At 35.1% G+C, this 144,179-nt stretch overlaps 2 pseudogenes; both read right to left on the minus strand.

Annotated features, from left to right (window-relative positions):
• Positions 1-49,844: 49,844 nt before the first annotated feature.
• On the minus strand, positions 49,845-113,992 carry LOC119530279 (annotated as a pseudogene).
• A 16,642-nt stretch (positions 113,993-130,634) lies between these two features.
• LOC119530280 lies at positions 130,635-131,146 on the minus strand (annotated as a pseudogene).
• Positions 131,147-144,179: the final 13,033 nt, after the last annotated feature.

The following is a 144,179-nucleotide window of genomic DNA, read 5'->3' on the forward strand; positions in this document are numbered from 1 at the left end:
AGTCTAAACCACTAAACACTTTTGCCCTTTATCTAGCAATGACTCACCAAGCATAAGGTAAAAGACAGGCACAATGACACAGTATTTAAAGAGATGTCAAAACTTACTAATAATGAAAAATGTACTAATTCAGAATCAAATAAAGAATTTGAGAAAGAAAAGAGATATTATTATAGCCAAAAGCCCATTTCCTTGCATTCTCTTCTATTATGCATTTCATTGGAGGATTTTTTTTTTCTTCTTTATACTTATCAGGTATAAATATAATCAATACACCAGGGAAGAAGTAGGAAGCTGTGTGAATAACTTTCACTGTATTATCAGCCCTAAGCATTGGGAACTACCAATAATAAAATAATCAGGTATCAATTTACCATTCACATTTGAAGAAATGTACCTTTTTAAGTAAGCTTAACTTTGTAATGACTGTGTATACCAGGTGAGAGCTCAGTTCCAAAATATATTGACTTAAATATTATAACAAAGAGAACTAAAAACTGCTTAGCCTCTTTTATTCAATAGATAAAATAATCAAACATAATAAAAAAATTCCAATAGAGCCAGCTGATAAAAGTGAACATTTTTTTTTTCTTTTCTTTTTTTTTTTTTTGGAATCTTAACTCTTATTCTTAGAACTTTTGCCAAAAAGCATGAGCAGGTTAGCAGGTTTTTGATGAAATGTGTCACATGGGATGAAATAAAGTCCTTATTATTTAAAATGAAAAACTGTTTCAATATTGTTTTCTGTTTTACTACATTTCATTTACATCACAATATTTCAAGGCAAGTAGATATCATATCATCAGATGAGAAACCAAGAAAATATGTATTTAACTAATTAACATTTCTTGCATATTTTAAATACAAATATTCAATAAAATATTGTTTAAAAGTATTTCTACTCTTCCATTCTCTCATATGAAAATGTATTTAATTAAAGCCCTGTAAGTACTATATATAAATAATAAACTAGCTTTGGTAAGAATAATTTTTATAAACAAACATGTAAAAACAAAAGAATGATTATTTGAATGCAATATACTATTTAAGCAAAATAACAATAAGAGTTTTGAAAAGTAAAGACTACATCCAGAAAATAAATTTTCTTTTAAAGATATGCTTGTTCAAAAAGACATTATTTGATATTTCTATCAATTTATGGGCCTTTAGTTGAGAGTTTTCAAAATAATATTGCATCTAAGGGAGCATTAAATAGGAAGATATATCAGAAATTCTGCAAAGTCATAAATTTATTTCAGAATTGGTATTTTTTATCTTACTCACCAGGCAGAAAGAGTGTTTTAAAGCTTTATTTTGACACTATCACTATTAAGGAAGAGCTATAAATTCTAAGTAACCTCATCTTCAAAGTTCCAAACTGACAACTGTTTTCCAGGATTCATATATCAATACGTTTTGCAGGTCATAGTTGCACTATGTGATATTTGCATTATCTCATTCCCTTTTGCACACTTTCCTGAATAGTTTTTTTTTTTTTTTTCTACTTCTTTTATTATGGAGATTCCAATTCATTTCTTTCCTACTTATTTTATGATAGCATTTACCTCAGTATTTTGGAAAGTTTTCACTTCTCTCCCAAAATATTTTTAATTTTAATATTTAAAATTTTTAACATATTCATCCACATACTCTGGTAGCTATTATACTGAAAACTTAATTTCTTATATTCTTTAGGTAAGTCATTTTTCAATAGCATTCCAAAAACAGATAAAGTTTAAATTTTCATTAGCGCCTATATGGTAGCTCTAGGGCTCTGTGTTGCAGAATTCCCAAGCGCTTCTCAAATGACAGTTTTTGTCAATGCTGGCCTCTGAATCCTGCAGTCAATGGACTGCATAGCCTACACCCTGACCCTGAGTTTCTTACACAATTTTCTTATTCTCCTCAATTCTTCATAGGAAAAAGATTAATCAGAGTATTTGGTAAGCATATTTTCATTTAATCATATCAATTCCCTCCAGATAAGAAAAGAGGACAGTTAGCACCTTAATTCTAACCTTCAATTATTTATGGAACACAAAGTGCAATTAATCTTTCATAAAATCATGAAAAAACACTCCAAAGTACAGGCACAAAAGTTTAATAAATTTGACATCTTGCTCAATTTGCCTCAACAGAAATAAAAATTTATAATATAGTACAAGGAAAGAGATACTCCAAAATAGTCTCAAATACATAAAAATGCACTCAATACATAATAAAATACGATTATCTGTTCTCCAGTTTCCCACTTCCTTTTTTCACAGGGCCTAAAGTGCACAATGGAGGATGTAACCTTTTGGTGATTAGGAGAGGTGTCCCTCCATTTTCACCTGGAGGCTACAGAGACAATGATGTGTCTTAAAGCAAGATTCTAAAGAGCCACACCTGGATATAGTAGATAACACAATTAAGTCAGTGAATCTTTGACCCAAAAGCTGAGTTTTTAAACAAAATTAGCTGAGAATTTTATGAATTTAGCCCATATCTAGTGAAAGTCTGGTTTACTCTTAGTAGTTAAAATAATTTCCTTTATACACTTTACCTGGATGCAGAGGAATACATTATTAGGTGAGTCACAGGGCCAGCATTATTCTTTATGTAAAGAAAAGAACACCGCTAGGGATAAAAGAGGTACTTTTGTACCAATAAATAACCCATGCTAAAGAGCTGCTACATCTTAGGAATAAAATTTTGAATTGGAAATGATAAATAGTTGGAACATTCACTCTGCCAATTTTGCAAGGAAATAGTTTACTATATATGTTTAGGAACTTGGGGTGAAGTTACAATTTTATTTATACACCAAACATCTATTAGTTGATAGAGCAATTTTACTTATACAGAAGTGGGAACAACAAGGAAGTGAACAGTAAAAGTTCTTTAAACATGCTCGGGTGATTACAAGAGGACAATTTTTAAGATGGTTGAAAATTAGAAATAAAAGTAAACTTTAAAGTATGTTTGAGTCTTAGACAGTAGAACTGACACAAAATAGATCAGAACAGAGGTTGACAAAATTACCTGAAAATGACAGAAATCTTGCATGTATACAAAAAATTAAATTGCATATTAATTTGCCAACATAAATAATTTGTCTCTCTTAATTTCAGCAATGGAAAAAGAAAAGTTAGACTTAAAGAGGAAAATTATTCCAGTGTTTAGGCAATGGTCTTCAAAGCTTCAGGGAAACATGTTCATCCATATCCCTTATATCTCCCTTTTTTTTTTCTGGTAGAATTATGCAATAGGTCTTTATGATTTAAATCTGCCTTTATATTCATGTGTATATGTATAAGGAAATGGTATACTGATCAGATGTCATTTTGTATCCTGATCCATTGATCTGTGTGACATAAAATTTTTTTTATGAATTAATAAATACATTCAGAGAAAAAATATATACATATTTACTGTCTTTTCCTAAGCTACCTTAGGAAGAAGCACTGTTCTCATCGTATTTTTGCCAGGCCCCAGGCCTCAGTCACCAAGCTGGAAAATTATACTTGGCCTCAAATTAGTGTTAAGTTACTACCTGCACCTTTCTCAAGAAAACTGCAGATGGACCAGTTTGTTCTGGATTCCACCAAAGATATTCTATGTTGCTTAAACATCTATGTATAAGTTCCATTTCCAGAATCTTTGCTACTTGTCCTTCAAATGGCTCTTTTCCATAAATCTTCCCTTCTTAACCACTTTCAAGGAGTTTTCTTTGAAGATATATATCCTAAATATAGAAGAATTATAAGTGAAATGACATCAGAATGCAATGAAATCTAGAAAATATTATCGAGTAGAGTCAAAGTTAAAGTCTTTGGTCAGTATAAAGGAAATCAAGAGCAATACAATTGAGAGTTTGGGGTCCAGTCCCACTCCCCACCTCTCATTGCATTAAAAATGGAGCTGCAGTCTTCTAAACAATGAGAATAATTTAAGAGGATAAACAAAACAAAGTCCTTTGATTTTTTTATTCTTAGATTCCGAATACAACTCACTGTGTTGAGAGTAAACTCCACAATTAAGTTTATACAAATTTTATCAATTTTATTTTTTGGTAACCAGAATTATTTTTATGCCTATTTTTTATGCCTGCCAAATAATATTTGCTTCAAATCTGAAGGGCCCTCAGTAGTTCTCTCCCCAAACATAAATGAAGCTCTGGACACTCATAGTAAATAATTATTTCTGAAAATCAGGGAATTTTTTATGGTCCAAATTTTCACCTACTAGAAGGTAATATCCTATATTTCCCATGGCTAAATCATCCCTGGTATAAATGAAGATGCAAGCCCATTTTCCTGTGATACTGAAATCTGGAATCTACTTTTTGAAAGTGGTAAAACTAGAGTAGATAACTTCTTTTAATAATACTAATCACTGCATGTTTGAAATCCTTCATTGACTGAAAATTCACTTTCCTGTTATAGTGCCTTCCATAATGGGATGTCAACAGGAATTTGAAATGTTTTGCTTATTTTTAACTGAAGTCACCTTGAAAGTCACCATCTGTTTGTAATAGTTTTATGCTTTAAATTGATAGCGAGCAATTTAAATATCTTATCCAAGTTACAGACCTTTGTATATTTGAAAACAACTCCAATATCCATTCTTTATTAAGCATAATGAGGTCTTTCAACTCTATTATATGATCAAATCCTCAATTTTTTTTTCAGGATTTGATCAATTCTAAACTATTTTCATATCCCTATTAAAGTGTGATTCCCAGAACTCTGCTTATCATATGAAATTTTATTGGAAAATCAAATTGAAGTTAGCAGTTCCAATATTTTTGACTAATTAAATTGGATATTCTTCAACATTCTAATTATATTTTGCTTATTTAAGCATCATGGAGTTTCCAAAATCCTATTCAAGTTGGCATGTGGATCAGCACACTGATTTATGTGTCCAGGTGTTATCTGGGCTCACTGGGTCATGTTTCCTTCAACATTAAAATTCTGTGGAGCCAGTCCTTTTTTAAGAGAAGGAACATATTAAAAATGTGCATACAAAACTGTTTATCTTGAATGCTGCCTTTCAATAAATGGGATAGTCACATATTTTCACTGAATCTTTAATCATCACAAGGAGAATTGCTCAGCAAATTCTTCATCTGTTTTAGACACTCAAAGTCTCTAGTCCTGTTAATATGGTTTGCCTTTATCAGTGGCCACATCAATGAAATGGAAAGTGCAGTTTATACCTCTTCTGAGAAAAAATAAGTGAGCTTCATCTCATTCTTGCATATCTTGTCAGTCAGTATATTCTAGTATTAATTTCATAAATTATGCAATTTATTTCACAAATATATCTGAAGCATAAATTTTGTGATTCATTTATTACATGAAAACTATCTTTTTTTTTCCTGTGTAATCACATGCAAATCTCAAAATCTGAGTTATGAAGTGACAAAGTTGTAATCTTAGAAATTTATGTAAAATTTCTGTTTTACTATAACTAAAACTTGTTCTTTGGTGAGTTGATGGAGGAAATGAATTAATTTTGTTCCTGAGTTGCAATTAGTAGCTCCATGCTTATTGTTCTGTTAGCCTCTTATCTCTCACCCAGAGAAATCCAGTAGCCTACTAACTCATTTACCGTAAGTAATGATGTCTTAAATCCATTTAATAGGCATGTAAAGTCCAACATGATCTCTTCTTTGTCTAAAAGCATGGAACATCTAACATCTAACAACATAGAACAAACTGCCTTGATTGAGCCATTTTTTATATTTCATGCTATTAATCTGCAGAAGGCAATTTCTATCACTATCATTCATAATTTGACCTATTTGTCCTATAACATTTACTTGCAATATTTACCTTCATATATATATATTTGAAAACAAATATATGTATATGTATTATATTAAAGAGAGAGAGATGTTTGTAATAGATTCTTGAATGTTTTCTAGAATGTAATCTGACCTTTCTCCAATCTCTTCTTTTATCAGAAACCAAGATATGTATTTTCAAAAATAAATGAAATAATGTCTCTGGAAACTTTCCGTAGTTTCCCAAAATTTTCAGAGAAAATGACAAATATACTGCAATTTTTTGCATGGTGTGTTAAATGCCTACTGTTCTTCTGTTCCTTTTCTTATCTCCCACCCCTCCTGCTCCTGTTGTAGTCATATTTGCCTTTTTTTTAACTTTCAATAAGCATAAGATGACCATTAGTTCCTTTTGCCAATGAAAGTCTCACTTTACACCTGCTTTATCATGTGGTATAGCATTTGATCTGAATATATTATTTTTGAATGAATAAGTCTTATTACTTGTTGCTTAGAAATGATCTGGAATGGGCTTGATAGGTCTCCATGTTGTACCTCCAGCCTCTGCCATAATCATATTTAGTTCTGGGTGCATCCATATGAAGCAGAGTAATCATTTCAAAACATGACTACATTCTAAAGACCCATCTTTTTTTTCCAGAGTTTTTCATATATAGCTAAACTTTTTTTTTTTTTTTTTTTTACAAAAGAGCATAAAAGCATTCCTGACAAAATAGTGTGTTCGCACACAAGTGGCTAAGGACAACCAACTCTTCTTCTTAAGCGATAGTGGAAGAAATATCTGATGCAGTTGCTCTCTCAAGTTACTACTCAGAAAACTCACTAGTTGGGCCCTGTCCCAGCCTAAATCTCAGACTATGACATACCTCAAATTACCTGGCAGCCTGCTGGTGCTTCCAATGGGAAACATCAGAAATTACGCGCTTGGGGAATGTGAAACATTTTCAAGAAATAGACATTAATACATTCAGCTATGGAGAGAATAAAATACTCTTGTCCCATATATATGTTCCAACAATATAAATCCAAACTATTTTATCTTTGGAAATTGTTTCTAAATTTTGCAATAAACCCTCTTCTTTGCAGTGAGCTAAATAAACCAAAGTGCATGCTTTTAATGAAAATTAATTTTTGAATTTAAATTTCTCAGGAAAGCTAATGATAAACATGTAATGTGTGCAAATTATTTGCCAGCATTTACTATTTACCTAGGAGCTGTAGTGATGTTACTATTACCTGAAAAAACAGAAGAAGCAACAGTAGAAGAAACCCCAGCATCTGCATCATTGATGCTTTACTGAGTGATGCCAACATGCTCAATTGTAGAAAGTCTGTTTATACAAACTCACAGACACAAACACACACATATTTAGATATATAGTCTTGGTTTCCTGGGACTGCCTAGAAAAGTACCACTAACTAGGTGGCTTAAAACATTACAAACACTTTGTCTCACAGTTCTGGAGGCTAAAAGTCCAAAATCAAGGTGTTGGCAGGGCCATCCTGCTCTGAAATCTACCAGGAAGAATCTCTCCAGCTTCTTGCAGTGCCCAATAATCTTTGGCATTCCTTGGCTTGTGGCAAAAACAATCTCTGTGTTTGTCATCATGTGGCTGCCCTCTCTCTGTGAATATCTGTGTCTCTTCTCCCTTCTTTTAAGGACACCAGTCAGATTGGATTATGGTTCAATCTACTCTAGTATGTGAGAAACGGCAAGTTAGATAAGTAATCTTTGCTGTTTTGTAGGGAACATCATCAGCAAAATTTACGTTATATAAGACCATCACCTTGACTTATGTTATATGCACAACCAGAAAAAAAAAGTTTTACTAACTTTAGATGAAAAGAGGAAAAGCTCTTTTATATAAAGTTAGTAAAACTTGGGAGTGTTATTTGTTCATGGCAAAGACTATTCATATAAGTTTTATTTTTTAAAAAACTATTCATGAGGAATATTTTTGAAAATTAATAATGAATATGTGGGACCTTGGGCAAGTTAATTTCCTTGTGATTCAATTTCCTTATCTGTAAAGTATAGAAAATGAAAGAAATTACCCTACTGGCTTGGAATGATGATTAAATAAATTCATAAATTTAAAATGCCAGGAACATGGTTCAAAATATTAGTATTAATATAATCATTATATGATTTGAATTAGTAGGGTTTTGTTTGCTATTTTGAATGTTTTCTGTGTTAAAAAATGTTGAAGAATTTAAAAAGGAAATGAAAATTTTTAAATTCATTAAAAACATTGGATGATGTTTTATTAACCCATTTAGTAAGCAGAAAATTAAACTTAAATCAACACCTGCCACTTAATAATCACTACACAAATTTACAATACTTGTTAAAGGACAATTAACATCTGCAAACTGAGTTCAAAAATCCAGAGAAAGAACTAGCTTTATTTTTGTAACCCCTTGGGGACATTTATCAATTGAATTTTAAGTATTTAATGTAAATAAAACTTCTGAATGTTCCTTTTATGAACAAAAATTACATTCAAAAATATAGAACACACACATAAACCTCAAGTAAGTTAGGGATTTTCAATATAAAAGGATATATATTAAAACTAGTTTTGTGCTTAATTTTTATTCTTGATGGAAAAAGCATATTTTCTCAGTGACTAAAGTTGGAGAAATCAACATGTTTCATCTGTTAGGTGAGCAATTCATTACCATTCAAGGTCACTGTCTTCTAACATAAGTGTCCTACTCAGTTTGTATCTTAGATTAGGCACAAGGAATGTTGGAATCTGTGCTTTCAAAGAGTCTCTGTTAATAAATAAATTGCCTATGTGAAATAGAGATGGAAATTATGCTCTAATTCCCTAGGTGAATAAAATTAGCTTACTTCTAATTTAAAGTGAAGAGTTAGTCTATAAAATTAGCTAATTCTTCAGAGTAAGTGAAATACATTTAAGTCTTTAAAAAACAAGGCTTTTTAAGATAAACCATTTATGTCATTAAAGGTCTTCATCAACGCAATACTTTGAGAACTCAAAAATTAGACACTTTATTGGAAACTAAAAATAAAGATAAAAGTTATCCCCAGGAGCTGTGAACATAGTGAATTCCTTTTGAGGAGAAAGAACAGATTACAAGTGCTGTTGAGGTCTTTCCTATATCATAAACTTTTTTCCTCAAAGTGTTTTAAATCAAATAGTTCTCAATCTATATCATTTTCCCTTATAATCAATTATTGATTTGTAATGATATCTAAAAGTAAACATTCACAATGGCTGGATCTAAAAATTTACCTTGTGTATGTTGATGTGACAAAGTTTTCTCAGCTGATTTTAGCTCACTAAAATTCAGAGGTAATAAAGAGGAAGAAGTAAAACAAGAGCTGGAGGAAGAAAAGGAGGAAGAGGAGATGGAAGAGGAAGATGAGGAAGAAGTGATGGAGAAAGAAAAGATAGTAGAGAAAGAAGAAAAGGAGAAAGTGGAGGGTTAAAGAGGTGAAAAAGAAGGAAGGAAATAGGAGGGGATGGTAAAGGAGGATGAGTGGTGCTGGCCCCACCATCTCTGGCTGGGGTGAGTGGTGGCTGTGGGAATCTAGGCACACATTAGGAGCCCTGCTGAGGCTACATGGAGACTCCCCAGCACACACAGGGGCAGCCACAAGTGACAGCAGCCTTGACACCCAGGGCTGCAGCACCCCTGAAACCACTGGCACCTGATTTGCTTCATCTGAATGTCTACAATGCCAAAGGAGACAAATGGAACTGTCCACTCATCATCCACCAACCTGAATTGGGAGGAATGCCCAAGATTGCAGCATAAAATCTGTAAGTAAAAACTGCAGACCCAGGCAGAGAGCTGAGAGCCCCTTCCTCATGGAAGCCACATGTTGCTAGAGACCAGCACTCTCCAAACAAGCAAGTGGATCGCAGTCCAGCCCCAACTGGGGTTCTAATATTAAGTGCTCAATACAAACAGTGAATCCCCAGCAAACAGAGGCTATTGGTAACAACTGACCTTGGGAGAATTGGGGGACATATCTGTCTCAGGACGGGAAGCCCAGAGGATAAGGTGCTATCTCTGGCTGATGGGTGAATCTGGGAGATTTTCTGTCCCTTTCTCTCTCTGTGGAGAAACTCTCAGCCATTTTCATCCCACAGTGCTTTGCAGTGAAGACAGCCTCAGCCATTTTAAAATCAAAACACTTTGATCAACAGAGTCAGAGAAACAAAGAACTTACTGATATGCAGATGACCTCTCTGGATGGGGCATAGCTTCCCAAGAGGAAAGGGAGGGGCCCAGCTCTACTACCTGCCTTTAGGAACCAGACCCCAGAGTGGGGGAGGAGAGCCACAGGCCACACCCTCTTATACCAGCCAGTGACAGGCTGACAGGTGCACCTGCTGGGCAGAAAAGCACAGGTGTGTCAGCCCTCTAAGAAAAACCATCAGGGAAACCAGATACTGTATATTTCCTCCTTCTGTGACCTGAACCTGTTCTCATCTGGGAAAACCTGATTGGGGTGGCCTGGGAGGTCAGATGCCTAGACAACAGAAAACTACAACCTACACTAAAATGAAGTTATGGCCCAGTCAAAGGGACAAATGTACACTTGAACTGAGATACAGAAATTTAAACAACTAATGCTAAACAAATTCAAAAAGTTTAGAGAATATTTTGCAAAAGAGATAGAGACTGTAAAGAAAACACTTGGCATACATAAGGCAGAAATCAAAAGTTCAAAAAAACAACTAGTAGAATCTATGGAAATGAAAGGTACAACACAAGAGATGAAAGACACAATGGAAACATACAACAGCAGATCTCAAGAGGCAGAAGAAAACACTCAGGAACTGGAGAACAAAACACCTGAAAGCCTACATGGAAAGGAGCAGATGAAGAAAAGAACAAAAAAAATATGAACAATGTCTCTGGGAACTTAAGGATGAAACAACATACAAGAATGTATGTATCATTGGTGTCCCAGAAGGAGAAGACAAGGGAAAAGGGACAGAAGCAATAATAGAGGAAATAATCCATGAAAATTTCCCATCTCTTATGAAAGACATAAAATTACAGATCCAAGAAGTGCAGCATACTCCAAACGAAATAGATCTGAATAGGCCTGTGCCAGTTTGAATGTATTGTGTCCCCCAAATGCCATTATCTTTGATGTAGTCTTGTGGGGCAGATGTTTTGGTGCTGATTAGATTTGCTTGGAATGTGCCCCACCCAGCTGTGGGTGATGACTCTGATGAGATATTCCCATGGAGGCATGGCCCCACCCATTCAGGGTGGGACTTGATCAGAGGAGACATATAAATGAGCTGACAAGCAGAGGAACTCAGTGGAGCTGTGAGTGACATTTTGAAGAGGAGCAAGCTTGCTAGAGAGGAATGTCCTGGGAGAAAGCCATTTTGAAACCAGAACTTTGGAGCAGACACCAGCCACGTGCCTTCCCAGCTAACAGAGGTTTTCCGGACACCATTGGCCATCCTCCAGTGAAGGTACCTGATTACTGATGTGTTACCTTGGACACTTTATGGCCTTCAGACTGTAACTGCATAGCCAAATAAACCCCCTTTTTATAAAAGCCAATCCATCTCTGGTGTTTTGTATTCTGCAGCATTAGCAAACTAGAACAGATTTTGGTACCAGAGAAGTGGGGTGCTTTTGCTGCTGAGTCTGCAAATACCAAACATGTTGGAACGGCTTTTCAAATGAATAAGGGGAAGATTGTGGAAGAATTGTGAGGAGCTTGATAGGAAAGGCCAAAGCTGCTTTAAAGAGACTGTTTACGGAAATACAGACTCTAAAGATACTTCCGATGAGGCCTTGAGCAGAAATGATGAATGTGTTGTTGCAAACTGGAAGAAAGGCAATTATTGTTTTAAAGTGGCAGAGAATTTGGCAAAATGGAGTCCTGGTGTCAGATGGAAGGAAGAATTTGAAAGTGACAACTTGGAATACGTAGCTGAGAAGATCTCCAGACTACATGTGGAGGATGTACCCTGGCTTCTCCTTGCAGCTTATAGTAAAATGCGAGCAGAGAGAGATAAACTTAGAACTGAACTCTTAGGTTCAAAGAAACCAGAAGCTGATGGCTTAGAAAATTACAAGCTTCCAGGGGGTGGAATCCCAGAAGCTATAGCCCAACGTGAGGATGTAACCAAACATGGAACCCAGATGCCCTTTCAGAACAAGCCAAGATTGGAGATGGAATTATCCAGAAAGGATTTGTGGAAACTCCTGTTGTCTGGTGGCTTTGACCCCTGTATGCTTCATGTGAAGCCAACAGAATTTTTGTGAGATCTTTACAGACAGAGCCATTGCCAGTCTGGACTGGAGAAGACAGACAAGGAACAAACTGAAGGAAAAATTTCTTCAAAGACAGAGCCATGGAAGTTGAGGTCTGGAGTCAAGAGGTCTTGGGCTGGGAGAGTAGAGCAGCCCACATGCATGGAAAGGGTGAGTTTGCCCTGGAGGTCAAGGGTGTGCCTTCTGCCTTGAAGCTCAGGAAATGTTCTGCCACCCCAAGCCCCAAAGAGGGTGGAACACATTCGCAAGGAATTGGGGAGAGCCTGGCTGCCACCAAACTGTTCTGAGGGGGTTGAGCATGTGTCCCAGAGATGGAAGGGAATCTGAGAGCTGCCCCGATGTTTGAGGAGGGTGGGGCCAAGAAGGTGGTCTCCCCAATGTGTGGATATGTTGCAGCACTCACCTAAGCATTTGGAGAGGAAAGAGATGCTGAAAAGGCCCTTAGGAAGGGTCAGACTCCTGCTCTCTCAAGCCCCAAGGATGCAACATTGTTCTGTTAATGACTCTCAGAGTTTGAAATCTAATGGGGTTTGTCCTGTAGGTTTTAGGAACTGTTTTGGTCCTGTTAACCCTGTTTTCCTTACTGTTTCTCCTTATGGCAAAGGGAATGTTTATCCTATGAATGTCCCTCCTTTGTATATTGGAAGCATATAACTTGTTCTAAGTCCACAGATCCAATGCTAAAGGAGAATTATGCCTTAGGAGCCACCACACCTATAATTGATTTTGATAGGATCTTGTACTTAACTTTTGTTACTGAAATGATTTAAGTTTTTGTGATATTATGATGGAATGAATGCATTTTGTACTTGGAAAGATAATGTCATTTTGGGGTCCAGCGGGTGGAATGTGCCAGTTTGAATGTATTGTGTCCCCCAAACACCATTATCTTTGATGTAGTCTTGTGGGGCAGATGTTTTGGTGCTGATTAGATTTGCTTGGAATGTGCCCCACCCAGATGTGGGTGATGACCCTAATGAGATATTCCCATGGAGGCATGACCCCACCCATTCAGGGTGGGACTTGATCAGTGGAGCCATACAAATGAGCTGACAAGCAGAAGAACTCAGTGGAGCTGTGAGTGACGTTTTGAAGAGGAGCAAGCTTGCTAGAGAGGAATGTCCTGGGAGAAAGCCATTTTGAAACCAGAACTTTGGAGCAGATGCCAGCCACATGCCTTCCCAGCTAACAGAGGTTTTCTGGACACCATTGGCCATTCTCCAGTGAAGGTACCTGATTACTGATGTGTTACCTTGGACACTTTATGGCCTTAAGACTGTAACTGCGTAGCCAAATAAACCCCCTTTTTATAAAAGCCAATCCATCTCTGGTGTTGTGCATTCTGCAGCATTAGCAAACTAGAACAAGACCTATGCCAAGACACTTAATAATCAGATTATCAAATGTCAAAGACAAAAAGAGAATCCTGAAAGCAGCAAGAGAAAAGCAATTCATCACATACAAAGGAAGCTTCATAAGACTATTTGTGGATCTCTCAGCAGAAACCATGGAGACAAGAAGGAAGTGGTGTGATATATTTAAGATACTGAAAGAGAAAAACTGCCAACCAAGAATCCTATATCCAGCAAATCTGTCCTTCAAATATCAGGGTGAGCTCAAAATATTTTATGACAAACAGACAATGAGAGACTTTGTGAACAAGACACCCGCCCTACAGGAAATACTAAAGGGAGCACTACAGAGTGATAGGAGAATACAGGAGTGCATGGTTTGGAACACAATTTTGGGAGATGGTAGCACAGCAATGTAAGTACACTGAAAAAGATAACTATGAATACAGTTGAGAGAGGAAGGTTGGGAGCATGTGAGACACCAGAAGAAAGAAGGAATGTTAAAGACTGGGACTGTGTAACTTCGTGAAATCTAGAGTGTTCAACAATTGTGATAAAATGTACAAATAATGTTCTTTTATGAGGGAGAACAAGCAAATGTCAACCTTGCAAGGTGTTAAAATTGGGGAGGCTTTGGGGGAGGGACGCAATCAACATAAAACAGAGACTGTAACTAATAGAATCATTGTATTATGCTTCCTTTAATGTAACAAAAGTGATATACCAAGGTAAATGCAGATAAGAGGGGGGATGGGGAGGCATGTTAGACACTTGACATTGGTGGTGTTGTCTGACTCTTTACACTACTTTAATTTAAGGTTATTTTTCCTTTTGCTACTTCCTGTCATTTTTTTTTCTCTTTCTTTTGCCTCTCTACCTTCTTTGACTCTCCCTCCTGCCTTGTGGAAGAAATGTAGATGCCCTTATATAGATAGTGGTGATGGTAGTGAACACATAAATATGTGACCATACAGAGAACCATCAATTGTTTACTTAGGATGGAATGTATGGTGTGTGAACAAAACCATCTTAAAAAAAAAAAATGGGTTGATGATGAAACCTTGAGGGCAATATACTGAGTGAAATGAGCCAGACACACAAGGACAAATATTTCAGGGTCTTACTGATAGGAACTAATTATAATATGTAAACTCATAGATATGAAATATAAGGTACCAAGATATAGGATGAGGCTTAAGAATGGGGAGTGGTTGCTTTGTATGAGCAGTGTTCAACTAGGATGAACTTAAATGTTTGGAAATGAACAGAGGTGTTGGCAGCAAGATGTGAGTAACTAACAGTGCCAAATGGTGCAAGAATGAAGTGGAAAGGGGAAGCCAGAGTCACATACATCACAAGAAGGAAAGTTGGAGGTCAAAAGATGGGAATGTATAAAACTGAATCCTGTGGTGAGCAATGCCCATGATTAACTGTACAAATATTAGAAATCACTTCCATGAACCAGAACAAATGTATGAATATACAATTAGAAGTTAATAATAGAGAGGCATTTAAGGAAGAAGTATATACCTATTGCAAACTATATACTACAGTTAGTAGTATTTCAACATTCTTTCATAAACAGTGATAAATGTACTATACCAACACTATGAGTCAACAATTGAGGGGGGTTGGTTAGGGATATGGGAGGATTTGAGTTCCCTTTTCTTTTTTTTTTTCCTTTTTTTTTTTTTCATCTTTCACTTTATTTCTTGTCTGGAGTAATGAAAAGTTTCTAAAAGTTGAACGAAAATTAAGTGTTGTGATGGATGCACAGCTGTGTGAGGGTACCAGGGGTAACTGATTGTACACTTTGGATCTTTGGATAATTGTATGGTATCTAATATTCCCAATAAAAATTACAAAGGAAAAAAAAATCTCTCTTCTCACAAACATATTCTAACCATGATGCTTTATTTCCTCCCAATTAAAGTGTGCACTTAACCTAGTGGCTGCTCAATAAATAACTTCTGAGTGAATGAATAAGGGGAGTAAATGAAAAAAAATGAATAAGGAGGAGAATAACAAAAGCCAAAGAAAAAGAGGAAAAAGAAGAGGAAAAAACTGAAAAAGGATGTATTAGAAGTTTGACAAAATATAATTAACAAAAAAATTAATATATGTTGATTTCTCTTGGAAGATGAGAAAGCTAAAAAAATAAAATGAAACAGTACTTACAATTTTCTTCATTAAATGGAACAGACTTACAATTCTGAAAACATGTTTGGGGATATGTGATACTTGTCTGTAATTTTTAAAGGTTTTAAATCAATTTAACCTTAATTCACTTATGTGTTAATTACAATTAGTAATTACATTAAGTTAAAATTAATACACTATAAAATTACAATAAAATAGTATAGTATTGTAAGACTTTTAAATTATCCTTCACATATGTAATTGTGTATTTTCTCTTGTGTCTAATGCAGATTCTTCATCAGATTTCTTGAGTGACTGTGTCAAAAGATATTTTGCCCTTTTCAAAGAGCTATATTTTGCTTTGGTAATCCATTTCTACATGTCTTTAAAGCTTTTAATCTTGAAATAATTTTAGACTTATAGAGGAGTTGCAAAGATTGTGCAGTTTCTGTGTACCCTTCTCCCAGCTTCCTCTCAGGTTAAAATCTTAAAGAAGCATGGTGTAATTATCAAAAGTAATAAATTAACATGGATATAATACTATTCAGTATACTATAGGCTTTATTCAGATTTCCTGTTTTTCCATAAATGTCCATTTTCTGCTTCAGAATCCAATCCAGGAAAGCACATTGCATTAAGTTGTCAGGTATCCTTTCCTCCTTCATGACCTCCCAATTCTTGATTGTCTATCAGTCTTTTCTTGCCTTTCATGAATTGGCACTTTTTAAGAGTACTTTCAGGTGTTTTGCAGAATGTTCTTTGGTTTTGTCTGATGTTTTCTCATTCTTTAACTGTAGTTATTGAATTTAGAAAGAATACCACAGAAATATGTCTTCACTGTAACATATAAAGAGGCACATGACATCAGTAGTTTATTAGTAGTGATGTTTACATTTTCTACCTGGTTAAATGATATTGGCTTGGTTTCTCCATTTTTCCCTTTCCATTTTCTGTTCATTAGAAGTGAGTCACCAAGTTCAGCCCACAGTAAAGGGAAGGACAATTAATTTCCACCACCTGGAAGGAGGAAATTTAAAGAATTTGTTGCCATTTTTTAAAACCTCCACAGAAATTACTATATATATTGAGGCTAAATAAATGTACTATTTCTCCTTAAAATTTTGCTCTCAATTTTACCATTCATTGTTATAGCGACTGCAATATTTTTTAATGTGCATTCTAATAAGGATTTTCTACTTCCCTCATTCCTTCTACATTTATTAATTGGAATTCTTCAGTAAGGAACAGTTTATTTTCCCTATATATTTAATTATTGAATATCTTATTATTATCAATTTGGATTTGGATTTCTTTTGTTTATAGTGCAAAACTACTGTTATTCATTTTCTTACTCAAATTGTTCCAGTTTGACCAATGGGAACTCTTTCCAGCTATCTCTGTCCTTCTGGTGTTTAGATCTTTTTTTCTTTTTTTCTTTCTTAGGGGCACTTATTTTCTGGCACTATGAACTAATCCAGGTTCATCGTGCATTTCCCATGCTCCAGCACAAGAATAAACTGATTCTCCAGGTATCCTGTTTAATCCCCTCTCTCCCTGCCACACAGTGGAAAATGGTATTAGGAAACCAAGATCTGGACAGTAGGTTTACTCAATAGTACTGGGTGTCTATACTTTTTGGTCCACTCAGAAGACAGAACTAGAAAATGGATGGATACTAAGCATGGTATATGCAAATATCTACATTAACTTGGCATCTACCTATTCATATAATCATTTAACTTTATGAATTCATACTGATATAACTGACTTCAATTTAGCAACCCAGGGTTCATTCAAACATCCTCTCTTGTTTCTTTGAAAAATTTTCCCTAACAGTGAGAAACCTAATTCTCATTACCTACAATATATTTATTTTCTTGTTCAAATCTGTATGTATGTAATGTAGTTTCAGAATTGCTAACATGTAGCTTAATGAGAAAAATATTTATCACCAAGGGCACATTGTGCTTTCATCTCCATTCCTATTTCGTTGTACTGTCTGGCATAATTTGCACTTTGTGGACTGAAATGCCTTCTCTTAACTGCCACAGAAAAGTGTGTATTCTCCAGCATATTGCCATAATCTAGTGAGGTGAAACTTGGTCTTCATAAACATTAAGATCAAATTGGCACATTACATTTATGATGTCAGGATAATTGTTTCACTATACAAAGATACTCAAGAGGACTTAAAGACCATAGTGATTGTTTTGACAGGAGCTGTATGATATATATGTAGTTATAATTCAAGTCCCATCCCAATCTGTGAAATACCTGGGAATTATATGGGCTGGATCAACCAGAGACATTGCTGAAATGTGAGAAATAACAGATTTTCTCACAGACACTGTCAATATGCCAGATACTTAGAGAATTGCAGGACTGTTCATGTTTTAGTGAAATCATATTCCCCAACTATGATACATATTTGTTCTTATTAACAAATCCACCAGGCAGAGCTTTGAAGACACAAACAATTCTACTAGATCTTGATAATAAAACTGTTCAGATTATAACAAACACATTTTGTACCCATAAAGCTGGGGCTCTAAAATCCTTAAGTGTGTACACATGAAATAGAAAATACTGCAATGGTGACTGCAAATAAAATTGAATATTGGAAATAAGCTGAAGGGAGAAAAAGCTTATAATTTGAAAACCACAAGCCAGCCTTATGTAGGTTGGAAGATTATAGTCACATTACGTAGGTGATAAAATATGAAGAAATAATTTCTTTTAGAATTATACAGAACATGCACACATAATTACAGTAGTTCTATATGTACTATCCTTTCTTGCACAGGTCAAAAAATAGCCAAATCATATTTTAAGTAAAACAAATGTTGCATTAACAATGATTGAACACACAGGGCAAAAGTTTATTATGATGAAGAAATAGCTTTCAAGAAAGGGAAGAGAAAGCATATGGTAGAAACAGACATGCAGGGATCTTAAAAAATGAAATTATCAGATAAATTTTTAAAATAAATAAATTTGAGTGTTTAAATAAATAAAGGTAAAACCAAAATTTTGCATATGAAATGACTTTATAAAGGATATCCATTAGATATATGAAAGACTAACAGAATATCTCAAAGATATAAATGATGTTTACTACACAATAGATGGGTGTAATAGCAATAAGACTCATCAGAGGAGATAATTGATGAACTGCAAAATATATATGAAGAAATTATGAAGAATTCAGCACAGAGTGACAAAGAGAAGGGAAACATTTAAAATATAGAGTAACAAATAATTAATAATTAAACCTTTAAAAGAATAGAGAGAAGAGGCCAAAGCAATATTTGAAGACAAAATAATGATGAATTTTCCAGAGTTGATGAGAGACAAAAATCCACAAATTTAGGAAACCAAAAGCATAACAAGCAAAACATATTAAAAATAACTTCACAAGTGGTTGGAATACACAGGTTGGCAAATATTTAGGTATCCCCTCTTTGCAGGAGACACAGGCTCAAAAATGCACCATTGAGGGGGTTGGGAACAAATGTGGAGTGATGAGGTGTGGAATTTAGTTACTACTGTAGGACAGATGATAAATAGCCAGGAACTCTGTGTAACAGTCATTTCAGGAAAGTCAGTGATCAGTCACACATTATACAACAGTCTGGAATGGGTAAAGCAGCTGAGATCGCAGCAAAACCTGTAAGTTTTCTGGCCAGGGGGCTAAGGCCTCTCCCCACCCCAGGCACAGCAGATTGTATTAAAGCTAGTTCCCTAAGGGAAAAGAAACAATCTGTGCTGGGAGCAAGGAGGGGGGGGCTCAACATGGCCCTAATTGCAGAATTAATTAACAAACTTGGACAGCTGAATAAAAGCTCCAATCACAAATAAGCCAAGAGCAGGCCCAAAAGAATCTTGGAACAATCAGCCTGGCAAAGAGGAGGCAGGGCTAACAAAAACAGCAAAAGAAAAAAAAAAAGACTTTTAGAGTTGGAGGTGTTCAGAAAACTGGAAAAGGGCTAGGCTCCAACAAAAAGGGGAGCATAGAAATGAGTACAAACTCCTCTCTGCAAACCCAGGAAGTTGGGGTCCTGCTCTGAAAGGCATTCTTTTGTTGTTGTTTTTATTTTCTTCCTCTTTTCTTCCTCTCTGACTTAATCTTTTTGCATTTTGATAGCCCATCAGAGATCCTCAGGCTGCCACCCCCCACACCCCCCTGCAAGGGCAGAATTAAAGTTGTCTCAGAGTAACTATTCAGGTGAAAGAGATAATAGCCTAAAGGGCTTATCTTTAAATAGTCTATACTGGGATTGGTGGCTGGGGAATGACCTTGAAAAGGAATTTCTTATTCTTTTTCTTTCTTCTTCTGTTCATTTGTTTGTTTTCTGTTTTCTGTTTTTTTTTTTTTTTTTCTGAAATAACTATTCTAATAGCTCATTACAGAAAGCCTCAACCATTAGCAATTGCCCACTGGGCCCAGGCAAGAGCAGAGCTAAGAGCTCTGAAGACAAAGCAGTAACTCTAGTGGGAAAGACAATCCCCTGCAGTGCATAACTTTTTCAAGAAAAGAGAATTATTACCAATCCTGCTCAAACTTTTCAAAAAAATTGAAGAGCAGGTAAAGCTACCTATCTCATTTTGTGAAGCAAACTTCACCCTAAAACCAAAGTCAGCAAAGATACTACAAAAAAGAACATTATATACTAATCTCTTTAATGAATACAGATGCAAAAATCCTCAATAAAATACAAATAGAATCCAGCAGCACATTAAAAGAATTATACACCATGGCCAGGTGGGATTTATTCCAGTTCTACAAGTCTGATTCAACACTAAAATATCAATTAATGTAATATACCACATCAATAAATCAAAGCAGACGAGCCACATGATCATCTTGATTGATGCAGAAAAGGCATTTGACAAAATTCAACATCCTTTCTTGATTAAAACAGTTCAAAGGATAAGAATAGAAGAGAACTTTCTCAATATGATAAAGGCAATATATGAGAAACCCACAGCTAATATCATACGCAATGGGGAAAGACTGAAAGCTTTCCCTCTAAGATCAGGAACAAGACAAGGATGCCCACTGCCACCTATGTTATTCAACATTGTGCTGGAAGTTCTAGCTAGAGCAATTAGGCAAAAAAAATAAATAAATAAAAAAAAAAAAAAAAAAAAAAAAAAAGTCATCCAAATTGGAGAGGAAGAAGTAAAACTCACTGCTTATAGGTTACATTATTCTATATGTATAAAATCCAGAAAAATCTATAGCAAAGCTACCAGAAATAATCAATGAATACAGCAAAGTGGTTACAAGATCAACACACAGAAATTTGTAGTGTTTCTATACACTAGTAATGTGCAACTGGAGGAAGATATCAAGAAAAAAAATCCATTTACAATAGCAACCAAAAGAATCAAGTATTTAGGAATAAATTAATCCAATGCCACAAAAGACCTATTGAGAGAAAACTATGAGAAACTGCTAAAAGAATTCAAACAGGACCTTAAAAAATGGAAGAACATAGCATGTTCATTGATTGGAAGAGTACATATAGTTAAGATGTCAATTCTACCTAAACTGATTTATAGGTTCAATGCAATACAAATTAAAATCCCAACAACTTACTTTGCAGAAATAGAAAAATCAATAACCAAATTTATTTGGAAGGATGAAGTGCCCTGAATAGCCAAAAACATCTTCAGGAAGAGGAACAAAGTGGGAGGTCTCACACTACCAAACTTTGAAACATATTTCAAAGCTATAGTGTTCAAAACAGTATGGTACTGGCATAAGGATAGATATATCAACCAAGAGAATCAAATTGAGCATTCAGAAATAGACCTTCACATCTACAAATGATTGATCTTTGATAAGGCAGTCAAGCCAAAGCAACTAGGACAGAGCAGCCTTTTCAATAAATGGTGTTTGAAGAACTGGATATCCTTTTCCAAAAGAATGACAGAGGACTTATATCTCACACCTTATACAAAAATTATCTCCAAATGGATCAAAGACCTATACATTAGTTCTAAGATCTTAAGACTCTTAGAAGAAAATGTAGGGCAATTTCTTAAAGATCTTGTGATAGGAGGTGGTTTTCTAGACCTTATACCAAAAGCATGAGCAACCAAAGAAGAAATAGATAAATGGGATCTCCTCAAAATTAAACATTTTTGTACATCAAAGGACTTTGTCAGAAAAGTAAAAGACAGCCTACACAATGGGAGACAATATTTGGAAACCAAATGTCAGATAAGAGCTTAATATCCCCAATATATAAAGGGATATGACACCTCAACAACAGAAAAACAAGCAACACAAAAATGGGCAAAAGCAATTGATAGCCACTTTTCTGAAGAGGAAATACAATGGCTCAAAAACATATGAAAAGATGCTCAACTTCACTGGCTATTAGGGAAATGCAAATCAAAACCACAATGAGATATCATCTCACAACTACCAAAATGACCATAATAAAAACAAAAACAAAAACAAAAACAAACAAACAAAAAAAAACAGAAAATTTAAGTTTTGGAGAAGATGTGGAGAAAGAGGCACACTTATTCACCATTGATGGGAATGTAGATTGGCGCTGCCACACTGGAAGGCATTGTGGCAGTTCCTCAGGAAGCTAAGTATAGATTTGCCATATGATCCAGCAATTACATTACTAGGTTTATTATACTCAGAGGAACTGAAATCTAAGACATTAGCAGACATTTGTAAACTGATGTTTGTAGTGGCATTATGCATGATTGCCAAGAGATGGAAACAGCCCAAATGTCCATCAATGGATGAGTGGATAAACTGTGGTATAATCACTCAATGGATATTACACAGCTGAAAGGCAGAACAAAGTCATGGGGTACATGATAATGTGGAGGAAACCTGGGGACATTATGTTGAGTGAAATTAGCCAGAAACAAAAAGACAAATACTGTATGGTCTCAGTACTATGAACAAACAGTAATGAGCAAACTTTGAAAGTTAAAAGCTGAGAACAGAGGTTATCAGGAGACAGAAAGGGGGGTAGAAATAGGGCATTTGATGCTGAAGGCATATAGAATGTTTAACAGGATTGATTGTATAGATCCAGAAATGAATAGCATAACATTGTGTGATGGTAGCACAATATTGTAACTGCACTAAACAGAGATGTTTGTGAGTAAAGCTGAAAGAGTAGGGCTAGGGACATGTTTGATACCAAAAGGAAAGATAGACAATAAAAACTGGGACTGTATATCTTAGTGAAACCTAGAGTGGTCAATCATGGTGACCAAATTTACAAATATAAAAATATTTTTACATCTGGGAGAACAAATAAATTTTGACCTTGCAAAGTGTTGAAAAAGGGATGGTATTGGGGAAAAAATATATAGTCAAAGCAAACTGGAGTCTACAGTTAACTGTAACATTGTAATATGCTTAAATTAAATGCAACAAAGGAATATGCCAAAGCTAAATGTGTATGAGAGGGAAGTACAAGGGAGGGTTGTGGGATTCTTGGCAGTGGTTGTGTTGTCTGATCTTATTATTATTGTATAATATGATATTTTTTAAATTATCTTTTTTATTATTTAACTATTTTTTTGTAGCAATGAATATGTTCAAGTGCTTATTGTGATGAATGCACAACTATATGACAGTGTGGACAATTGATTGTACACTGGATGATTTATGTGAATATATCTCTTTGTATATTGTAGGAAAAATATAAATTGTGATAAAAGTGATGGAGAAAACAGAGAGAGGGATGCATCTATTTGCTGTTGGTGGGGAAGCAGAATGGTGTAGCCTATCTGGAGGACAGTGTGGTGGTTCCACAAGAAGCTAGGTATGTGGGTGCCATATGGTCCTGCAACCTTATTATGGGGTATATACTTGGAAGATCTGAGAGCAGGGACATGAATGAACATTTGCTCACTAGTGTTTATGGAGGCAGTATTCATGACTTGCAATAGTTGTAGGTGGCCTAAGGTTGCATCCATGAAGAGAATGGTGAACTGTGGTGTATGCATACAGTGGAATATTGAGCAACTGCAAGAAGAGTGAAGCTGTGAGATACGCAACAAGGTGAATGGATCCAGTGGACAGCATTTTGAGTGAAGTAGGCCAGAAACAAAAAGACAGTGATTAAAATGCTCACCAACATGGACTAACTACAATGTGTAAACTCTAAGAATTGAATCTTAGAGCACAGCTTATCAGGGGAACACTTACTGTAATGGTCCCTAGATTGTAAGCTCTTATAGCAGTCACATCTATTCCTGAATTGTAATGGTTATCTCTGAATTCTGAGATTCTGATCTCTTTGTGTATAACCTGGTCAGTCTCTGGAACACTGGGTTTCTGTCTGACACCTGAAAATCAGAGCTAGAGCTTGGAAGCTATGAATGTCAGCATTAGTGCATACAGCAATGGCTAAAAAAAGCTGAAAAATAGTCCAGATTTCAATTAGAGATATGAATGAATCATATCTGGTTAGGACTAAGGCAAATCAGTCAGAAAGGTAAAAGACAATTTTGACTGTGTTTTAAAACTTCCACTTCTGTGTGAGATGAAGGGAAGAGATGTTTGTTTGGTACAGGATATATATCTTCTACAGCACACTAAATAATTTGACTTGCATGGTCAGTTTATTCATACACCATAATTACATGGAAAATTGAATAGGAAGTGAGGTCTGGTAGGTTTGTACAGGTTTGTGGGAAATAGTGATACATCTCAAAGTAATTTGGGCAAAGAATAACAATATTTGCAAGGCACCTCTGAGGAGCTGGGGAAAAATGCAGAAAAGTTGGGCATCCCCACCTAAGTTGTTGCTGATACTCTCACAAACATTGAGGATGGACAATTTGGTATGCTGGGCCTTCAATCTTGGGGATTGCTCCTATGAGGCTTATTACTGCAAAGTAGAGGCAAAGCCTACTTATAATTGTGACTAAGTGTCTCCCCAGGGAGCCTCTTTTTTTCTCAGATGTGGCCCTCTCTCTCTAGCTAAGTCAACACTGCAGGTGAAACCACTGCCCTCCCCTCTACATGGGACCTGCTCCCCAGGGGTATAAATCTCCCTGGCAATGCAGGAGATGACTCCCATGGATGAGCCCAGACCTGGCATCATGGTATGGAGAAAATATTCTTGACCAAAAGGGGGAAGAGAAATGAAACAAAATAAAGTTTCAGGGACTGAGAGATTTCAAATGGAGTCAAGAGGTCACTCTGGAGGGCATTCTTATGCACTATATAGAGATCCTTTTTTAGATTTTAGTGTATTGGAATAGCTAGAAGGAAATACCTGAAATTGCTGAACTGCAACCCAGTAACCTTGACTTTTGAAGATGATTGTGTAACTATGTAGCTTACATGGTGTGACTGTGTGATTGTGAAAGCTTTGTGATTCACACTCCCTTTATCCAGTGTATGGATGGGTGGGTAGAAAAATGGGGAGAAAAAAATAAATGAAAAACAGGATGGAATGGGGGGATGGAATGGTTTGGGTGTTCTTTTTTACTTTTATTTTTCATTCCTATTTTTATTCTTTTTGGTGTAAGAAAAATGTTCAAAAATTGATTGTGGTGATGAATGAACAATTATATGATGGTACTTTGAACAGTTGATTGCACACCATGGATGATTGTATGGTATGTGAATACATCTCAATAAAACTGAATTAAAAAATAATTTCACATCCTAGGGAAACTACAGAATACCACAAAAAAAAAAATGAAGAAATCTTAAAAGCAGGAAAAGAAAGATGACCTTCAAAATGGGAACTGCCAAATTCACTGTTGGCTTCTCTTTAGAAACAGTAGGAGACAGAAAACATTTGAATAATACCTTCAAAGCACTGAAAGCAGAACCTATTCATTTTGAAAGCTAAACTCAGAGAAAATGATTTTCAAGAATGAGGAGAGGGCATTCTGGGAAGATGGCAGCAAAGAGAGAAGTGGAAGACTTAGTCTCCCCCAGAACAATTCATAAATGAACAAAAAACTAGTAAATAACCTGGAATAACAGCAGGGAGATAAGCGTGACTGTCCACTCATCAGCCACCAACATGAATTGGGAGGAATGCCCAAGATCACAGCATAAAATCTGTAGTAAAACTGTGGACCCATGCTGAGAGCTGAGAGCCTAGAGCCGAGAGCCCCTCCCTCATGGAAGACAAGCCATGCACTTTCTCAGCCCAGCTCCAAGTGAGGTTTCAATATTAACCGCTCAATACGGACAGCGAATCCTCAACAAGCAGACAGAGGCTTTTGGTGACAACTAACCTTGGGAGAATCGGGGGACCTATCTGTCTCAGGATAGGGAGCCCAGAGGATCAGGTGCTATCTCTGGCTGACAGGTGAACCTGGGAGTTTTTCTGTCCCTCTCTCTCTCTCTGTGGAGAAAACCTCAGCTGTTCTCAGCCCTCAAGGCATTGCAGTAAAGACAGCCTCAGACATTCTTCATTCTGAAATGAGCTGAGAGCGTGCTGTGGCACGGCCCGGCAGCCCAGGGCTTCCCTTGAGGGATGACGTGCACTAGTGATTTAGCATGGCATTCCTTGGCTGAGCTCCTGGAGGATCATGGCTGGGAGGGGGGACCTTCTTGGAGAACGAACGGGCGCTACACCAAGTCCGGTGGTTTGTGGGTCAGCGAGAGACAGGGTCTGGGGCTGAACTGAAATGAAGGCTTAGACTCTTGTGGTGGCCTTGAATCTCCTGGAACCTGGGGAATTTGATCATTAGAACTGCCCTTCCTCCCTGGCCACCCAGATACACGCCCCACATTCAGGGCAGACGGCTCCAGCAACACACCCAAACTGAGTTCTCCAACTGAACCCACAAGAATCATTTCCCCACACACCGTGGGAACAAGGTTGTGAACTGACTTGAGGGATATAGGTGACTCACAGACACCATCTGCTGGTTATTTAGAGAAACTGTACATCACCAAACTGTGTCTCTGAAAAATTAGATCGATATCCTTTTTTTTGTTACAACTTGAAAGAACCCTATCAAGCAAAGCAAATGCCAAGAGGCCAAAAACAACAGAAAATCTTAATGCATATGATAAAACCAGATGATATGGAGAATCCAACTCCAAACACACAAATCAAGATTTCAGAAGAAACATTGTACCTTGCACAATTAATCAAAGAACTACAACTGAGGAACAAAAACATGGCAAAGGATTTAAAGGACATCAAGAAGACCATGGCCCAGGATATAAGTGACATAAAGAAGACCCTTGAAGAGCATAAAGAAGACATTGCAAGAGTAAATAAAAAAATAGAAGATCTTATGGAAATAAAAGAAACTGTTGGCCAAATTAAAAAGACTCTGGATATTCACAATACAAGACTAGAGGAAGCTGAACAACGTCTCAGTGTCCTAGAAGTCCAGAGAACAGAAAATTAAAGAACAAAAGAAAGAATGGAGAAAAAAATCAAAAAAATCAAAATGGATCTCAGGGATACAGTAGATAAAATAAAACATCCAAATTTAAGACTCATTGGTGTCCCAGAAGGGGAAGAGAAGGATAAAGGTCTAGAAAGAGTATTCAAAGAAATTGTTGGGGAAAACTTCCCCAACCTTCTACCCAATATAAATACACAAAGCATAAATGCCCAGTGAACTCCAAATAGAATAAATCCAAATAAACCCACCCCAAGACATATTCTGATCAGACTCTCAAATATTGAAGAGAAGGAGCAAGTTCTGAAAGCAGCAAGAGAAAAGTGATTCACCACATACAAAGGAAACAACATAAGACTAAGTAGTGACTATTCAGTGGCCACCATGGAGGTGAGAAGGCAGTGGCATGACATATTTAAAATTCTGAGAGAGAAAAATTTCCAACCAAGAATACTTTATCCAGCAAAACTCTCCTTCAAATTTGAGGGAGAGCTTAAATTTTTCACAGACAAACAAATGCTGAGAGAGTTTGCCAATAAAAGACCTGCCCTACTTCAGATACTAAAGGGAGCCCTACCAACAGAGAAACAAACAAAGGAGAAAGAGATAAAGAGAATTTTAACAGACATATATAGTACCTTACATCCCAAATCACCAGGACACTCATTTTTCTCTAGTGAGCACAGATCTTTCTCCAGAAAGGACCATAAGCTGGGACATAAAACAAGCCTCAAGAAATTTAAAAAAAAAAAAAAAATGAATATACTCAAAGCACATTCTCCAACCACAATGGAATACAAATAGAAGTCAATAATTTTTGAACTATAACTCCACTATTTACTTCCTACATGATAAAAAATACACAAACTCTAAGGACAAATCAGTGGTTTTGAACTCAATGTAAAATATGTAATTTTACACAACTATATAAAGGTGGGGGAATGAAGGAGTATAGGAACATAGTTTATGTGTCCTATTGAAGTGAAGGTGGTGTCAAAGAAAAACAAGATTGATAGGGATTTAAAAGGTTAATTTTAATCCCCACAGTAAACACAGAAATTGTCAGAGAATATAACCATAGAGATGAAAAGTAGAGTTTGGGTTAAGAGAAATGGGGGAAGGGGCAATGGGGAGTTAAGAAATGAGTGTAGGGTTGCTGTTTGAGGTGAAGGGAAATTTCTAGTAATGGATGGTGGGAAAGAGCATTATAACTTTCTAAATGTAATTAATCCCACTAATGGAAGGCTAGGGAGGGGGTGGAATGGGAAGATTTAGGCTGTATATATGTTCCCCAACTGAAAAAAGAAAAAAAAAAAGACTTCTAAGTAGACAACAATTGTATGCTAAGGATGATCTTGGATGGGATTGGAGGATAGAGGACAGGTGCCTCAAAGGGACACAGTTGAGACATAAGGAAAATGAAATATAGAATGTAATGTAATGTTCTTATTCATGGGAAGTATATACGTGAATTATAGTGTATGTTCAAGGCTGTGTATAGCTAACTCTTATATGTTCAGAAGACAGAACAATAGATGATGGATGACAGATAAGGAGGGAGGGAAGGAGGGAGGGAAAGAAATAGCGATGTGACACATGTTAAAGTTGTTGGATTGAGCTATCGGGGGAGGGAGGGTCAGGGTATGATGGAATTCTGTGTATGGGGCTACTATTGTTTTTGCAACTATTCATGTAACTTTGAATTTATTTCAAAATAAAAAAAAAAAAAGAAGGAGGGGAAATAAAAGAGATGTTCCTACTAGCAGTAAGATAGTTTGCCACCAACAGTCCCTCATAGGCATACTTGGTATACTATAAATATAAGGAAGAATGTAAATAAATATTAACTATATACTAAAAAGTATGTGTTCAGTCTAAAAGTCACTAGATAAAAGTAGTATTTGTAATAAAACTGTGTATGTATAAATAGAAGAGAGGAAAATAAAAAGAGTTAAAATGTCCAAAGTTCATTTTCTGTGCAGAGGGAAAGCACAGACATTAATGTTAAATGCAAGAAAGTACATTTGTTATGTTTTTGGAGGGAAAATTATTAAAATAATAAAAACAGTATTTAATTTCCATACTGATAAAAAATATTGTGAAAAAGACAACAAAAAAAGACATGGCATGGATGGGGAGGAAAGAAAATGAGCAATGAATAAGTGGAATAAATTGAAAGTTTAAAATAAGATGGTAGATAAAAATATGACTATATCAGTTATGACATAATTTGTAAATACTTTAAAAGCGTCTTTGGAAAGGCAAAGATTGTCAGATATAATTAAAGGAACCCATTTATGTTATTTACAAGAACCATAGCTAGAAAATCAGGATAGAGAAAATTTTAACAGATGTATAAGTGAAAGACTGATAAGTAACTTTATTTTCATATTTGAATTGTTATAGTATCTGAAAATAAAAAGAATTGTTCCAACTGAAGAAATTGTGCACTTTAATTAAAATGCTCAAAATATCTTTGTAGACTTTCTTCAATACTGTGTTTTCCTTGGTCCTAATGTAGAGAAGTATATGTAAAATAGAACATTAGTATTTATTTGTATAATATCTACAAAGAAATTGTGACTTCTTTTGCATTTCCATATGGCTATGCTGTTTTCTTTTTAAACTTAGAAATATTGTAAAAAATAATTAGATTGGAGAAACTTTTTAAAGTATCCAAAATTAACAAAAAACAGTTGTTTTCATTTTGATTTCCTATATAAAACTTTAATTATATCCCAATTATGAGATAAAGCCTTTTAAAAATCCAGAGCTAATAGATGCTAACATAAGTGCTAGCTAGCATTTTAATCATTTTTATGAAATTAGAGGATACAGACTAAAGGAACTGTCTGAAGATTTAAAGTATTTAGATTATGAAAAATATATTTGGGTGCCAGCTTGATCCATTTTCTTGTACCACATTATAATTATGCTTATGTAAGAATGTGCATGTTTCTCCTCTGTTGCACACATATCTCAGCATATATATTCAACAAATTCCTTTATATCAAATATCTAAAATGTCTTGATTATAAACAGAATAAAATATTATTCTCTTTCTTACTCAATCTAATCCAAACCCTCTTAATCCCCAGACATTTTGAAGCTAAATTTAATCAGCATAAGATAATTATGTACCTAAGAGATCTTAAGGAAAAGAAATATATACACATGTTGAACTTGTGATGATTGGCATCATCAAAAGGTTACCTTAAAATTTTGTGAAAATAAATGTCATGCATTTCTTCAATGTTTTCTTCTTGCATGTGATGTTGAAACAGCAACTGCTCTGGTAGACTGGTTTATTTATCCCAGAAGAAAACATTTTCTTAATTTAATCCAATTCCTGTGAGTGTGGACCCATTGTATATAGGACACTTTGAAGATGTTAATTTTAGTTTTAGCTAAATTCTGGGGAACTGAGTCAGGCAGTTCTTAACACAATTGTTGGAAGACATAAAAAAGTGACTGTTAGGAGCTGGAAGCCAAAAGTCAACTAAACCCAGGAAAGAAAGGAGAGGGCATTGTCAGGTGATAGGACTACCAAGAACCAAAGAATTGCCAGCCAGCCAGAACACTGTTTACTCTGGGAGGAAGCAAGCCTTCTACCCTTTCAAGTAACCAATAAATTCCCATTGTTTAAGCCACCTACTGTATGGTATTTGTTTTTACAGCCTAGAAACAGAGACAACTACCAAAGCTACAGATTTTTATTTCTGTTGGATTAGTAACCTCTTTATGGTATGAAAATTTTTAGAGACAAATAATTCCATGGTAAATATATAATTTTTAGTGCTTAGCAAACAGGTAAATTTGTGTTTCTTTCATTGATCTATTTTAATATGTATTTTTACTGTATAAACATTTTTCTTCATAGTATGCACTTTATTTTCCATCAGATTAGATTTCTGAATTACTCACAAATTTAAAGAAATTAATAAAAATATATAATAAATAAAACAAAATAATCTATAATACTGAAGTTAATGGAAGCATATCAGTTGCAAAATGCTTTCAAAAAAAAAGGTCTAAATGTACTGTAATATTGCTATCAAGAGTTTGGTGGAGAAAAACACTTCCTCCAACTGAAGCAATATGAATATAAAATCTGGGTAAATATTTCAAATGAAATTGACATTCCAAAAGCTGACAGGCAGAAAAAATCCAAAGACAGGCAAATATGAATATCAAGAGCTGAGGAAAATTGACCATGGATATTACTATAAATCCTTATAAAAGATTTAATGAATGAGCATTACGTATGCAGAAATGAAGGAACAGTAGGTCTTTGAAATGCTTATTTTTCCATGAAGTTTGATCTTTCTTCCCACTGTTATCTTCCCAATTTGATATCAAAATTGCTTTTGTTTTCCCACTAATATTCTTTCAAAGACTGAACACTGACCAATGGTCACATGAGAGGGCACCTCGTTCTAAAGTGATCTACAAAGGAATCACACACATGGTTTACCACAACAAACTCAGTGATTGCACATTGCTAGGAGGCATGTTTTCTGCTAGCTTTGAAGAATTATGACTTGAATTGTTACTTCAAATTAAATTTTTGTTCTGGCTTACTAGAGCTGCCATTATGCAAAATACCAGAAATGTATTGGCTTTTATAAAGGGGATTTATTAGGTTACAAATTACGGTTCTAAGGCCATAAAAGTGTCCATACTAAGGCATCAACAAGAGCATACTTTCACTGAAGAATGGCTGAGGGTGTCCAGAACACTTCTGTTAGCTGGGAAGAAACGTGGCTGGTGTCTGCTGATCCTTTGTTTCTGGGCATTTTGACATCTCTGCTCTCTGTGTGAGCTCTCTTTAAAGGACTCCAGTGATCTAAGGAAGATCCACCCTGAATTGGTGGGTCCACACCTCCATGGAAATAATTTAATCAATGATCCCACCCTAATCAACAGATTAATCATTCTGCCCCCATGAGATTACATTAAAGAATATGGCTTTTGTGGGGACATAATAGATTCAAACCAGCACAATTGTCAATTGTGGATCATATTTTCTATTTTGTTAAAAGAAGAGAAAAGATAGCAGTTGACTGCAAACCAAATTTAAACTGGCAAAGAGAATGTCAAAATGATCCAACAATGTATTTAACCACAAGCAGAGCAAAGGTTGTAGAAATCCATCAATAAACTTGATGAAGGGTGTTAGGATTTTTCATATGCCCTTGGGAATTTGTCAATGAATTATTGTTACAAATGATGGTCTTTGCTTTATATAACTACAAAGAGAATGATATCAATCATTTGAACTTCTGAGATGAAGATCAGTTTCCACTATTTCAAATGCACAAAATATTCAGTGGTGCATCATTCACAAAAATCTTAGTCCAATACACTAGCATCAATTATGTGGGTTATTGCAATGCTTACTAATGGGTCTCTCCACTTTTATCTAGCCCTATTCCTATGTAAGACTACACTGCTACAATAAAACAGATCTGAATATTTATCTGTTTCTAGTCCTGCTTTACTATTGCTCTAAAAATAAGAAGGAAATTCTGGAGATATTTTTTATCTTTAGATTTATATTTATGTTGATCTAATCACTGTCTACAAATTGGCTTCTCTTTACCTCACTAATCTCATTTCTGTTTCCCTCAACTTGCCTCCTATCTATAGCCCTTCTCACAAGAGTTCTCTCATTTCATAGAATATGTCATTTTCTAGCCACTTGAGCACTTTTTCTCATGCAGTTCTCTCTAAATATAATATGATGCCACTTTTCTCATCGAAGTAATTCTACCTAATCCTACAAATAGCAGACTTATCCACTCACTTTCCTGAATAAGCTTTTCCAGAACCTCTACACTAGGCCAGGTCTTACTAATTTGGTGTTACATTTTAAATTAATAATTAATTATGTATTGGATGTTCATTGAACCACTGTTAAAATAAGTACTGCATTAACTCCACGGTGTCCTTCCAAAATTCATGTCCATCTGGAACCTCAGAAAGTGACCTTATTTGAAAATGCCATCTTTGCTGATGTAATTAGGTAAGTAAATGAATCATACAGGATTATGGTGCTAAATCCAAGGACTGATGATGATAAAAAGAGAAAAGAAAAATTTAGATGGACACACAGATACAATGCCATGTGAAGACAGAAGCAAAAACTGAAGCCAAGGAATAATGAAGATGGCTGACAACCAGAAGCAAGGAGAAAGGCTGAAATGAAGTGCCCCTGAGACTGATCAGGAGGAAACAACTCTGCTGACCCCTGATTTAAGACTTTTGGCATCAAGAACTAGCTGAGAATAAATTTCTGTGGTTTTGAGTCACCCACTTTATACTTTGATACAGCAGCCCTAGAAAGCTAATGGAAGCACAATGGTTATGTTAACACTACACCCCCACAGGTTATTATAGAAGGTGCCTGATATTTTTTGAATGAATAAAGTAATTGGTTATTTAATTATCTATTTACACAAAAAATGCATATTGAGAGCCATTCAAGGAGACCATTTTTAACATATGTTGTAGACCTATAACCACATAAGTGCAATTTGACATTAAAGATGTTATACTGAAACTCAAACAATTGATCATAATGAAAGACTTTGTTCTGGTGATGAGTTTGGGTTTGCTGGTCTAAATTTGATAAATAAGAATGCCTTTTTCTTAATAAAAGACTAATAAACTAATAAAGGGAGGTATATGTTTAAATACTGCATCTATTGTGAGGAAACTATGATAAATATATGTCCCATGAAGGTGCAGATTAGTGGGATATGTTTAAAGGATGATGAGTAATGTTGAAATGAGATTTAGAAGATATACATTATTCATGCGCCTACAATCTTCTAGGAGAGATTATACTTAACATATTTCTTCCTTTGTTTGCTTTTACTTTGCAAACAAGATTAATCCATCTTTCTTTCTTAATTCAATTCAATTCAATTCAATACACATATGTACCAGGTACTTTTCTAGGAATTGTGGATACTAAAGAGAATCTCTTCTCCAGAGCTAATATAGGCTTTTTATCATAAAAAATAGTACTTTCTCTATGATCATAGAAACAAACTGAGTTGGAATTGTTATTTATTTATTGATGCATTCAGCTAATCCTATAAGACCAAGTTAGGTACTGAAAATACAGATTTAAACAGCTCAGTAATGTTCTTCAAAGCATTCGCATTTTAGAGAAGGAGACAGATAAATATTTTCCAGACCTAATGATTAAAACTAAATATATGGTTACTTTCAGTTTTAGGCTACAATGAATAAAGTTTCTATAAATATTCTTGCAGCCACTTTTGCATTACACACGTTTTCACGATCCAAGGATAGTGCTAGTGTGCATTTTTTGTGCAATTAGATGCAATTGCTGGGTCATAGTATTTGAATATTTAGTTTCTTTTGGAAAAAAACAAAAAACAAAAAACAAAAAACAAACAAAAAAAGCTGCCAGACTGTTTTTCCAGAGTGGCTGCATGATTTTTATATTCCCACCAGCAATGTGAGAGTGATATATATATTTAACATTCTTGACAGCATTTGACGTCATAATTAGTTTTTTTTTTTTTTTTTCATCCAGATAGGTGTGTAGAGATATCTCATTGTGGTTTTAATTGGCATTTCTCTAATGGCTAATCATGTTAATCATCTTTTCATATGTTTTTTTGCCATCTGTATATCCTTCTCAGTGATTATCTCTTCATGTCTTTGCCTGTTTTCTAATTGATATTTTGTTGCTGAATTTTGAGAGTTATTTATATATTCCAGATACTAAGACTTGATCAGACATGTGATTTTCAGTTTTGTTTTGTTTTTTTTTTTTCTCATTCTGTAGCTTGACTTCACATCTTCCTACAGGGTCTTTTACAGAACAAAATTTTTAATTTTAATACAGTCCATTTTATCAATTTTTCCTATTATGGATTATGTTTTCAGTATCAAGTGTATAACTTTTTTCTTCATCCTAGATCCTGAAGATCCTCATTAAAAAAAAACATGTTTTATTTTACTTTTTGTTTTACAGTTAAATTCATGACTAATTTTGAGTTAATTTTTGTAAGTTATGACACTTAGTTGAGGTTCAGTAATTTTTGCAGATTGATGTCTAATTACTCTGGCAGTATTTGTTTAAAAGATTATCTTTCCTCCATTGAATTGCTTTTGCATCTTTCTCCAATATCAGACATATTTGCATGTGTTTATTTCTGGGTTATCTCTTCTGTTACATTGGTCAATGTGTCTATCCCTCTTTCATTACCACACAGTCTCACTTACTGTAACTTATAATAAGTCTTGATATTGGGTAGGCTAATTCCTCTTAATTTCTTCATACTTTTCCAAAAGTGTTTTAGCTATTCATGTTCTATTGCCTCTTCATGTGAATTTTAGAAAAACTGTCTATATCTACAAAAAAATCTTGCTGAGATTTTGATAGTATCCTATTGTAGACACAATCTCAGGTTCTAGGGTGTTACTACCCCTGCTTAGGAGCCCAAAGAATGCCTCAGGTAGACATGGACAAATCATACAAATGTTTATTTAGGGAAAATTACATAAGGAGACATGGTCCAGGATTGCAGCTGGACCCCAAGCAGCACTGTACACCACACAGCATATTACATGGGGATTATAAAAAGGGAGAACAAAGAAAGCATGGAACAAAACCATGCAAGAATATAGGACCTATTTATCATACTGCGAACTGTGTATGGGACCCCTTGGTGTACCTGAGCAGGGGCTTTGCACAAAACTGCTCCATTCCTCATGGTCACAAGGGCAGGGTTTTGACCAGCATTATCTGCCTTGCATACCAGATTCCTTCTGATTAAGTAAATCCTCCCTCCTTCCTTAGCTAGGGCCCTTGGAACATTTTCTGTAATGTTCCCAGGAAACAAGGAAAGGGGGAAGGAAACAGGGAAGTAAGGTTTGCACATGAGAGAACATTCACCTCGCAGATAGGAATTGCATTGAACACATATCAATTTGAAGGAAAACTGACATCTTTATGAAGTTGAGTCTTCTGATTGAAGAACACAGTATGCAATTTCATTTATTTAGATATTTGATTTTTTTCCTCAGAATTGTGTAATTAGTACACAATGAACAAGTTGGATGCTACTTTAGATTCCTTGGTGTCTCAGCCCAAGAGGGCTTTTGTAGCCAAAGGACTAAATAAAGCACTGGACACATTCTGAGACATGAGCTTTTATTATAGGGCTTACCTGCAGGGTGGGGAAGTCAAGCCTCATTGCCCTGAGATCAGGAGCTTCTCTGAATGGTTTCAGGAGCTGCTCTGAATAGTGGCCAGTTCGGAGCACAACATGGAAATAGTCCACACTTTGGGGGGCTGAATAAGCTGCTTACAAAGGCTTGACATTTCAATGGGTATGAGAGCATAAGGCAGGGAGTGGGGTCATCAAGGTAGGGAGGGGTTGATTGTCAACAGGGAAGAGAGGGGATTATAGAGATAACAGCATCTCAGGGAATCTCAGGGAGGAGGCAGTTTTGGGTAGAGATTACAGTTAGCATCTAATATTACAAGGAGAATAGGTCAAACCTCAACTGGCCTAGGTCATGCAAGCTGCTGTGCAATTTTCAAGGCCCTTGGTGAATGCCCTGTGCCTGGGGTTCCCACACTTGGAATATTCAACATAGGCAATCATGTCATCTAAAAATGGGACAGTTTTATTTATTTATGTCTAATCAGTATCCTTCTATTTCTTTTTGCTTTATTGCAGTGCCTAGAATTTTCAGAACTATTTGGAATAAGTTTGGTAAGAGATGAATCCTTGCCTTGTTCCTGATCTTAAGGGGTATGGTAAATTGATTTATGGTAAATTGAATTATGTTGCCTAACAAACACAAGTTCTTAATCTTAATTTTCATCTTTGTCGTTGTAAACCTACCGTAGCAGGACCTTTTATGATATTATTTTTAGTTAAGGTGTGGCCAACTGAATTAGGGTGGGACTTAATCCATATTACTAGAAGCTGTATGAAAAGAACCCAGAAGTCACAGAAGCCAAAAGGAAAAGACAACACCAGATAATGGGGAAGTGGAAATACAAGCCAAGGAATCCCAAGGATATTGGTGGCCAAAACTGGAAGCTAAAGATTCTGAGAGAAAACAAGCCTTAATGATATCTTGATTTTGTACTTCTAGCCTCAAAACTGTGAGACAGTAAATTCCCATTGTTAAGCCAAAACCAGTTTATCATATGTGTGATTGCCACTCCAGCAAACAGACAGGAGGAAAGCATTTAGTGCTTTATCATTAAGGATAATGTTAGCTGAAAGTTTTTCTAGATATTTTTTATCAAGCCAAGGTATTTCTCTTCTATTCTTTTTTTTATAAGAATTAAAAAAATTAATAGGTGTTGAATTTTTTCAAATGATTTTTCTGCCCTTATTGATATGATCAACACCAACTGATCATTAGCCTTTTAATATGATGGATTACATGAAATGATTTTTTAATATTAAATGAGTCTGGCATCCCTGGTATAAAGCTTGTCTGATCATGGTGTATAATTCTTTTGATATATTGTTGAAATCTATTGGTTATGATTTTTTAAGGATTTATTCATTTATCTCCATAAAACCTTAGTATAGGTTTTTAAATTTATTTTTTATTAGTGAAATTGTGGATTTACAAAACAATCATGCATAAAATACTGGATTCCCATACCAACCCACCAAAAACACCTTGCTTTGGGATGGAACATTTGTTACAAGTGTTATCACTTTTTTATAGTTTAGTTTTTAATTTTATTTTTTTGGTACCGTCTTTGTTTAGCTTTTGTATCAGAGTAATATTTGGTTGATTAAATGAATTGTGAAGCATTCCCTGTCTTCTATTCTTTGGATGAGATTGTGTAGGATTTGTGTTAACTCTTCTCCAAATTTTTGGAAGAATTCTATGGCAAAAACATCTGGGCTTTGTGTTTTATTTTGTTTTGCCTGTGCCCTTGGTGTTTCTTGTTTGCTGGCTTCAGCTCCAAGTCTGAGATATATGAGACAGAAGGAAAACCCAAGAAATTTGCAACCATATTGTGCCTTAAGTTCTAAGGTTCCTAGTCAGACTGTTTTCTTCTTAAAGTATTTGAAAGTCCTATGTTTGATTTATATATAATGTCCAGGATTTTTAGTTGTATTCAGTAAGAGGGAGAGGGAAAATATGTCTATTCCATCTTTCTTGAAATTACTTTCCTTTTAGCTTTAAGGAGTGTTCCAACCCAGATTAACCTCCAGACCAAAGAACATGCTTGGCACCGAGTTACCCACGAGATTAAATAGGGACTTACACACAGGAGAATAATCTCAGTTGTGACAGTTTTGGAAAAGTGAAGTCAGCATGATAGATAGATAGATAGATAGATAGATAGATAGATAGATAGATAAATAGATAGATAGATAGACAGATGGAGAAGACATGCCAAGGGAGGGCTTATAAAGGTTTGTGACAATGGAGTCTCTCACAATATTTGGTTACAAAAAGGTCTTGGGTCTTGCAAGGTTTGGTTACAACAAGATCTCATGAGATTTTGTTACCAACAGTGATTGAGGAGGGAAGTTTTAATGCTCCCCCCCCCCACCCAGAGGGGATGGGCCTGTTGCCTCGTCATGTAAGAGGCTGTATGTGTCTCAGTAATGGAGGAGGGGGTGAGACCCTGGGCCCTGGGTCCTCACAAGGTGAAGTTTGTTCATATTATTATTTTTTAAAAGGGGAGAAGATGTCTGTCATCCTACAGAGGCATGGGACTCTTACAAGAAGGGTCCAACGAGTACTCTTAGTTGATTTTAAAAATTATGCATTCAGCAAAACTGGAGGAAAATTTAGAATCATTTGGCATTTGCTTGAAAAAAAAATCAAGGCACAATTGAATGTATTAAAACTCAGAAGAATTAAGGTAAATCTAAGGTAATCAAAATTAGCAATTAAAACTATTTCATCATTGGTTCTGTGATGGAGTTTAGAGCATATATTTATAGATGTTCAATAACATCTTATTTAAATATATTCTTGGTTTTGGAAATAGAATATATTGACAAATGTTTTGTAATTCAGTTATTTCCAAGCTATATTTTATTCTATGCAGTAAGCTCAGCTTCACAAATTCCATTCTTTGTAGCAGGCATCATGGAGGCACTGAATTTGTTTACCTAATGGATACCCTGACAGTAGTCTCTAGAGATGAAAGCAAAGATTCTGGGTGGAAAGAAAAGCCATCTTTTTTACTTCAAAGAATGGGAATACCATAATGTATGTTTTCAAGTATGCTTACATGAACACTTAGAGATGGTAAAATTATTGTCCCAAAATTCATAAGACAATGCACTTCCTGATTTTAAAAAGGATATAGAAAAACTTTTATTCCAGATGGAACATTCTAGGATTTTAAAAATCCAGTCTTAATTGAATCCTTTTTTAGAAATACTGAGAAAAAAATGTTGCATATAAGTTTAGTTATAAGAGTTGTCAGTAGAGTCATGAATCAACCAGTTCATTTCTCAGGTAAGTTTCCAATGCAAGGTATCCTGGTAAGTAGCTTTCTGTCTTGTGAAAAGACAAATTAAATGATTCATTTATAGTTTGGAATTTGGCAGATCTTTCCTACATCAAGCAATTGGACAGAGAAATGTGCCATGGACAGAGATGGGAGTTGTAATTCCATGCTCTTTTTCCCCAGAAAACTTGATGGTGTATAAGCAGGTCAGGCATGTTCTGTTGTCTTGCATTCTATACTCACACACTATGCCAACCTATTTTCTGAGCACATCATCTCACTGTGCAGCCAAGTTATAGGACCATCTGGTGCACTTAGCGTTCCAGAAAATTGTGAGATTCTGGGGAACAGTCATCTCTAAGTGCCTGAATAAAACACTTGCTTAAGCTAATAGCATGGAAATTTTATTTTCATCAATATATACATCATCATCATCACCATATTTCTCTCTCTCTCTTCTTCTCTCTCTCACTTTCCTTATACACACACACACACGTTTGCATGTATGTGTTTGTGTATAGTTTAGGGTTAGAACTGTCATAAAAAAAGCTTTTTAACTTGTTACAAGGTTTTAATTTAGAGTATATAGTCCAAAAATATGTATAATAATATTCAGTGTAAATTTTAGGAAACTGTTTTCACCTCATAAAGGAACATGTATTTATACTTAATTAACAAAGTACAAAGCTGAACTCTTAATTTCCTACCTCTAAAGTTGTCCTGCTTTCTATCTTTCTAGTTGTTTAACCAAACCCTCATCAAATTAAGTTTCATTCTTTCTCACATATCCTACATCAATTATCATCAAAGCCTTTCATTCATCTTTTGAAATATATCAAGTTTTTTAAGTATTATTTTGCTAACCCAAACCATAATTATTTCTTGTTTGTAATATATCAGCTGCCTCCCCACTGGTCTTCTAGAGTGTCTTCTTTGCATAGCAGCCAGAGAAATTTCTGTAAAGTGTGAGTCCAATGCTGCTCTTCTACTCAAGCTCTGCATGATTTGCCATCTTAATTAGAGTAAAAGACTAAATCCTAAAAATAACTCATATGTTACCAAATATTCTGTATACTCAGTAACTCTATGACCTCATCTTCTATAACATTCTCCTGCATTTATTCTTTTCCAAGCTTCATTTCTATCTAGCAGACCATTTACATTACTGCTCTAAAAATTGTTGATCCATCTGACTGAAATAATTCTTTCTTACACTCTTCAAATCACCACTCAAATACCATAGTATCAGAGAAGTCTTTTTATTTCATGTTATATAAAATACCGATTCTTATCTTCTGTACTCCTAAATGCCTTGCCTAAATTTTATTTTTCTTCATAAGACTTATCACCATCTTACATGTCCTAGTTTGCTAATGCTGCAGAATGCAAAACACCAGAGATGGATTGGCTTTTATAAAAAGGGGGTTTATTTGGCTACACAGTTACAGTCTTAAGGCCATAAAGTGTCCAAGGTAACATCAGTAATCGGGTACCTTCACTGGAGGATGGCCAATGGCATTCAGAAAACCTCTGTTAGCTGGGAAGGCAGCTGGCATCTGCTCCAAAGCTCTGGCCTCAAAATGGCTTTCTCCCAGGATGTTCCTCTCTAGCAAGCTTGCTCCTCTTCAAAACATCACTCACAGCTGCACTCCATTTTCTCCCCCCAAGTCAGCTCATTTATATAGCTCCACCGATCAAGGCCCACCCCAAATGGGCGGGGCCACGCCTCCATGGGAACATCTCATCAGAATCATCTCCCACAGCTGGGTGGGGCACATTCCAAGCAAATCTAACCAGCACCAAAAACTTCTGCCCCAAAAAACTACAAAGATAATGGCATTTGTGGGACACAATACATTCAAACTGGCACATTACATATCATTTATCTGAATCTATTGGAACTAAGGTATCATTAATTATAAGGCATACCATTAATTTATACAATACTCTGAAAGAGAAAAATAACATGCAGTTAAAATATGACATAATACTTTCTTATAACTGAAATATTATGTTTTATATTTTTAAGGGAGGTTTTATACATATTTAACCATATTTGTATCATTCATTAGTTTTTGTGCATATTTAAAAAAGAAAATGAAATAAACTAGTTAAGATATTTCTAAAACATTTTCACTTTTTGATATCTCTGTCTGTTTCAAACAATGACATACTATGTGACATTAAGAACTTTGGAGTTGCATCAGTTCTTTAAATAGTTTCCTTAAAGAGTGTTCTACTCTGTCCATGTGACCCTCTTCAAAATAGTTGACAGACAAAATATGCTACATTTTGATTTCAGAATAAGATGACCTGGTTGGGCCCTTACCATGCAGAACACTTTGAATATTAGTTATTTCTGCATGGATAGTAACACAAAATCCTGTGAAAAAAAAACACACACATTTTCATACTCATAGACCCATAGTTCAGCTGGGCAGAACTTTTTCTATGTGTCTCCTACTGGGCTCATTCTGGAGATATACCAGCCACCTGTGTATGGCAGGGGTCAGAAATTCCAGATAGTGACAGGCAACATGTAATGCCTTCCAAAGCCTATGATCAGAACTATCACACTGTAGTTTCTACCATTTTATTGGTCAATGAAGTCACTCGGCTCAGTTCAGTATCAATGGTATTAAGAATGCTATGATGAGGGAATGAATATTTTTTGAAAAATAATTGTACCTACATACCATAGTATCAGTATATTCAAGATCTTTTAATATTTTATCTAAAGGGTAAAGGCCTGGCTACCAATTTAAGAGACTGATGCATAAAAATTGCTCCATGTCTCAACATTTCATACATTACCTCTTACTTAATAACCATTTTTATTATGATCCCTGTGCCCTTGGTTGCATTTACTGTCCTTGGTTCAACTAGCCTCTGTTTATCCGCACTAGAGAATAAAACTCCATGCTTCTGTCCAGCTGTTTGAAGTAGGTTAGTCAATCTGTGTGTTTAACTGCTTACTACACAAATATCCAACCATTCTTCCTGTTTTTACCTTTTTCTCCATCCCTATTTATAGGAAATCCCAGTTGAATCACTTAGCTTTTTTTCTCTGTCACAAATAAACCAACCCCAAAAATCAGTGGCTTAAAATGGCAGGCATTTATTTTTTCTTGCTTCTGTCAATTAACAGTTTGGATTAAACTGTGGGGTGGCCAATTTCTGATTCATGTTTTGCTGGCTGAGCACAATTTGTGATTGTGTGTTGATGGAACAGCTCTACACATGGTTTTTCATTCTCTAGTCCAGGCTTGTTCATTTGGAAGTAATGTTCTAAGAGGGTCAGAGTAGAGCTGGTGTTGTCTCTTATTGCCTAGACTCAAGCCTGAAACAATGCCATTCTAGCCATTTTCATGGTCAAAGCAATTCATAAGGCTGACCCATATTCAATGAGTGGGAAAATAAACCTCACCTTGCAATGGAAAGATCTACACAGAATGTACAACAGTCTATCATACTAGAGGACTAAATTGGTAATTTCCTCACCAACGAATTCAGTTTCTTGGGTCTCTCATTAAGTTATCATTTAACCGTCACATCTTTTAAGCTTCCATCAGTTTTTTTCCTCCTCTTTCTTCTGCTATTTTGTTATTCCTTCTGGGTTTATGCCACTTCCCTAGCACCAACTTAACAAATATCAAAGCTCTTTGAATGTCTCATTTATTCCAGTGGATCCCAGGGAGATAGCGGGTTAAAGCCTGTGTTCAATTCAACATTCTTAAAGTGAAGACATTGTAAAACTTGGTCTTAGTTTTCCAGGGGTGCTGTAACAAATATCAAAGACTTCTTGGCTTTAAACAACAGGAATTTATTCTCTCACACTTTTGGAGGCTAGAAGTACACAGTCAAGTTTTTAGGAGGCCATACTTTCTCTGAAGCGTGTAGTCTGCTGTTAGTGGCTGGTTGGTAATGCATTCATAACTCAATCTATATCTCTGTCACATGGCTATCTGTGTCCTTCTTTCTCCTTCCCTCTCCTACTGCTGTGTCCAAATTTCTTGTGGTTATAAGGAATCAGTAATATTGGTTTAAGGCCCATCCTGATTCAGTTTAACCTCACCTTAAAAGGATCATTAAAGATTCTATTTACAAATGAATTCATATCCTCAGGATGGGGGTTTCAGACTTACTCATCTCTTTGTGGGTGACATGATTCAATCTCTAACAACACTTCTTTGTAGAAAATTCATATTTAACCTTCAAAATTCCACCTTGTGGTCTCCACCTCAGTGAAATATTCCATCCCCACATCACAGATGAAATTGTCCTCAGTCTTTTGCCTTATAAGTGGCTTCCAGGTACACCTGGGACTTTTCCTCAACTTTTAAATGTTTCTTAGAATTTTGGTAATTAGAAAAGTGTTTTATACATCCAATCACTTAAGTATTTGTTGAATGTCACATTAATGGGTAAGGTGAGGAGTATTTAAGAAAAATAGCAACTCCATTCCTCTTTTGCTCAGGTCAAAATCCTTAGGCAAAGTCTTCTGTTTCTCATGTACCCTAAATTTTATTGTCACTGTCTTCAAAATGCATCCAGAATCTAGTCAGTTAATATTGTGATACTCTTACCCTGGTCCAAGCCACCACCATCTCTCACCAGGATTATTCAACTCTCTTCTAACCAATCTTCAAATTCCTTTACTTACTCTTCTAATTCTACTTTTCAAGAGGAGTCATATCAATCTTTGATATATGTCAGATTCCTGTTATTCCTCAAAACTTTCAGTGTCTTCCCATATTTTCCATAATAAAAATCAGAGTTATTATAAATGCCTATAAAACTCTACATAATCTAATTCTTTGCTTTATCTCTGACCTCATCACCTACAGAGATACCTCAGTTTATTGCACCTCGCTGTATTGCACTTTCAAGATTTTGTGTTTTTTACAAATTAAAATTGAACAAATCAATCATTGGCATTTTTTCAAACAGCATATGCTCATTTCACATCTCTGTGTCAAACATCAGTAATTCTCACAATATGTTAAACTATGTAATTATTATTATAACTGTTATGCTGATCTATGATCTTTGATGTTATTGTAATTGTTATGGGGTACCATGAACTGCACCCATATAAGATAGCAAACTTAATTGATAATTGTTGTGTTTGTTCTGATTGCTTCTCCAACCAGCCATTCCCCTTCTCTCCTCCTCTCTACAGGCCTCCCTATTCCCTGAGAAAAAACAGTAGTGAAGTTAGACCAGTAATAACCCTACAATGGCCTCCAAGAGTCCAAATTAAAGGACTATTGCCACATCTCTAACTTTAAATCAAATGTTATAAATGATTAAGCTTAATGAGAAAGGTAGGTCAAAAGCTGAGAGGTAGGTAGGTCAAAAGTTGAACAAGCTGTAAATACAAGGAAAAGTTCTTGAAGGAAATTAAAAGTGCCACTCCAGTGAACACATGAAAGATAAGAAAGCAAAGCAGTCTTATTACCAACATGAAGCAACTTTTTGTGGTCTGGATAGATCAACCCAGACACAACATTCCCTTAAGCCAAAGCTTATTCCAGAGCAAGGCCCTAATACTCAATTCTTTGAAGACTGAGAGAGGTGAGGAACCTGCAGAAGAGAAGTTTGATGTTGGCAGAGGTTGATTCATGAGGTTTAAGGAAAGAAGCCTTCTCCATAACATTAAAGTGCAGAGTTGAAGTAGCAAGTGTGGTATGTAGAAGCTGCAGCAAGTTATCCGGAAGATCTAGCTCAGATAATTGATGAAGGTGGCTACACTAAACAACAGATTTTCAATGTAGATGAAACAGCCTCCTTTTGTAAGAAGACACCATCTAGGACTTTCGTAGCTAAAGAGAAGTCAATACCTAGCTTCAAAGCTTCAAATGAGAGGCTGACTCTCTTGTTATGGGATAATGCAACTGGTGATTTTAATGTGAAAGCAATGCTGATTAACCATTCTGATAATCCTAGGCTCTTACAAATTATGCAAAGTCTACTGTGCCTGCATTCTGTAAATGCAACAGTGAACCCTTGATGAGAGCACATCTATTTACAACACAGTTTGCTGAATATTTTAAACCCACTGTTGCTACTTTTCAGAAAATAAAGGAAACATTCCTTTCAAAATATTACTGCTCACTGAAAATGCACATGGCCATCCAAAAGCACTGATGGAGTTATGCAATGAGATTCATTTTGTTTTCATATCTGCTAACACAACACTCATTATGAAGCCCAAGGGTCAAGGAGTAATTGAGACTTTTGAAATGTATTTCATAAAGCTATAACTGTAATAGATAGTGATTCTTCTCATGAATCTGGGCAAAGTAAATTGAAAATCTTCTGGAAAGAATTGACCATTCTAGATGTCATTAAGAACATTAATGATTCATGGGAGGAGGTCAAAATATCAAAATTAACAGCAGTTTGGAAGAGATTGATTACAGTGTTCATGGATGAATTTGAGGGATTCAAAACTTCAATGGAGTATGTAACTGCAAATGTGGTAGAAATAGCAAGAGAACTAGAATTAGACATGCAGCCTGAAGATGTGACCAAATTCCTCCAATCTCATACAACACTTTAATTGATGAGGATTTTCTTCCTATGGATGAGCAAAGTGAAATCTTGAGGGGTGAATCTACTCCTGGCTAAAATACTGTGAACATTGCTGAAATGACAATACAGGATTTAGAATATTACATCAGAGTTGATAAATCATGTTACAGATCCCTAGGATTCCAATTACAGGCTAGTATTATTCGATAAACCCTAAAGCAAACTTCTTCAGACCACCATTAGGATAAAATCAGTCTTCTGCCCAAAATATTCATGAAACATGGTGCCAAAAGCACTATTAGTGTTCAAGCTGGAGATTAAACCAGATGTCAGATTAAAAAAAGAAAGAATTTCCTGGCCAGAACTGAGGTCCTCCAAAGCCAAGATTTGAAATGTGAGTTGATTAAATGAAAATAAAACCAAAATTTGTACTTATATAAATAAGCACTTTTGCAGTAGTAACTTTGCCATCCAGAAAAAAGAATAGTTTGGAAGCAGCAAGGCTATGAACCCTGGGAGAAATATAAAAACCAAATGTCCAGTTGCAATATCTGCTACTCAGCAAATCATTCTTTCAATTTGTAAAATATTGGCCAAAAGCTTCAATCATGTTTTAGCCATGTTTTAAGTGTTCAGCATTCTATTTGCATTATAAGAACCAGTCAAATGGAATCCTCAATGTTTTTAAGATTGAAGCATCTGTACTTAATTTTTACAAAATTATGAACTCCTCCTAACATGTTATTTTTGTCAAATCCATTATTTCCCCAAATGAAAGCACACTGGGATAAGGATTACTATAAAGCTAGCCTGAGTTCATTTCTAACTAAGCAGAGACAAGAGATTTGATGGTTTAAAAAAAAAAAAAAAAAAAAAGTCTTAATGCTTTGGGCAAAGTCAGCTTTGGGAACCCATGAAGACTACGTTCTAAGAGACACAAATGGCTCCATTAAAATGAATACTGGAGTGACTGACCACTTGTGTGGCAAGTGCCAGTGTTAACAGAACTCTCTGATGCACTGTATTTTAGTAGCTTCAAACGTTAAGAAAAAAGATTGGGTAGGAGAGAAAGAATTAAAGTCAGGGAAGAATGAAACCAAAGTCCCCTGACTTATTACTTAGTTAAACCCCAGAAAAATCTTCAAGTTGGTTTGGGATTCCTTACCATACAACGCTACCCTCTATCAAGAGTTTGTGCAAGCTATTAGTTATTTTGAGATAAATTATATTCTTTTTTTTCTTGGAGATTTTTAACCCCCTAAATTATGGTGGCATTGATCTCTATGCCTTTCCAAACATCCCTACTAAAAGGATAAACCCACAGCTAAAATTATTAGGGGATTATTCTTCATTAGAACCAGAGTAATAGCATATTAAATCACATCACACTAACAAAAACTGGCAATCTCTTTTCTCAAGCTAGAGTGTTTGTATTAAAAACTGTATGGATTTATAGAAACTATATTCAATTAGTAGCTGATAAGGGGAAATTGCCAATAATTATGCTCAAAAAAACAAAAATACTGCCACTTGACATCTTCACACTGTGATCTTAGGCTTGTTTCTTTATCACTGAGTGTGAGCTAAATTTAGCTCAAATTGAATTAGGGAGGATGAGGCTTTAAGACATTTGCTTAATTTTATCTAGGAAGTGCTATATATATGCACAAAACAAACAAACAAAAAAACATAAATTAGAAAAAAACTTCATTTGGAAGCAGAAGCTTCAAATATTATTGAAAAATGATTCGTGATGTCATTCCTATACTGCAAAAACCCACAGGATTCTAAATAACCAATGAAAGCATGCAAGGCCTATTCCAAAAATACCATTTGGATGCATTAATATATAGGTCCATGAGGATAGGGCTCAATAATTTTAAAATGTTAATCCTTGGTCACACAGACTACATGATAATTGATAAAAGAGGTTCCTCTTGGTCAACTTTATAAACTGCAAGCATGCCAATTTACTCTTTTCAGACTTAAAAAAATAATAGTTCAATTTAAGGAATAAACCCATGTTTCTAAATCACATAGCTATAATCTTAGGGTCTGGGCTCTCTTTATCCTCCAATTAATCCCTTCCTACAGACATAGAAGCACAGGCTTATAACTAACAAGACTGTAAATAACAGTTTTAAACAAGACTATAGTAGAGGAGGTCAAAAATGTGTTAAAAAACAAATTTATTTGAAATCTCCAATTAATTTTTCTGTATACAATGTGGCAGATAGTTTAGATTTTCTCCTGTTCCATCCAACATGCATGTTAAAAGAAAATCAAAGTTCAACACACATCCACTCATCCATAGAATACTCCAAGCTTTAGCCAGCAGAATCATCCCTGATAGCTAAGTCATGAATCCCTGAAAAGAAGGGGGAGAAACCCAGATTTTTAACAATAGAGGCACCAAATGGGCCACGATAATAAGAACTGAGGTAACAGAAAAAGACCTTTATATTTCTTGGACTGCCAGATGACACAACTTCTCAAATTTGGATATTACCTCAACATTAAATAACCTGACTGGGTTAAAAAAAGATAAAATCAAAACCCAATAAATAGAAATAAAATTCAGTGAAATAGATATGTCATTAAGGGATCTTGCCTTTAACTCCTGGATTTCAAATAAAATGGCTTAGCTGTACTCTTAATTACCATAAAAATGAAGGATTTCTAAGACTGTGTTAATTTTGGGTGTTTGTTTTTCAATTAATCCACACAAACCAATAGTAACCTAAAATCCACATCCACATAAATAAGCCATTTCATGATTCTTAGTCTATACACTTGCTAATTGCAATATTATTAGGGTAACATTTAAAATGTGGGGGATATCTGCAGCAGAAATTCATAGACCTGTTTATGTATCATCATCTCTCTACCTTGACTAAAGATATGCCATTGAAATTGCCCAATTTGCCTAGTTCAGATCTATTACATGCATATGATTTTGCATTATCACTTTTCATTATACATTTAAATGAAATCATTCTTTTGACAAAAGCATATGCAAAGGCTAAAATAATCTAAAGCCTGAGATCCACAGAACTGCCTTCTACATTAGGCTGGTCCTTTTTAGATCCTCCTGATCGTGTTAGCAAGTATTATCAGAATAGCGTATACTGTTCTACAAAATTAAAAAAAAAAAAAAGAAAAGTTAAAACTGCTGGTATGTGAGATCTTTTATTACTTAGTCAACACTGGTCCAGTTCAAATGAATTTGATAGTCCTTCCCTTGTAATATAGCTCTGAGATGGTTGTGTCCATTTTCCTGGGTAAGGTAGCCAACTTTAAATCAGGATGTCCCTCTTTTATTAGTAGTGTGATAACTTTTCTATACTGCATATAAAAATATTCCCCTGAATATTTCTATACAATCCAATATTGAATAACTTCACATGGAAGAATTATATGTTTTCACTTAGAAAGTTATCACTTCTATGTATATGTTATATTCTACAATTAAAAAAAAACTATTAAAAATGTTGTTCAATCATCCTTATATAAAAAGAAGGCAACTCTTTTAAATTATCAATTACTTTTATTTGGCGTTATATTTTTCTTTCAGGCTTGCAAAATGAATAATTTTTAAAAAGAAAAAACAATTTTCTGTTGTTTATTTTACTAGGTTGAAAAATGTCAGCCAGACTACTTATAATATATGTGGTACATGCTGAATACAACTGAATATGCTTATTCCTATGGAAACTGCAAAACAGAGGTCACCCAAGTGGGGTCTTCAATGAACTAGACCAGCCTTTCAGTGCAAACTCCAGGCCCCAAAACATGTTTTGATTTCACAGTGTAAATTCCCTGGAATCTGGGAAAAGGTTAATTGGTTAACTGAGGTCCTTCCTCAGCAGCTTGGTCCCTCAACATTCTAAGAAAATGGGAAAGATTCCATCATTTCTTCAGTGGATTTGGGGCTGGTGTTGACATCTTCAAGAACATTAGTCACAGAATACTGCTTATATCACAATCGGTTCCAGTTAGAACATTGTGATAGTCAAACACTTTCTCCTAATTTCCAATGGTGTTGTAAAACTTAATGAGACCTTGGTAATTATACGCTAGTCCCCTATAACCTACACCAAAAAGTACCTTCCCAATTATTATAGACTGAAAATAAAATTTTCACATCACTTCATGTCATAGTTATATAAAGAAGCCAACTTTACCACTGAATGGGCTATTTCATAATCCTCTTGACCAAGAAGTTGCTCTTTAATCTGAATTGCTTTGATTTGCATTCATCAGCTTCCTTAAATGTTCTCATTGAGAAAGTCCTCCAAGGTTTCCATAGTGCTTTTCAATCTGTACATCAAACTTTCCAAAAGCATTTTTAGCTAATTGAAATGAAGACAGATGTAAATCATGAGCTTCTTGAAGCAGCCTCTGTTCAGTTTCCTTTATGGCATACACTGGTTTGTATGTATGTATATGTATGTCTGTGTGTATATATATACACACCCACAATGTCCCCCAGAAAAAAGCCATATTTTTGATTCAATCTTGTTGGGGCAGATTGATTAATCTTTTTGATTAGGGTGTGACCTTTTGATTGTATCTTTCTATGGAGATGTGCCCTACCCAACTGTGGTTAATACCTTTGATTAGGTTATTTCCATGGAGGTTTTAACCTGCCCATTCAGTGTGGGTCTTAATTTAATCACTGGAGTCCTATAAGAGCTCACAGACAGAAGGAGCTCAGTGCTGCAGCTGAGAGAGACATTTTAGAGATGGCCATTGAAAGCAGACTTTTGCTAGCCCAGAGTTTGAACTGGAGAAGCTAAGAGAGATGAATCCCAGAGTTTTCCCTAGGATATGCTAAGACAAGACCCCAGGCACTTAGAGAGAAACATCCTGGGAGAAAGAAACAAGAATACACAGGAGCTGAGAGAGGAGGTGGAACACCACCCAGGATCAGCAGATGCCAGCCATGTTCCTTCTCAGCTAACAAGTTTTCTGGAAGCCATCAGCAAACCTTCAGTGAAGGCACCTGTTGTTGACACCTTAGCTTGGATGCTTTTATGGCATTAAGACTGTAACTTTGTAACCAAATAAACCCCCTTTATAAAAGCCAATTCATTTCTGGTATTTTGCATAATAGCAGCATTAGCAAACCAGAATAGACAGTCAATTGCAATTTATTCTAAAAATAAGTGCTTAAACTCTCTTTGAAGAAGAGGAAAGATGACAATCTTCAACTAGGTTGTGGATAATGATACCGATATCTCTTTCTGCATGAAATACTGCATTGTCAAATTTCCAAGAGCTATAGTAATGAACATAAACAAATAAGACAAGTTTTCATGAGCTGTTGCTACCTGGATATTTTTGCCAACAAACATTGACTGTGGATAGTCAACAGCTGCCTGATAAAATGCAGTGGACTGACAGATATTATTTACATTAAGTAGAATCCATAATCTAGCAGTGTATCAGAATACTTTGGTTGTGTGGATCCAAAATGATCCCGTGCTGAATACACTGCATGTTTAACTGTTCTGCCTTCTTAAGCTCACGTATTACCACACAAGCCTCATCACAGTGACTTTTTGCAAATAGAAGTGCACACAGTTCTCCATAGAGTGTAGCTTTGTTTGCTTGCTGGCCGTGTTTTAACAGTTTATCCATATATGTCTGAGCTAACTTTAATGTTTCTTCACCAAATTGATAGCTGCAGTTTCCATTTCTTCCATGAAGCAACCTCACAAAACATTCCACTGTAGGAAACCAGTGAGGCATCTTGTCACGTAGAGTACACAACTGAAGGCAGGACCGAGAAACTTTCTCAGCATCATTGCACCAGCCTGCATCTGAAAGAAAGCTGCTAAAACAAAGCCAACTTGAGTGGCTGTTTCTTTTACTACACCATCTGATTCTGCTACAGAAGAGCACAGTCTACTGAATGAGTAGGCAGCGCTACACTGAAGCAACTTCCACACTATGATCTATCCAAGTCTGGAAACAATGAAGCAAACGTTCTTTACTGAAAGTTTGCAATACGGCCAATTCACTGCCCAGTTGACTTGAGCGTCCCTGTTTGTAAAGCTTGTCATCAACATCGAATTTGATGTTCTGGGGCAAGGAGTGGATATCTTGGCTCAAGCGGGTGTAGTTGTACAGGACAGCGGAGATAGCGGTGATATAGAGAGTCTCTGGGATCCACTCTGGTTCTGCGGCGCCATCTTCCTGTCGTCCTCCTCTGACTACTCCCAAAGGCCTCTGCCTATGTCCTTAGTGAACCCCTCAGAGGCCGGGAGGATTTGGAGGGGCGGCGCAGTCATCCCTGCGCACAGCAGAAGGGCACATCCGTCTTCGCTTCTCCAGGGGCAAGCAGGAAGCAGCGGCAACTGATGCAGGCATGGGTAAAGAGCAGGGCAGAGGAAAGAGGAAGGTTGGACCAGGCCTCACATTCCAGGTTTGAGAGAAACCAGGGCTCCCATGGAATGTCAATCTCTGTAGGCTACAATAAAGCATTTTTAATTAAGGTAGGTACACTGTTGTTTTAGACGAAATGCTAGTGCATAGTTAATATACTCTAGTGTTAACATAACTTTTATATGCATTGGGAAACCAAAAATTTTGTGTGACTTTATTATAATATTCACTTTATTGTGGTGGTCTGAAACCAAACCTGTAATATCTGTGAAATATGCCTGTACTACTATCCATTCCCACTTATATTACTCGCTCTACTCCATACCCACTGGCCTACATTTCCTCCCTTAATTGTGTTAATAACGTGTCCGCCTCTGGGTTTTTTATATATTGTACCCTCCTCTTGGAACACTCTCCCTCGAGATCTAAATGTCTCTTTCCCTCTCTTCAAGTTTCTGTTCAGATATCACTTTATCAGTAAAGTCTCTACTGACCATCCTCAAGAAATGGCAACCCAGCCATCCCATCATTTTCCATTACTCTTACCTAAATTTATTTCTCTCGATAGCATTTATCAGTCTCTGACATACTATATTTTTAAAAAATAAAAATAAAAAAAAAGTAATTAATGAGTTAAGGTTATTTGGGTTATTTTCTGATATATAATTGAAGAAATTATTGAATTTAATAGGGGAAATTAATACTTGTATGCTTTTTTTGTGTGCTGATCCCAGGGGTTCCCAGCTCCTAGAAAACTGGAATAAAACAAGATGTATACTGTCAGGGAGCTTACACTGCAGTGGGATCTGCAGACCTGGGTAGGGGTAAATGAATTCTATTCAAAATATTTATATGAGTCTAATGACTTCTATGTGGAGGACTTCACAAGAAGGTAATATTGAAATACAGTCTTCAAGAATGTATATCACGCAGGGTGGCTAAAGGTGGAAGGACATTCCAGTAACGCAAATGCACAGAACTGTGAAAAGGTGATGGCTGGCTGAGTAGTTGATTGGCTAATATCAACAGGAAGAACCCAGGCTGCTTACTAATGATGATGATTATTTTTTTCATCTCTTTGCATCCAAAGCACAGATAATTAAATTGAAAACATTCTATTTCACTCTTCCAAATAATTATTGCAGGTTGGTATAACATTGTAAAAATGACTGCTACCAAACAATCTGTTTTAAATAAGTTTTATTTTGCATTATTGATTTGACTTTGTTTGTTGCATTTGTTTGCCCCTTCTCTTCTCCATTTGAGTGTAGTGGCACTGTATTTAGTTGAGTTTTAGTCTCCAAAGGGTGTCATAAAAGACAGAACCCATAACGACAGATCATTTACCTGCTATTATTTAATTTTTAATGAGTGAATTATGGATGCAATTGGATTTTAAGCCAGTCACCTAATGGTTATGCTCCTGCCCATTTTCTTTAGTTATCTAAAGACAATTTAATGGGAAAGAAATCATTTTAGACTACTTGAGACTATTTATTTGATATAAACACAATCTTTAGTCAGTTAAGAGACAGTGTCAAGGTTGATGTTTGGTTTTTAATCAGAACATCTTTAACGTGTGGTAAAAATTTTCAAAATGAGACAAGCGGCATGCTTCATGGAAAAAGTTCGCAGTTCTGTAATCACCCATCCCATTTTGTGAACCTAAGGAGTTGCATTTTGTTTTGTAGTGAATGTAAACTCTTTTTTTTAGTTCATAAACTCAAAATCACATAATTATTTGAAAACTGAATTGGTTCTGTCATACTGCTTTGCTTTATATTTGCCAAGGAAATAAGCAATTCCAAGCATTTTAAAATTCTTTTTCTAGAAATCCGTAGTTTGAATCCTCTCTATGTGAATCATGTAGTCTCTTCTTTTACTCCTACTATCAGTTGCAGTAAAAAGTTGCATTTGTATTATCTTATTTTAATATATGCATACTTATACAATGCTAGACTAAAAAAATTAAGAATGTAATGTACTTATGTTGAAATTAAATAGCATGAAATATTAACATATTCTTTAAAAACTAATGAGAATATTTCATATTCAATATATGCAAAACATTTAATTGCAATATTCTTAAACATAAAACTCTTATGTAAATTAAATTTGTTTTCTTTATTTCTGTATTTCAGTCTAAAAATGAGTGACAAAATTTAGCTAACAAAGATTTTTTATATAAAACATGCCTACTGAGTGTAAATTAAAGTTTTGATTTTGGATTGACTTCCATTTACATTCCATATTTGCATCTCCGTATGTATCTAATTTTATCTAATTAACTATAGTGGGTGTTAAACATTTGATTATGACAGACATATATAGAGAATTTAATTATGCTTATCTTCAATCAAATTTTCTAAAAATTCAGTAGTGACAGAGAATTGAAACAACTTCATTTTTCAAAGTGGTTTGCTAATCTACCTATTGTGTGACATTTTGTAAAAAAACTGAGCTTATATTTTCCTATTCCAACACATCAAACTTTGAAACATTACTAAAAGAATTAATATACCCACATTGTTTTCATAATGACAGTGATATTTTGTAGCTGGCTTGAACTTCTGGTTGCTTTGGAAATGGTCTGAAGGGATATAGAAAACAATAAACAATAAAATAAAAAGTAATACAATAAACAAATGTGTACAAAATAATCATTTGTAACTGGAAGTTTCTATGTTCATGGCATCTGTTGAAATTCATAAGCATACAAATATATCCACACATGTATATTTTCACTCAGTGTGATTATACTGATTACACTTATTTTATTTTCTTTTGTACATACAATAGCTAAAACCTCTAAACTGCTGTTAGAGATTTGAGGTGGTGAATATTCTTTTTTTCTCCAATTTACAGTGTCAATTCCTAATTAATTTAATGTTCTTAGTTATTTTCCAGTGGTCTTTATCATGTTAAATTAATTCTCAACTATCTAAATTTTGTCTTTAGCAGTAACCAATATTTATTTGTATTTCTTACAGTATTCTTTTTAAATTATTACTTTTCAAAATAAAAATTTGGGAAGCCTCCTTGTTTTAAAAGCATCTTCCCCGTAGATCCCACTGTCATTTGTTGTTAAAAAGAACTGTATTTCAAAAAGATAGCTATTTTGTTTACCTATCAAGGTGCACCTATTCTAACTATGAAACTTTTTTCTTTTTAGTTACTGAGTGTTCTCAAATAGTTCTTTTGTCTCCTTATCGTTGTGTCTGACTGAAAAACACTAGTTTTTTTTTTTTTTTATTTTGTGAACCAACTGAGAAAAAACTTAACATATTGCTGCTGAATGTTAGGTCTATGGAGGTCTCCCAAGTCTCCATCCTCTCAGAGTATAAGTAGAGGAGAAATAGTCCTCCTTTGCAAACAATGGGATGGAAAATATAGACACTACTATACTGCAATGAAAAAAAATGTCTAAGCCATCCAAAGACTACAAATATCAAGTGGAAAAGAGGAGCCATGTTCTGAGGTTACCCACCATAATTTGAAGTCTGGCCCATCTCAGGGCCATAAAATCCACTTTTAAAGACTTAAGTGTCAAGACCTCTTCTGTTGCTTGTTCACTTGCTCTCACATTTGTTTCACTTCTCTTCTGAATTATCTCTGAAGGACTCAAAACTTCATCTGCATATTCATTTAATATGTCACTAGACAGTTCAGTGTGTCAGCAGATTATTTGTTATATGCTGTTCCATAGAGGGCATTTGGGGGAGAACAAGTCAAGAATGTACATTTAGGAAGTTATCTTCCTAGAATTGTTTTTTTTAAACTTTTAATCCTGCTATTTTAAACAAAGTAAAACATTTCTTAAAAATTAAATTTGAGTTATTGGATATTCTGACCTTGACCCAGTCATATTTATCACCATATTAATTTTTATCCAGTAGTCTTTCACTTTGGTGATAATCAATGCCATTTATTCTGTCAATGACACTCTTCATTACTTCGTCCCCCAGATAACTCTTGTAGATATGTCAATTCTCCCCTCCCACATCTCAGGGGCCTCCCCCAGAAGCTACTCTGACACTTTCTGCGGTGCTTTACTGATCAGAGCACAAATCACACTGCATATAAATGCTTAGTTATTTCCCTATAAATGTCATTAAGGTATAGACTTCGTAAGGCCAAAGATAATCTCAAGAATAATCTATGATAAACATTTTACACAGTCTCAGGCACTCATTATCTGGTGAACAAAGAGCAGCATAGTAAATTACTTGAGTAATGAGATATAATAACTAAATTTTTAAAATAAAAATGTTTTATATTATATCTGATCTAAACCTTCTTAATTTGTTGTCTTTCAAATTAAAAATTATAGAAACTTATTGTAACATGTGAAACAATATAGTAAAAATGTATAAAAGCAGGCTAATCATGCATTCGTATACTCCTATTCTCACCTCACAATGTACCGCCCCGCCAAATATTACAAATTCTAGTGTATGTCTTCCCACAGCAGTATTGACATAAACAAACTTATTTGCTTATTTTACTGAAATATAACACATTACCATTCAGTTGGCAGCTTGTTTTTTCTGCATTTAAAAAAAAAATCAATTTTATTGAAATATATACACATACCATACAATCACCCAAAGTGCACAATCCATTTTTCACAGGACCACCGTATAGTTGTGGATTCATCACCACAATCAATTTTTGAGCATTTTCAATATTGCAAATAAAATTAAAATAAGAATAAAAGTAAAAGTGAAAAAGAACATCCAAAATATCCAATTCCCCTGCCATTATTCATTTAATTTTAGTCCCAATTTTTCTATTCATCTGTCCATACATTAGATAAAGGGAGTTTGAGCCACAAGGTTTTCACAATCACAAGGTCACACCATGTAAGCTATAGAGTTATATGATCATCTTCAAGAATCAAGGCTACTTGGTTGCAATTCAGAAGTTTCAGGTATTTCATTCTAGCTATTCCAATATACTAAAAACTAAAAAGGGATATCTATATAATGCATAAGAATAATCTCCAGAAAGACCTCTTGACTCCATTTGAAATCTCTCAGCCCCTGAATCTTTATTTTGTTTCATTTCTATTCCCCCTTTTGGTCAGGAAGGATTTCTCAATTCCATAATTCTGAGTTCAGTCTCATCACCAGGAGTCATGTCCCATGTTGCCAGGGAGATTTATACACCTGGGAGTCATGTCCTACATAGGGAGGAGGGCAATGGGTTTATCTAGGAGATGGCTTAGAAAGAGAGGCCACATCTGAGCAACAAAAGAGTTTCTCTGGGGATGACTCTTAGGCACAATTATAAGTAGGCTTAGCCTCTCCTTTGCAGTAACAAATTTCATAAGGGCATGCCCCAAGATCAAGGACTCAGCCTTCTAAATTGTTAGTCTTCAATGATTGTGAGAATATCAGTAATTCCCCAAGTGGGGAATGTTAATATTTACACATTTTTCCGCAGTCCCTCAAGGGGGCTTTGCAAATACATTTTTATTCTCTGCCCCAATTACTCTGGGATGTATCAGGGCTCCACACTAACCTGTACAAACCAATGTAATCTCACCCCCTATTCAATGTTCCATGTATGTATGGTGTTTGAATAAACTAACCATACAAGTTAAATTATGTAGTGTGGTACAGAAAATAAGGATTTTGTACCAAATAAACATCTCTTCCTTTGATTTCACCCAGAAGTTGAAGTTTTAAAACAGTGTCAATATCATCCTTTACCCTTTAGTATGATTTGCCTTAGTCCTAACCAAATCAGCTTCATTCATATCTTTAATTGAAATTTGAACTCCCTTTCAGAATCCAGTCCATTTAGTTCACATCTCTGACTGAAGTCTGATCTCTTTTTCAGCTTTTTAACATTTGCTGTATGGGATAATGCCGACATTCATAGCTGCTGAAATCTGGCTCTGAGTCTCAGGTGTCACACAGATACCCAAAGTTCCTGGGGCTGACCAGATGTATACACAAAGAGCTCAGCCATCTCAGAATTTGGAAATAATGATTACAACTGAGGAATAGATGTAACTGCTGTAAGAGCTTGCAATCTAAGAATTTACCTTTAGCCTTCCCTGTATAACCTATGCTCTCAGATTCAATTCTCAGAATTTTCACATTATATTTAGTACATATTAGTGAGGTATTGTAATGTTTGTCTTTTCATTTCTGGTTTATTTCACTCAAAAGATTTTCCTCCAGTTCCATTCACCTAGTTGCATACCTCACAACTTTATTCCTTCTTGTAGCCACTCTATTCCAATGTATGTATACTCCACAGTTTGCCATTCCATTCATCAGTACATGTACCCTTAGGCCACCTCCATCCATTGCAAATCATGAATACTTCCACCATAAACATCAGTATGCAAATGTCCATTCATGTCCCTGCTCTCAGTTCTTCCAAGTGTATATCCAATAATGTGGTTTCAGGACCATATGACAACCCCATACTTAGCTACCTGTGGTATATTATTGGAGGAACTGAAAGCAAGGACACAAAAGGACATTTATAAACTGATGTGTATCGTGGCATTATTCATGATTCTCAAGAAATAGAAACAGCCCAAATGTCCATCACTGGATAAGTGGATAAACAAACTCTGCCCCAATTGGGGCAGAACATAATGGAATATTATGTTCTGTAAGACAGAATAAAGTCATGGAGCATATAACAATGTGGGTGAAACTTCTGGACCTTATGTTGAACAAAATTAGCCAGAAACAAAAGGAAAAATACTGTATGGTCACACTAATGTGAAGTAATATTCTGAGAGTTAAAGCTGAGACCACAAGTTATCAGGAGATAGAAAGAGTGCAGAGATTGGGCATTTAATGCTGAAGGAGTATAGAATGTTCATGAGGGTTGATTGTATAGATCCAGAAATGGATAGCACAATACTGTATGATTGTAACACAATATTGTAAGTCCACTGAACAAAAGTGACTGTGAGTACAGTTGAAAGAGCAAGGATAATGTCATATATGACACCAAGAAGGAAAGATAGAATAAAGAGTCAGACTGTATAACTTAGTGAAACCTAGAGTGGTCAATCATAGTGATTAAATGTACAAATATAAGAATGGTTTTACATGAGGCAGAGCAAATGGATGTCAACTTTGCAGTGTTTCAATGGTATGTTATTGGAGAAAAATATAATCAATGAAAACTAGTGTCTATAGTTAACTGTAACATTGTACCAAAGCTAAATGTCTATAAGAGGGGGATATAAGGGAGGGAGGGAAATTGGATTCTTGGTGTGGTGTTGTTGTCTGACTTCTTTATTACTGTAGTTTATTTATTTTATTTTATTTTTTCTTTCATTTTTTATTCATTATTTTTTCTTTTTTTTTTTTTTTTTCCTCCTCTTTCTTTACGTAAGAAATGGAAATGTTCTCATAAAGATGTGGTGGTGAATGCATAACTATGTGAATACACCAGGAACTATAATAAAAGCATTTAAAAAATAAATAGAATGATACAAGTGCTGGAGAAAATATGGAGAGAGGGAAGTACCTAATCACTGATGATGGGGAAGTAGAATGGTGCAGCCCATTTGTAGTGCAGCTTGCTTTTATCATATTATCATATAAAATGGATCTCACTTCAAGACAGATTATGCATCAATATTCTCTACTTTTTTTCCCTGAATTCCCTTAGAAATATATTTTAGCAGAGATTTCTAGTTGTCCTATAATGTCTACTTGCTCTCTCTTACTCCTTGCAATAGCATCTTTAATACTTAGCTAGTCAAATATTTTCCCCTGAAGCCTTTCCATCTCCCTTGCAGTTAGGTATGTCCATGTAACTAAGTTTTGGGCAATGAAATATGAGTAGAAGTACTGTGTATAAAATTGGGAATTTTACTTGTTAGTTCAAAATTGTTTGACTTCCATTTTCTGACTCCACATTGTCATGGATGGAACATGGATGTGTTGTTTGAACAGCTGGAAAAATGTGGATGAAAGCTATGGCCCAGGGAACTTCAGAGCAACAAGACAAAGGAAACTGGAAGGGAATTTAAATCCATTGAACTTTGTGGACAAGAACTTGCTATCTGCCCTTTGATCTTTCACTTCTTCTTCACTGTTAAGTGAGAAATAATAAACTTCAATTTTATATGAGTCACTTGATTTTACAGCTTCCTTATTATAGTGTAGCCTATACCTTAAGTACTACATTAATTGTTTCCTGAGAGTACAGTATGTCCACAAGAGAAACTAAACTATGTGACATTGATTTAGCTATGGCTGGAAAGGAAACAAGAATTTTGGTTTGGAAATCATGTGCTTCTTGCTATGCCTTTGACAAATCCTTCAGTAATACTCTATGCCAACTTGTCAGGGACATGAAATGTCCATCAAGTCTATAGTTCTGAGTGAGATGGTAGAAAAACTCAGATATTTCTATGTGTTTGTGGGTTCTGGTGCTCAATATTTATAGTAAGTTGCTATTGAAAAGGATAGGTTAAGGAAGAATCAATTAGTTAATAGCCAGTGATTGAAGAGAATAGGGTCCTACTAAGACCCAAAATTTTTGCTAAGCCTGTATTTGAAATTAACGGAGTCAGGCAGCCAACTTAGCCGATTTCTAAAACAATAAGATAAAATATTTTCACTAAGAGTCTTAACTGAACAGTTTTACATTAAGTATTCTTGGCCAGAGACAGGGCACCAGCCAAGCAGTAAAGTTTAGATCAGAGAATAATGTTTTTCCATGCAAGCCTACAATTTTAGATGGCTTTAAGTTTGCCACAATTCAAATGAAGGATAAATGGTTGAGTGTTTTGGTTTGCTAAAGCTGCCAGAATGCAATATACCAGAAATGTGTTGACTTTTACACTGGAGATTTATTAGCTTATAAATTTACAGTTCTAGGGCTGTGAAAATGTCCAAATTAAGGCATCAACAGGATGATACTTTCTCTGAAGACCAGTTACCATGAGCTTGGGCTCCTCTGTCAGGTAGCAAGGCACATGGCACCATCTGCTGGTCCTTCTCTTCCAGTTTAAGTGCTTCCAGCCTCTGGCTTCAGTGGTTTCCTCTTTCAGCTTCTTTGCATGTGCTCTTGTCTCAGAACGTCTCTAGGACTTTTTCCATGAGTGCCTCTTAATCTCATCTCTTAACTTCTGTATGTGCTTCATCCTCTCATAAAGGACCTCAGTAAAAGAATTAAGACCCTCCTTAAATTAAGTGGGTCATATTTCAAAGTAGCCTAAGTAAATGGTCCCACCCACAATAGGTCTACACCCACAGAAATGTATTAACTTAAGAACATATATTTTGGGGTCTCACAAAGCCTCCAAACCATCACAATGTGGCAGATACAGAAGGTAGTAAATAAAGAATAGTCAGCAGGTTTAAATTCATACCAAGAAGAGATCTGTAGGTGTGGCAATTTGCACATGGAAGTGAAAGAAAGCAAATAGATCAGAACATACTGCTTTGTTGAGGAAATTATGGTATCAAAGAACCAAAACAAAACAAACCCATCCTCTAAAACCCTTTGTTTAATTCCTCTCAAATATGTACCAGCAAGAAGCAGTCTGAGGATGTTGTTTGGCCAGCAAGACACATACTCTTAAATAACAACTTCATTTGTGGCCAGGATAATGAGGGAAGAGGAATTTCCCAGAGATGAAAGCCTAGGGTCATGGACACCAAGGGATAAGAGAGTTATTAGGTACATACAGCTGAAATATCCAAGAAATACTATAATATCTATAGTATTTAAGATTAAATGAATATGTTTTAACAATGAATACAATTAATAAATGGTGAACATATATTAGAATGAATAGTCTCAGTACTAAATAGTGTAACCATCAACAGGTATTATAATTTTATTTTATTTTATTAAGCCTCAAGTTACACTTCAACATTATATTAATTTATTTTGCATGAAATGCCCAATTACATATATTGTTTCCAAATGGTAACTTTAATTTTAAAATTTAATTAATAGATTCATTCATATTTCCTATAACAGGTTTTCTCAATCTTGATACAGTATCCATTTTGGGCCAAATAATTCCTTTCGTGGGAGGCTGACCTGTAGGATGTTTGGAAGTATCCTTGGTCTCTGCAGTCTATACCAGTAACACCCCCCTCAGATGTGACAACAAAGATGTTTCTAGCCTTTGGGAAATGTCTCTTGGGGGCAAACTTATCCCCCACTAAAAAACACTAGGTCTAGAACATTTCCATTCTTTCACAAGAGTTCTTCCAGATAGATTGTTTCTTTCAGACAGCCTACCAGAACCAAGACTATGGCTCATACGTTTGTTTCCAATAATGTGCTTTATAACTATATGCTAGGTACTTTTCAGACACTATTAGATCTTTTCTTTACCTTCATGATCAGAAACATTTAAAGAGTTTTATTTCTTTATTCTATTATGACATTGTTTCATCTTTTCACCAAGATTGAAGGAAATGCCTCTGAAATACAATGCCAATTTCTATATACCTGCATCAGTTCTTATTTTAATTTCTATTCACATAAAGAGGAAGGATGATTTAAAAAAAAAAGAAAAGAAAGAGTTAAGAAAAGAAAGAAGAAAATCGAGACATCAGGCTCATTGTGGAAATTCTGCTTTTTTGTAGTAATATTACCAATTGTATTTTAGTGTTTGTGATGTCTTGAATCTCTGTACTGGTTTTGATTTTGTTTTCATGTATAAGTAATGTAAAAAGAGCAAATTGCACAGATAAACAAAATATTCTGCACCAAATGGCCTGCATTTGCTGTGATAATAGAGTATTAGAGACTTTATTTTTAGCATAAAAGTGAACAAATTGCATGACTTATTAGTCAGTACTCATATGAATTTAAATAAGCAAAAATAAGTGGGATTTTTATCTCCAAACTCTGATTTTAAAAACCTTATTGTGCTGATTTGTATATTGTGCCTCCCAGAAAAAGTCATATTCTTTAATGCAATCTTGTGGGGGCAGACGTATTAGTGTTGGTTAGATTGGAAACTTCTGATTGAGTGTTTCCATGGAGATATGACCCACCCAACTGTGAGTGTCACCTTTGATTAGGGTGCAACCTCTTAATTGAATGTTTCCATGGAAATGTGGCCCCACCCATTCAGAGTGGGTCTTGATTAGTTCACTGGAGTCCTATAAAAAGAGCTCACAACCAGAGGGACCTCAGAGCACCTAAAAGTGAAATATTGAAAAAGAGCTGAAGCTAAGAGAGGACAAAAGTCTCCAAGAGCAACATTTTGGAGAATACCACTTTGAAACACAACCTGGAAGCAAGCAGATGCCAGTCATGTGCCTTCCGAGCTAACAGAGGTTTTCCAGAAACCAATAGCCGTCCTTCAGTGAAGCTATCCTGTTGTTGAGGCCATACCTTAGACACTTTATGGCCTTAAGACTGTAACTTTATAACCAAATAAACCCCCTTTATAAAAGCCAGTTGATGTCTGGTATTTTGCGTAATGGCAGCATTAGCAAACTGGAATACATATATACTTGAAACAATCATTCTAAGATGTTGGTTTTTCAAATATCTTAATGGGAAGAAATAGAATCCTGGAGAGTGAGGTTGAGGCATTTCTTATTTCTGGGCCCAGAAATGAATCTTGAAATCAGTGGTGGCTCTTATTTGAGAAATGTTCAGTAGGAAAAGAGTCATAGATTTCATACATTTATGGAGAATACAAAATATAGTGAGTTTTTTTGCAGTATTATTAACTAAGAAATTGTAAAGGCTAACATAAAACTGGGAATTAGGGTAACTCTTTTAATGAATTATAATATAAAAGTATCTATGTAAATTTCTGAGCTTCAGGAAAACAACTACTTATTCTGATTCCTTTAAATTGATGTGGGAGTGTTTTGAAATCAATCAATGACACTGCTGACTTTTAAGTCTGTTCTTAGATAGTGCCGTGTTCAATCTTTTATATCATCTGTAAAGTGCAGAAGGCTGTAAAACAAGTAGTAGCTCTTCCTCATTTGATTACTTTTATTCTTTATAGTTCTTAACAGCAGTTAATCTTTTTGGCTCTGACAATAAAAATGAATTCTATGTAAGGATTTATTATCCACAGTTAGGAGTCAGTGGAGAATGCTCTTCTCTGTGGCACTAAATATCTATCAGTGTCATATGCTACCTACCAACCTCTTCAGGTGACATTTTTAAAAGTATTATTATTATTTTTTGTGTGTATGAAAAGGCATGGCTTGGAAATATCAATAGCTTATCTTGATTTGAAAGTTTCATAGAATTTAGAAAATACTGTTCTGTTTCTTTAGTTTTTAAAATATTTATATAGCATCTAGGATGTTCCAGACACTATTCCACTCTCACAAATTCTTTAGATAAAATATATAGAGGGAGTGTGACATATGGGAAAGGGTGATTTACATACGGTGCTCAGAGACTCAAAAAAAGAGGCAAAATTCAGATTAAGACTTAGTTTACAAGAAGTTGGCAAGTATAGAATAGTTGACAGCAATGTATGTAGATAGTGAGAGAAAACAAAGAAAAAATCTAAGGAAGTATTGACTGTTGACCTTCAGAGATAAAAGAAGGGCCAGGCCCTTGGCATGTAGCAGACATTAAGAGAAATGATTTTAAAAAAAGAAACTCCTGGCCCTATTCAGCCATCATTTCAGCAGACTGGGAGCCTCCCTACACAGCCCAGCAGCCCAGAACTGCCCTGGGGGGACGGCACTCACCTGTGACATAGCACAGTCATCCCTCAACAGAGGACCCGGGGTGCACAGCCTGGAAGAGGAGCCCACTTGCAAGTCTCAGGAGCCATACGCCAATACCAAGGACTTGTGGGTCAGTGGCAGAGACAAACTGTGGCAGGACTGAACTGAAGGATTAGACTATTGCAGCAGCTTTAAAATTCTAAGATCACCAGGGAGATTGGATTGTTAGAGCCACCCCCCCCCTCCCTGACTGCCCAGAAACATGCCCCATATACAGGGCAGGCAACACCAACTATACACGCAAGCTTGGTAAACCAATTGGACCCCACAAGACTCACTCCCCCACTCACCAAAAAGGCTAAGCAGGGGAGAACTGGCTTGTGGAGAACAGGTGGCTCGTGGATGCCACCTGCTGGTTAGTTAGAGAAAGTGTACTCCACGAAGCTGTAGATCTGATAAATTAGAGATAAGGATTTCAATTCATCTACAAATCCTAAAAGAACCCTATCAAGTTCAGCAAATGCCACAAGGCCAAAAACAACAGAAAATTATAAAGCATATGAAAAAACCAGACGATATGGATAACCCAAGCCCAAGCACCCAAATCAAAAGACCAGAAGAGACACAGCACCTAGAGCAGCTACTCAAAGAACAAAAGATGAACAATGAGACCATAGTACGGGAGATAAAGGAAATCAAGAAGACCCTAGAAGAGCATAAAGAAGACATTGCAAGACTAAATAAAAAAATGGATGATCTTATGGAAATTAAAGAAACTGATGAAAAATTAAAAAGATTCTGGACACTCATAGTACAAGACTAGAGGAAGTTGAACAACGAATCAGTGACCTCGAAGATGAAAGAATGGAAAATGAAAACATAAAAGAAAGAATGGGGAAAAAAATTGAAAAAATCGAAATGGACCTCAGGGATATGATAGATAATATGAAACGACCAAATATAAGACTCATTGGTGTCCCAGAAGGGGAAGAAAAGGGTAAAGGTCTAGGAAGAGTATTCAAAGAAATTGTTGGGGAAAACTTCCCAAATCTTCTAAACAACATAAATACACAAATCATAAATGCTCAGCGAACTCCAAATAGAATAAATCCAAATAAACCCACTCCGAGACATATACTGATCACACTCTCAAACACAGAAGAGAAGGAGCAGGTTCTGAAAGCAGCAAGAGAAAAGCAATTCACCACATACAAAGGAAACAGCATAAGACTACGTAGTGACTACTCAGCAGCCACCATGGAGGCGAGAAGGCAGTGGCACGATATATTTAAAATTCTGAGTGAGAAAAATTTCCAGCCAAGAATACTTTATCCAGCAAAGCTCTCCTTCAAATTTGAGGGAGAGCTTAAATTTTTCACAGACAAACAAATGCGGAGAGAATTTGCTAACAAGAGACTGGCCCTACTAGAGATACTCAAGGGAGCCCTACAGACAGAGAAACAAAGAAAGGACAGAGAGACTTGGAGAAAGGTTCAGTACTAAAGAGATTTGGTATGGGTACAATAAAGGATATTAATAGACAGAGGGGAAAAATATGACAAACATAAACCAAAGGATAAGATGGCTGATTCAAGAAATGCCTTCATGGTTATAACGTTGAATGTAAATGGATTAAACTCCCCAATTAAAAGATACAGATTCGCAGAATGGATCAAAAAATATGAACCATCAATATGTTGCATACAAGAGACTCATCTTAGACACAGGGACACAAAGAAACTGAAAGTGAAAGGATGGAAAAAAATATTTCATGCAAGCTACAGCCAAAAGAAAGCAGGTGTAGCAATATTAATCTCAGATAAAATAGACTTCAAATGCAGGGATGTTTTGAGAGACAAAGAAGGCCACTACGTACTAATAAAAGGGGCAATTCAGCAAGAAGAAATAACAATCGTAAATGTCTATGCACCCAACCAAGGTGCCACAAAATACATGAGAGAAACACTGGCAAAACTAAAGGAAGCAATTGATGTTTCCACAATAATTGTGGGAGACTTCAACACATCACTCTCTCCTATAGATAGATCAACCAGACAGAAGACCAATAAGGAAATTGAAAACCTAAACAATCTGATAAATGAATTAGATTTAACAGACATATACAGGACATTACATCCCAAATCACCAGGATACACATACTTTTCTAGTGCTCATGGAATTTTCTCCAGAATAGATCATATGCTGGGACATAAAACAAGCCTCAATAAATTTAAAAAGATTGAAATTATTCAAAGCACATTCTCTGACCACAATGGAATACAATTAGAAGTCAATAACCATCAGAGACTTAGAAAATTCACAAATACCTGGAGGTTAAACAACACACTCCTAAACAATCAGTGGGTTAAAGAAGAAATAGCAAGAGAAATTGCTAAATATATAGAGACGAATGAAAATGAGAACACAACATACCAAAACCTATGGGATGCAGGAAAAGCAGTGCTAAGGGGGAAATTTATAGCACTAAACGCATATATTAAAAAGGAAGAAAGAGCCAAAATCAAAGAACTAATGGATCAACTGAAGAAGCTAGAAAATGAACAGCAAACCAATCCTAAACCAAGTACAAGAAAAGAAATAACAAGGATTAAAGCAGAAATAAATGACATAGAGAACAAAAAAACAATAGAGAGGATAAATATCACCAAAAGTTGGTTCTTTGAGAAGATCAACAAGATTGACAAGCCCCTAGCTAGACTGAGAAAATCAAAAAGAGAGAAGACCCATATAAACAAAATAATGAATGAAAAAGGTGACATAACTGCAGATCCTGAAGAAATTAAAAAAATTATAAGAGGATACTATGAACAACTGTATGGCAACAAACTGGATAATGTAGAGGAAATGGACAATTTCCTGGAAACATATGAACAACCTAGACTGACCAGAGAAGAAATAGAAGACCTCAACCAACTCATCACAAGCAAAGAGATCCAATCAGTCATCAAAAACCTTCCCACAAATAAATGCCCAGGGCCAGATGGCTTCACAGGGGAATTCTATCAAACTTTCTAGAAAGAACTGACACCAATCTTACTCAAACTCTTTCAAAACATTGAAGAAAATGGAACACTACCTAACTCATTTTATGAAGCTAACATCAATCTAATACCAAAACCAGGCAAAGATGTTGCATAAAAGGAAAACTACCGGCCAATCTCCCTAATGAATATAGATGCAAAAATCCTCAACAAAATACTTGCAAATCGAATCCAAAGACACATTAAAAAAATCATACACCATGACCAAATGGGGTTTATTCCAGGCATGCAAGGATGATTCAACATAAGAAAATCAATCAATGTATTACAACACATTAACAAGTCAAAAGGGAAAAATCAATTGATCATCTCAATAGATGCTGAAAAAGCATTTGACAAAATCCAACATCCCTTTTTGATAAAAACACTTCAAAAGGTAGGAATTGAAGGAAACCTCCTCAACATGATAAAGAGCATATATGAAAAACCCACAGCCAGCATAGTACTCAATGGTGAGAGGCTGAAAGCCTTCCCCCTAAGATCAGGAACAAGACAAGGATGCCCGCTGTCACCACTGTTATTCAACATTGTGCTGGAAGTGCTAGCCAGGGCAATCCGGCAAGACAAAGAAATAAAAGGCATCCAAATTGGAAAAGAAGAAGTAAAACTGTCATTGTTTGCAGATGATATGATCTTATATATAGAAAACCCTGAGAAATCGACGATACAGCTACTAGAGCTAATAAACAAATTTAGCAAAGTAGCGGGATACAAGGTTAATGCACATAAGTCAGTAATGTTTCTATATGCTAGAAATGAACAAACTGAAGAGACACTCAAGAAAAAGATACCATTTTCAATAGCAACTAAAAAAATCAAGTACCTAGGAATAAACTTAACCAAAGATGTAAAAGACCTATACAAAGAAAACTACATAACTCTACTAAAAGAAATAGAAGGGGACCTTAAAAGATGGAAAAAATATCCCATGTTCATGGATAGGAAGACTAAATGTCATTAAGATGTCAATTCTACCCAAACTCATCTACAGATTCAATGCAATCCCAATCAAAATTCCAACAACCTACTTTGCAGACTTGGAAAAGCTAGTTATCAAATTTATTTGGAAAGGGAAGATGCCTCAAATTGCTAAAGACACTCTAAAAAAGAAAAACGAAGTGGGAGGACTTACACTCCCTGACTTTGAAGCTTATTATAAAGCCACAGTTGCCAAAACAGCATGGTACTGGCACAAAGATAGACATATAGATCAATGGAATCGAATTGAGAATTCGGAGATAGACCCTCAGATCTATGGCTGACTGATCTTTGATAAGGCCCCCAAAGTCACTGAACTGAGTCATAATGGTCTTTTCAACAAATGGGGCTGGGAGAGTTGGATATCCATATCCAAAAGAATGAAAGAGGACCCCTACCTCACCCCCTACACAAAAATTAACTCAAAATGGACCAAAGATCTCAATATAAAAGAAAGTACCATAAAACTCCTAGAAGATAATGTAGGAAAACATCTTCAAGACCTTGTATTAGGCGGCCACTTCCTAGACTTTACACCCAAAGGACAAGCAACAAAAGAGAAAATAGATAAATGGGAACTCCTCAAGCTTAGAAGTTTCTGCACCTCAAAGGAATTTCTCAAAAAGGTAAAGAGGCAGGCAACTCAATGGGAAAAAATTTTTGGAAACCATGTATCTGACAAAAGACTGATATCTTGCATACATAAAGAAATCCTACAACTCAATGACAATAGTACAGTCGGCCCAATTATAAAATGGGCAAAATATATGAAAAGACAGTTCTCTGAAGAGGAAATACAAATGGCCAAGAAACACATGAAAAAATGTTCAGCTTCACTAGCTATTAGAGAGATGCAAATTAAGGCCACAATGAGATACCATCTAACACCGGTTAGAACGGCTGCCATTAAACAAACAGGAAACTACAAATGCTGGAGGGGATGTGGAGAAATTGGGACTCTTATTCACTGTTGGTGGGACTGTATAATGGTTCAGCCACTCTGGAAGTCAGTCTGGCAGTTCCTTAGAAAACTAGATATAGAGCTACCATTCGATCCAGCGATTGCACTTCTCGGTATATACCCGGAAGATCGGAAAGCAGTGACACGAACAGATATCTGCACGCCAATGTTCATAGCAGCATTATTCACAATTGCCAAAAGATGGAAACAACCCAAATGTCCTTCAACAGATGAGTGGATAAATAAAATGTGGTATATACACACGATGGAATACTACGCGGCAGTAAGAAGGAACGATCTCGTGAAACATATGACAACATGGATGAACCTTGAAGACATAATGCTGAGCGAAATAAGCCAGGCACAAAAAGAGAAATATTATATGCTACCACTAATGTGAAGTTTGAAAAATGTAAAACAAATGGCTTATAATGTAGAATGTAGGGGAACTAGCAATAGAGAGCAATTAAGGAAGGGGGAACAATAATCCAAGAAGAACAGATAAGCTATTTAACGTTCTGGGGATGCCCAGGAATGACTATGATCTGTGAATTTCTGATGGATATAGTAGGAGCAAGTTCACAGAAATGTTGCTGTATTAGGTAACTTTCTTGGGGTAAAGTAGGAACATGCTGGAAGTTAAGCAGTTATCTTAGGTTAGTTGTCTTTTTCTTACTCCCTTGTTATGGTCTCTTTGAAATGTTCTTTTATTGTATGTTTGTTTTCTTTTTAACTTTTTTTTCATACAGTTGATTTAAAAAAAGGGAAAGTTAAAAAAAAAAAGGAAAAGAAAAGAAACTCCTTTTTTTTTGTCACGACAGGTGATGCATGGACAGTTATAAAATTTTATTCAGCATAAAAATAAGGCATGAGTAAAAGAAGAATATAAGCATTTCCAAGACAATATTTTAAGAAGGGTAATTTGTAGTTAATATAATTATTAGTAATATCAAAGGAACTTCTTTTAAAATATGAAAAAGTTGATACTTGAGACTGTCAGGAAGAATCAATGATAAGTGAAAATTTAACATACTGAAGTTAAATAAATCTGTCCTATACAATCAAATATTTAAATTACTCCTGAATATATTTTTAGATTTTTCTTTACTTGTTTGATGCATTTCCTTTCTTTATTTCTGATACATCACTGTCATTGTAAGAAGCAATTTATGATGTAAAGTATTTATCTCTCTTTCAAAACTTTAATTAAATATACATTGATGACCTCAGTTTATGATTATTTGATAGACTAGACAAGCTTAAATTGTGCTACAAATACACAACATTTCTGGTATAATATATTTCAGTAGCTAGAGTTGTGGATAATCTTGTAAGAATGGAAAGAAAATTTCCAGTGTTCAAGAAAGAAGCAAGTACAAAAAAATAGGAAAATGTATAAGTTCTGTTTTATTCTAAAGCTTCTGTCCAAATGAAGACAGAGAAAGTAACAACAAAAAAGTTTAAGCAATGTTGAATTGGTGTAATGGCATACCCAAGCTGAGATGCAGGAATTGGGCATTGTGGTGGTTTGAAGCTGTTTGTACCTCAGAAAAACGTGTTCTTAGATTTAATCCATTCCTGTGGGTGTGGATCCATTATAAGTAGGATGTTGTGATGAGGCTACTGTTAGAGATTCTGGGGTACAGTCACAAAAGGCATGGACACCAGTCGACTTCAGGCAGGAAAGTTTATTTGTACACCAGCATGGTGGGGTTCTGAAGTAAAGCTTCAGCCCACCCAAGGGGAAGGGAGAGCTGTATTTAAGCTATGCTTCTGGGGGTGGGAGTTGGCAAGAATAGACAGGGGGTTTAGCTAATGAGTTAAATGGTGGCTGGTCCTGAGAGATGGCTGGGGTGGGCGTTGAGGAGGAATGGTATTGAGTCAATGGAGTGAATTGTGGATTTTTGTCCTTTTAAGTATTTGGAATGGGTAGAACTGGGGCAGGGGGGGTTTAACAGGATACAGTGGCTGCAGAATGTTACAAAATGGCTTTCCTGGTATGCTGTCCTTGAAGACCCCTATTTAGAGTGGAATTTTCTGATGTTTCAGAGGAAACTTCAGACCAGAAGACTTATCTTCTTTACAGCTACTTCAGTTAAAGTGTGATCTACCTCATTCAGGTTGGGCAGTAATCCTATTACGGGACTTCTTTATAAATGGAAAGAATACAGAAAGAAAGCCATGGAAGCAAGAAGCTGAAGGCAATGGAACCTGGAAGAAAGGGAGAGACCATCAAATATTGCCATGTGCATTGCTATGTGACAGAGGAACCAAGGATCATTGGCAGCTAGTCTTTGTGAAGAAAGTATTGACTTGTTGATGCCTTGATTTGAACATTTTCCTGAACTCTAACCCTGAGCTGATAAATCCCCATTGCTTAAGCTGAACCATTTCATGGTATTGCTTTAAGCAGCTAGGAAACTAAAACAGGAATCATGCTAAGGGAGAGGGTAAACTTGAAAAGAAAATCCCAAGGACAATAAAACTAATTCCTAATGGAGTGGGCAACAAACAAATTTGTCTGGATCAAATTAGATCTGGGTAAAATGGAAGAAAAAAAAAGCTGCCCTGTGAATTTGTAGCTACAGGTGTGTATAACAAGCCACGAACCAGAAATTTTAATTTAAATTATTCCTGCCTTTTTAATATCCTAGCCCTGTGGCAGAAGCAGAGGCAAATCTCCCTAGGAAGAGAATGCCCTAAATTTGGAACTTAAATAATTACAGTTTATATTGAATATAAGATCAATTATCAGAAATCACAAAAGAAAAAAAAATCATACAATTAAAAGTAATGGTTTAAGTAGCAAATTTGGCACACCTGAAGAGAACAGGTGGTGAAGAAAATAAATCTGAAGAAATTAAACAAAATGTAACAAAGAGAACAGAGATGGAAAATATGAGATAGTGAAGATAAATAGAAGATATAATGAGAAGGACACAAGTAAAATTTTTAAAAGATTTTTAAGATTTAATGAATTTTCAGATACATGAAGCAAAAGAAAGCCAAAGTAGGATAGATAACTATAAATCCATACTTCTTTTGTGTGTAGGAAAATTGTGGGATATCAGAGACACAGAGATTATTTTCAAAGAAGCCAGTGAGAAAGACTGATTATTTTCAAGGATGAATTTTACCAGTAATAACAGAAGCCAGAAACCAATGAAAAATACTTTCAAAGATGGAAATATAATGATTTACCCAGAATTCCAGAAACAATGTGTGAAGTTCTATTTCAAGAAAAGATACAAAATGATGTAAATTCCAGATTGAAAAAAAAAAATGTAGTGCTTCCCTAAATTATATTTAAATTGAAGGAAAACTATCCCAATGAAAAGGTTATGGAAACATGAAAAAATAGAGCATAAAGAAATAGAGCACATATGTACAAGTATATCTAAACAAACGGATAGGGCTAAACATGGAAATCTCAAAGCCTGTAAACTGAAAGAGCAGTGATTGACATTAAAGCAGTCTAATTTCCTTGGTCCTTTAACAATGTTTTAAGATAAATATACAAAATTTATAATACACAGATGTTACTACTAAGCCATATAATATAACACTATATGTTATATAATCATGATAATCATAATTTTCCTTACCACATGATTTTGTCTTTCTCCCGAAGTTAAATATCACCTAGATTTTGTTGTGGTGGTTGTTGTGGTTGTTGTGGTTAATTCATTAGCTTTCTGTATATTTAGAACAGTTTCAGCCTGTGATTCACTCCCAAGTTCTCTTGATGCATTTAGAAGTATCTAGAATTCTATTAGTTTCATTCTTTGAAAGAAATCTAATTTTGAGCCTTTTGATCTATTTCAATGTGACCTCTATACCTGTACATTTTTTTTAAATTAGGGAAGTTGTAGGTTTACAGAAAAATGATGCAGAAAATACTGAATAGCCCCCTCACACAGTTTTCCCTATTAACACATTGTATTAGTGTGGTTCCTTTGTTAAAATTATTTAAACAATATTATTATTTTCTTAACTGTAGTTCATATTTACATTAATCTCCACTGTGTTGTACTCTCCTGTTTTTTTTCCATTCTTGCAGCATATATACACCCTAAAATTTCCCCTTTTAACCACATCCAAATATAAATTTGATGTTACTTACATTAATGATTACATCAACAATGTAGTGCTACCATCATGACCACCCATTACCAAAACTTTTCTATCACCACAAATAGAAACTCTGTACCAATAAGCATTAATCACCCATTCCTTATCCCCACCATCATCCCTGGTAACCTGTGTGATAGTTTCTACTATATTAATTTGCTAATTCTAATTATTTCATATCAGGGAAATCATGCAATATTTGTCCTTTGCTTTCTAGCTTCTTTCAATCAGCATGATGTCTTCAAGGTTTAATTATGTTATTGCATGTATCAGAATTTAAATCCCTGTTATGGCTGAATAATATTCCATTGTATGCAAATACCACTTTTTTTTTTTTTTTTTTATCCTTCTGGCTATGAACACTGGAGCAGTGTCCATCTTTTGGCAATTGTCAATAATGCCACTGTGAATATCAGTGAGAAAATATATATTTGAATTTCTTATTTCAAATCTTTTGGGTATATACCTCGAAGCAGGATTGCTGGGCCACGTGGTAGTTCTATACTTAACTTTCTTAGTAACCACCAAACTATTTTCCACAGTGGCTATACCATTTACGCTTCTACCAGCAAAGAATGCGTGTTTCTATTTCTCCACATATAGACTTTCTAGTGGGTGTGAAATGTTATCACATTTTGTTTATCATTTATATTTCCCTAATGGCTAACAATGTTGAACATCTTTTCATTTGCTTTATGGCCATTTGTGTAACTTCTTTGGAGAAACAGCTACTCAACTCTTTTTGACAATTTTTAAAATTGAGTGTCTTTTTGGTTTTGATTCATAGGATTTCTTTATGTATTCTGGATGTTAAACCCTTAGTGGATATGTAGTTTCCAAATATTTTCTGCCATTCTTGAGGTTGTCTTTTTCACTTTCATGATGAAGTCATTTGGTACGCAAAAGTGTTTATTGTTGATTATGTCCCATTTTCCTATTTTTTTTTCTTAAGTTGCTCATGCTTTTGATACAAAGTCTCAGAAACCATTGCCTAAAACAAGGCTCAGAGGATGCTTCCTTATGTTTTCTTCCAGGAGTTATATAGTTTTAATTTTTTATATGTAGGACTTTGATCTAGTTTGAGTTAATTTATTTATATACATACATACATATATATATATGGTGTGAGGAATTGGTGCACCTTCATTCACTTGCATATGGATATCCAGTTTTCCCAGCCAATTTGAATAGAATATTCCTTCCCCATTAAGAGGACCTGGCACCCTGTGAAAATCAATTGGCCAGAGATATGAGGGTTTATTTCTGAACTCTCAATACAATTCCATTGATCTATATGCCATTCTTTGTGCAGTATCATGATATTTTGATTAATGTACCTTTGTAATGAGATTTAAACCTGAGAAACTTGAATCCTCCAACTTTGTCCCTTTTCAATATTGTTTTCTCTATTTAGGGACACATCTCTTCCATAGAATTTGCTGACTAGTTTTTCTACTTCTGCAAAGAAGGATGTTTGAAATTGGATTGGGATTGTGTTGAATATGTAATTTGCTTTGGGTAGAATGGACATCTTAGTAATATTTTTTCTTCCAATCCATGAACACAGAATATCCTTCCACTTATTTAGGTGTTCTTTGATTTCCTTCAGCAATGTTTTTTAGTTTTCTGTGTACAAGTCATTTCATCCTTGGTTAAGTTTATTCCTGGATATTTGACTCTTTTAGCTGATATTGTAAATGGATTTTTTCTTTTTGATTTCACTTTCAGATTGTACATTTCTAATGTATAGAAACACCACTGATTTTGGAGTGTTTATCTTATCCTGCCACATTGCTGAATTCATTCATATAGGATTTTGTCACCTGCAAATAAAGGATAATTTAATTCTTCCTCCCCAATTTGGATGCCTTTTTATATATATATTTTTTTCTTACCTAATTGCTTTGGTTAGAACTTCCAGTACAATGTTGAATAACACTGGTGACAATGGGCACTTTTGTCAAAATCCTGATCTTAGAGGAAAAGCTTTAAGCTTTTCACCATTTAGCATGATATTAGCTGTGGGTATTTCATATATCTGTTTATCATGTTGTTGAAGTTTTCTTCTATTTTTAGTTTTGTAAGCATTTTTATCAAGAAAGGTGCTGTATTTTGTCAAATGCCTTTTCTGCATCAATTTGGATGATCATTTTCTTTCCTTTATTGTTTTAATGTGGTGTATTATATTAATTTTTTCTTATCTTTAACCAACCATGCCTAACAGAGAGAATTCCCTCTTAATCATGGTGCTAATCCTTTGACTATGATTTTGAATTAGGTTTGCTAGTATTTTGTACAGTATTTTTGCATCTATATTAATAAGAGATATCAGTCAATTTTATTTTCTTGTGGTATCTTTATCTTTGAATTTAAAGTGAGTTTCTTTCAGATAACATATAGTTGGTTCACACTTTTTTACTCATTCAGCAAATCTCTTCCTTTTACTGGAGAGTTTAATCAATTTAATCAATTTATATTTAAAGACAAAACTGATAATTTGGTACTTTCTAGTTCCTTTTGGCTATTTAGTCTTTGTAAGTATTATACCTCTTATGTCCCTCACTTCTGTTAATGCTTGTTTTTATATTTATTTGATTTTTTCATTACATTGTATTGAGTGCTTTCTCATCTCTGGATATATTTTTCATATCATTTCCTTGTGATTATGATGGGGTTAAATTTTAACATCCTAAATATATTGTAGTCAGATTTGGTTTGATATGAACTTAACTTCAATAGCATGCACATATGCTTTTCCTATATTCTTCTGTACTTTCACTTTTTTTTTGTACTTGTTACCAATTATTTTTACTCTGTTGGTCCAAAGCCATAGATTTATCATAACTTTTTATACATGTGCATTTTGGCAGCTGTAGGTAACTGAAGTAAGAAATGGAGTTACATACCAAACAATACCTTGCAGTAATACTGACACTTAAAATAACACAAGTTTTTACCTTACCACAGTTCTTTATTTCTTTACACCATTTTGAACCAGTGTCTAATGTTCTTTCCTTTCAGTCTTAAGAACTCCCATTAGCATTGCTTTTAGGGCAAGTCTAGTGTGATAAGCTACCTCAGCTTTTGTTTATCTGAGAATGTCTTAATCTCTTCCTTATTTTTCAACAGAAAGTCTTTTATAAGATATAAAATTCTTGGCTGGCCATTGTTTTCTTTCAGAACTTTCAGTATTTTAACCCACTGCTTTCTTGCCTCCATGCTTTCTGCTGAGAACTCAGCACTTAATCTAAGTGGGACTCCCTTGTAAATAATTCCCTTTTCCCTTGCAGCTTTCAGAACCCTTTCCTTGTCCTTCACATTTGATAGTGTGATCAATATATGACACTATGTATTTTTCTTCACATTTACCCTGTTTGGTGTTCTCTGGGATTTTTAAATATGCATATTCACATCTTTTGTTAAGTTTAGGAAGTTCTCTGTCATTATATCTTTGACTATTCCCTCTGTCCCTTACTTTCTTCTCCTTCTGGGACTCCAATAATCCATCCATAGGTATACTTGATGGTGTCCCAGAGGTGACTTAGGGTATTTCCACTCCTTTTAATTCTTTCTTCTTTCTGCTTCTCAGCCTCATTCATTTCTTTTCTTTTATTTTAAAATTACTCTATTTATCAAATAAAAAACAATATTTTCAAACAAAACAAAGCAAAGCAATGGGAAAAATAAATATCCTGAAATAATTTCATTCATTTCAAGTATCTTGTGTTCAAGTTCACTGATTCTTCTGCCAGATCCAATCTGCTCTTGACATTCTTCTAGGAATTTTTCATTTCAGTTTTTGTGGCCTTCAACTCTAGTAGTTCTCTTTGGATGCTTTTTAAAAATTTCCGTCTCTTTACTAAGATTCTCATTTTTCACTCATGTTTTCCTGATACCTTCAGTTTTTTCTCTTTATTTTCCTTCATCTCCTTGAGCATCTTCACTATCAGCTTTTAAAAGTCATTGTTTGGCATGTCCACATTCTGGTCATCTTTGTTGGTGTTTTCTGGATTTTTAGCCTCTTCCTTTTGGTGGGCCATCATTTCCTATTTCTTTGTCTTATAACCTTTTGTTGTACACTGTACATTTTAATACTCTAAAATGTTAACTCTGGGGTTTATTACCTGAGATGTCTTTTTCTTGGTATTGTAACCAACTGATATAAGATGGAGATTTTCTTGAGCATCAGCCCTCCTATCAAGTTGGTCTGTCCAAGTTGTGTGCAGTGTGCAGCATTTTCCCTCTCCTTCTGGGTCTGTGTCTTGTCCTGGACTTTTGTTTGATTTGGACTCCCCCTGTTTACAGGAGTTTGTTTGCCCCTTCTGTTTTGCAGGAGACGGACCTCCCACTTTCAGGTATTTGAATCTGGCAGGTCTTTGTACCAGACTATGACCCTCTGTAGTTTCTTATACTTCTTTTGTTCACTAAAATAGCTTTTTTGCCTGGAGGGCCGATTCTGGGAGCAAGAGCATGTAGGAGGGGACTTTCCTATGTCAGTCTTTCCCAACCGAAACAGGAACAGGGACCTGCAAAGGGGATGCAGACTGATTCCACAGTGCCCTTGGGAGAGGATCAGTAATGGCACCAAGAACTTCTCTAATGGCTCCCCAAAGCTGAACCTCCTCAACATCCAGCAAATGCAACCCTTCAACTAACTGTCCCCCAATTATTAATTATTTTAAAATTACTCTATTTATCAGAATAAACGATATACAGCTATTTAGTATGTGTGTGGCTTAGCCTGACCATAAAGAAAATCAGTAGGAGAATGAATAGGTTTTTCCTGTTCTTAGTTGTTGTCTTGTTACTTCTTAACTCTTGTAAGAAGAGCCTGGTGAAGGCACAATATCCTTAAGTCTTCACTCTGTTACACCTGCCAAGAGCAGGTTGAAACAATGGCTGCCCTCAGAGCAGGGCCTCCAGAGATCCAAAGTTGCTAATCAAAATCCCCCAACAATCCAAAGTATCTAATTTGTGATCAGTCATGCCCATGCTTGGTCTTGGGGAAGAGGATTTTCATGACCCTTTTTGTACCAGTAAGCTAGCCAGGGTCTGAACCCAATAGCAGACGGCCACAAGAGTGGGGTATGGGTGCTGACCACAGTGCCAAGAGAACAATTTATTATTCTTTACGATAATTTTTCAGACTCTTCCTCCCACTCTTCTCCGTATACTATATGGTGTTCCTTTGGCCTCCAGTGTTTAAAAATATTTGTTTTATACAGTTCCTGCCTATTTAATAGTTGTTTTGGTGGAAGAAGTGGGTCCTGGAGCTCCTTTGTCCACCGTCTTCCCATAGTTCTCTGGTATTCGTCTTTTAGGCTCTTGACCAACCAGCTAAGCCATTTGCTATTACTTATAAGTCCAAGAGTCTAGTCCATTTCTCTCTCCACCTAATACAGATAACCAGTTGCACCACTGCATTGGGGTGGGGAAGCCTATCAGAAGAATTTAGCCTAAACACTCTCTTTAAAAGCCACTATTGCTTGCAAATATAGTTCAGCATCAGTCCATTTATGGCTTACACCCACATGCCAAATCAACTCATCATTGAACCAAGTCTGGGATTTTTCCTCCTTCATACACTCATTGTAGCAAAATCTTTAAAATACAGGTCTTTGTGTGGCTTCTAAGACCTGATTAGGCTAAAAATTAAACCTCTCAGAAATTCTGTCACTCTCACAATTAAGTTCTGTTTTCCTGAGAAGAATCTGTTTTCTGGTTGCTGGAATGAGTGTCCCTTCATATGCTCCCAAGGAGGCCCTCTGATGCTCATTTTTCTTTAAATTTGTGAGGATGAGTTAAATTTTGCAGAGCTTCAACCATTGCTGGCAAAAAGTAAGTGTTTAGTAAATATTAGCTATTATTATTCTTAAATTTGACTGCCATTTCTCTTTAATCTTAAACAAGAAAATTGAGCTCCATCCCTTTGTCCAGTCCAAATGTCACCTCATGGGGCAGTGAAAATGAAAAACAATCATATACAGCTATTTAGTATGTGTGTGGCTTAGCCTGACCATAAAGAAAATCAGTGGGAGAAAGAATAGGTTTTTCACGTTATTAGTTGTTATCTTGTTACTTCTTAACTCTTGTAAGAAGTAACATAATGTAAATTCTTTCACTCAGGACTTTATTTCTTTGGTACAAATCCTTGTCAGACTGCTCTATTTGTCCAATAATAGATCACATTAGACTGCGTGAAGCTAATTACTGCTTACACTAATTACTGTTTACCTGTCCATGTATTTTTCCCATTACAAGGTTATTACCATAAGATGGATTTCCCATTGCTAAGTCCAGCAATTGGTGTATGAACATTCTCTGAAACTTAGGTTTACTTGGTAAAATTCAACAGTGCTTTTGCTTTTGCTCTTGTGTGTGTGTGTGTGTGTTTGTGTGTATGTTTCTCAGAATGTTAACATTCTATAGTTTTCCTCTTATTTTCCCTCTCAGTTTCTTCTTTCTTTTTCTCCTTCTTGCTCTTGCTCTCATTTTCACTCTCTCCTTACATCTCTCCGATCCTTGACAAATTTTGAGTGACCTTTATGATTTTGCAGTTAATTAACACCTTGTATTTTTACAAACAAATCTTGATTCTCTTCTCTTTTTTATAGAAAGAAGGATACTGCTAACACATTTAGTATGCCATCTAAAATTCAGCAGCAGAAAGAAACAATGTAGGAATATTGTTGCATGATTTGCTTCTTTTAATTCCAATTTAATTTCTAAATTTTCTGTAAGGATTCTTACTCATAAAGGATAGTAACTGTGGTTTCAAGTTATTTATTCATAGAATGAAGGAAGTCACATACTTCTGCATCATGAAACAAATGTTCCCCAAAATATAGACCCATACTATATGTGATGCAGTTTGATTTTTAAAATTTTACTCTAACCTATGCTATCCTATTCTACCCTATTTTTGTAATCAACCTTTATATATTGGCTATGCCCTATTATACTGATATAAGAATTTCTTAATTGATCACCACAACTAGTTTGACAGTAACAGCTCCATAGCTTGATACACCTTATAAACAGTAAAGATTTCCAATTAATATCTCTAACCCCATTTTCTGCCCTGAAACTCATATCACCATATGAAACTCATAACTTGGACCTGCACTTAGACAGTGAAAGGGTACCTCAAATTTAGTATACTGAAAACCAAATTTTATTTTCTCTCACCATTCATACTAAACCTCCTCTGCCTTTGGTTTCTCCCATATCAATTAATGGCAGCTATTTACTTCCAGTTGTTAAACACCAACATACCAGAATTTTCCTTCACTACATTGTTCTCTTACAACTTACATTCATCATCAAATATTGAAGATTGCATTTTCAAAATATATTCAGAAGAACACTATATTTATCCTCTTCTATTATTAATCCTGGATCTAAACCACCAAAGTTTCTATACCACATTTTAGCAAGAAGCTCTTAGTGACTCTCCCAGTTTCCACCTATGCTTCCCTTAAGCCCATTTCCACATAGCAGCAAGCAAGATCCTTTTAAGAACAAAGTAAAATTATGCCTTTTGTTATTCAAGCATTTTATTGGCTTTCCATCTTATTCAGAATAAAAATATAAAGACTTGCAATGGCCTTGGCTGCATTTGATAACCTGTCCCCTTGCTAGCATTGTTTCTTCTGTTATCACTTTTTTTATTTTTTCATACTATTCTAGTCAGATTGGTTTACTTTATTTTCCTCAAACTGACCAATCAAACCCCACTGCCTGGAATGTTCCTGCCTTACAAGTATTCCTGGACCACCCTTCCTTTACTCAGTGTTTGCTCAAATACCATCTTATTAGGTTAATATGCCTAAGCAATGTAAAATACAATTATTGCCCATACTCTTTAATTGAGCAATTGTACTTATTCTTCACAGCATTTATCATCCTTATTATGACCATGACTTTTTAAATCATGATTTCATCATTGGAATGTGAGCTGTTTTGTTGAGTGCTGTGTCTCAAAATGTGAGAGAATTTGTGGCACATAGTGGTCACTATATGCTATGTATTGAATCACTGTTGAATTTACTCAGGACTTCCAGGTTTTTCAAAAACATTTCTACATCTCTTACATGAGTTTCTTTCTTTTATTTTGAACTCTCTCTTTAATTTCATAGTTGCAAATATCCCAATATACTTAGGAAAATATCACTAATAGTTTTAATAAAAATATCTGTTGCTTAATTTTAATAAATGATATGAATAATAACTATGTATTGAGATTCCACACTACATCAAAACTAAGATTGTGCCCTTTTTAATATCATGTTATAGTCCTCAAAATTAAACTTCAGCTATTTTAAGAAGTAGATATAATTTATAAGTTCTGGAAGTGGTAGAGTTTAGTATGCTCTTTTAAATATAGAAATGCCCTATTCCAAAGTTTGTGCTCTTAACCTTTCCAATATACTCTAAGATTTGCTAGGCAGTGCCTCAAATATGCTAATGTTTCTCTCTACTATTCTGACATATACTGATTGTGCTCATTCATTCATTTACTGTATACTGTACTTATCGATTAGACTCACATAAAGTCTTAGTTCCCCCTGTTGGGTTGGAAAGTTATCACTTACACTTACCAGAGTCCCTTGCAACTATCTATTAATGCAAATAAGATTCCGCCAATGAGATACTAAAATGATATTGGGAAAATGAAAGTGGAACAGTGGCTAACTTTCATTTCTCCCAATACAGTATATATTCCTTCTGAAAGCCAGGCACTCTTCTGTTTATCAGCCACAACATTCATTGGCGCCTTAGCTATTGCTAAATAATGACAACAAAAAAAAATATTGTCACACTTGATTAAATGACCCTTCTTGATCAAAATGTCATATTAAGACAGTGCTTCCCGAAGTTTGATACTTAATATGCACAAGTTATAAAAGGAAATACTATATATTTTTGGGAATATCTTAAAGGAGATATTATTAAAGAAAAACTTGCAAGGGAATATAGGACTCCTTCTTTGGGCATGGAGGTGTGATGGTGAGGGAACAAAGTGAAAGGCAATAAGGGTGGACTAAGAAGCAGGATAATCAGAAAATATCAAGTTATATTTTCCAAGTTCTCTGACATTGCTATAACCTTATACTGAAAATTAACACACATATACATGTGATACACACACATGCTCAAATGCATACAACCTATAGAATAGATGCATCATGAAACAAAATTATGGAGCATTTCTAAACAAGCAAGGATGAGGATTTCAGTGGTTGGGTACATGGGATTAGAGCATCTTTAGGCCCAGGTACCTGTACGGAGCCTGGCCCTAGGAGGAAGCCTGGTTCATGGAGTAAAGGATCAGGTCCTTTGAGAAGATTAAGGTAAATTTTAGACTCACATAAAGTCTTAGTTCTCCCTGTTGGGTTGGAAAGTTAGCAATTACACTTACCAGAGTCCCTTGCAACTATCTATTAATGCAAATAAGATTCCACCAATGAGACATACTAAAATGATATTGGAAAAATGGAAGTGGAACAGCTGCTAACTTTTCATTTTTCTCAATACATGCTAATGAAAATTTGGGGGGATACCTGAGTGAATGTGGGTGCTAGGTTCTGCATCCCAGTATTGAATCAACAGCTCCATGGTTGAGAAAGCCAGGTTTAGAGGCAACAATGATGGTAGCAGCAGTTCCAGATGCCCAACTTCTAGTTTGGTGTAACTTGCAAACTAATAACCCACAAAAGTTCCCTGATCACCACTACTCCAGCCCATCTAATAATTTTGTAAGCACTGATGCCATGAATTTAATATTTTCTTCCTTATTTACCCAAAGTGGCTTCCATTATCTTCACCTAACCCTGATTGATACAGATGGGAACTAAGCAATATCTCAGAATGTAAGCATAATTAAAATTCATGGAATTATGATGGTTGCTTTTTTTATTTTTTTTATTTTTTATTGAAATTGTTCACATACCACACAATTATCCAAAGATCCAAAGTGTACAATCAGTTGCCCATGGTACCATCATAGAGCTGTGTATCCATCACCACAATTATTTTTCTCAATTTTTAGAAAATTTTCATTACTCCAGAAAAGAAATAAAGACGAAAAAAAAAACGGAAACTCAAATCCTCCCATACCCCTAACAACCCCCCCGCCATTATTGATTCATCATTTTGGTATAGTACGGTTGTTACTGTTGATGAAACAATGTTAAAATACTGCTAACTGTAGTATATAGTTTGCATTAGGTGTATATATACACATATATATTTTCCTATAAGCCCCTCTATTATTAACTTCTAGTTATAGTGTCATATATTTGTTCTAGTTCACAAGCGAGATTTCTAATATTTGTAAAGTTAATCATGGGCATTGTCCACCACAAGATTCACTGTTTTATACATTCCCATCTTTTAACCTCCAACTTTCCTTCTGGTGACACACGTGACTCTGAGCTTACCCTTTCCACCACCTTCATACACCATTCAGCACTGTTAATTATTCTCACAATGTGCTACCATCACCTCTGTCCCTTTCCAAATGTTTAAGTTCACCCTAGTTGAATATTCTGCTCATAATAAGCAACCACTCCCCATTATTTAGCCTCATTCTATATCCTGGTAACTTATATTTCATATCTATGAATTTACATATTATAGTTAGCTCATATCAGTGAGACCCTGCAATATTTGTCCTTATGTGTCTGTCTTATTTCACTCAATATAGTGCCCTCAAGGTTTCTTCATCAATCCATTTTCTTAAGATGGTTTTGTTCACACACCATACATTCCATCCTAAGTAAACAGTCATTGGTTCCCTATACAGTCATGTATTTATGTATTCAGCACCATCACCACTATCTATTCAAGGACATCTCCACTTCTTCCACAAAGAAGGAGGAAGAGTCAAAGAATGTAGAGAGAAAAAAGAAAAATAAAAAAGAGAGAAAAAAATGATAGCTAGAAAGCAACAAAAGGGAAGATAGAATTAAACTAAAGTAGAATAGAGAGTCAGACAGCATCACCAATGACAGGAGTCCCATACCTTTCCTCTATGCCCCCTGCCATATGCATTTAGCTTTGGTATTTTACCTTTGCTATATTAAAGAAAACATAATACAATGTTTCTGTTAATTATAGTCTCTACTTTGCATTGACTGGATTTTCCCCCTAATCCCACCCTATTGTTAAAACCTTGCAATGTTGACAATCATTTGTTTTACCTCATGTAGAAATACATATGTACCTTTTATTACAATTGTTGAGCATCCTATATTTCACAGATTTATACAGTCTCAGTCTTTATTTTTCATCTTTCATTCCCATGTCCCATGTGGTCCTAACCTTCCTCTTTCAACCATACTCACAGTCATCTTTGCTCAGTGCCTTTACATTGCTGTGCTATTATCTCCCAAAATTGTTTTTCAAACCTCTCACTCCTGTCTTTTCCTTTCTGTCTGCAGTGTTCCCTTTAGTATTTCCAGTAGACCAGGTATCTTGTTCACAAACTCTCTCATTGTCTGTTTGTCAGAGAGTATTTTAAGCTCTCCCTCATATTTGAAGGACAGTTTTGCTGGATATAGGATTCTTGGTTGGTGTTTTTTCTCTTTCAGTATCTTAAATATATCACACCACTTCCTTCTTGCCTCTATGGTTTCTGTTGTGAAATCCACACACAGTCCTATCAAGCTTCCTTTGTATGTGATGGGTAGCTTTTCTCTTGCTGCTTTCAGGTTTCTCTCTTTATCTTTGATATTTGATAATCTGATTATAAGTGTCCTGGTGTATGCCTATTCAGATCTATTCTGTTGGGGAAATGCTGTGCTTCTTGGATCTGTAATTTTATGTCTTTCATAAGAGATGGGAAATTTCCATTCATTATTTCCTCTATTATTGCTTCTGCCCCTTTCCCCTTCTCTTCTCCTTGTGGGACACCCATGACATGTACATTCCTGCATTTCATGTTGTCCTTCCATTCCTGGAGACATTGCTCATATTTTTTCCATTCTTTTCTCTATCTGTTCTTTTGTGTATAGGCTTTCAGGTGCCTTGTTCTCCAGTTCCTGAGTATTTTCTTCTGCCTCTTGAGATCTGCTGTTTTATGTCTCCATTGTGTCTTTCATCTCTTGTGTTGTGCCTTTCATTTCCATAGATTCTGCTATCTGTTTTCCCTGAACTTTTGATTTCTACCTGTGTATACCCAATGTTTTCATTATACAGTTCATCTCTTTTGCCATATCTGCCCTAAACTTTTTGAATTGATTTAGCATTAGTTTAAATTCCTGTATCTCAGTTGAAGTGTAAGTTTGTTCCTTTGACTGGGCCATAACTTCATTTTCCTTAGTGTAGGTTTTAGTTTTCTGTTGTCCAGGTATCTGGTTTCCTTGGTTACCCCAATCAAGTTTTCCCAGACCAGAATGTGCTCAGGTCCCGGAGGGAAGAAATATTCAGTATCCAGTTTCCCTGAGGGTGTGTCTTAGAAAATTGGTACACCCTGTCACTGTGCTTTTCTTCCCAGCAGGTGGTGCCTGTCTACCTGTAATTCCAGACTGGTGTAAGGAGGTGTGGCCCATGGCTGTTTTCCCCCAGGCCCTGGGGTCTAGTTCCAAATGGAAGACAGGTAGTAGAACTGGGCCCCATCTCTTTCCTCTTAGAGAAATAGACCCCCTAGGGAGAGGTCATTAGCATTTTGATGGTCTCTTTCTGCCTGTGCTATCTCCACCCTTGTCTGCATCAGAGTGCTGGAACTGAAAATGGTTGAGCTTTCTCCACTGAGCTGTAAAAGGGAAAGAAATCCCTCTTCATGGCCAGTCTGCAGCCACCCTCTGGCTCTCCAAGGTCAGTTGTCACCAAAAGTCTCTGTCTGCTTTTTGGGAATTCTTAGCTTGTATTGAGCAGTCCACACTTGTTAACTGAAACCCCAATTGGAGCTCAGCTTAGCTATATTCGCTTTCTAGCACCGTGAGGCTTTGCAGTTCAGGCAGTAGGGGGAGGGTGCTCCTGGCTTGGATTTGCAGTTTTGCTTACAGATTTTATGCTGTGATCTCAGGCATTCCTCCCAATTCAGGTTGGTTTATGATGAGTGCACAGTCATGTTTGTCCCCCTGCAGTTATTCCAGGTTATTTACTATTTGTTCCTGGTTATGTATTAGTTGTTCCAGGGAACAAACTAGCTTACACTCCTCCCTATGCTGCCATCTTCTTTTGTTGATGGTTTCTTTTAATGAGAGGAACTCATCTGATGCCTTATCATAAGAAATACACTGAAGTCTTTTAGCCCTGTAAATATTTGTTGTTTCTTCTGTTTGACTATAGATAACCTTCATGTGCCAAATCCAATCCCATGAAAAGCACAACCTGGAATTAGGGAAGGGTGTGTCCCTGACTGCTGACTCTATGGCTATCCTCTGATCCCTTCGTTTCTGATCTTGTTCTTGGAGACCCAGAACACGTTTTCTTTATCTCTTCTTTTCCTGATCTGTTTAATTTGTCCACTATTTTGGAAAAATAAGATGCCTTTTCATCCACTTATTCTATGTTTTTAAAGTCCCAAGCAAGTTCTGAGTCCTTCTATGTTAGACTTGAATAATAATAATAAAATCTAGAATCATGTTAAAACAAAGTCTTTGTTTTTGAAATGCCAAAACTTTTTCCTCTGCTTTTTTCTATATTACTCTTTCTCTAAAGAATTGCTGACTGACTGAGGGGAGGTACATGCAGGGTAAAAACCTCATTTAGCACCTGAAAATATTAACTTTTCATATATATGCAGCATTTAGCACAGTTCCTGATAATATGAGGTGCTGAATAAATTTTAGTATTATTTTTGTTGTAGCTCTGAAAGAGTACCTCTAGGGTACATAGAGCAAATCTGCCAACCATTGTCATTTATGCCACAAAAATACAGCAACATTTTAAATCTGTAAGAATTTATTGAATGTATTTTTAAACACCAGTTAAAGTTACTCAAATCATTTATTTAACAAATAATTACAAATATTTGATCCAGCATTAAGACTTTGGCTACTATTAAATCAAAAGGTCTTTACAAGCATTTGCCAATTTTGAATATATAGTCATATGAGTTGTAATTGTTGGTAATGGTTAGTAAAGACACATTATAGAAAGAGAACCCTATTACTAATGTAAACCATCACCATTATCTTAAATTAAAAAAAAAAAAACAAGGATAAGAATATAGGTATAAGTTTCTTAATAATTGATGAAATCTTATAATTCCATTATGTTTACTGCTACTTCTAAGTAAAATCTTATTTTTAAATTAAAACTTATTTCAGCTATAATATTATTTTATTGACCTATTTATTTTCTGGTTTTATGAAATAAACTTTTCTTCTAGAAAACTTTTTGAAACAGCAGAAATATCAATAGAGAATGCATCATGGTTATTCAACACTTTACTTTCTATAATCTGGAATGAATAACAAATAGGAAAATAGGCAGTGAAAAACAGGATATTTTAAAATATAATGTTTAGGGAAAAGTCTCTAAAATTTGTCAGACATTCTTCATGTTCATATACTATAGTGATTAACTATGACAATTATGATGAAATACCTACACTTGTGCTTTGAAATCCCACACAAGTCATAAGAAGTATATATTAGAAGATAGTTACTGAATAATAAGTAGGTACCCCCTGATATGTTTATGGATTGTAATGAATTTTGTTCCATGAAGTACTATGAGGTGATGATCCTGAATCCCTAAAGTACTAAAAAATTCAGCTTTATTGCCTTGCAGGGGACCTTAACAAAGAATACACAGATATCCATACATATTTGACATGGACTAGAATAGTTAGCTAGTTCATGATGAATCACAAAGAATCCAAGGATGAGTTACTCTACCTTTTCTTTTTCCCTAATTACAGATTCAGCCTCCTTATATATGAAAAAAGCCTGGACCAATTTAGAACTCTCCCCCACTGCCACTACCATATAGTTGTTCCTGAAATGGGCACAAAAACCCCAGGAGATAATTCAGGGTTCTTCTTTGTGAATTTTCTGGCTATAGTTGGTAAGTGAATGACTCCTGAATGGGGTCCAAATGAATTGGATGATCATTACAGAACTCTTGACTCACTTTTAATAATAAGAAAAATTTAGAAAGAGTGTATCACTAAATAGTTTGCTAAAGAAAGTATCCTAATCTTTCATAAATTGCTAAAAAGATTCCTCAATGCAAAAGCAAATAATTATTTAGGATCAAACACTGTCATACACTGATTGGCCCTCATATTTCTAACACAGTCTGAATTACAGGAAAAAAAAAATTTGACTAAATGACTCTTGACAGAAATGGTTTGGTTGTATTTATTTTTCATTAGTTGGCTTTCATCATTCTTTCTGTAGCAGGACTTTTCCTAGATTAGCATTCAGAATTTTGCCCCAATCTAGTGAACCCCCTCTTCCTAATTCCCTACAATTAAGAACCATGAGAAAGAAAAAAATTAAAATTCTCTGTATTTATACACTTAATTTGATCAAGCACTGGTTTTGCTTATTAGTTTGTTTTATTTTGAGTTATTTTTTTTTAGCTTTGCTTGGCAGATAAGCACATCGATTGAATTGGCCCATCTGTTGCTCCAGCTATTAGTTGGCTTGCAGCTGGATGATTCAAGCATGTATCCAATGTCGGGGGAGCCTTCCGTGGAAGACCTTGATTGTAATAATAAGATTTGACTTGAAAAAAAAATGCCAATTGAATCTAGGCCGCAAACATGTATTCATAGCATTCAGAGGCTTTTCTAAGACACATAAAATGTATTCAAAATATTAATTGAAAAATGCTAATGTGTCATTATAAAATTTGCTGCAGGATTACTCTGAATGATTTCATGTTGTCTTAAAAAAAATGTCACAATTGATAAAATGAAATGGACTTAATTTTGTTATGTTTACATGAGAATTCAAGTACGGCTTAATATACTAATATTTGCATGTATGTTTTAATTATTTTAGCAGAATATTTTCATTCAAATCAACTTTTAAAAAGTATCTTTGATAAAACAACAGTAGAATTGAACACCAGTGTAATTCAAATGGTCCTCAGAGATCTACTATGCTGTCATATGAAAAACAGTAGCAAAAATCCACTTTTTCACAAAAATTTCTCCCCTAATAATGTGTATGACAGAATATTGTTTCTAAGGTTCAAGATATAACACAAAAACCACTGTCACCTATTAGAAAATATCTTGTATTTATATGCATGGAGATTTTTCAATAAATTCATTCATCTATTCATATAATAAATATGTATTGAGAACTAACTCTGTGCATTCTAATTCCTAGTGATAAATCAGTAAATGAAACAAATTAAAATTTAAAACAAACTCTGTCCTTGTTTAACTTATGTTTATTGTAGATAAAGAGATAATAAACAAAATTTAAAATTCCTAATAATAGGTTATTATATTTAAGTCTTTTGAAAAAAACATAAAGCAGAAAATGAAAATATGAGTGTAGAGTGTGACTTGCCATTTTAAATATAGTGGTCAAATTTGTAGCTGAGAAGATGATATTTAAGTGAATACTAGAACAACATGTGAACTCTGCCTAGAATGAGTAAACACTATCAAGTAGATAAATTAGCATATGCACATGCCCTGAAGCAGGAGTATGCCTGGTGAGATTGGGAAATAGCCAGGAGAACAGTGTGGCTGCAGGAGTATTTAGAGAACAGTTGAAGATGAGGAAAATAGACCTTTGTAATCACTTCTGTTTTTACTGAAATGAAAGTGGGATGGGGATCATTGGAAGTTTCTGAGCAAAAGAAAATATAATATGGATTTTAAAAGATAATTGTGGTTGCTATGGAGAGAATTAAATACAGGGAGACCATGGTGAAAGCAGGGGTGGAGGGGGGAGTAGCAATTAACAAGCAGCAGTAATCCAGTTGAGAGATGGTGGTAACTGATGTCTTCACTCATAATTGTCCCAGTGGAAGTGGTGATGAGTGGTTAGAATCCTGATTTATTTTTTTTTCTTTAGTTCATGTCCAAGAATTTGCAGAAGGTTGGGTAGCTGCCACAAGGAGGAGTTGTGTGAACTTGGCTAGATTATGGTGTCCAGTGTTTGGTCATGCAAGCACTGGCCTGATTGTTACTATGAGGATATTTCATGGGTTTAAATTATCAGTCAGTTGATTATGTCCATGGCTGATTACATCTACAATCAACTGAGATTACCTTTAACAATAAGAGAAGTCTCAACCAATCAGTTGAATGTCTTAAAAGGAGAAGTGATGACTTCAGCAGTCACAAGGGAGAGTTTTCAGCTCTAGTTCAGCCAGCCAGTTTCTCCCAGGGAATTCATCAAAAACTTTCATTTGAACTTGCCCATTCCCACTGTCATGTGAGACAATTTCTATAAAAAATATTCTCATAATATTTATGTAATTTATATACATATATATCTCCTGTTAGTTCTGTTTCCCTGGGAACCTTGACTAATAGAGGAGTCAATAATAATTTTGAGGTTTTTAGCCTCAGCTACTAAAAGCATATATAGATCAAAATGTCTGAATAGAATACTTATCATGAAATTAATTCCCATATGTGCTTGATGGCAGAACTATAGACCTGCATCTTCTTCTATCTCCAAAAAAGAGGAAAGAGCAGTAAAAATGAATAACAGGATTCTTTATAAACAGCCACAATCTATTATAAATTCTTGTGTAAAGCATAAGACTGATTAAAGATTATAGGCTGTCATGCCTTTTGTTTGTCATGTGTACTCTATTTAATTCACTTAAAGTAAATCATACATTATTTAGCCACTTTCCTTCTCATGTGATATGACTTTACTGATACTCGTAATTGAATATTCCAGGCCACATGGTATACATCAATTGCCTTTTCTGCATACTGATAGCACGGTGGTAAGAAGTAAAAAAATAATCAAATAATAAAATACAGCAAAACATGAGAGGGGCATTATACTAAGCAATGAGGATAGTGTGCCATGAACTGAAGAATTCATACAATGTAGCTCTGTGCAACTAAAGCCTTTAACAAAGAAGAAAAAAGAAAATATATACAGAAGTAATATTGAGAACTGAATGATTATAAAATCAAAGGTTCTTATAAAAGAAAACATACTAATTAGTAGCATATGAATGCTACTTTTAAATCATATAGAACTTTTAAATCATATAAAACTTTAAATCATATAGAACTTTTTGCCATTATAAAGTATTCAAATCACAACCTAATTCATTAAAATTAAGAAATCATGAAAGTCCTTAAAATAAAAGAGGATGTTCTACAGAGGATTCTTTAGGTAATTGAAAAATAAAGAACACCCTTAGTCTACTAAGAAGTTCACACATAGAGTCCAGGGTCTAATATCTTATGCAAAAAATCTTTTCTAATCTAAAGAGAAAAGAGACTAGATGACGTAGATATGTCTATACACACAAATTCCTGAAATATGTATATGTATCAAAAGCATTGAACTATGAAAAGTCATCTGAAAAAAAAACAAAAAAAAACTATTACTTTATTGTATACATATATTATTTAATAATTAAAATTAATTTAGAGAAACTATTTCTAAATATGATAGCTAATAGTACCTTCCCTCAGGCTTTTGTTGACCAATATATCCTATATTTCTGATACAATCAAAAGGAAATAAGAAATAAATGACTGCCACACTAGAATATTTATTCTTGACATAAATTCTATTGTTTAAATGCCATTCTTAAATGAAGTGATTTTCCTCTAGTTATCTGGTTTTTATTGCTCCTGGCAAGAATAAACCTTTGACTCTGTTGACATAGTCATCATCTAGTAAACCTTTTAATAAAACTCTTTCTACCAAAAATGCAATAACACAGCTTTCACCCTCTTCAGTGTTCTGAGTATTATACATGAATCCAAATTGCAAGCTCTCTGTCTTTTCTTTTTTTGACTTTTCACAGTGACCATTCATTCCTTCATCAAATATGACTACTATAGGCCAAGCTTATTTCTCACACACACACACACACACACACTCCTTGAGAGAAATGTATCAAAATGTTAACAATAGTTATGTTTGAATATTGGGATAATAGGGCATTTTGTTTTTGCTTCCTTTATTATTTGACTACATTTGCTGTCATAATAATGTATGATTTCATAAGGAAGAAAAATATATTAAAACTGATGATATTTCACTTTTAATAATATTCTTCAGGGGCAAAAAAATGAAATGATTGTATATAATAAATATTATATCGGTTAAAGTAGTGATTCAAAATTTTTGCATCATGAAACATATAAAGGATGTTATTTTAAGGAATACACGGTTAAACAAGTATGCTTGAAGCTAAAAACAGTCAGCCTGGTTGGTTGGTGCACTTAAATGCACAGGCCATAAATACCTTGGCACACTGATAACTTACAACTTCTAGACCAGTTTGCCACACTTTTGGGGGAACTCTAGGATAAGGGTACTTTAAGTTGTGTTGTTATGTAAATATTTCATTTATTCTAGTACAGTTTCTATTATTAATTTTCTGAAGTGTTTGGTGATTAGTTTCCTACAATCCTCTAAAAAAGGATGAAATGAAAGTCAAGCATTTGTTTCTTAGTATTCTCTGTAGAAGTGGGAAATAGCACCTTCTCTTGCTATTTTCTTTTCCCATTTCCTTCTTTCCTTTTGACTTAAATATATTTTCAGTAAAATTAAACAACTTTTAATCCAAGGAAAGATTAAATATAATCTTCTTCTATTCATGGCATTTGTCAAGGTAAGATTTCAAAACTTATTCTGTTTCAAATAGCTACATTTCAAATGAATGTATTAGGTTTATATTGTGTTTATAAACTTCTAAGTAAATTTTGAGACTATTCTATCATTCTAAACCATTGTAATATATTACTTGTAATTGCTATCTATTAATTAGTTGTATTAAATGACTAAGCAATAAATGTATGAGCTCTTAGTTATGCATAATTCAAATAACATTAACCTCTTTAATAAAGAACTAAATTACAAAGGTCTAAAGTAGGACTAAAACAGTATTTCAGCTTTCCACCTTATAATAACACTGTGTTTTTTCATGTTATCATTCTACTTATCCTTCCTTATTCTGAAACACATCTTTAAACAATACTTTTTAAAATTTGTCACTACAGATTCACTCCATAACCCTTGTATTCATGATTCTTCCCTATTACTCTGAAGAAACCGGTTTATCAAGAATTATCAGTGAATATCTAGCCTCTAAACCTTTAGCACATCTCTTCTCTTTGTATTTGATCTCAGTAGGAGGTAGCCCACTATTTGGAAGAATTCGCAGTGGGAAGTAAATCCTTAATTTTTAGAAGTAATTTTCCTTAGCTTCCATAAAAATATTCACTTTTTACCTTGCTTTTACTATCTTTTAGAACGGTGTTTGCTTGCAAAATAATACTAAATTTAAATTCTAGAAGAGCAGAATAGTTTTATCTGTTGTATATACTGATGCATACCAAGTACCAAGAACAGTTTCTGGCACACAGTAGGTAATCAATAAATATTTGTTGAATGAATTGAATCCTTGTCTTTTTGTTTCATTTTGTTTTTCAAAAAGTAATCACCTCAGTTCATTATCTTTACTGCTGTTTTCACATTATCCTTCTGTTGTATGCTGTAGTTAATGTTAGAGTCTTGGTGTGTTTCTGAAAGTGGACAGGTAAACTAGTTTAAAATGTTTATTATAATTAAGGAACTTTCCATTGACGTATGTAATTTTTGCCAACCCAGCATCCAATTTATCTTCATCTGGTTATTGAATCTCTGACTTTCCATTGAGAAATATAACTCTCCTTTGTGCCAGTCTCATATATTTGAGATGGGGTCAAGATTCATACCCAGGGGTGGGCATGTTGCAGGACCTGAATATTCATAGTCATAATGGATGGTTCAGGGAAGGCATGTGACCTATTTTATGTTAAAGTAATTAGAGTTAGAAGGACCTATGAAAAGGTGCAATCTCTTTACCCTAGTTTCAGCAACTGTGGAATTTTTAATTCAAACTTTTCATAATTTGATATGCTCATTATCTCCACTCCTTTATTCTTCCCACTTCATACATTTTATGTCCTCATCAATAATTCTATTTATGTGAATTCTTTACTTGATTATGTATAAAAGAAGCTGACTTCTCTTCTTTCTCTAATATAGAACCAGTGTTTTCAACATTACGCTATTGTTGTCTTATTATTGTTCTAGCACAGGCATTCTGTAACATCTAGATCCTGGTTTAATTGAAATGTTTCCATTTACCACAACTAGGCAACCCTTTGTTGCTCATTCAACTGTACAGACTGATGCCTTTACAAGTATTTTGTTTCTATTCTGAAATAGGCCTTCAAATCCACCCCCAGATCCTTCATTTCCCTAGTCAACTTTCTTTCACATTAACAAAGTAGATGTTTTCAATATGTTCCTCTCTATTTGAATCTCTTCCAAATTGTAACTCCAATCATTGTTGACAAACTCCTTAGTTTGCCACCTCATGAATATGGGCCTCTTAATTTTTGATACACCTTCAATTATATCAATGTTTGTATCCATCTTTTCTTTTTACTTCCTGTCATAATGGCACAAGTGTTCTATGAATTTACTATGCTGGTCCATTGTTTGGATTCTATTTCTAACCTCTTCATTAGAAATCTAATTTCATTAATAATTTCCTTAGTTTTCTAAATCTCTCAAGAACAATGAACATTTGCCAAAAAATATTGGCTCTTTGTCTTTCGGGTGTCATGGTTTAGGAGATAAGACCAAAAATGTTTTGGCTTGTAAACCATATTACCTGGTATCTTAGAGTGTTGGGGATGCTGTTACAAAGGATCACAAACTAAGTGACATAATATAACAGAAATTTATTGTCACAAAGTTCTGGAAGCTAGAAGTGTGAAACCAAGGTGTCAGTAGGGCCATTCTTCCTCCTAAAGCTGTAAGGAAGAATATGTTTCATTCCTCTCTGCTGGCTTCTGAGGGTGGCTTGCCAGAAATCCATGGTGTTCTCCTCATTCATTACATGAACTTTTTCTCTTTGTCTTTCTGTGTCCAAATTTCTCCTTCATATGAGTCATATTAGATTAAGCTCACCCTATTCCAGAGTGTCCTCATGTTAACTTGCCTAATTCTATGTTTAACAACCCTATTTCCAAACCAGGTCACATTCTGAGGTACGGGGGATTAGGACTTCAACATATCTTTTTGGGGACATAATTCATAAACCTTTGTTTGACTAGCTATAATAATTATATTTTAAATGAACACTTTCAAAGTAAAAGTTTCCTGGCTAGAAACTTGGTTTTATGATATAATTTTTTTTTTAAATGTATATATTTATTTCTAATGTCTTTTAAAACTCCTACTTTTGCATATCTTTTATAATGTATGTAATATATTAATATAGTAGCATAGCACATGAATATAATTTATGAGTAAATAAACATATTGGCATTGTGTGCTCAAAATTTTTTTCTGATAATAGACTACTGCTTTGGGAACAGATACCCAGAAATAGAATGGTTGAATTAAAAGATATGTGCATGTTCAATTTTGCTAGATACTGCCAAATTGTTTCTAACAAGATTGTACCAATGTGCACTGCAGCCATTAGTATATGAGTTCCTATTTTACCTCATGCTTATATGATATAATTTTATAAATAATTTAATCATATAGGGCCTTAGAAAGGCTTTCCTGAAAAATGACTCTGTAGCTTTTATGACAAAGGAAAGGAGACAATTTTGAAATGACATTGGTAGGAACTGTATTTCCAAGCAAGAAATATCCCTATGGCTGGAAGAGGTGTAGTACATTAATGTAAAATAAAATAATAGTAAGGCCAGGATGACTGAGATGGAGCAAATGAAGAGATTTGTAAGTGTATCTGGGGAAGTAGATGTGAACCAGTTAAATATCCAGTTATATGTAGTATAAGGTTTCAGTGCTAGGAACAAAAATCTTTCTGGATATTTCAAACAGGAATAAAGTTAACACAGGAAATTAGGAGCTTTCCAAATTCTTGGAGTTGCTGGAGAAGCATCAGTTAGATGTGTTGCCACATGAATATATAGTCTGCCTTCATGGCAGCTTTCCAAAAATCAGAAGGTTGCTGGCACTTCTAACTCTATTACCAGTGACTCAATTAAAATGAGTGTCAAGATATGAAATGCAGACACTGGCCACCACACACACTAATATCTTTCAAAACTTATTTATCAACACTGCAGCATCAGGCTGTGTTAAGGTTATTCAACTTAAAATTCCTTCTAGTTTCCTGGGAGCACACCTCATTGGAATAACATAATTCCTATCTTTAGCCCACACTGCAAATTAATTTGGGAAATTTGTAGTGTTTGGATTCATTCATTGTTATTTGGAAAAGTTTATGGAAATGTGTGAGAATGAATGCTTGGTGCCAATATACCAAAACTCTACACTATTCAAATTATCTTGGCTTTTACTCCTAAAGCAATATATTCATTAGAGAGCTTTGATACATGATCATATTCACATTTTGGAAATATCAAGGTTTACCATAAGAAGAATGGCTAAAAGAGATACAGAATAGATCCTCTGGGGGGAAAGATAGTTTGAAAGCTATTGCAGAGTTGGTCATGCTGACAAATGACAGTAAACTGGACTTAGATAATGGCCATGTGAATAAAAGAAAACAAAGAAATTTTAAAACACTGGAAGAATAAACCTGGTAAAACTTGTGAATATATTAGTTTGGCTTCCTCTTTCTGAGACAAAGATTTAAGTGCAAGTATGTTTTTGGATGTGATCCAAGGAAGTATTGCTAAGTGACTTGGGGACTGAGATGGGAAAGGGATGAAAGTTAGTTCAAGAGTGTTATTGAGAAGATTGCCACTGTGGGTGTCTGGAGCTCTTTTCTGCTGGGGGTCTCTAGAAAACAGTGTAGAGAATTCTTCATTATTGTCCCCTTGATGTGGTACAGATGCCAGGGATTTACCTTCCAAATTCCTTCCATCATTAACTGAAGGTTACTTCTAAATTATTAATTTTCCAGTACTTCCAACTTATCCTACATATTGGCTGAGTGTGCCAGAGAAAGACTTCAGGTGGAAGGTCACAGGCATGTGCAAATGGTAGCCAAGAGCATGAACAACAATGATAAGAAAAATGGAGATATGGACAGGAAAGCAACAGTATCTGCTATAAGGGTGGATTGAATATGAATATTGCAGGACAGTGAGGTATCTAGCATGGCTTCAGTATTTGTATCTTGAAAAAAATGGATAGATGTGTCTTTCACTAAAAAATGAATAATAGAAAACCATGTTCAAGAGAGATGGAGAGTGCAGTTTTAGAAATAGTGTGTTTAAGGTGTCATCTATATATTTATAAGATGATGTTAAATAAGTAGCTGTATATATGAGTGGGAGCTCAGAGAAGAGGTATGAGCCAGAGGTTTACATTTTGTATCTGTTGGTTTTACTGAAACCATAAATGTGTCCAGGGATCACTATGGCTGATATTGCTTGCTCAGATTCCATTTGCGAGATCGGTGCACCCATTCCTCAGTTGTTTTGCATGTTGGCAGCTAATAGCTCAATGGAATTTCTCTCATCTGGTATCGGTCCCTTTATCAGAGAATTCATGAAGCATCACAAGAATGACCTATGACCAATGGTTGATTGCAGTGGGGTACCAAACATCAGAGTGTTTATCTCAAGGTATAGGTAAACCTGCCCCTCTGTGCAATTTCTGCTCCATTGAATATCCCTGTGCATCAGGCTATGGCTTGACTTTAAAATCCTTGCTGTTTTTTTCTTCTCCATTTTACTGCATTACTTCCAGCTCCCTTACAAGATCTCACTCTCCATATAAATCACATCATCTTAATCTCTGTCTCAAGCATGTAAACTACACAAGCAGGTGGCACACAACCCCATGTCACTCACAACTGTTGCACTCATGCTTCTATCTCAGCTCACACCTCCATCTTGTATACTTCCTTTATATGTTGCTTGGGGCTGTAGCTGAGAAGCCGAGAATGGACTCTGTTGAAGCATAACCCTACTCCACTGCTGTGAAAAGCAGTTGTGAAAGGAAACCCTCCATGTTATCAGAACCTTGGGTATGCATCTGGTCATTTACTTTTTACAGAGATGGAAATGCCTGAATTAAAGGTATACATAGATTCATGGGCAGTGACAAATGGCTAAGACATTTGCAAGGGTCTGAAAGGGTAAAGATGGGAAGACTGAGGATAATGAGGCTTGAGGAAGAGATAAATGGATGGTTCTACTGGAGGTGATACAAAATGTGAAGATCTTTTCATCACACCTTATCCCACACCAAAGAACAGACACCACAGAAAAGGCATTAAAAAAGGAAATAAGCAGGACGATTCATCCAGGTTATACTGATAAGCTTGTGTCTGCAGCTATGCCAGTGCTCTCAAAATGGTACATAGCCATGGTAGCAGAGATAGATGCCATGGATGGAAAATGGGGGAAAATGAGGCCTATGCATTCCATATTCTGAAACTACTATGCTAGAAATGGTCACTAAGGTCACCAATAATGTCCAACAAAATCCAATGACTCTATTTTGGGTCCTATGAACTTTCAGTAGCATTTGACACTGTTGAACACTTTACCTTCATTTAGTTATTTTCTTTTTGCATTTAATAAACTGTATATATTTTCTTCTCTGGAAGTTCTTTCTTAGTCTTTTTGAATATAGATGTTTTTGAGATTCTTTCTAAACTTTTTCTGACACCACTAAATACTCGTCTTTGGAGATTACATTAACATTCAAGGTTTTAATCACAAGTTTCATTGTTTTGCCACATACATACACATACATGCATGTAGGCAAAAGATATGAAGAAATAGATCCTCTTGTAATTTGTTTGTGATACAATAATTGGTATGTACTTTTTGGAGAACAGTGTATAAAAATTAAAAGTGTGTATACTACTGACCCAGACATTTCACTTCTGTCTATTCTAGAAAAAATATTTATACTTGTCTACAGAATAGATACAAACAAAAAGTTTCCCTTGAAACATTGCTTATGATATTGATAGATTAAAAAGAACTAAAATGCAATTAATTAATTAATTCAAAGCAACTCTAGTATATTCATATTATTTACTACTGTGCTGCAGTTTTAAAAAAAATAAATTTAGATTGTCCAAAAAGCAGATACCAAACAGCATTAGATGTGCCAGAGTTTTATTGGAGGAAAGGCTTGTGAATGAAAAAGGGGAAGAAGCAGGAGTAGGCAGGGAGAATTTTGAAAGTTTAGATTCTGACACCTGTGGAAGAAGGACTGGTAGGAAGAACTTCAGACATGAGTGGATGAAATCTCCACTCAGCTGAAAGCTAGTCCTATAGCAAAGATTGCCTGTTGGATGGGTGCCATGTTGGATAGAAGTGGCGCTGTAGTGTTGCTGGAATGCCAGCGCTTGGTTGGGAGCAGTACAGGGAGAGTGTGGCTTCCTAAGTAATGATGCAGGGGAGTGTAAAGAGGCATCAGCTTCAGGCTGTCTTTCAACTCTGCTCCCTACAGTGGATGTCCTGAAGGAGTTTGTAGTGGCACGTTTCCACAGCCATCACATCCAAGTTGTTTAGATTTTAAAAAACAATTTTCAAAATAATATGTACAGTGTGATACCATATATAAAAACACAAACATACACAAAAAATCATATATATACACATAGAATATTTAATATTTAACATTAATTTAATAAGTAATTAAACAGAATATTTAATAGTCATTGCTGATGGAAAGATGAGCAGGATCACATTTAGATAAGTCCGCATGTGGGTTGTGTGTGGTGGAGGAGGGTGGTAATGATCTCACAGGGTATTTTTGCTTTATTTATATTGTCATTATGTTGTATTACTGTTAATATTAGAAAAGTGTACACTTTGTGAAAATTTAAAATAAATGTAATAGAATAAAATGTATGTAGGCAAATGCATTTCTTCATGAACAACTGATTATTGTCAAATAATAAAAATTTTGTAAACCATTTTATTATGAAATATGGCACCCATACAGAAAACGTCACAAACCATAATTGCAAGTTTTAATTAATCTTCACACAAAAAACCCTTAATATAACCCTCACCTAAATAAAAAAGGAGCTCTGATAGCACCCTAGATGCCTTCTACTTCCTTCCAAAATAGCTAATATCCAGACTTAATAGTAAACCCTTTTTATCATTATTTATGTATTCATATCTAAGACAGGCATACCAAGGCTCTGTTTTTAAAATGTTGTGTGAATAGAATGATATAATAGTACTGTTTTCTGTCTGGCTGTTTTTTCTCAAAATTATTTGTGTGAGATTTTTCTTGTTGCATGTGGCTTCAGTTAATTCATTTTCAATGCTATATAGTAGTCCATTTTATCAATACCCAGAATATTTATCTACTACATAGATGGATATTTTCGGTGATTTTTAGCTTTCACTACTATAAGTAATGCTATTTTTAATGTTCTTTTTTGTCTTATGAAACATATGTGCTCATATTTCTCTTGGATATGGTGAGAGTAGAAATGCTGGGTTAAAAAGTATGTATATGTAAAAGAAAAAGTATGTGAATGTTGAACAGTTGGAAGTAATGTCAAATATTTCTAAAATTAGAAATATTATAAGATTATAAATATTATAATTCTTCCAGAGTTGTAGGATAATTTTAATTTCTCCATGTGTATACAAAGACATCATATTATAATTTTGTTTAGCTTTTGCTATTTTGATGTGTGAGTAGTGGTATTTCACTGTGCTTTTAATTTGTATTTCTCTAATGATTAATTAGGTGGGACTCCTTTTCATTTGTTTATTGGCTATATAGATGCTGTTTTAGTTTGCTAAAGCTGCTGAAATTCAATAAACCAGAACTGGGTTGGCTTTTACAATGGAGATTTATTTACTTACAAGCTTACAGTTTTCAGGCCATGAAAATGTCCAAATCAAGGCATCAACAGGCAATGCTTTCTCCCCAGAGATGGGCTACCAGAGATCTTGGACTCTTCTGTCACATGGCAAGGCACATGCCAGCATCTGCTTGTCTCTCCCTTCTCTTTGGGGTTCCTTTGCTTTCTGCTTCTGACTTCTCTGTCTGTGGCTTTCTTTCTCAGCTTCTGTGTCTTATTCTCTATTTCTGTGACTCTCTCTCTCTGTGTCTCTGTCCAAATTTCATTCCCTTGTAATACCTACCTGGGGCATGCCTCAACTGAAATAACCATATCAAAAAGTTCTACCCACAATAGGTTTATACTCATAGGAATGGAATAACTTTAAGACAATTGTCTACTGCTTCCATAAACCCTCCAAAACATCGCAGATATCCACATGTTTGGAATGCCTATTCATGTGTTTTGTCCATTTTTATATCATGAATCTTTTTTCATTTACTTACTGATTTGTAGATTGTTTCATTATTCTGGATGGAATCCCTTTGCCAGTTATATTTGTCAAAAACACCACATGCCATTTTGTAGCTTGCATTTTAATTTTCAGAATGGTATCTTATGGTAAACAAAGTATTTCTATTATAAAATGTATTCTATTATGCTTATTGCACTTACGTTTTACTTAAGATTTAAAATTTCTGTAATATTGACCTGCAATTTTGTATTTTGAAATTAGATCTACAGTTCACATGACTTTTGATTTATAGGATATTTTAGATGTCAAATATATTTTTTATGTATATAAAGTTATTTTGACAATATTTGTTAAAAAGAATCCTTTCCACATTTTTCTGCAGTGTAATTTTAAATTTGTATTAATATGCAAGTACTGCATTTAGATATAAACAAACATACATAAATCCACACATATATGCATCCATATATTTATATATACATATATAAAACAAGCATGCTGCCTACAAGTTAACCATGGTGAAAATATTCTATATTTTCATACTAATATATTGATAGTATAGAAATTTACCTTTCTAAACTTAGCTGAACTTTATAACTCTGGTGCATAAAAACTGCTTTTTTTTTCCTTAACATGTATCAAATTTAAACTTCCCAGATGTAGTCTCTTCTTATTTGAGCAAGCAGCTGAATGAATTGTTTTTATTAAAAATTTAGTCTGGAGTGGCTATTTTCAGGGGTTCTGTAAGATCGGTGGCATTTATCTTATACTTTCCTATTTATTGATGAATTTATTTGTCCATGCTGTGTGACACTTTAAAAAATTACTAAAAACTTCATTCACAATACCCGAGGGTCTACAATAATTTGCTTCTTATATAGGGACAGGATGGCAAGTAATATTTTCCTGAACACTTCCCAATTTAACTTTTAATGACTTTTAAACAGTAAGGTAGCTTCTACACTATTCTGATGTTCTATTTTTGTTCTTAGTCTAGAGAAATTTTGCAATTAAAGAAGATAAATTTTGATAGAAGTTGAAGAATAATATACAGACTAATGCTTTTCAAGTAGACCAACATACTATCAATTAATTTTAAGTCTCTGCCATGCCAGTGGGTGACATAGGCTAGTGCATTTCCACAGAGCTTACTGATTGATAAAAAATAGTTAAATTTGAATTTCACATATATTTACTTATTTTTTTACTGTAAATAGAAAGAATACATCAAGAATTAATATTAAATGAAACCTTAGCAATATAACACTATAAAAATAAGGGAAAAGCAAAAATTTTCTATAAACCTAGTACCTCTGAGTATATGCATATATGTATGTATGTGTGTATGTCCGGAGAATGTAAGTTTAGGAATCCAAACTTTGAAGCAGCATTCAAAGTCTTGAGGAAATGTACTGCAGATAAAGAAAACTGCATGACTTGTAGGCATTTTAGTTGACCATTGAGCTGACTTGGCATGTTCCTGTGTGTTCTAGTTTGCTAATGCTGCCAGAATGCAAAAAACCAGAAACGGACTCGCTTTTATAAAAGGGGATTTATTTGATTACATAGTTACAGTCTTAAGGCCATAAAGTATCCAAAGTAACACATCAGCAATCAAGTACCTTCACTGGAGGATGGCCAATGGTGTCTGGAAAACCTCTGTTAGCTGGGAAGGCATGTGGCTGGCATCTGCTCCAAAGTTCTGGTTTCAAAATGGCTTTCTCTCAGGACGTTCCTCTCTAGACTGCAGTTCCTCAAAAATGTCACTCCTTGTTGCACTTGGCATATTTGTCCTTTCTTAGCTTCTCCGGAGCAAGAGTCTGCTTTCAATGGCCATCTTCAAACTGTCTCTCATCTGCAGCTCCTGTGCTTTCTTCCAAGCGCCCCTCTTGGCTGTAGCAAGCTCACTCCTTCTGTCTGATCTTACACAGTGCACCAGTAATTTAATTCAGATCCACCCAATGTGTGGGCCAACACCTCCATGGAAATTATTCAGAGTCATCACCCACAGTTGGGTGGGGCACATCTCCATGGAAATGCTCAAAGAATTACAATCTAGTTAACACTGATGGGTCTGCCCACACAAGATTACATCAAAGACAATGTTATTTGGGGGGACATAATACCTTCAAACCAGCACACTATGCTACAAACATATTTAAAGAATGTTTTAACGTATCACATTTTTAACTAATAGGATTAATTGAATTACTGAATCCATGCTCTATTTAATTTTTTTCTATAGAATAATGTTATAGAACATGCATATAAGAAGTGCTGATTACTTGATCTCTTTAAAACTTATTATACTTTTTTCTATGTGGTGCTACTTAATTGAGTTAGACATTTAATTTTGACTTGATTTGAAATTCTAATATGCAGCATATTAGTTCATTTTTCTTGGTGTATTTTTCCATTGGCATATTCTGTCTTCTAATGCAAAGATATATAGAGCAGAGATTTAATTTATTAAACTTGATGCACAGTGTTTAAGAAATTGAATTTTATAATGATGATGTTTGTTTATATAACTATTCAAATTATGTGTTTGCTGAAAAAATGAGATACTTAATTTGGAAGCAAGTATGGGTAGAAGCTTTGTCATACAGTATAGAGTTATTTTCTTATTTGTTTGCTTATATATTTTTCATTACCATAGATTTCTGAATTAAGGGATGCCTTGCTTAGAACTGATGTCAATTATATCATGTTATCACTAATGAAAAATAATTAAATGCAAAAACACAGTTCACAGGATTGAATTTAGCTTCACTATCTCAAATGGACTAGACATTGGGATTGTGTACCTCAGATAAGCATGAACATATTTTGCATCAGAATAGGAGAGTGAACTAAATATTGGATGACTAAAAGATCACAGTATCATTTTAACTATTAATAATTTCATTCTATCATCCTCCCAGAACAAGTAAGATTTTACTCTTTGATCCCATTTGAATTTAGGCATGCTTGCACAGGTCAATTAAATGTTAGTTGAAGTGATGTGTCACTCCTGGGAAGATTCTTTAGCAGCCAAAAGAGAAGGCTCAAGTTTGTTTTCCCCTTACATGGTGATCATTGAGGCAAATATTAGAATTATTCCCTAATGGATTACCTAAGTGACCAGGATGAATAGAGCAACTCAGAAGAACTAGGTTGAAAATGTAGCTATAGTTAGAAATAAATTTTTGTTCCATTGTTACTGATATTGGAGGTTGTTTGGTAATCATAGCCTATTCTTTTCTGACTGATATGCTAAATGAAACAGTATTGTTCCAGTTTTCTAATGCTGCCATTATGCAAAATACCAGAAATGGATTGGCTTTTATAAGGGGGGTTTATTTGGTTACAAAATTATAGTCCTAAGTCCATAAGAGTGTCCAAATAAAGGCATCAAAAATAGGGTACCTTCACTGAAGGGTGGCCAATGGCATCTGGAAAACCTCTGTCAGCTGAACATTGCTGATGTCTGCTTCCTCCCAGGTTTGGTTTCAAAATGACATTATCCAAAATGTTTGTGTCAGCTTCAATAGCCATCTTCAAAATGTCTGTCTCAGCTGCAGCTTCTTCAAAATGTCACTTTTAGTTGCTCTGAGCTCCTTCTGTCTTTGAACTCTTTATATGGCTCCAGTGATTTAATTCAAACCCACCCTGAATGGGTAGGGTAGCACCTCCATGGAAGTTATCCAATCAAAGTTCTTGCCTACAGTTGATTGGATCACATCTCCATGGGAACACTCAATCAATAGGTTCAAACATAATCAACACTAATATGTCTGCTCCCACAAGATTTCATTAAAGAATATGGCTTTTTTCTGGGAAACATAATATATACAAACTAGCACAAATATTTACTCATTGTGTACCCTTTAAGAATACATAGTTCATAAAGTCATATTTTATTGTCTGTAGGATTGCTTTATAATCATGGTAGCAATACACTTGCCTGGGTCATGGTATATACTCAACAAATATTTGTTGTATGAATGAATACATGAAGAAAAGGCCAGGGAGTTACCTCTTTACAAAAGGAGCAAAGGCAGATTAGATGAGGATAAATGCAAGGTAGTTCATATATTTTAGGAAGTGTACATGTAAATTATTTCTGTATTCTCAGTGAAAATAAATAGACCTTAACAAAATAAGGAGCTCAAAAAATGTCTGTAAATTGAATGAGTAAATGAATAAAACAAAGAAAAGTTTACTCATAATACTCATATTGAAAAATACTTAGAAATTAGGCTTAGGTAAGAAAATAAAAAAAAAACTACTTGATAATGATAAAAGTACTGATTGAAAGACAATATGTAAATATATATGATTTATATTCAAAATAAATTTCCCATTTGCATTTAAAATATTTGATTAAAATATATGCTGTCAAATTTTGAGTTCCATAGAGGTATTTCACAAAATGTTGAAACAAATTTAGACTTGTTTTGCAAACAATAATTTTCTAGCTATATGTATTCACCTAATCCATTTCTCAAGGCTTGTAAACATCATTCATTCCCTCTGAAGGGACAAAGTGGTTTTCATTAATGGAGTAACATCTGTTCTTTCAGAACTAAATGAACTCCCTGAAGGAAAATTAATAAAAATATTGCCACTAAACACAACTGGTAAATTGTTAAGAACACAACCATTTAAAGAGAAAGTAACTGTGGATTTAATAAATATGAAGATAGTAAAGTATATAAATAAAATGTTTATTATGAAGTCAAATGAACTGGAGACTTTAATTCTTAATGATATATAACACCTTTCAATAATAGCATTTTGATTATTGAATCCAGTAATCCAGTATTATTTTACAGCTGCAAATTGTAAAGTATTCTTTATTAAATAAATTAAACATTGGATAAGTTAAAACTATTAAATTGAAATAATGTCTTATGAATTAGAAGAAAATATCAACAAGATTCTGTTAGATGCACTGTGGAATGGTAACACTGCTTTAGTTTCCTATGCTGCTTAAAGCAAATACCATGAGATGGTTTGGCTTGAACAATGAGAATTTATTAGCTTACAGTTATGAGACCAAGAAAATGTCTGAATCAAGGCATCATCAAGGCAATTCTTTCTTTCTGAAGACCAGCTATCAGCAATCCTTGGCCCCTCTGCCACATGGCAAGGCACATGTTGGCATCTGCCAATCTTTCACTTTTCTTCCAGTTTTCCTTGATTTTAGCTTCATTCTCCCATTGCACTCTCCTCTCCCCCCCCTTTCTGAATTCCATTCTCTTATAAACAACCCCAATAATAGGATTAAGTCCTATCCTGAATGAGGAGGATCGCACCTTAATTGAAGTAGCTTCATCAAAAGATCCTACTTACAATGGGTTTACACCCACCCACAGAAATTAGTTAAATCTAAGAACATGTTTTCCTGGGGTTATACAACTTCAAACCACAATAAACACAAAGAATGATTAACTAAAGGAATATGAGTCATTTATCTATTTCTCTTTGTACATATTTGCTGTCCTATTATTATGGAAGACAGAAACATTATAATAGAAAATGAATTTGAAAAGACTATATTTGGAAATCTTGAATATTAGGTGAAAATCTGAAAATTGATATGTTAGTCAACTATTGTGAAAGAAGGGGAGCACACTCCATCTTCAGTGTTCATGCAAAAGAAAATTTTATTCTATTCATTTCTACAGGTCTTTATAGCATACAATGTAGTTTCCTACATGACTGTTTTCAAGTATCTCAGGGAGGGTACATTTTTTTCTAAAGCCATGAGGTGTATTTACATATCTTTAGTCTTAAGGGACAATTTCTTTGGGGACTAGATGGGAAACAGTGGGGGTGGGAGACAGGAGCATGGAAGGAGCCCAGCAGGAGCTCAGAGACTATTCCCTCATCTAAATTGCAGTCTGCTTTCAGAGATGCAAAGCTTTTGCCCTTTTCCTAGCCCAGTGTCCACTTTCAGACATCTGGAGCTTTGGGAAGGCCCTGCTCTTTAGTTTGTTAAGCCAGGGGAACCTCTGTATCTCCGCATCTCCCCCCCTTTTTATTATGATTACAATTTGGTGTAGTGACATAAAGCTTATTCATAGGGATATCATGGGGGTTCCGGGAATGGGTGCCATGTCTTCTTAGGCTGGTCCATCAGCACTGGAGTTCTAAAAGTGAAACACAAAACACAGCAATAGATAAGAGCCATTTAGTTAGAGAGAGTAGAGATAACATGTGACCCCAGGAGCTTGGGTCTAGCTATTGCAAATGATTTTGTAGAGTTATACATATCATGCCAAATAGTCCATGAAAAACATGTCCAAGCCACCAGAGTGTACACTGAGGTGGCCAGGAGTTAAGCTGGGGAACAGGAAAGCTTGGTGAGTCATTGGTCCAAACAACAGGTTCAGAGGACTTGACTTCAAGGCATGTATGATTACCATTCCAATGAACCAACTGCATATGATTACTGGACTGTAGGCATATCTTTATCATGTCCGGTTGAGCAAAGAGGGTTAGGGGCTGGCACGGAAGTTTTACTCCAAGAGTTTGCATGTCCATAGTCAATGCCCCCTACTGCTATAAAGGTGAGTGCATGAGAGGTATTATGTAGCCAAAGGTGATTGTGGGGTTTAATGCTGTATTTTACATTATGAGATACACAGAGGGGCAGCACAGAGGAGGCAAAGGATATATTACTATTTGCTAAAATCTAGTGGCTGCCATTAAGTAAAGAGCTGCTAGGTGGTACATTTATTCCACCCAGCCAAGTGGTTACATTGTTAGAAACAGGGAAGGGGGAATCTGCCCATGTAATGAGGCAGAATGAAGGAGGATCCAAAATGTGTGCCCAACACAGGTGGGCTGAAACACATTGAAGTGGAGAGTAATGAGATTGTAAACATAAATGTTAATGTGCTCTGGCAATGGATAGTAGACACCATTGCCAGGAACAATGTTTCTGGAGTTACAGGAGTGCTGGTTTTTTGAAGTACTACTTCAGTCTTTTGAGTAGTTTTCTTCAGGGCTCCCCACATCATCAATGGGGCTTGCTGGGTTTTTGGCAGTTTCATCGTTGGCAGAGCTGTCTCCTCCATCTTCAGGTTGTGGAGTTCAGGAATCAGATTTGGCTTTGTCCATGCCATGCCATGGTTTAATGTGTCTTGCTGGAATCCACTGGGGACCTGCTGAGGTGGAGACTGAAGCATATCCCAACCCCCAGGTTAATAAGGGCACTGGTCCTTCCCAGTGTCTGGTTTGTCTATTTTTCCAGAACACAGGAGGTTTTGCCATTTCTGTATTTTTTGTTTCACATGGCATGTGGAAATGGCACTGTGCTGCTGTCAGTCCATCATCTGAGATTTAAAAAATTAAGAACAAATAGGGCTTTAGTTGTTCTTGCAGAGGGATCCATATTCCCCCCTGTTTTAAAAGACATGTTTTTAGAGTGTGATGAGCACGTTCAATGACAGCTTGTTCTGTAAGATTAAAGGGAATGCCAGTTATATGTTGTATAGACCATTAAGAACAAAAAGTATGAAAGCGAGAGGAAGTGTAGGCGGGGCCATTGTTGTTTTAAGTTGATGTGGGCATCCAAGGACAGCAAAAGCCTGTAATAGAAAGTGACAAACATGAGTTGTAGTTTCACCTGAGAGGGGGTTTGCAAAGAGTATGTGTCAATAACAACATGAAGAAAACGGAGACGACCAAACGGGGTGAAGCGGATGAAATCCATCTGCCAAATGGCATTGGGCTGAAGGCCGCAGGGGTTAGTGCCATAGATAGGTGGTGCTAAATTATGCAGTTGGCAAGAAGGGCAACTATGGATGATTTCTTTGGCTTGTTGAGCTGTTAAATCAAACTGTTTTTGTAAACTGCACCAGTTCTGATGAAAGAATTGGTGAGACTGAACAGCGGGGTGCAGGAGTGGTGATACAAGGATATCAGCTTGTTGATTACCATATGTTAAAGATCCTGGTAGAGAAGTGTGAGAGAAAATATGCATGATAAAGAAGGGGTGATAGTGGGTTCGGATTAGCATTTAATGAAGAAGGAATAGAAGGAGAATAGGCTGAGCAGCTAGTACTAACAAGAGCAGTTTCTAGGTGTTGTACAGAATAAACTGCATAGGCAGAATCAGAGATGATATTGATTGGGTCATTTGGAAAAGTTTGAAATGCTAAAATGAGAGCACTGAGTTCAGCTTGTTGGGTAGTAGGATAGTCATGTTCAATGCGAGAAGGAGTGGAGGTCCAGATGGCTGCTTTTTCAGTTTTCCTGATCCGTCAGTGAAAAGTGTGATAGCATGAGGAATGGGACAAGTAGAAGTAATGCGAGGAAAGACAAAAGGTGTAAGGCAAAAAAAGGTTAATAAAGGATCTGCAGGAAGCTGAAAATTAAACTGTCCAGGATAATCATAAATAGCTGCTTGTAAAGAGGTGGAAAAAGAAAGCACATGAGTAAACTGATCTTTGGTAATAGGCAAATAAATACAATTAGTTCATTACCGGTAAGATGAATAACACATCTGACCTTTGATGACAAGCTGAATAAGTAAGTCAATATAGGGGAAAGAGATTTGTTGGGGAGTGCCCAAGGAAAAGCCATTCAAGAATGCGGAGTGCAGGTGAAATTGTCCAATTAATCCGGTGGGAGAGTGATCTGTCTGTAAAAAAAAATGTTACAGGAAGTTGTGGATTAATGCGGTTAAGAGAGCAACTTGAATGGCCTGTTCAACAAGAAGCAATTCTCATGGCAGTCAGCAGTAAGAGTGTGGAGGCTGTTGAGGTTGGAATCTCCCTTTAACAAAGAGAAGAGATGCTGTAATTGGTAAGTTGGGATACCAAGTGAGGGATGGAGCCAGTTAATATTACCCAAGAGTTTTTGCAATTCATTGAGAGTAGGCTGATCAGACATTTTAAGGCAGATATGCTGGGGCACTATGTTAGCGTGGGACACTAAGTGGCCAAGATATTTCCAAGGTTCTGTTTGTTGAATTTTCTCAGGTACGATAAACAAGCCCACTGCCGTGAGAAGGTTTTTTGTAAATGATAATAAATGAGCCAAGAGATTATCGGTTGGTGCACTAAGCAAAATGTCATCCATATAGTGGATGAGTTTACATTCCGGGAATTTGTCATGAGCTGGACATAAAGCTTGACTAACATAAGACTGACACATTGTAGGGCTATTTAGCATGCCCTGTGGCAAAACTTTCCAATGAAACCTCTAGGCGGGGGACTCGTTGTTGGCAGGTAAGGTAAATGCAAAATGCTTTCTGTCTTTAGGATATAAGGAAATAGAATAGAAACAGTCTTTTAAATCTATTACAATTATTGACCACTGCTGTGGAATGCAAGCGGGTGAAGGGACTCCCGGTTGAAAGGGCCCCATGGGTTCAAGGCAAGCATTAATCGAGCGCAAATGATGCAAGAGGTGCCACTTCTCAGATTTCTTTTTTATGACAAAAATAGGAGAATTCCGTGGGCTGGTAGATGGCTCAATGTGCCCAAGATTTAATTGCTCATCAAATAATTGATGAGCTTGATATAATTTCTCTGAGATAAGGGGCCACTGCTCCACCCATATGGGTTTGTCTTCAAGGCAAGTTAAAAGCAAAGGTTCAATGATAATTTTTGGAGCAGTGGCCCTTAGGATAAATTTGTCTGACTTATATTCCATTGAGATAATAAGTGACACCCCCACAAATTAACGGGGATTAGTAAAATTAGAGGCTGAATTGTAGCAGAATGGCCTTCTGCATCATGACATTCAAGGGGAACTGTGCTTTGGGCACTGGAATTTATTTCCCCAATTCCCATAACCAGGGTATCTTGTAAGATTTTTGGCCAGGTAGGTGTCCAGGACTGTAAGCTAATGATTGCAATATCATCACCAGTGTCAATTAAACCCTGAAAGGCTTGTCCCTGTATGTAAATGGTTAATGTAGGATGGCCACGCTGAATTTTTTCAACCCAACACACTTTAGGTCTGGGGCTACCAAACCCTTTAGAACCATGTGTGGCATTTTTAGCCTGCAGGACCCAAAAAGGCAATAAGAGCAATTGTGCAATCACAGATTGAGCAGATCTGCAAGAAAAGAGAACTTGAATTTCACCACAATAATCGGCACCAATAACACCCGCATGAACAAAAAGACCTTTAGAAGTTAGACTTGGTTTTCCTAAGACCAATCCTACTAAACCATGAAGGAGTGGCCCAGAAACACCGGTACAAACTTTTTCTAATGCCATCTGACTCCTTTATGAGTAATTCATGGAGACAGGGTAGGTCCAATCCTGCGCTGCCAGAGGTGGCAGCCGCAAGGACATCAACTCTGGGTTGTTCGGGTTGGTAACTTGACAGACTGTTTGTTTCTGTTTGTGGTGGTTTGTCATTGAAGCTCCAGTGTTGAAGGGGCCCTGGAGCTGGCCCCCTTGGTAGTTCTCTGAGTCTAACAGGGCTCTGTCATGATCCCATTTAGAATTACATTGATTAGCCAAATGAAACCCCTTTTTCAGTGGGACAGGGCTTAGGGGGTCTAGAGACATTATTAGAGGGCCCCCTATTTTGGGAGCCTGTCAGAGGCATGTTTTTTTGAGGACATTGTCTTTGGAAATGTCCTGGCTGGCCATACCAAACACATATATTGGACATGGTTTTAGGGGGGCCATGCATAGCAGCTGCAAAAACCCGTGCTTTGTGAGTCTCAGTGCCCACCAATTGGCATGCTTTGATAAGATCACCGATAGTCTGCACCTTACACAGATAGCACACATGGCCTGTTGGCAATCTGCATTAGCATTTTCAAAAGCTAATTGTAAAAGAATGATATTAGCTGTGCCACAATGGCTAACCTGCCATCCTATGGCCTTTGTTAGCTGGTCAACAAAATCTACAAAAGACTCTTGTGGGCCTTGGTGGATATTAATGAAAGAGCCTTGTGCATCTGTCCCTAAATCTGGTAATCACTCCCATGCTCACATGGTGCAAACTGCCACCTGTTGACAAGCATTATTTGTCCAATTTAACAGTTGGTTAACATCTTCATATTGGCCGTGCCCTTGGAGCTGGTCTGTGGTAATTTACCCTTGCTAAGTGATTATGACCTGCCTGTTCCATGCAACAGTCATCAAACTCTGTATGCCACAGCAAATAAGCACTAGACTCTAGAATGGTATGAGCTAAGGAATACCAATCCCAAGGGGTTAAGACATAGCCTTCAGACAAGGCTTGCAGTATCCCTTTAGTAAATGGGCTTGTGGCACCATTTTCTCACACACTTTTTCTGAGTTCTTTATAAATTTGATAGGGTAATGGATCAAACATTCTTCGGTTTTGCTGGTTAAGCATAAAGGGGCATACAAGGTCACCAGCTAATGCTGCTTCACGCAGACAGTTTTGTAAAACAGGCACAGCACCTCTGGAAGTGGGTGGCAGTGGCGGCTGCAGCATCGGGCCGGCGGCCGCCATGAAGGTGGAGGTAAAGGAGAAAGGGGAGGGAGAGAGGCTATGGTAGTTTCCCTACCGCCTTTATCAGCTGGCAGTATAGGTGCAGAGGGCTTGAGTGGTGGGAGGGAATCATCGGGGAGAGCGGCAGTTTCTTTTTTAGAGACCTCAGTTTCAAAACTCTCAGTCTCAGCAATATGAAGAGGGACCAGGGCAGTGCGAATAAGAGCCCATGTAGTAAATGTTTCAGAGGAAACCTTTTGTCCTCACTTAAACTGGTGCTTTAGATTTCATCCAAAGCGCTCCCACACATCTAAGTCTAACGTGCCTTTCTCAGGAAACCAGGGGTTATACTGAACCACCTCATGCAGTAAAGAATATAAATTATCTTCTGAAACAGAAGCTCCACTAGCCTGCAGCAGCCATTGTAAAACTAACACATAGTGGCGCTGAGGAACACTGAGAGACTGACCCATATCGTTAAGTGGCTGAAACTTCTGACCCTCCATGAGACAACTCGCTTGTACTTACTGTGCAGCTTCCAAATGTCGTGGTCAGGATTGTTGAGCCTCTTATGGGGCTCCAATTGTAAAAGAAAGGGAGCACACTCTGTCTTCAGTGTTCTTGCAAAAGAAAGTTTTATTCTACTCATTTCTACAGGTCTTTATAGCATACAAAGTAGTTTCCTACGTGACGGTTTTCAGGTATCTCAGGGAGGGTACATTTTTTCTAAACCCATGGGGTGTATTTACATATCTTTAGTCTTAAGAGACAATTTCTTTGGGGGCTAGGTGGGAAACAGTGGGGGTGGGAGACAGGAGCATGGAAGGAGCCCAGAAGGAGCTCAGAGACTATTCCCCTATCTAAATTGCAGTCCGCTTTCAGACATGCAGAGCTTTTGGCCTTTTCCGAGCCCTGTGTCCTCTTTCAGACATCTGGAGCTTTGGGAAAGCCCTGCTCTATAGTTTGTTAAGCCAGGGGAACCTCCATGTCTCCACAAACTATGGTCTCTGATGATTTTGAATAAGAATGTAAAGCAATTAAGAGAGTGCTAGTGGAAGATAAATTGCAACATTGTGTAGGAAGAACTGGACAGAGAATAGTGGAAAGAACTGAGGTCAGCTGTTTCACTTTCAGCATGTTTAAACTAACTTTATAGCACAGATTCTGAACCTTGGCACTTTTGACAGTTGAGAGGGAAAATTCTTTGCAGGGGAAAGTGGTAGGGCTCTCCTGCACATTACTAAATGTCCCGAGTGGGGAGATCACTCCTGGTTGAGAACCATTATTTTTAGTGAAAAATTCTTTAATATATGTACTTACACAGTTTCAAAAATTTTCAAGGACACATATGTAAGCAGGAAATGCCACTTTTCACTATGCTTTTCATTTTTGGCACATCAAGTTTGCACATTGGAATGATTTCTTCTCGTGCTCCCATGTTAAATTGCTTTCTGTTGCACTTTTTAATCTAAATCTCACATTTAAATTATTTAAATGACAGCTTTTAAAGGATATGGATCATGTTACATTCACCTCTGTTTCATGATAGTATTTTTTTACATTGTCTGACTTTAGTGGGTGAAAATTATATACATTTGTTGAATTGAAGAGTCATAGAAATTTAGAAAAACAGATAACCTCATTTATTGTTTTCTCCCACCACCTAATTTTTGGTAAGTTCACTGATGACCTTAAAGTTAAATGATTTTTATTTTTGTATATACCTGGTTGCTGACACAGTGATACATAGGGCAATGTCCATAATTGCTTCTCTGTTGTTTTATCAAGACAGTAATTTCTTGCTTGGATTCTTTTTTTTTTTTTTTCTTTTTTCATCCTCCACATCACAAAATGTATGCTGTATATGTTTCCCAATGATGTATGAAATTTATCCTTACCCTATGTGGTGGACTGAATTGTGTACACCAGTTTAGACATGTTCTTAGTCTTGGTCCACATTTTGGTAGAGTTGGATCCAATGTAAATAAGATCCCTACAAGATGATACTTAAGGTGTGGCCCCACTGAATCAGGTTAGACTTTAATATGGCTTACGGGAATCCTTTATAGGCAGAATGAAAGCCAGAGTAAGAAAGAAGCCAAGAGAGGATGCCTTGTGCATTGCCATGTGGTAGAAAAGCCAAGGATCAAGGATCACCGACAGCCAGTCCAAGAATGTTACAGCCTTCAGAAAGAATGCATCAACTTATTCATGCATTGATTTTGGACTTCTCATTGCTTCAAACTTGTGAGCCAACAGAATGCATGGTATTTGTTTTAGCAGCCAGTAAGCTAAAACACCATCTCTCACACAGATTCCCACAGCAACATCTAGATGGACATCTTGACATCCAGGCTTTCCTTAGTCCTTGTATCCAACTAGGCTTTGACTTACCCAAAATCCTTCTAAGGATTTCTATTTTCTTCAGAAAAAAATAATGCACAGTCAACTTAGACATGTTTTTGAAGACTTAGCAATTCCACTATTAGATTTGTAGGCAAAGATATTAAAAACAGAGACTCAAACATTCGTAGCAGTATTATTCACAATAACAAAAGGTTAGAAACAACCCAAGTGTCTATCAACAAATGAATGGATAAAAAAATGTGGTGCATGCATGCAGTGGAATATTATTAAGCTGTAAGACTAAATAAAGTTCTAAGATAGGCTGCAACATGGATGAACCTTGAAAACATGCCAAAATATGTAAGGCACACATTCAAGACACAAAGAAAGATACATAAAAACAAACACTGTATGATATTACTTAAATGAGTTACCTTTAAATAGCAAATTTTCAGAGGCAGAAAGTAGTTTAGAAGGGAATAGAGGGAGTGAGGAAGGAAGGGTGAATTTTGCTTGATTGGTATAGAGTGCTTATAAATAAAAAGTAATAAAAAATAATTAGTCTAAACTTCAAAAACAGTAAAAGGTAGCAAAAATTCTGGAAAATAATTCCATTTTTTTTAAATGCAAATGTCACAGTTACACATTTAGCATTTATTTTATCTTGCAACTATTGGTCATTAATTTGTGTAAATCACACTGTTTTTTTAATTACATGAATCCAATATTAGGCAGTTTATTGATGAAATATAAGAGATTAACTCACAGATATGAGAGCTTTGCTAAATCTGAAGTAGGGTAATTATGAATAAACCACACCTAGTCAGATCACTGAAATACTGCTGAGAAGCCACGAACAGCCAAAAGATGACTAGAAATAGCAAATTTGCAGCTACAGAAAGGAGATTATGTAGAAGTTACCTGAGGATAGGGAAAAGGGAAGGTGGAATGTTTTAAAATAAAAGGGGGCCATTTTATGTAATATGAATTATATCTCAAAAAAGATGTAAAAATTATTAAAAAGTAGTACAAAGAACTGAATGGCAATTTTCCAAAGTAAGTCATGTAAATGACTAATAAGCACATGAAAAAGTACCCAATATCATTAGTCATAGGATGCAAATTAAAACTATGAGATTGCCACTATATAAACCGTAGAATGGTTAAATTAAAAGACTCTGAACAACAAAATATTGTTGGGTTTGATTCAGTTGGAACTCCCATATAATGCTGGTAGGAGAATATAAAGTTAAATATACAGTTTGGCAATTTCTTATAATGTTAAATACGTAATCAACTTATGAAAAGAAATTGTACTCCTAGATATTTACACAAATGTATGAGTATTTATTGCAGCTTAATTCACATTAGAGAAAAACTGGGTACAATCTAAATGTCCATCAACATGGGAATAAATAAATAAATATGATGTAGTCATGCAATAAAATATACTATTAGTCCCCATAAAAGGAATGAGCTACTGATAATTTGAAAACATCTTTTAAAATCACAGGTGTTTCATTGAATTTTTAAAGAAACTGAACACAGAGTTCATATAATATTTCATGTACATAAATATCTAGAACAATTAAAAATAATCTATAGAATCTTCTGAGTCTATAGTGGAAAAACTCATAAAATATTGTAGGGAAGATCATAGGAGTGAGAATTGACTGAGAAGGGACAAGTTTCTCACCAATTTGTACACTTAAGAATTTTGCATTTTCCCTGCATGTAATTTTTTAAGTACTGTTAACTAGAATCACACATTCAAAACTGTGTGCTTTTAGCAATTCTGAAACTACTTTTTGTGTATTCTAGGCATGAGCAGAGGAGTGAATATTTTGAGGAAAATAAGAATTAGCTATCTGAGTATAGGAGCAGGGAGTTACAGAATTTGAAAGGATACAGAGTATCCTGTGATAGTAAATTAGAATTGTACTACAGGAGTATGACTGACAGTTTTTAAAATAGATAAGTACATTTTAATAAATAGGTGATACAGATAGGGTATGGATATAAATAAGCATATCTAGATATAGAAAGATTTATAGAGACAAAGATATATTGATATAAAACATAAAGATGCACATTTATATATGTATATATGTATGTACACATAGATATACATGCATATCTTGGCATGTATTTGTGTGTGTTTCTGTGTTTGTGTCTATGTGTGTATAAAAGTAAGGAATATCTCTAAGAATTACAGAGTATGCCAGGGACAGACACCACCTGGAAAGACACTGCTGAAATCTAGGATAATGGGTATATACATATATGTATATGATAAATTATAGATCATGAGTATGTAATATAACACAGAAATAAATATTAACATGGGAGAAAATACAAAATTCTTCCTTATAACAGGATGCCAACTGAGCAATGTGGTAGATAAATGGAGTTAGAAAATTATGAAAGAATGGCAAGATTAGAGGGGGAGGTTTTTCATAGGTTAATCACATAGTTTCTAAATAATTCCTAAGAAATTAGAAAGAGAAAAACAGTATCCTTATTTTGGCATGACCTTTTTGAACCTTACCTTATACAAATGATTGATGTTACAAACAAACACACAAAACATGTGGGGCAGAGAAAGCAAAGAACAAAGCTACTGTGCAAAATAAGACAGGGCATAGTTTGTGAGTGTGTATGTGTATGTGCATGGGTATGTGTGAGTTTTTTGTAGTCTTGGAAATTTTCTATAAAGTTTAACATCAAAACAAAATGAAAATGAAACATACATGGTAATTCTATAGATTATCCATAGACCCATTCAAAATATTAATAATATAAATATGGACATAGACATGATAAAAATCAAATGCAGGAGTGTGATTATATCTTGTGGTCAGGGGATTATACAGAAATCTTGAAACTCGGCAATAAGAAAAGAAATAACCTAGTAAAACTAGGCAAAAATTTTAATAGACACTTCACCAAAAAGAGATACATGGATAACAAAGAGTAATGTCAAAAATGTTCAATATCATTACTCATTAGGAAAGGTAAATTAAATGCACAGTGAGATAAAACATAGTAGAATGTCAAAATTTTAAAAAAAAATTCTACCAATGCCAAGTGATAGCAGAGATGTGGAACAACTGGAACTTTCATAAATGGATGGCAGGTATGTGAAATTGTATGACCTAGTTTGAAAAACAGTTGGAAGTTTCCTAAATATTTAAGCATACATCTGCATATGACTCCCTCATTCTGCTAAGAGATGTTACCTAAGAGAATTGAATGCACATATCCAGAAAAAGATGTGTATACAACTGTTCATTGCAACTTTATTTGTAATAATCATGTCTGGAAAAAACACACACACAAATGTCCATCAACTGGTGAAGAAATAAACATGAATAAACCTCAAAATAATTATAGTCACTCTTAGTGAAGCTAAATAACAATGATTACATAATTTATGATTCTTTTATATAAAATTCTAGAAATGCAAAGAAATCTATAGTAAGAGAAAGTATATCATTGGTTGGTAAGGGATGAGGGTGAAGAAAGGAAGGAAGGCTTATGTAGGAACATGAAGAAACTTTGTAAGGGATGGTTTTGTTCTTTTTTCTTGATTTCAGTGATGGTTTCACAGGGGAAAGCATATGCCAAAATATAGAAGACTGTATACTTTAAACATGCCCAGTATATGCCAACTATACATCCATACAGTTGTACCTTTTTAATTAATTTATTGCAAGCCTTGTGAATGAATTCAACAAATAATAGTATTATGTTTTCTACCTCAAATGGTAATCTTATCTAAAATAACAAAAAGCACAAACAACTAAACTATGTTATCTCAAATCTGAGCAACAAATTCAGAATAACATGACAAATGTGATTTTTGAAGGAATCAATCTGATGATATAAAGCCTGGCTACTGTAAATATTGTAATGAAGAGTTTTGTTTTTTAGCAAAGCAAAAAAGATAAGGTGTGATCTTTAAAGGGATATAAATATATAAAGGGAAGACATTTCAGTACAACACTTCTCTGAGAACATTAATAATTTGCTATTTATGTGGAAAAATTCTGAATAAAGAATAAGGGGCCATTTGAGCTTCTGCTAATCTATTAACTAATTAATGTATACAGATGAATCAATTAAATTAAGTATAGTCAATTAATGTATTAACATCATGGGGCTTGTTGGGATAAAACAGTTAGCTTATGATTGCAATTCCTACATATTAGTCAAGTTTGAAAATTCTAATGTTTACTGTTCTAGTTTGCTAATGCTGCAGAATGCAAAACACCAGAGATGGATTGGCTTTCATAAAAAGGGGGTTTATTTGGCTACACAGTTACAGTCTTAAGGCCATAAAGTGTCCAAAATAACACATCATTAATTGGGTACCTTCACTGGAGGATGGCCAATGGCATCCGGAAAAACTCTGTTAGCCGGGAAGGCATGTGGCTGGTGTCTGCTCCAAAGTTCTGGTTTCAAAATGGCTTTCTCCTAGGACGTTCCTCACTAGCAAGCTTGCTCCTCTTCAAAAACATCACTCACAGCTGCACTCAGTTCCAACACGTTTATATGGCTCCACTGAACAAGGCCCACCCTGAATGGGTGGGGCCACTCCTCCATGGAAATATCCCATCAGTTATCATCTACAGTTGGGTGGGGCACATCTCCATGCAAACAACCTAATCCAAACGTTCCAACTTAATCCCCACTATTATGTCTGCCTCACAAGATTGCATCAAAGAATATGGCTTTTTCTGGGGGACATAATACATTCAAACCTGCACATTCCACCCCTGGACCCCAGAAAAACATATTCTTTCCAAATACAAAATACATTCATCCCACAATACCACAGAAACTTAAATCATTTCAGTAACAATAGTTAAGTACATGATCCCATCAAAATCAAATATAGGCGTGGTCAGCCCTAAGGCATACTTTTCCTTTAGCTTTGGATCTGTGGACTTAGAACAAGTTACATGCTTCCAATATACAAAGGAGGGACATTCATAGGATAAACATTCCCATTGCCATAAGGAGAAAGAGTAAGGAAAACAGGGTTAACAGGAGCAAAACAGTTCCTAAAACCTGCAGGACAAACTCCATTAGATTTCAAAGTCTGAGAGTCATTAACGTTGCATCCTTGGGGCTTGAGAGAGCAGGAGTCTAACCCTTCCTAAGGGCCTTTGTGGCAGCCCTTTCCTCTCCAAACACTTGGGTGAGTGATCCAACATATCCACACATTGGGGAGACCACCTTCTTGGCCCCACCCTCCTCAAACATCGGGGCAGTTCCCAGATTCCCTTCCATCTCTGAGGCACATGCTCAACCCTTTCAGAACAGTGTGGTGGCAGCCAGGCTCTCCCCAATTCCCTGGGAATGTGCTCCACCCTCTTTGGGACCTGGGGTGGCAAAGCATTCCCTGAGCATTGAGGTGGAATGCCCACCCTTGACCTCCAGGGCAAACTCACCCTTTCCATACATGTGGGCTGTTCTACTCTCCCAGCCCAAGGCCTCTTGACTCCAGACCTCAAACTCCATGGCTCTGTCTTTGAACAAATTTTTCCTTTAATTTGTTCCTTGTCTTTCTCCTCCAGTCCCAACTGGCAGTGGCTCTGTCTGTAAAGATCTTGCAAGAATTCTGTTGGCTTCACATGAAGTATACAGGGGTCAAAGCCATCAGACAATAGGACTTTCCACAAATCCTTTCTGGATAATTCCTTTTCCAATCTTGGCTTGTACTGAAATGGTGGCTGGGTTCCATGTTTGGTTACATCCTCACGTTGGGCTGTAGCTTCTGGGATTCCACCCCCTGGAAGCCCATAATTTTCCAAGCCATCAGCTTCTGGTTTCTTTGAACCCAAGAGTTCAGTTCTAAGTTTATCTCTCTCCACTTGCATTTTACTATAAGCTGCAAGGAGAAGTCAGGGTACATCATCCACAAGTAGTCTGGAGATCTCCTCAACTAAGTATTCCAGGTTGTCACTTTCAAATTCTTCCTCCCATCCAACACCAGGAAACAATTTTGCCAAATTCTCTGCCACTTTAAAAAAAGGATCACCTTTCTTCCAGTTCACAACAACACATTGATCATCTCTGTTCAAGGCCTCGTCAGAAGTATCTTTACAGTCCATATTTCCATAAACAGTCTCTTTAAAGCAGTTTTGGCCTTTTCTATCAAGCTCCTCACAACTGTTCCAGAAACTCCCCATTATCCATTTAAAAAGCTGTTCCAACATGTTTGGCGTTTGCAAACTTAGCAGCAAAAGCACCCCACTTCTCTGGTACCAAAATCTGTTCTAGTTTGCTAATGCTGCAGAATGCAAAACATCAGAGATGGATTAGCTTTTATAAAAAGGGGGTTTATTTGGCTACACAGTTACAGTCTTAAGGCCATAAAGTGTCCAAAATAACACATCAGTAATCGGGTACCTTCACCGGAGGATGGCCAATGGCATCCAGAAAACCTCTGTTAGCTGGGAAGGCACGTGGCTGGCATCTGCTCCAAAGTTCTGGTTTCAAAATGGCTTTCTCCCAGGACGTTCCTCTCTAGCAAGCTTGCTGTTCTTCAAAAACATCACTCACAGCTGCACTCAGTTCCATCTCCCTGAGTCAGCACGTTTATATGGCTCCACTGATCAAGGCCCACCCTGAATGGGTGGGGCCATGCCTCCATGGAAATATCCCATCAATTATCATCTACAGTTGGGTGGGGTGCATCTCCATGCAAACAACCTAATCCAAACATTCCAACTTAATCCCCACTATTATGTCTGCCCCACAAGATTGCATCAAAGAATATGGCTTTTTCTGGGGGACATAATACATTCAAACCAGCACATTTACTAAATGTAATAAATTAAATATCAGAGTTGTGAAAATATAAACTTGAATTTAAATAAAGGTTTAGCTAAGGGTTATTTTTATTGATATAATAAATTAACTGGATTTAACTTGATCCATACCATTGAGAGTTTAGATTTTTAAAATTAAAAAACTTTAAAGACACGTATCTTAGATATCCTTATTGAATATTAGTCTATATAAAATAATTGTACTAGATTAGATTCAAACAACTGAGGGCAATCATAAGGGAACTAAGTTATTGTGCAGCTCATACTTATACAGAGGAGAAAACTTTAATATCAAGAATTCAGCTGGCTAAACAGTACTTGGCTGGGTCTGATGCCTGCTTGTCAGTCACTGTGCCATGTTTCCATGGAGTCGTCTTAGGAACGATGTACTTCTTAAGAAGAGGGAAATTAATGACTTCCCATAGTTGAATGAATTAAGAATTGAGATAGACATTTCTCCTATTAACAATTCTAATTCTAAGTATGTGTGAAGTTAGTAATTTTATATCTTTGAGTTTTTTGAAAGAGCGGTATTCTATAATTATATGAAATGACACTAACATCAAAGTCATTGTGCATGTGGTAGATTTTCAGAGGGAATTGTGATAAGAAATTGCAAACAAGTGGTTATATAGACCCTGAAACCTAAAGATCTGTTTTTGTATGGGAAAATTATATTTTAAAAATACCATAAATACCCAGAAAATTTATGCATTCAATTAATTATTTGACATGAGTTTATGTGTTCTTAGATTATAAGGTTTTCGTTTTGTTGTGTTAGGTTTTTCAGTGCATGGACCAGCACAGTAGAAAATGATGCATAACAAAATTTAGAACTGAAGATAATTTCATTTTTTAAAAAATTCTGAAGGACATCAGAATTTCTGAATTTATTTTATGATTTTAAATAGATTATAATTATAAGGCTGTGCTTTACTGAATTCACAGCATTTTACATATGTGTGTAAATATACACACACATGTGTATGGTATCTTATTGATTTTTCTGTAAATTGGGGAGAGGGGTGCTTGTTTCTGTTTTTTGTTTTTTGTTTTTTTGTTTTTTTTTTTTTTCTTCACAAAACTAACAGCTATTACTTGGCAAGGCATCTTTTAGTGTTTGAAACCATCTATTCAGCTGTATTTTCTGAATGCTTATTTTAACCACATGTTCTTTTTACCTTGGTCCAGTGATTTTATATACTGTTTCCTATGTAGCATATGGTTTAAATATGCTTAAGGAAATAATTTTTATTACTAATTACTCATTGGCTTATCTCATGAACTATTTACATTTTAGAAGTATTTCTCTAATTAGAATGCAGTTATATGATTTTTGCAGATTAGCAACATAATTTCCAGGAAAAAGGCCAGTATTTTCAAATGAGTTTAATTGCTACACTGAAAGTTACACAGAAAGTCTTGTATTAATTTGCCACTCTATTTTTAAAAAGAATGCTACTGCAACTTATTCTTTATTCTCATTCTTATCAATGTGATAACATTTCAAAAATTTTAATATTTTTTACAAAAAAAAGATGATTATCATTTATAACATTATTTTTAAAAGTACAAAGAACAGCAAATCACCCAAGGCATAATAATTATGAAAGTTGAACAAAATTCCAGATATTTTGTGGCTCCCGAGTTCTAAACTATATACACCAGAAGGGCAAGCACCTTGCCTTTATGTTTATCACAGCAGTTCTTATAGAATTTCCTGTCTTAAAATAAGATATAAGGGCTTCTTTCTTGTCATATTTTCATGGAAACATTTATGGGAAGATACATTTTAATAAGTTCTGGCAACTTCATTAAGACCACACCTTACTTTCTTCATTTCTAAAGATCTCAGAATAAAGCTTCAGGTTCTTTGACTTGGTAACATCTAAAAGTATTATAATTTACAGGGCTTAATGGACTACTCTTATGTCTAAATAAATATATATCATGTAGTTTGCTCTCTACTTAAAAAAATTCCACATGAAAAATAGAAATTAATAAAGTGGAATTTTCATTAGCTAATTAAATAAAATCAGTTTTCACTTTTGGGGTTGAGTATCAAGATGGTTTAATCTATATTGTTTTTAGTCTATGTGTAAAATTGTTTTACAACTTGAATTTTCAGTTTCAGATCTTCATCCCCTTAAACACTGGCTATGAGCAAAGCAACAGAAATGTTTTATTTGCTAAGTTATCCTTCCTTCTTTCACTATTATTCAATTTCTTGGCAAACCTAATCCTCTTTTCCTTAATAATTATCGTTAGCTATCCTTCCTTGCAGTGTGCTCATGGTATCATTTATATGATGTAGTTAGTGAATGGTTTTTATTTTATTGGAACTAATGGATTCAGGGAGAAACAGTACAACACCAAGGAAAAAAATGTGTAATACTGTCATAAAAGGCAGAAAGACAGCCTCGTTGTTGAAACCAGAGCAAATAATATACTGAAATTTAAGAAAAATTTTAATTATTAAACTTCTGCAATGTTTTAACACTTGGAACGTGAATAATTTATAAATAAATTTTATGGAAAAATAAAATTTTTTTCATAAAAAGTATTTTAAATATGCTAAAGTACCCCAGCAGGTATCCAATAGAGTCATGGAGCTTTGGGGGGTATTGTTTAGACTGTCAAAATGTAAGGGAATTTGTGAACATTTTACTTTTAAATATTGGTTAAGCTCTTGCTTTTAACAACCTTTTCAAATTACTTTATTTCATCAATTTCATTATTTTTGTATCCCTTCAATATTTTCAATATAATGTCTTTGTTTAACAGAACCATTATTACAAATACAACAGACTTATTTTGGCTTAAGGATAGGAACATACTTGATCACAGTTTGGAGGGTAAAAAAAATGTTGAAAATCAAGGTATGAGTGAGGTTTGTTTTCTCCTGCAGTCTGTAGCATTCTGGTGCTGGCTGTGGGCAATCCTTAAGGTTTCTTGACTTGTATCTTTGCCTGCCATCACATGGTGATGTTTCCTCCTTTTAGGCTTCTGTGACTAAAAGATGCTCTTTGGATTAAGCCTCCAGTAATATGGATTATTACCCATACTGATTCAGTTGGCCACAACTTAACTAAAAATAACATTCTTATATTTGCAGTGGGTTAACACCCACAGGTTACTTATTAATATAAAGACCATGTGTTTTTTTAGGGACATAACTCAGTCTACCACAGTCCACCATCTGGACCCCAAAAACACATGTCCTTCCCACACACAAAGTATATTCACCTCATCCCAATATCCCCATAGTCTTAAGTCATTTCAGTAACAACTCTAAATCCAAAATCTCATCAAAACCAACTATAGGTGCAGTCTATACTGGATCAAAAGTCTGTGAACCTGTGAAACCTGAAAACAAGTTATCTGCTTCCAAAATATAGCAGTGGTATAGGCATAGGATATATATATCCTCTTCCAAAAGAAAGACATTGGAAGGAAAGTAGGGGTAACATGTCTCATGCAAGTCCAAAACCCATCAGGGCAAACCAATTAGATTTCAAGTTTAGAGTCATCTATGAATCAATGTTTTGTCATCTGGGCCTCGTGCAGTAGCAGCTCCACCCTTTTCCAGTGTTGGGGCAGTGTGGTGCTCTTCCCTTACACTGTGGCCTAGGCCCCATCCTCTCCAGGCTTTGGGATGGTGGCCAGGTTCTCTAGGAAGTCTGGGTCATAATGCCCATTCATTCCAAACATTGGGGTTTCAGCAGCACTCTCTTTGAACAAAAGGATGGAAGACTGATTGGAAGCCCATCTCTCTTGGCCCAAGGAGATCTTTTTGGTCCAGACCTCTGCTGTCATAGTTCTGCCCTAGAAGTCATTTTTTCTTCATTTTATCCTCTCTGTCCATTTCAGTCTAGACTAGCAGTGCATCTGTTACATAAAATTCTCATAAAACTTGTCAGATTTACATGTAGTTCAAGGGGGTCCAAACCAACAGACAAACTGATTTTCAACAGATTTTTCCTAGACAAATACATAAACAATTCTGAAATCCTCTTTAACACTAATATATGACATAATAAATACTTTATTTTTGTATTTGTTTATTGATGTCTCACTACCCCCAGTCCTATAATATATAGTCTATGAGGACAGAGCATTTTGTCAGCTATGTTCACTGTTTTATTACTAGTGCATAGAAACATGCTTGACACATAATAAATATTTGATAAATACTTTTTGAATGGATAAATACCATTTTGCTATAGATTTAAAAGTACACTGAAATAGAATTGTAATGAGTAATGCATTGATTCATAATCTTGTAATACTATACATTTATTTTTCTTATTATTTTTTAAAGATCAACCTCAAAATAACACTAAGTCAAGTTGGATTTCCATGGACACAGATCATCTATGTTGAAAGGACTGCTATAATTTTAATTACCTGTTTTTGGAAAAACCACAAACCCAGTATTCTTCTTTGGTCTATCATTACGGATGCACATTTCTAGCACTTAAAACAAAATGCAATAATTGCTTAATTTTGAAAATGCTTTTATTGATCAAATAATGATGTTATAAGAGTGCTGGTTTATTTTATTGTGGAAGTGCTAAGTTTTATTTTATTGTGGCTCTATTAAGTAAGTTCATATCTTTCTGTACAAAAGTTTCTTTGGTTTGTCAATAGCATATGTGGAGATGAATGTAATAATCAAATTAAATGTGTTTGGCTCAGAAACCTTTAATTACAAGTCATCTATATTTTGAAGATTTATTAGGAGTAGATAATACTCACTAGTTCATATTATTTCTGAATATTCAGTGTTTGATAGAGTTTAAATTGCATGCCTTCACTGAAAATAAAATGTCAAATTAATCATCCATTCTCCTAAAAATTTATTTTAGTGCTATGCTATCAAAGTTTATACATAATCCTGATATATTTGAAGACATAAAATGAAAGCAATAACAGCAGGTACTATATTTATGATAGCACTCTACATTTCTAAAAGAGCTGTCTCAGATATTTTCTTTAAGAGACTAGAGTATATTGTAGTTTTACAGATGAATAATGTGCAATAGCAAACTCACCCAAGAGTAACATAGTGTGTCATTGAAGGAAATGTGAATTGTTACCACATTTCCTACCATTCTGTTCTAATGCTGAACTTCCAAATAAAGCAAAGTTATTGGTTCATTTATTCACGAAATGCTGACTGAGTCCTTACTGGTTGAAAATCTTGAATGAAACATATAAGGATCCTACTATTTTCAGAAGAAAGATAATAAAATGTCTGCCTTCGTGATGATATGATTTAAATACCACAGTAAAATGTTTAAAAGAGGTAACATACAATACTAATAGCTATGTTATTATGGATACTTTTAAACTGTTTTTTGCTCAACAAAAGTGGGCTTAAATGTCAGTTTTTTTGGCTATATTACCTAATACGGTGCTCAAAAAGATTGGCTTTAAATGATGACTATACTACCTAATACCATGTGAACTTACAAGAGTTATGTAATGTCTTTAGGCCTCATTTTGTGGAATAATAGAGTGGTGGATTTAATGATGACTATGTTGCTATATTTGAAACCGTAAAATACATAGCATATGTAAAACACGTAAAGTACCTGGTAAACAAAGCAGAAACACAGAATCACTATCTAATATGTGATCCTGAGATATTTTATTATTTTCCATAGAATTTGGTTTATGCATTTTCACATTTGCTATAATACCAATTCTGTAGGCAATTTTGAATATTATTTGAGAAGAAACATGCCAAGTGCTTAGTACCATGTCTACTAATATTTGAAGAATTCCATGAAGTTGGGCTGCTGCTATTATCTTTCTATCTCCCTAATAAAACTTTTCTTTTGTATTCATCAATCCCCTAAGCCATGATGCAATATATTATGGTTAGGAAAATACCTCTCATAATTATCAGCCCCTTGAATTATGTCATTTTACAATTAAAATTACTTGGATGGCAATACATTGGCTTAACTCATCCATGTTGTATGAACTCAAAATATTTGCTCAGGTTCTAATGTACAAAATGTCTTGGGAGATAGAAAGGTACCTCATACCTGGTTACTGAACTTCAGTTATTTGTGGTATGATGGAAGATATAAACACATGCACATAAATAGGAGTATTAAACCACAATTTTCCAATAATGTCATGTTACATAATTATGGCTAATCCCTCTGTTATAGACATCCAGATAATCTAGAAGAAATACTTAGGTTTTAAAAAATCTTCTTAATTGCACTAAATACCTAACTGGATATGGAGAAACTATAGGTCCAAACGGTAGAAGAAAATGGCATGAACCCAGAGATACAAGCTTCACAATCAAACCTATCAAAGTAAGCTTCACTTTTGCTGGCCTTGCCATGAAAGACTATTCTAGTCATTTTAGCCATGGCCTGGCTAAAATCAAAACTCTATTAAATGTCCTCACATTTTAGACTGGAAAACAATATGGTAACATCCCTTGGTGAGGGGAAGGCAGAAATAAAACAGACATTGTGCAGAAAAGAACTTGGCTTCCATCAGTTGGGTGGCCCTGGATTGGTAGCACCTTTAGGTACCAAGAAGAAACAAAAATATTTCAATTTAGCCCTAAAAACAATTTATTTAAAATATAATGTATAACTGGGATATAATCAAATATACTTGTGAATACATATATATTATTAATAATATTGAACATAGGCTATGAGGTTTAGTTAAAATAAAAGACCATAGAATTGGATATAAATGCTAGATATTTTTTTTTTATTTTAGTAATTGGAATATTTTATATGTTCTATTACATTTCATTAAATTTTTAAAATTTCTGTTAATTTTATTTTTATTAGAGAAGTTGTGGAAGAGATATATCTATAACATAATGCTTCAAAAATTTTGAAGTTAAAAAAAGGATAAAATTTGTTCAAATATAAACAAACAATAAAAGCCACAAAAGCCCTGTTGTCACTATGTTAATATATAATGAAGCAGAAGTTTTTAGGCAAAAGGCATTGCTAGAGATAGGGTCGTGACATAAAAATGTTAAAACAATAAGGGTGATAATACAGTTTATTTTTTTCTACACATAATATAGAATCAAATATATAAAGCAAAATTTAAAAGATACAGGAAGAAATATATAAGTATGTAATTAATGTGGGCAATTATAAAGTACTTATTTTGGCTGATGAAACAAAAAATGGAAAAATAATAAGAACATATGACAGATAATTTGATGAACAAACATCTCTTAGTAGACATATGCACACACTATACTTAATAATTGCTGGCTTCCTTTTTTTTACAAAGTTCCTTCCATGTAAAAATCAGTTTTATTGTTACTTCATTAAAAAATATTCTGATCAAATAATGTACAGAGGAAAGGTAATTTAGCCTCAAGTCTACAATATAATAAAAGAGAAAATGATTGATTTTCTGTTCAATTATCATATTTAGGACATCACAAGTAGTGTATTAGTTTCCAGAGAGCATCACTAAACTTTCTGTGTCAAAAATTCCATGTACTGTCCTTGAGCATGAAGATAGCAAGCTGGCCAGTTGTATATTGTCCACACTGGTTTTCCAACATAGTTCTTTTCATTCAGTGTGAAGAAGTGATAAATTCCTGCAGAAAGTGTTGTTTTCCTTTCTCCATGAAAATCCAGATTCATGTGTCCTCTTTATCCCTTACATTAAAATATTAACTACCATCCAAGATATATCAAATTTCATCATCCAAGTGTAAATGTTCTTCATAAAACATTTTAATCTTTTCTTCATAATTTGATAGCTTATCATTGCATATGGTTACTATGTCCATCAGGAGCAGTTTCTTTCTTTTTGGACTTTTCTAATTTGGAATCATTCTCATATTTGTCAGCATTCAGTTTCCAGTTACCATCCCATGCTGACGCAGCTGCTCCAGGGTGATGGGGCAGCTAGGCCCCAGATATTGAGTTTTTCTCTGATCGTTGTGGAACTCAACCAGATACCACATCTCCACCATCTTTCCAGCCTCCACAGAAGGCTGCAAGTCTTGGGGCAACAATGCAGGGCAATGCCCTACTTCGGACTGGAGCAGCTCTTCCCCCAGCTAGAAGGAAGCAGCTCCACCCATGCATCTTCCAGCACCAATGAAGTTTTCCTTTTTAAGCATACAAGATACTTCAAACATTTAGTGTACTCTGTGCAATAAAGCAAGTGTCAATAAATTTAAGTGGGTCACGATAAGTGATGATATTCTACCTTTATAGTGCAGCTATGTCACACACAAGTTTTGAAAGATATTAAAATGTTTCTATATATGTAGGAATTCAAAAATTAATTTCTAAATAATTGATAGTTAAAAGCAGAAACATTAAAAATTGAAAATTTATCAAATTGAATATTAAAAATAATTTATAAAAAATTGTATGATGTAACTAAAGTAGTAGGTAAAGTAAATTTGACAACCTTAAAATTGTCTTTTAGAAATGAAGAAATTTTCAACATGAATGACTCAATCTTAAACCTCAAAGTATTAGAAATCATTAATATAATTAAAACTTCTAAGGAAACAATTTTAATGATTTTAATATACATGAATTAATAAAACAGGAAATAAATATAAAAGAAGAGATCCACAAATCCAATGATTCATTAATCAAAAATATTTGAATATTAAGCTGATAATTGAAAAAAAAGATTTTTTAGATATCAAAAATATTACTGTGAATTTATGAGAATACATTTGAAAATTTAGATGAAATATAAAACCTGATACCAACATATACTTACCAAAATTGGCTCAAGATAAAAGAAAATGCCATAAATATGAATTCTTATAAGAATTTGAATGCATGTAAACAATCCACCCATGAAGACATGATAGGCCCAAATGACTTAATTGACAAGTTGGTAAAAATATTCCCACCTGTTTTAGTTTCCTGGCTGCTAAATCAAATATCATGCAATGGATTGGCTTAAACAAGAGTAATTTATTGGTTCATGGTTTTGTGGCTAGGAGAATTCCAAAATCAAGGCATCATCGAGGCAATACCTTTGACCAGAAAACTATGGTACCTTGGAGCTGGTTGCCAGTGAGCCTTGGTCCTTGGCTTTTCTGTCAAATGACCTCTCCTGGCTTCATCCTTCTCTTCTGGGTTCCACTACTGTTCAGTTTTGATCTGTACTCTCTGGCTTTCTCTCTGTCTGTAGCCTTCCCCATAAGGTCTTTGTAATAAGATTAAGGCCCGTACCGGAATGGATTAAATTTAAATTCATGTTTTTCTTGGGCATATAGCTCCAAATCACCATCCCACCTAAAGAAAGCTTTAGAAGACTAGAAAAAGAAGCAGTATTTTCCATCTTTTAAATGAAAGTTTCATATCACTGATACTAACTCAGAGAGCTAATCTGAGAAAGGAAAACTACAGATGATATTTATATTGAACATATATTACAAAATATTAAACAAAGGTTAGCATATTGAATCCAGAACTTTATAAAAAGCAGGGTTAATGCATAAAGAACAAGCTTATTTTACCCTAAAATTCAAAAGCTACTTAACTGTAAGAAACACAACCAATTAATTAATTAACTGTATTTAAAGATGAAAGATAATGGTCATTTCAATAAATGTAATTTGATGAAAATCAACATTTCTTTGTGATGATAATCCTAATCAACAAAGTGGGAATGAGAGGGAAGTTTCTTAAATTTTACAAAGTGTCTAATAAAATCATGGTGGAAATGTCATAACTGATGTTGAAATATTTAAAATTTTCCTTTCTGATTGGCTACAAATGGGCCCACTCTCTTTGTGCTGGTTTGAACCTCTTATGTACCCCAGAGAATGCCATGTTCTTTTAGTCCATTCTTGTGGCTGCAGACCCATTGTGTGTGGGAACTTTTGGTTAGATTGCTTCCATGGAGGTATGTCCCACCCAATGCAAGGTAGTCTTAATCCTTTACTGGAGTCCTTTAAGGAAGTTCATGGAGAGAGAGCTTAGAAAGAAAACACCCTGGGAGACACTCAGAGAGAAAGCCACTGAAAACAGAAGCTAATCCCAGGAGAAAAGAACCAGCAGCCTCTGTCTATATGCCTTCCCATGTGACAGAGGAAACCCAGATGCCAGCAGCCTTTCCATAGAGAAGTTATCCTCTTGGTGATGCCTTAATTTGGACTTATTTTCATGGCCTTAAAATTGTAACATGTAACCTAATAAATTCCCATTGTTAAAAACTGGTCCATTTTTGGTATATTACATTTCAGCAGCTTTAGCAAACTGAAACACTCTTCCATTCAAAATTGCCTTGATGATAATAGCCAGTACAATAACTCAAGAAAATATAAATAAAATTATAAGTACTGGAAAGGCAAGAAAAAATAAACCATAAGTGACATGACATAAAATGGTAGAGAGCTCCAAGCATCAATCTCACCAATGAAGCAACCACTAATGTTGCAAAACTTGGCAAAACCAACTTTTTCAGAATTCTGGAATCTAATAGAAAATGTACTAGAATGAGGGTAATGCTTTCTTCAAAGACCCTGCCAAATTTCTGTAAGAAAATGTGTTTTTTTTTATTATCTGCATATCATTTCCCATTCCCAAACTTGGCATGACCATGGGTAAGGCATCCCACATAACTCTCGTGTGTCCTGCTGGTGTTGGGGTTGGATGGGTGGGGGAATTTGGATATTGTTCTTTAAAAAAAAATATGTGATTTTGCATTTTGACCAGTCTGGTGATTCCCTAAGAGGCTAGCACAGAGGTGTGTCTTCGTTTTTCTGCCCTTGAGTTAGTGTGGTTTCCTGGGAATCATATGTTAAAAGCATTAAAGACATGATTCCAATGGCCTTCTGGGACAAAGGATGGTAGATGAAGTAAACACAGCCAGATCAAAAATCTTGAGAATCAAAAGGTTACATTAGTGACAAAATGTCATATACCTAGAAATTATCCAGCAATGTAAGCAACATATATACAAGGCCTACATGATGGCATGTGTGTGTGTGCCCCTGTGATATATATATATATATATATATATATATATATATATATATATATATGTATGTATGTATGTGTATATATATATATTTCATGTTCATGGCTTAACAGACAGTATTTTATCAAAGTCAATATGTTTATAGACAAAATGCTATCTTGAACAAAATTTCCTAGTGATTTTATTAACTTTGTAAGTTAAATGAAATTTTTATACTAAAGGTGTGCTGATTTTTCTCTTTGCACCAGATCAATTCTCCACCTTTCTCTGTCTTGATCTGTGTCCAAAAGGATTGACCAGGCACATCATCTGTCTGGTTTCCAATTGTATTTAGTTAATGGAAAGCATAGTCAGGTATTGGAGGGCTGGTGGAGAGAGTGATGGTGTTTACTTTTGTCAGCTTCCTCTCTGCCTAGTTAGACATTTTGTAATGGGTACATTGTTTAATGGCCATAGCCTATCAGGCAAGTCCTCTTCGACACCTCTAATTATAGTTTTTCCTCTTTTGCACTTCCAGTTCCAGGGAAAGTAATGGTAACCTGCTGGTACTAGTGACTAGGTGCTTCACTATTCTTTCTCGATTCCCTTAAACCTACCCACACCTGTTTACATAGTTGATCATTACACTGTTTTCAAATATGTCTCTTGATTAGTTTGTTTTCTTCCAGGAATCTGAATTATATTGTTAAAGAAGTAGAAAAAAAAAATGGGAAGGCATATTCTATTAAATATTATGTTTTATTATAAATCTGTAATAATTAAGGCAGTGTGGTATTGGTAAGAGGATAAATATACTAATGTTAAAGGATAAAGAACCCAGATTGGGCTATCCCTATGTAGACACTTCATTTAAGATAGAAGGGAAGGAATGATCATGTTATTAAATGATTCAGTGACAATTGTCTATCCATTTGACATTGAGTCTTCCCTCACCCCAGTGATAAAAATCTCCAAGAGCTATAATAGATATAAATGTACAAGGTAAAATCACAAATATTTTATAAAGCTTTGGACTATCTTTACATCTTCATGATCGGAAATACTTATTTTTAAAAGATTGAAAGGATTCATTACATATATTGGAAATAATCTGTTAATCTGAATAGATTAAAATGATGAACTTCTGTTTGTCAAAGTTATCATAGGCAGAGTGAACATACAAACCTCAAAGTCAAAGAATATAATTGAAAGTTATGTAATTATCAAAAGATTGCTCTCCAAAATATCTAAAGCATTTACCCAAATCACTGAGAAAATACCTAAAAATCCAATAGAGAAATGGAGAAAAGACTTCAATATGAATTTCACAAAAGAGAAAAGCTAAATATTCAGTCATTAAAATATTTAAAAATTCTCTCAATTCCACTAGTAATAAGGAAAACGCAAATTAAAAACAGCACTGAGTCATGATCAGACAACAATCAGAAGGCAAGAATTAAAATGTCTGAAAATAAAAATACTGGTGAGGATGAATAAAAATGTTAATTCTCATTCACTTGCAAACAGTAGTAATAAACTGGTAAAATTCATTACTTTATAATAAAATTGAATAAGCTTATAACCTATTACCCTATAATTTCACTATTTCATAGAGAGTGCAAAATAATTTATGCATCTATGTATGTAGATACACATACAAGATATTAATAGCTGTGTTATTGCCTGTAGCTGGCAACCAACTCTCTGTTGACATTATAATGGCTAAACTGTGGTATACTCAAATAATAAAATGCTATATAGCAAATTAAATGAGCAACATGAAGCTAGTTACAACACATGGACAAATCTAACAAAATTTTTACTAAAATAGCAAAACAAAAATAATATAGTGTAATTCCACTCACATGAAATTCTGAAAACAGTGAAAATTTAACTCTTTGATATAGGAATATATACATAGGTGATAAATGAAAAGGAAAGACAAGTGATTGTCGTAAAATTCAAGATATTGTCTCTAGATGGGGATGAGAGGTATGATTTCCAAGGAACATGTGGTAGCTTCTGGCACTGTTCTATTTATTGACCTGGGTGTGAAAACATGCATGCATTTATTTGATTTATTATACATTTAAAATTTATACACTTTTATGCATATGTGATATTTTAAAATCAATTAAAAAGTTTAAAATATGATGCAGCATATGACCTTCCCAATAAGTTTCTTAAAATTTAAAATCCTTCTAATTAAATAACATTTGATATCTTTTTTTTTATTTTCTCTTACAATATAACCACAATGAAACTGTTCACAGCCATGTTCTATTGCTCCTACTCAGGACCTCTGCAGACTGTCTCTTGGGTTTGTGAACAAGCTAAGGCTTTGCTTTGGGGAATCCTTCAACCCCATTTTTTTGTTGAACTCTTCTTTCAAATCTAGCTTAACTATCAAACCTTGTGACATATTCCTTACCTCTACTTTTAGGTAAGCTCTCATATACTACTCACAAAATATGTTGTTACTAATATATTTGTATCTACTTAATCCATTCAGTTATGAGGATTGTTTCCAAGTACCACATCTCAATCAATATCCCCTGTGCATACATTACACCTGCTTTTGTGGTGGCTGTTCAATAAGATCCCCATTTAAAAATCTGCAGTCCTTGCAGTCCATTTTTTCTTTATCATGAAAGCAACAAGTATCTCATGGAAAGTAGGTCAAAATCACTATACAACTTTCTATAAGATATATGCACATCTGCTGTAAGGGAGGATGAGTAACATACATAAACCTCTGCTCAAAGTCCTGTGTTTAGGAATACAGCATTCTTTTCCATTCTTGTTTGATATGTTAATGCCAGCAAAATCCTAAGAAATAAAGCTCCTAACGGGATTTCTCAGAGGAAGATGTTGTAATTAAAATTTCCCTTTTTATTCAGAAAGTAATTAACTTCTTCAGGAGTTAGGGAGTGCTTCTTCTGAAAAAAAATGGTAGCCTGACATTTTTGAACTGAGGATGGGGTTTAGCTCTCTTTGAGCCAAACCAGACCTGCTTACCCTGCAAGCAAGTAGCATTAATTTTGTGATTCAGAAGTATTCAGAGTATTGAAGATTTCCAGCTTAAGGCAGAGGACTGCAAGAACTGGGAAGATTATGATACTTCTTGGGCTTTGAGTTTACTAGGGAATACAGATCATGTGAAATTTGTTGCTAATCTCACCCAGTATTCTAAAATTGGAATCCCAGCATAATTAGAGGGATGAAAATATTGTTCTGGTACAAGAATAGAGGAATTCTCAAGTATGAAAGATTCTAAATCACCAGGATACATTTATCTAGAATTTCCTAGACATTGGTTAAGCCTATTAATGCATGTATAGATGAATAACGTAAGTGATAAAGCAGTTTCTATCGCTGTTCAGAAGTTTTAAAGATACATTTTAGTTTGTTTGATCTGGAAAAATATTTCCTTGGTATTAGGAAGCCAAGTTCAGAAAATGGAGAGAAGTTATACTTAACATTGTGTGATGCCTTTTACCAGTGTAACTCAGATGCTTCCTCACATTCAGGCACAGAATACACTCATTAGCAACACATTGAAGAGAACTGGAGAAGCCTAAACCAAAGTTTAATCAACAGATGGCCTACCCCAACTAAATATTTAGGTTCAGAACAAAAGCAAAGCAAAACCAAAACAGCAACAACAAAAATTTAGAGTTTATACATAGGGGATATTTTCTTAGGTTGAGAAAATAGAAGGCTGTAATACAAAATTTTTTTTATTAAAATATCTTATATAGAGTCATGGCTACTTCTATTTCCTTTTGCATTTCAAATTAAATGAATAAATAATAATGAAGTTTCACAATCATATCTCAAAAATTTTTCTGGATATTGGAAGAATGTTACTTGAGGCTTAGTCTACATAATTTCAAGTGAATACATTCAAATATGCATTTACAATTTGAATAATATTGTTTGATTCCAAGCATGTTAATGTAGAAGTATTTGAAGTGTATATTAAGGCATCATGCGATGAAATACATCTTGAAAAACTATAATTCTGGGTCATTTATTTCTCTAATAGATATTCGTCTTGCAATCTCTTTAAAAATCCATACTTCATGGCAGTTCAATTACCTAGAACTATTATTGCATGTTATTTTAAAGAACATTTTTAGGCATTTTCACTTGTATAAATCTATTCCAAAAAATAGTTTCTGCAACTGAATTCAAAAGCTCCTTCGACTCCACACATTCTTCAAGCACCTATTCCCTTTTTACTCTCCTCTTTTATTGCATCACTCATTTAAGGAGTTGCTATATTTGGGGTCTCCACTTTGTTCTTCCCATTATTTCTTAAATCCATTCCAGTCAGGCATTTTTCTCCTCAATCCACTTAAAACTATGTAGACAAAGGAGAAATTTGACCACTACATGTGAAAATTGATGGATAATTCCTTTCTGAAATCTTTCATGAGAATTTGATATCATTTATCATGGCACCTGTGCTGGTTTGAATGTATTATGTCCCCCAAAATGCCATTATCTTTGATGAAGTCTTGTGTGGGGAGGAAACATATTGGCGTTGATTGGGTTGGAGACTTTTGATTGGATGTTTCCGTGGAAATGTGATCACTCAACTGAGGGTGAGATCTTTCATTGGATAATTTCCATAGAGGTGTGGCCCTGCCCATTCAGCATGGGCTTTGATTAGTTTACTGGAGCACTATATAAGCCCAGACAGAAGAAACAAGCTTGCTACAGCCAAGAGGGACACTTTGAAGAATGCATAAGAACTGAGAGAGGAGCTGCAGTATACAGAGACATTTTGGAGATGGCCTTTGAAGGCAGTCTTTTGCTCCTGAGAAGCTAAGAGAGAACAAATGCCCAAGAGCAAATGAGAGTGACATTTTGAAGAGGAGATTCTGCCTAGAGAGGAACATGCTGGGAGAAAGCTATTTTGAAACCAGAACAGATGCCAGCCACGGGACTTCCCAACTAACAGAGGTTTTCTGGACACCATTGTCCATCCTCCAGTGAAGGTACCCAATGGCTGATGACTTACCTTGGACACTGTATGGCCTTAAGACTATAACTTTGTAACCAAATAAACCCCCTTTATAAAAGCCAATCCATTTGTGGTGTTTTGTGAAAAGGCAGAATTAGCAAACTGGAACACCCTCCTTTTCTAATTCACTAGACATCCCTTTCAGTCTTTTTGCTGGCCCCTCCTCAAGTTGCTGGCAAACCTCAAGGATAAACCTTTCAAAGTCTGTTTCACCTATCCACCTTCAATTCCTAAGTGATCTCATCCAATTTCGTGGTTTTATATATTATCTATTCATTGATGGGTCCTAAATTAAATTATCAGTTGAGTCAAGCCTTGCCGCTTAAACTCTTGATTCATGCTATCTAGCTATCTAATCCTTAGACATATTTATCTATTAGGCATCTTAAACTATATGTGTCCAAAAACTAATTCCTTATTTCCACCAATTCCTGCACTCTGCAGTTCCTGTATGCTTTCATATCTCAGAAAATCTTCTCTTCTTCCAATGGCTCAAGTCAAACATATTTGAGGTTATCTTTTATTTTTATTGATACTCATCACTCTTCCACATTCAATACATTATGAAATCTCCTTGGCTTCACCTTCAAATTATGTCCAAAATTCAACATTTTCTTGCATTTTTCTACTATTAAACATCTTTTTCTTCCAATATTATGAGATTAATATTGACTCCTATTTTCTTTACTCCATTTTCTAAATGCATATGATGTATCTCATAATGAGTGGTGACATGCCTCCTGTAACTTAATTTTTGTTGCTTTTGGGGAATGAGTCCTTATTGTTTATAGTTGTTTTGACAGTTCCTCTCTAGCTGGTTGGTGAGGGAATGATTCCCACTTTTAAGTTATGGTTAGGGCAAACACATGATACCCAACCGAGGTCAAATGAAATTTACAACAATGTATCAGTCACATGGATTCATAGCCCCAGAGGAGAAAGACATTGCACACCAGGCAGGTTTTGTAGTATCAGTTCTCTGGTTCTCATTTGGGGCTGGGGTGGGGATGTGATCAACTTGTCTGAATAACTCTGCAGGCTGGTAGAGAGGTGAAACCCTATACTTAAGGATAAACAGGAACTGTTTCTGGTCCTTCTGAAATGGAGGGCTGTGTGACTAGAGGTCATTATCCACAGGAGCAGAGAGGGGAAGACATCTTGCAGCTAGGCCTTTCAAGGCTCTCCTAGTTTCAGATGTCAAGGTAACACATAATACTGACTTTTGTTGTAGGTCTTACATCACAGTGGTATCTACTGGTTTCTCCAAAGATAATTTTTATGCTGCCTAGGTTTCATGCTGGTATTTTATGTCAGACTATCCCATGTGGACCATTACTCTTCAAATATGTCAAAATTAAGTCATTTTCATATAAGCTACTATGAAGAATAAGCATAGAAAATATGATTTTTATTTTTTCCCTAATTGGGTAGTTAATTTATGGTTGTGGTAATCATACATGACTTGAAAAATAGGAATAACATGCAGGCAAAGCTTCGTCTCTTCCTTTGGTCAAAATCCCCTTTCTTTGTTGCTTTTATTTTGGCATTTTATTCCTCTATTTTCCGTACTTCTACTTTTCTACATTACTGAATTTCCATTTACAAAATGCATACATGAACATTTATTTGCATGTTTACTGTCTCTTTTGCCATTTGAATATAATTTTAATGGTAAATTTGACTTAAATTTTAATTATAGTCTATGGATGTGCTTCATTTTTACCACATAACTTGTTTAACTCCCCAGTTACCATGCAAATGTGGATAGTGTTTGTATCCCTCAATAATTAGCTCCTTTCAGATTTGATACTTGGCTTGAGATTTGCTGAAAGCAATAAAGTTTATTTTGTTTGAAATCAAGTTTAACATTTGATATTTCAGTCACATATATTGATATTATAATGTTTTAATAGAAGCCATTTTTAAAATATTTGAACACCAAAACAAATTTTTGCAATAGGAAGGCTTGAGGAAATGTCGTGTGTTTATTCCACAGCCCAAGCAAACCTTTTGAGATCACAGTTATTGGGAAAAATGGGCTATCAAAAAATTGAGACTACATTAAATATATTCTGTGACTCATAAACGTATGAACAGACAGAAAGTTCTGTTTTGTGCTCAGGTAGCTTAATATTATGTCACTTTGGAGAAACAGGGATTCAGATTTCCGTGGACAACAAATTTTGGTTCTCATGCATTTAATACTTAGGTTAAATGAATAGCATATTGTCATCACTATGATTCGCAACTTCAGGATAATCAGGAAATAGCACCATGGACAATGCTTCAGACTTTGCAGAAAGAACAATGGTGAGGCCACATCCTGATGTACCATAAACACAAACACAGAAGAGAGTGGTTATAGAAGACCATCATGGTAATAGTGTCTATGTGAACATATAGGGCACACAAAAATATGGCTAAGATATTACTTTCTTTGGGAAAGTGAAGGAACGTGAGGATGTAAGCTCTACTTATACTGTCAAAGGCCAATCTTATTTTCCTTTCCATCTTGCTGTGTTTTTTGAAATTGTGGCTCTACATCCAATTTATTGATGAACTAATCTGAATATCTAAACTATGTGAGGCATTGTATTCTTCTCATCAATGATTATTTAGGGTGAGCCTATGCTATTTGAATATATGAAATGAAGGAGGTCTTCTGGAGCTTCTGGATATATTTTGCTCCTTGTCAAAAAGAGAAATGAGTAAAAGTATTTATTTCTTACTTAAATCATGGTTTGGGTGAGGACTTGATGCTTGGAGCACCTACAGTCGTCTGAAAACCATGAAAGGAAATAGTACAGCTACTCTGAAGATGACAGTGTGGGGATATGGAAAGTGCATGGGTCCTTGAAGATATTGTTAAATTGTTGCCAAGAAAAATCCAAGAATCACAAGTTTTTAGTATTCTTGGTATGTCATTTGTTCAAGGTCTGTGTTGTTTTAGCTACGTTTGAATGTTCACATACATGTGCATAACACAATACTATATATAAACTTGTTTAGTTGTTCTGATACACAGCTTAATTTCCTTCTGTTTAAAATGGCTAGAAGTAATATATAATTGTTATTTATTTACAAGCTTAGGTTATTTCTTGATTAATTACTGTGCATAAGAATTTTCCTCAGAGTTACGCTTTAATGGTGATAACTATTATCTCTTAATAGACCTGTGTTTACAAAACAAATAAGTATGATTAGAAGTCATGTATTTTGACCAAAGAAAAAGTAACTATAAAATTATGCTGTGATGTTGTCTAAGAAAGTAGTTTATTCTTCCTGCAGAAACAGGCCTCAAAATTTGAGAAGATTTATGCTACTAATTCTATGAGTAAGTGTTGAATGTAAAAGAAATTATGCAACAAAAATTTCTGAAAAAGTAAATTTGAAATAACAGATTGAAGTTACATAATAGTAAATTTCTGAATAAGTAAATTTGAAATAAATAGATTGAAGTTAAATAATAGTTTAGTAAGCTATTCCTAATTAGAAAAGGTTCAAAATTATGGTCCTTGTAAGAAGACATCAGGATAGCAATAAGTGATTTTGGAAAAAGTTGTGGAAGAAATAAGATCAAGCTATCTGATCTTTTGAATACCTATGACAAAATCTGTAAGAACATTTACACAAAAAGCACTGTATTTTTTTTTCTTCCAAAACAAGTGCTTACACAATGCAACAGATCATATTACATTTTAGCTTTTTTTTATTTTTTCTACATTGACTTAGTATGATTTTTAGCACAGCTTTAGAATTAATTTTTTAGTACTTACTACTACAGTGTAGTTGAATCAGCATTAATAGATTGAGCAAACACTAAGATCATTATTATTATTGTCTTTTCAGGAGATATTTTATGATTACTGACAGAAAATTTGGGATCATCTGACACTTCTGTAAGTGCATGAAATAACTTTTGCTCTAATTAATGGTCTAAATTCTTCAGAGATTGTTTTATCCATGTTAATTATGGTAGATTCTTATATTTACCCATCTCTTTGAATTTCAAGTATATTTTTACATCTCATCTTGACTGAAACTAAATCAAAACTAATAAAGGAAAGCTACATATAATGATTCTTTCTGACAGCATTTTTCTAAAGTTATGTGAAAATTGGATACACATAAAGAAAAAATCAAGTTATAACAAAAGGTTTATTTTGTACCCAATTATATAAAAAGCCTTTCTTCAAGGAGGTGAATAACAATTGGATAAAAATGCCTTTTAACCAAATTTTTCCCTGTATTACTTTTAATGAGAGCTGTATTACTGCCCATTCATAAATTTAGTGTTTTTTAGGTGGCATTCTGTGCATCTTAAGAATATACAGAACCGTCAATCTCTCTTTCCAGAATGTAAAGATAAATTATTGTTTCATATAGTAGAAAATTCAATACATTGGCAATATAATAGTGCCATCTTGTAATTCTTCAGAAAACCATCACATTGCTTGCTGCCCCAATACAGAAGTTCCCAGAAGCAAGAAGTATTCATTTTGAGGCAACCAGTGGAAACCATTTTAAATATTTCAATACTAATTTATCACCCTGCTACGTTATTCTCTTCTTTCTTTGGTGTTAATGGCACTGTCAGTTATTCTGTGACTATCAAGGCCTTAGTCCCCACCACACATTTGTTTTGGAAAGTTAGTGTCCTCAATTCTCCTTTGAAATCACTTCTAGGTTTTACCTTCTTCAAAAATTATACATAAAATGTTCAAATTTGGTAGTACCTAGAAACAGTAGCAGTATGATTTGCTTAAGTAAAATAATCTCCTTATTGTTCATACCACTGAAGTAAATTTTTTTTCTTACATGCTGCCATTCACAATGTCTCTGTTTTTGACAATTCCATAATTGAAGATAGATATTTTTTTCTTTAATTTTGTTGATTTCCAATAAAATTACATCCATAAGTGGCTTAGATTATTAGCAAAAGTTGTCTCTAATTAAATTATTTATGTATCCAGTTATAGTTCATAACATATATAATGCTTATTCTAATGAATTTAGAAGTTAGAACTCATCTAAACCA

Source organism: Choloepus didactylus, chromosome 3 (assembly GCF_015220235.1).
Source record: "Choloepus didactylus isolate mChoDid1 chromosome 3, mChoDid1.pri, whole genome shotgun sequence".
Lineage (NCBI taxonomy): Eukaryota > Metazoa > Chordata > Mammalia > Pilosa > Megalonychidae > Choloepus > Choloepus didactylus.